This window comes from Galleria mellonella, unplaced genomic scaffold (assembly GCF_026898425.1).
Source record: "Galleria mellonella isolate WM207_F2 unplaced genomic scaffold, CSIRO_AGI_GalMel_v1 utg184, whole genome shotgun sequence".
In the NCBI taxonomy this organism is placed as follows: domain Eukaryota; kingdom Metazoa; phylum Arthropoda; class Insecta; order Lepidoptera; family Pyralidae; genus Galleria; species Galleria mellonella.
The window spans coordinates 12,763,712-12,907,890 of NW_026442025.1; the positions used below are offsets into that span (position 1 = coordinate 12,763,712).

Sequence of the window (144,179 nt, forward strand, 5' to 3'; positions counted from 1 at the left end):
AAATAAATAAATAAATAAATTACTGACAAACCCTTCTCCCCCTATACTTACACATTGGCCCCATAGAAACTTTATCATTTATTTTAATAATTGTTTATAAAAATCACAGATGTACTACCGTAATAATTGCCTGTTAATGTAATAACTGCCTGTTGGTAATGAATGCTCCGCTCCACTCAGGGTTTACTGGAAGAGAACTCTTACAGAGTTAACCTCGTCTGTTGTACATCTTTATTTAATATATATTTGTAATTTTTTATTGTACATATAAAGAATAAATAAATAAATAAATGTAACAGCTCGGCAAATAATATTTCACAAAAAAACTGACATATCTATATACCTTCTTCTAGCAATAAAAATCCAACAAAATGAAATCTTTGCAAGATTACAACAGCACCTGTGCACACTTAGTAATGACCTTGAGTGTCCACTTCTGCTGAATTCTTCCGTGAGCTTCAACTATTTTTATAAATCATGAAAAACGCGCTTGCATTCGATTGTATAAACCACATAGAGATGTTATATTAACAATATCTCTATTCCATCTCAAAGCTTTTATTTATTAAAATTAAAAGAAACAATAAAGTAAGGTAATTAAAATGCTTGATTATGTAATTCTCTTTTATCTAGAAGAATAAAAATCTACTAAACATCATCTTTCAAAAAAAAAACGTTCAAGCTCATTTTTTATCTTTATGTGAGCAGTAAGTGCTTTATATTATTCTCAATTTAGTGTATAATATAGTATATGTCATATATGTGTAAGTATATTTGTTATTTATATATATTTATTCGTTTATATAACATATATAATTTTAGTATGTATGTATATCAATAATTAGTAGTACCGCATTCGAGTATTAACACTTCCCTATTATTGACTGGGAGAGAATGCTTTTAGCATTAAGTCCGCCATGTACACATATTTGTACTAATGAATAAATAAATAAATAAAAATCAGTAGAAAAATATTATAGGCTTATCATGACGGTCAGTAATACGCCACAAAAATGACTTTCGAAAAACGTATATTGTAATCGTAAATTGTTTCATATTTTTATGTATACTCAAATGCTAATAGACAGATAAGCCTGTTTTTATGTTCATCATTTTGTTTAATAAAAAAAAAATCTTTTGTTTTGTATATTCACAATAAAAATATCAGCCAATATAAATAGGCTTCCAATAAATACCTGCTTTGATGTAGCATATAAATGTCTAATAGTTCAGGCTGAGTAATTGTACAGATTAGGATCAAATCGAAATCTCATCGAACAGACGTCAAATATAAGATAAGATAACGCTGACTTAATGTTTATTCGATTCGATTCGAATTCGACTACATCAAAATTCACTCCGCCATATTTATACCAGAGGGAGACTTTGTACAAAAGTCGTTTGCTTGGGTACCTCTGTTCCATTTGTGTTTCAACCGTGAAGCAGTTGTTTGCATGGCTGTGTTTCGGTTTGAAGGGTGGGATATAGCGTGAATTTACAGGGTACAGACGAATAACATCTGAGTCCTCAGGAATGGCAACGCATGGGGGGGGGGGGTATCATGGGCGAAATATGTCCATGGTACTGCTCATGTCTATATCCGACGGTTACCAATTTCCAAGTTGTATAAAAAAAAAGATTATCTATTATATATTGATACCAAAAATTTTCTCTTGTCTCCCACGTATTACGATAATAAAAAAGCTATAGTACTTCCTCATTAGTATTACTAGCAGTTATATAAATTATTTACCAATAAATGTTCTATTTTTACTTCCTCGCAATAAAGTGTTAATGGCACTTTATAATGCAGGCATGTTCTATTCTTACATCTCGGTGGATAAACATTTTTATGTGGCGTCATCAATCGGCTGTAACGAGATATCTCTCAGCGCACTTCACCTCCCTCTGACACATACAGGAATTTAGTGCACTGATTCCAAACTTACATTTATTTACCTGCTGTTAATTATTTTCTTTCCTTTGAGATATAATTTATTATTTTTCTAATTGAAAGACATATTGACTTACTATATTTAATCAACTTTCATACTTATTACAATCTGGTAAATCATACATTAATATAATAGTAAATTTATACAAAATATGCTAAAATTAAGTAAATAATATAATTGTAATGTAATAATTTTCTAGACAATATAAATAGGTCGTTATAAAAATTCAACACTCTTTTATTCTTTGACAGGCGTACCCGCAATATTACAGAATTATTTATTGTATTCATATCCTTTTTTTATCTATTTATAACACTCTGAATCTATCAATTCAATTATCTTTGCCATTGTTAGCAAGCTGAAGTGGCAATAGGCTGGTCACATAGCAAGAAGAACCGACAATCGATGGGGAAGAAAGGTTTTTGAGTGGCGACCTGTATAGGCCAACGCAATGTAGATCAACTCTCCACTAGATGGCGTGATAACATTAAATGCATTGTAGGGAGTGGATGCAGGTGACCTTGGACCGTTCCTTATGATAGTCTATGGGGGAGATCTATGTTGGTAGACAGATAATGGCTAAAATAATGATGATAATCGTTATCTTTTGGTGGAAAATGCGAAGAGATAGAAATTATATTATGCGACTCTCTTTTAATAAGAACTTTAAGCGACAACAATCTATCTAGAAAGTAAATGAAACATTCGTGTAAATTTTAAACTGCAAACTGCTCATTAAAATATGGATGAGCCCTATGTATAGATAATGCAGATAGTGCGTCAGTAATTCGAGCCGAAAATTATTTACAACATATATTTCAAAACAGCTATCGTGGTAGTAATTAGATTGAATTTCGTTCCATTATTATGATAAAAGCATATAAATAGGTAATAATTTGTTATTCCATTTGTAAAATTGTAAATTTATAAGTAAATTGTAAAGACAAAATACCATTCTATATCTGTAAATTTAGGCTAGCGCCACATTAACAAACTTTTCCATCGCGGATATTCCGCGGCGGTAAATTTGCAACCTAACTGCGATCGCCAGCTCCAGTGTTAAACATACAATCCATGCGGACTGTCTGTCAAACATGGCGTACTGTATTAGAAAATGTACTCTCCCGAATGACGAAAATGACAAGTTGAGAATACCAAGTGCGAGCAGTTTAATTCGGTCCTAAACAAACAACAGGTGTTTCAAGTAGTATGCTCAATAATTAGGGGTGCCTAATTATTAGCAATATATATATATATATATATATATATATATATATATATATATATATATATATATATATATATATATAATATATATACATACATACATAATATATATAAATATATATATATATATATATAAAATTGGTTATTCAATATATTTGCCGCATAGTCCGGTATAGAATAACCCAGCCCTTCCTTGCCGTAAGTGTCGTAAGAGGCGACTAAGGGAGAGCGAGGGATAGGCAGCGTCCCTATTAAAACATCTCCAAAGTCTAACTGCAGTTACCAATCCGCCTGCCAAGCGTGGCAACTACTGGCAGAACCTCTTCAAGTGAGAGTTATGTTTAGCAATGGACAGTTAAAGGCTGATAAGATAATACAATAAATATGTAATATCTAAATATAGCATTCGATCGAAATAAATACAGGTGGTCTACCATGAAATGAAATTCCGAAATTTCGGGCTCAATATCGTGTTTTTGTTCGTATAAAAATCGACCCAGTAAATAGAGCTTAACATTTCGTTCATCATAAATCCTATTCTAATAGTTCAAAGGAACGATATTTTAACATTTTTAATAATTTTGAACGGCATGTTTTATGTAATATTAACATCAAATTTCTGTTTCGTTCGTGCCCGAAATTTCGGAAAATACTTCATGGTAGGCCCCCAGATAATCTACCGGTATGGGCGATATCGGAATGGATGATGTATGATCCTTCTCCCGGCATTAATGCCTAAAGGAACTCTATATATAGATATCGGAGCTGATAACGGTGCTGATATTACCCAAACCTATCAATAATAACTTATATATGCTGGTGCTCCAACACGACAAATCGTTCAATGTGTTGCTAGCCTTAAAAATACAATATGAAGCAACAAAAAACTCTGCTATAAATATTAATACAGCCTCTCCCCGTCGTATGGCGCCCCGTCAAGCTCAGGTTGCCGCTCGCCTTCCGGTGGTAGACCCCAGCGCGGACGGCAACCATTGTGCGCGTGGTACCGCGGTATACGGTCATCTCGGATCAACTCGTACGCCAGGCGAGCTATGCTCTCCTGGTAGTCACTAATGCCTGTCTTGTAGAGGCAAGGTCGTACGTAGCCAAGAACTGTGCGAAAAAACATGTTATTAATTAATATTTAAACAATTACTTTATCTTCACGCCATTTCCTACAGGATAGACAGAGAAACTGAATAATTTTTATTCTTACATACAAATATTTATAGATACTTGTAACTTACAATAATTCCACGTAATCCAAATACGGAAAATTCATATATAACATACTTATGAAGAAATTTGTCAAAAATTTGTAAAGGTCATGCAATCTGTTTATAATTTCATGCAGCTACAAAAATTACAATACTGTGTCATATAGATAGACACATTAACAAATTAATTTACAATTAATATACTACAGCGCATGCTTAGTGACGGCTACGTTGCAACAACAAACAATGCGAAGTATGTTTTCTATTATTAATAAGTATAATGCTTTTTTATTTATTTTATTGTCATATTAAAATACAATTATTTTTGTTGCTGGCGACAAATTTTTTCTTTCTTTCAATTACTTGTAAACGACAATAAAACTAATTGACGCCATTTTAACTATCTACCCAGCTGCGAAGTTTAATTTTTCATTTAAAAGAATAAAAAATAAACATGGTTGTGGTATTCGAGTGATCCGAGTTATTCGGTGTATGGTGTATTTATGTGGCCATGCAATGTACCGGTTATATTTGTTTGCAATAATGTTATGCACAACATATATATATATATATATATATATATATATATATATATATATATATATATCTATATATATATATATATATATATATATATATATATATATATATATATATATATATATTATATATATTATATACAACTTAAAATGGCAAACAAGCTGACGGCCCACCTGTAAAGTGGTAACCGTCGCCTATAGACATGAGCAGTACCATGGACATTACAGAGTATACTGTTTCGCCCATGATACCCCCCATGCGTTGCCATTCCTGAGGACTCAGGTGTTATTCCTCTGTACCCAGTAAATTCACGCCATATCCCGCCCTTCAAACCGCAACACAGCCATGCAAACACAACTGCTTCACGGTTGAAACACGAATGAGAATTTAGATTTAAAACCAATCAATACATATATATCGAAATCTTAATATGTAAAATCCTGTATAATAATTTTCGTTTACAGTAATCTCCGAAATAACGTGACCGACTTTAATAAAATTTTGCAAATATAAAATCGTTTGTTCTAACTTGACAGATAAGATAGTTTTAAATTGACTTCAACAAGAAAGTTGTTCTCGATACAGTTGTATTTTTTTTATGTTTTTTATCTCATAACTAATACCATAAATACCATAAACCAATTTGTAAATTTTTTTCTTCATGTGAAAGGACATTTACCATTTACTTTGTACAAAATCGTTTGCTTGGGCACCTGTGCCCCATTCGTGTTTCTACCGTAAAGCAGCTGTGTTTGCATGACTGTATTTCAGTTTGAAGGGTGGGATATGGCAGTGAATTTACAGGGCACAGAGGAATAACACCTGAATCCTCAGGAATGGCAACGTATTGGGGGTATCATGGGCGAAACAATATACTCTGTTATGTCCATGGTACTGCTTATGTCTATAGGCGACGGTTACCACTTTCCATCAGGTGGATCGTCAGCTTGTTTGCTATTGTAAGTTTCATAAAAGAAAACATTCTTACAGATTGGCCTACAGACATTTTACCACAAACGGTTTAACAGTTTAATTTATAAAACAAAATAACTGGTTAACTACCACAAATAAAATCGGCTTTTTTATAAAACACAATTTTAAATTATTATCTCAATAAATAAAAATTTACCCGCTGGTAGATGGCGGTAAAGAACGAAACAATATTTATCGGTTTATTTAATACCTACTATCTAAAAAGGTAATATGAAAATTTGTGAATCTTGCCCTTTACTGGAGTACATCCTTATATTAAAAACTCTTTAGCTATTTCTTTTACTAAAAAATAAGTTTAACTCCTCATAACAATACATTAACGTCCCACTACTGGACACGAATCACTCGTTCCAATTCAATTACAAAAAAAACTCACTTCTCATGTGCGTTGGCAAGGGTTCCAGCGTCGGTTTGTTCAAGTCCCGTTCATAAATGTCCCGAGCCATCTTCATTAACTCCGTATCCTTGATGGCCAACTTCGGGGCTTCGGTTACAGGAGCAAAATCTTCTTTAACTACCTTCTCGCCTTTAGACACGCATGGTTGGCGTTTCTTCTCTCGAGGTTTAAAGGGTCTAGTCTTGAAATCTGTTGAATAGGCATTACTTACCATTTATATTAGTTCTTCTCTTCTGTTCTCGTACAATATTGGCTATTAAATTAATATAGCTATTGTATTTTGTCTCTTTATTTCAAATTAAGAATTCTTGATGAAAAAAAAAACAAAATGAGTGCAATTAATAAATGAATTTAATATAATAGCAATTGTACAAACGAAATTGAGACGAATCTGGATTCAATAAATTATGAATTGAGGCGTGTATTTCGCATTGCATAAGATTTTGTAAGAAGTTTTCTCAAAGCCAATAACGTGCGAATCATGCACCAGCCTCTCATTAAGAAGCAAACAAGAAACAATATGGTAATCTACCTTCGTTTGCTTCTTACTTGCAGCTGCACCAAGAGCGTGCAGGTATCATATTTACAAACCATGGCCGCAGCTAGGGGGAGGTAGCATTGAGGGACAATGCCCTAACTTATAAAGCCCAAAGCCCTACCTTAAAATGAAAGGCCCCAAGAAAATTAGTCAGATTCGCTGTTTCGAAGTTACTTAATTATGGCTTCTGCCTTACCAAAAAAGTTCTTTTGCCTTACTTTAATCTTGGGTCTAGCAACGGCCCTGTCGTAGACCTATTCCAAGTTGAGTTTTACAAACCTTGTGACAGGTGTGCACAGAAGTCATTATAATATGTTGACTGTCCGCGTAAACTCTTCATTGTACTCTTTATGAACTGTTCAATCTCTTCATCCGTCCAAGCTTTCTATAAAATTATAATAATATAATATCTGACCATTAGGTGTTATTGGATTTGTTAACAAACTAGAAAATTATGAATTATGAAACACTTGACAGCAAAAAAATATGGAAAACACCAACTAGCTCATAATATTTATCAGATATAGGCACCTTTCCCCTTCCTTTCAAGTGAGTATCGTAAGAGACGACTAAGGAAACCTAAAGATCGAGTGATAAGCAACAGCGTCCCCCTTAGATATCTTCAAAAACTAACTGCAGTTGCCGGGGGGAAAGGGATTGTTAGTAATAGAGACTGAGAATCCCATTGCTAGCAATATACCCAACCAGGTCGACCTCCTCGCGGTTCTCCCTGAAAACTATCATGGTTAATTCCTGACGAATTCATCGTGATGGGCTAACTGGCCTGTTTTCATTCTCATCTATCACCCTTCACTGGTACTCCGCCAGCATATCCCATTAGTGCAGGGGGAGTTACCATACCATTTTCACCCATCAAAAAAAAACTTCAGTTGCCGACTCACCAGTTAGTTTCATCCTCACCTATATCTCACTGGTGCTCCACCAGCGTATTTACCCATTATCAACCATTAAAAAAAGCCCTCCCTTGAAATTAAATGCGCCAATGGTATTTAGCAAAATTTTACGTCAAAAATATTTTTTGCATACCTAGGTAACATAACATATTTGGGTCTCGCCGTGTATGCCCCGGCATAGAATGGATCACCCCTTTCTTTCTCGTGGGTGTCGTAAGACACGACTATGTGAGGGCGAGGGATGAGCAGCAGCATCTCTCGTAAAACATCTCTATAAGCCTAACCGCGGTTGCCATTCCGCTTGCCAAGCGTGGCAACTACTATGCAAAATACTCCTTATGGGGAAGCCGTTAACTGTCCACTGCTGGACATAATCCAGTAGTTAACGTTAAAAAAAATATGTTATTGTGGATATAAAGGAAACTCACGTCTTGCGTTCCAATTTTTGGGTCCAGCCATTTTCCTTCCAGCTTTGCCCATCGGTTTTCTGGCCGGCACCTAGAGAAGCCAACCATTGAAAAAGCATAAATTTAAATGTCAATTAGAAAAAAAAAAGTAGGAAGTAACCATTGTTATCGGACTATCATTTTTTTTAATGGATGATAATGGTATGGTAACCCTGCCTGCGCTAACGGTATACGCTGGCGGGGCATCAGTGAGAGATGATAGGTGAGAATGAAAAGACAGGTCAGTTAGCCCATCGTGATGAATACACCTGGAATTCAGCACGATGGTTTCCAAGGGGGACCACGAGGAGGTCGACCTGTCAGGGTATAAGTATATACCTGTAAGGCTAGCAATCGGACTGGCAGTCCGCATTAGTAACAATCCCCCCCGGACTATCATGTTAGATGATGAACCTATACAGTTCTAGCATGTTCTCTTGGCATGCTTGGTACACGGGTTGGCAACCGCAGTTAGGCTTGTAGATATGTTTTAAGAAGGACGCTGCTGCCCATCTCTCGCCCCCCCCCCCCTTAGTCGCCTTTTACGAACGCCAAAGAATGGGGGGCTTATTCTATGCCAGGAGCACACGGCGACTTACAGTTAATAACATTTAAAAAATAAAATTCACATACTTTAACTTATAAAATAAATATATCTACCTACATACACTCTATAACCAGTAGGCCTACCATGAAATGATTTCCGAAATTTCGGGGACGAACGAAACAGAAATTTGATGTTAAAATTACATAATACATGCCGTTTAAAATTATTTAAAAATGTTAAAATATCGTTCCTCTGGACTATTAGGATAGAAATTATGATGTACGAAATGTTAAGCTCCATTTACTGGGTCGATTTCGGTACGAACAAAAACACGAAATTAAGCCCGAAAATTCGAAATTTCATTTCATGGTACACCACCAGATAACTGTGAGACTGTGCGGGGAGAAATCGGAATCCATGGAACACTTGATGTGCAACTGTGATTCGTTAGCGAGCATGCGTATGAGTCTACTGGGAACGGCTTATCCAGAACCAAGGGACTACAGATATCTCAAACCGCGGGATATCGTTAGGGTAACATAAAGGATCTATGAAATGATGGTATAAGGCAGGGGGAAGCACAAAAGATCCCGATGGGTCGACGTGCAATGGCTTAGCTGCGAAAAATAAGATAAGATAACATAGGTAACGTGTTATAAACTCACAATTAAGTTTTATTTTTATTTTTTTATTTTAATAAAACAATATTAACATAATACTAACATTTTAGTTTTCCTAATAGGATGCTGTCGATACTCGTCGAAATATTCCGTTAAAAACGACATTTTGCACGCTGTACTTTTAATTAGAAATCCTTTTTTTGTTGCAAAATAAATTTAGAAAAAGTCAATTGTCAATTCACATTTGACGTATAATGGTGACGTCATTTTTTTTTATATATATCTTTATTAAATTTTAAAGACAAAAAAAGTTCATAATGCGACAAGTTTCGATTTACAAAAGCGACTGAAACGAAGTCAGCTGACGAGTCGCTTGGTAATTTGCCCTATTGTAGCGTCCATAATAAGATTTTTTTTATAGTTATCGCAGGTTTGCGTGATGTCTGCTTTTTATAGGGGTGCTCTATATATGTTTCTGGTTACACGCATTTCAATAGCATTTTGATAACATCCCTACACATATAATACATCCTGTTTTTCTTTACTAATATCAGTAATTTATAAAAGCCCATGCCCAGCAAAGAGACCTCAATGAACTGCTATGGTATAGTCTCCATCATCCATCATCATTTAAACATTTTCCTATACTCCTGTTTAGAATGAAAGGATTCTTAGTAATGCGTACTATGAGTCCCATAGCTAGCAATATACCCTGACAGGTCGACCTCCACGTGATCCCCCATGGAAACCATCGTGCTGAATTTCAGGTGTATTTATTACGATGGGCTAACTGACTTGCCTTTTTCATTCTCATCTATCATCTCATCTCATCACCCTCGCTGGTGCCCTGCCAGCGTATACCGTTAGTGCAGGAGGGGTTACTGTTCCGTTATCATCCATTATACTCCCGTTTTACTTGTAACCCCCCCCCCCCCGTAGCAGTTCAGCTTATTCCCGGTTATTAATTTCCAGGTTTTTTAGCTATTTTTTTTTTCCTTCCAAGTTTTCCCCACTCTTTACTACCATGTTTCCTTTTATTCCTCATTTTTCATTCCACTTTTTCCCATTTGTTGTAACGATCTTATTGGTTTATTTCAAATTTCCATCAATTTTTGTCCTCAGTTTGAATCAGTTTTGGTTTGTCGAAGTACCATAGTCGCTCGGCATAGTTATTTTTATTGTACAGTACCGTCCACATCCTCGCATATGAATCAGTTTTGTGTTCTATTATTCTCAGGTACAATATCATTCTGTTTTTTTATTTATTTTTGTTATTTATTTTCCAGTTCTTAATTATATATTATTACATACTATTACAATATGTTTATAACTATAGGCGATGATTATATATGCCATGTCATACCAACATACATAAAAAAGCAAATGTCGACCTTTTTTTTTTCATGGCGAATGCGTGCGTAGATAATGTACCGCGAGGGATGTTCCACGTCGTGGTAAACCAAAGGAACCGCAGACGTGCCGTGGCGTGAGCGAACTACGTAAATCATGAAATCGTTGTATTTTTATCCGAACTACTTCGTCGTAAACTTGCTGTGGAGGTTGCAAGGTCAATACCAATTATCCGTTTATATGTAATGCTTTATTGAACGTTCCTTTTTATAGACAATACAGAATCGATGTGTCTACCCTCTGGAAAAGACCTGCCGTAAAGATGGCATGTACAGTTCCGATTTCTATGTAAAATGTCAAATTCTAGGAGAAAAAAAGCAAAATTCTTACTTACCTATCTATTACTATAATGTGTAAGTTTTACAGAATGTAGCAAACAATGTCACGCCAAAATTACTGACCGGTTTAGAATTAAATTTTGGTAAACGGATAGCTTATACCCTAGCTTAGTACATAAGATAAATTACAAATTCACGCGGGCAAAGCCGCAGGGTACTGACAACTATAATTTTTTTATGCAACTTAAAGTGGCAAACAAGTTGACGGCCCACCTGATGGACAGTGATAACCGTCGCCTATAGACATGAGCAGTACTATGGATATAACAGAGTATGTTTCGGCCATGACAATCCACAAGGAGTTTACCCTCATACCTTACAGCCTAAATGGTCGCGTACAACGCGGTTCAGAGATGTTTTCTTCCACGAATACTCAGGTTATGGAATGAGCTTCCTGCCGAGGTTTTCCTACTACAGCATGGGGTTCTTCAAAAGGGGGAAGGGGGGGAAGAGGGTTCTACAGGGTCGGCAACGCGCGCGTAATACCTCTGGCATTGTAGACGTTCACAGACTACGGTAACCGCTTACCATCAGGTGGGCCGTAAGCTTGTTCGCCACCTTAATGGTATAAAAAAAAAAATTAATGCCTGATTCAAGAAAGGGCTAATTAATAAATAAAACAATGAATAATAAATTATTATGTAATTTATTTGTATCTGATCATGTCAGTCATTTACAAAATGAAAAATGAAATGATTGGTTGCGTGCCCGCAACAAAATACCACCCACTACGCTAGCCCGTACACCTTTGCGTGTACAAATTAAAATTACATTACATTACGTTAGTGTATAAAAATTACATTTTTATAATTATTATTTATTCTTTGAGAGCTAATTTAAACAAATTGTTTTACTACTAAATCATTTATTATACCATTTTATGTATTTCTCAAAGAATTCATAAATTAAAATTAATACAAATTAAGAATATGGTAGTAATTCTAAGATCAATATTTAATTCAAAGATTTAGTACAGAACAGTTTATAAATGCAACAATACATACTAAAAATTTTACTACTTCTCGAACGAATTAAAAGGAAGTGTTCGTGCAGACCCAGATAACTAGAATGCGCACTTGAAATGCTTTAGTAACACTTGAATGTGAACTAATCACTCGACAGCTACCGTTTACACGATTCCATTACGACACTATTCTGCAATCAATTTTACTAAATGTCAAAAACAGAACGGCAAATATAACTTCGTATTGTCAATTGCTTTATTTGACAATATTGCGTTCCATCATTTGAAATTAAAACGTAAGTTATATCGAAATTGTTTCAGTTTTTTCAATAGTATAGTCAGATGATGGCTTTAACGACTATTTTATTTCTCCGAAATTTTATCTAACGATGTTAATTATATAAAAAAAAAAAAATGGAGAAGTACAATTTTACCAATACGACATCATAACCTTCAAGAAATAAGCATATTCCTTTTTAAAAGACCGGCAGCACACTTTAGTGTTGTGAGTGATCATGGGCAGCGGTAGTCATTTACCATCAGGTGAGCCGCATGCTCGTTTGCCCCCTGTATTGTAAAAAAAAGTGTTGTTCATCAAGAATATTATGTAGTTGATGTAAGAGATCGATGCGAGTGTTACAATTCCTAATGTAAACTGAGCTTAGGACAAAAATGTGCTAGTTAGAGTATAATAAATTACATACTGAAATATTTACTTACTTAACAAATTAATTTTCCAGTTACATTAGTCTGCACGTTGTTACACAATTAACAGCAGTTTTATTACAAATATGTAATGTTACACTTTTATCCACCTATGTCACGTCATTGAAATCATGGTTAGTTGGTTATAATATAAAAAAAAAAAAATCACATTCACCAAAAAATCACAGTAGAATAAAAACTTAGTGAAAACAAAAATTACAAGAAATAAATTATAAAGAGGTTTTAATGGTACGGATGAGGCACCGAACTCCGGTTAACTAATATATCGTGCATGCTTGCTGTGTAGTTATTAACAAAACATGAAATAAAACACTATTGGGAACAAATAGACTGGACATAAAAAACCAGTCCCTTCACATCTGTATACTTTCAGAATGACAGTTTTTTATAATTAATACGTCACTTATTAATGCTTTAATTACTTATTGTGTTATGCTGAAATAATCAGAGAAACGCAGTGTAGGAGGACCCCCCAAACTGGATGGAGTGACGACCTTGACCCTTCGCTGCATGATTTTTGTATTGGTGAAATAAATCAAGGTGATATAATTCATTTTCAAAATTTAAAGGAAAAATGGTTAAAAAAATAAATTTGAGAGCTATGTTTTTATTTCTGCAATGCACATTAAAAAGTTAACCAGACACGATCAACTTTAAGTGAACTTGTTCTTTTATATGTATAATTTAAGGGCATTCAATGTTACGATGGAAATTTCCACCATTATACAAAGAAGGGTTAATATATTTCACATGGATAAAATAGTAATTTACAAGCAATTAGATAAAAATATGTCACATAAGTGGATTAACAAAATTTGGAAAATGTACCCTAATTATAAACCGATACATCAATTTAAACGCTAGATCATTTTAAATTTAAAACATAAATTCAATAATGATATAACATGATCGTCAATAAATAAGAATCAAGTGGTTTTTTCAAATATTTATTCGTAATTATCTAGATCTTTATTTTTTTCTTTTTTTTTTTTTTTTTTTTTACTTAAAACTAAATAATGATATCTATAGAAAAGTCTAAAACATAGTTTTATTCAGGTTTCAAACATATGTTATAATACGTAATTAAGTTATTTTTTGTTGTGACTTATAATTAGTCGAGTCTTCAGTTATAGGTCAAAGGAAACTAAAGTGTTACACGCCGTATGTAAATCAGTTTCTTCAATAGTCTACCAAAATTACACTATGGAATAAAACATGTCATTGAATTTTATTATAAAATTTTCCATTTATACATATGATCTTATCTGATATCTGATTTAAGCATTTACTAAAAAAATATATACCAACGATTTTTGTGGAGAATTCTTAGTAATCGAATCGACTTTTCATAGGAGGCAATCAATACTATTTGTTGTTTGAACTAAGCTAGAATACAATACAAGCACATCCCAATAGCAATCCCTTGATTTCAAAACAACACCTGTTCTATATAAAACAAAATCATTTAATTCATATTTTTTTTTATACCAGTGAGGTGGCAAACAAGTATACGGCCCACCTGATAGTAAGCGGTTACCGTAGCCTATCAACGCCTGCAATAACAGAGGTATTACAATGCGCTTTGCCGACCCTGAAGAATCCTCTATCACTATTTTAGAAAAACCAAATGCTGTAGTCGTGTTCGACCAAAAATTTTAATTCTTCAGAGAAACAGTAACTTTAAAATAAACGTATAGACATCATGAAATTGTACGATATTCTATAAATAATACAAAAATAAAACACTTGTGACTCCTTTGTCACGAATGTTGATATTGGTACACTTATTTCTTATATTTTCTATTACTTTACCCTTTTTTTTTTGACATACAGTGATGTTTAGTAATAAAAAGCCACAATACAAAATACATATTAATATAAAATTAAATTACTTACCATTACTACATCTTTTGGACATTTATACATATATATTTGTAATATGTTGTTTATACATAAAGTTTATTATCAGACAAGTCAAGAATATATTGAATCTGACACCAATTTCTAATATACTAATTTGACAAAATGAAACTATCTTCATAAATGCAATCAACTATAATATTATATATATATATATATATAAAAAAAAAGAAATTTACTTTTTTCAACATTTACAGTAGTAATACATTAAACTTAGCAATACAAAGGGAAATAAGGTTATTTCCTTTATTTAGGTTATTGGTAGATACTAAAATTGTTCAAATCCAGTATTCACTCTCTAAAGTTTCCACTTATTTTGGACTGCAGACGGTAAGTTTTTAATTCTGTAAAAATAGATAGATAACCTTGTACATTTTTTGCTGTATAATGGTGAATTTATTATATAATCATATCAATTTATTAACCCATTTAGTGCCATTAATTTTTACTCATATCTACTTAAAAATGCCAAAGAAATCTTTGTCGTGTTGATGTCATTTACCCTTGTCTCTAAAAAAACTGTATCTCCACCAAAAATTATCAAACTTTAATATTTTTTTTTACAGCAGGCTAAATAGCGACTGATTTCACGAGCGCTATGACGCTCGTGGCACTTTTAGTTGCAATGCGCACGAATGCGATGGCGCACGTCGGCACTCAAAGGGTTAATGGTCAATTTATTTTATTGTAACTTCAATTTATTATAAAAAATATCAAATTAATCGTGAAATAACAGACATGATAACCATTTACAATACAGTATTTAGACAGTTTACAATGGAAATAAATCTATATAAATTTATATAAATCAAGAAACATTATACAGAAATACAAACTCTGAATGTGAGCATTACTCTAGACACTGATGCCCCCTAGAATCCCCCTCGTATAAGCGATGGATATTACACAAATTCGCTATAAAATACCCATTGATGTAGTATAAACTAGATATACAACCACTATGGAAAACGTGCGCGAAGTGTCCGAGCAGTGGTATGTTATTTTCCTACATACATACATAGTCCGTTAATTCAGCATCCACACATTGGACTATGTTTTGTCTATTAATTAGTCGTAAAATTAAAAAAAAAAGTAAGCATTGTCAAATTAGCTGACTCGTTTTTTTATCAGTGTTCTATATACTTACGCACACAATGTATCTTGACGTATCTATATTTAATTATATAATAAATAAAATCAGTTTTTACGCATTAAAGATGCGAACATTATAAGACAAAATAAATTAGAAGTTAAAAAGAAATCACTCATAATTATTTATCACGCAAAATTGTATGAAAAATTTACCCCACTGTTCTCGAAGCTTTTGAGATACTTTATCTATATAATCTAAGATGCGGACTTATCCCTTGAAGGGATTTTTTCCAGTCAACATTGATTTATTTAAATTTATTAAAGTAGGCTTATACAAGTGTTTTTTTTTTTTTTTTTTTTTATCATAAAACTCCTGTTTACCATTATAAATCTGCCCACTAAGAACAAGAATAAATATTCAGGTAGAACAAATAAAATGCCATGGGTTCAATAATAATTTAATTAACTCGCTAATGGCCCCCTTGTTTAACAGTTAACACACGAACCGCGAACCGATCTTTGCGACCGGTATTTTAAATTCATTGCTTTATATCTCCGAAATTTGTTTCCGCAGTTCTTGGTATACAAACCACAAAGTGTTAATTATAATATTTTTTTAATTGTAATTTTTTCGCATCATGCAGTAAAAAGTGGTAAATGAAAAGTCACAAAAATGATATATATATATATATATATATATATATATATATATATATATATATATATATATATATATATATATATATATATATATATATATATATATATATATATATATATATATATATATATATATATGTACATACATACATAGTAAAAACATGGCGTCTAGCTCACTCTCGCGCGTATTTCGCGTGAATCGCGTCTTACCATAAAAATATATATTTATTTATATGCTTTTGTGCATTCACCTATAATATAGATATTAGGTTATACCAAAATGTACACACGGCGGACTTATCCTTTAAAGGGATTTCTTCCAGTCAACCTCGAGAACCCGAAAGGAGAATGTATTTATAGGATTTGTATTATAAAACACAACATATATGGTGCACAAATAATACTTCAAATAACATATATACATATAGATACACATATAAATAAATATATATATACTTAGAGCAACTATTATACATATAAGTAATTCAAGTGTCAATTGTATTGTAAAATCGTTTTGAGTTTTGAATCTATGGACGGTCTGCGCCATTCTGGTATAATTTAGGAGGGCATTTCAAATTCTAGTCTGTGGGAGTTGTGGATAGGTAATTAAAAATATTTGTCGAATAAAGTTGCAAACCTCCTAACCATTGCCTGAAGGAGTACATTTTGACGGTATTGCTGCATTTACAAAGGAAACCTAAAAACAAGGTATTACATAGAAAAGTTTTAACCTTTGTTCTTATGCAAATATAATTAGTAAAAAGAGGACGAAAGATACACCCTCAGTTGCTATTTTTCTCAATTCATAGCAGGCTAGTGTATAGAAAATGTTTGATATGTCAATTATTTGTCAATGACAAATTTTACATTACTAGATTATATATTCGACACAGTTTATGTAAAAAGTACGCAAGCAGGTTGTATCTGAATTTGGTAGTATTATACGGCCGTATAACATTTTCTGTACACTAGGCTGCTATGAATTGCAATTTTATCACTCCTTCTATGTAATTCCTTGTTCTTAGAAGGAAATTGAATATTGTTTCTACCCTCTATTCTTAAGCCTGTACTTGAGCAGTACCGCTCGGACACTTCTAGCGTGACAGCGTCTAATTGTTCACCGTATGTCAATGTAACTATACAAGAACACGTACAACGGTCCAGATTCTATTGGGTGATAAGTGGGATGCGATCAGAAGCGAGCGCGGATGTACACGGCGGCCACGTCGTGGTTCGCGTAGCCGAGCCGCTTGGCGTGCTTGAAGATCTCGTTGGTGGTGGCCGTGAGTGGGAGGGATTGTTCTAGCGCGTCGCCCAGCCCGAGTGCCAGCTTCAGATCCTTCTGCATGTGGGTCAGCGGCTGGTGCGTAGAGTATGACGACTCTATCATCGCTGCAAAATTAAAGTATTATTGAGATTAATAGGTTTTGCAAATGATTTTATATTTATTTATTTATTTAATTCTTTATTGTACACACCAGTTATAAAAATATGACAGAGGTAATCAAATGTACAAAGGCGAGCTTAACTCTAAAAGAGTTCTCTTCCAGCAAAACCCAAAGTAGAAAGGAGCATCAATGTCAGCGGGTAGAGCGGTGTACAATATTGTGACAATTTTAAAACAGACAAAATTTTTATTTATGAGGGGTGTGTAAAAAATAAAAGGAAAATATCTTTATTACGTTACTTTTTTGTATTTACTGTGTCTGACTTGCTTTAACTATCTTTATCTCTGTACTTATCTACTATTTACGCCAGGTTGCCTGTAAGAGATTGCCTTTAGCGATAAGGCCGCCTTTTGTATATGCACATTCTGTATAAATACTCCTTGTATACATCTCTATTGTGCGCAATAAAGAGTTATTATTATTATTATTGGGAGTGAATTTATTTTGTGAACACAGTAATGACCGTAACTTTGTGGAGATAGTTATGTATACTGCTATGTCTATTGAAATGTCTTAGAATAGTTTAGTATATTTTTTCTATACAAATTGAATTAGCAAAGAAAAAAAGAAAAAAGAGAAAAAACTAACCCACTTGATAGAAAGTAGGTAGTAACCAATTCCCATAGACATGAACGGCACTATAGACATTTCAGAACGCATCGCGACGCCCAAGATAATCCTTATACAATGCAATTCCTGAAAACCAGGTGTTACGGTCCCATATCCTGTAATTTTACTGCCACATTCTTTCTCTGGTCTTTTCAATCGAAACACAATCATGGGAGTACAATTAAAGCAGAAATAAGAATGGGACTGAGTCTAAGTCTAAATAATACAAAGGGAGAGAAGAAATTGTTAATAATGGATCCTAAAGGCTTCATTGTTACATTATACTACCATCAAGTCAATCTTCACACTAGTTAATTCCAAGAGAATTCATCACAATGGACCACATAACTTCATCCTCATCTACATCTCTCATTGTTGCCAGTTTATAAATTCATTAATATTTTATTAAAAAATATTTCTGTATAAAATAAAATGATGGCCAAGTGAAACCCGTTAGCATCGCGACATGGATATCTATTTCGAGTTTGCCAACTTGTTGTGTGTGTCAGTGGTGCGTGTGTGTGTGTGTGTGTGTGTGTGTGTGTGTGTGTGTGTGTGTGTGTGTGTGTGTGTGTGTGTGTGTGTGTGTGTGTGTGTGTGTGTGCGTGTGCGTGTGTGTGTGTGTGTGTGTGTGTGTGTGTGTGTGTGTGTGTGTGTGTGTGTGTGTGTGTGTGTGTGTGTGTGTGTGTGTGTGTGTGTGTGTGTGTGTGTGTGTGTGTGTGTGTGTGTGTGTGTGTGTGTGCGTGTGTGCGTGTGTGTGCGTGTGCGTGCGCGTGCGTGCGTGCGCGCGACACCGACCGCGGCCCTTGAGTATGAGGTGCGGCGAGGCGAGCGGCGTGAGCGCGAGCACGTCGAGCAGGTCGGCCTGGCTCAGCCCCGCGCGGTCCGCCAGCGCCAGCCCCTCCGCCAGCGCCGCCAGCGCCACGCCGCCCACCACCGACAGCACAGAGTTCATCTTCGACGCGTTGCCGATGTCGCCTGCGCACACCGCACGCCACCAATCGTATACACGTTACGCATTCGAATGTTTAAACTACGATTACGATCCGCTGCTCTCAATAGTTAAGGCAGATATACAAGAGACTCTTGCTATACTTTAACGCGAACTTTTAAAGTGTATTTTTTTAAATACATAATTCTAAAATCAATTTAGTAGGTGCGCTGGTCGCGTAGTGCTGCTCGTAACACAACCGTGAACCGCACTCCTGAATAAGGGCTCCTATTGACATAAATAAATACAATAAAGTATAATTCGCAATAGTTATAATTCAACAACAATAAAATCATATCTGCTATATTCACGTAATAACTTCGGATTAGTCGATTAGAATTATGACGATTTACTACTATTATTATTAGTAGTTCTACGACCTTCCACATTAGTCATCAGTCTCCGACCGCTACCCAGTCCACACACATGTTGCAACACGTGTTTCGTTTCTAAACGAGGCATCTTCAGGCAAAATAATTCTAATCGACTTACTAGTGATACAAACTTCCACAAAATAACACCTAGTTCAATAAAATAACTTCGTGGTTAACCGATTAGTTTCGGAGTCGATATGAACCCTTATTCATAAACACGATTCAAAGTAGGCGATGAACAACTCAAGTATAAGGGCTTCTATATATTCCGGTAACTACTCGAGCTAAATCATATTGTTTACAGTATTTTTTTATGCAACTTAAAATGGCAAACAAGCTGACGGCCCACCTGATGGAAAGTGGTAACCGTCGCCTATAGACATGAGCAGTACCATGGACATAACAGAGTATACTGTTTCGTCCATGATACCCCCATGCGTTGCCATTCCCGAGGACTCAGGTGTTATTCCTCTATACTCTGTAAATTCACTGCCACATCCCACCCTTCAAACCGAAACACAGCCATGCAAACACAACTGCTTCACGGTAGAAACACGAATGGGACAGAAGTGCAAACAAGCAAACGACTTTGGTACAAAGTCTCCCACTGGTATAACTCCCGATAGTCTTTATTTAACATCAGTTTAATAAAAAATGGATATTGATTACATTTCGCGGTGCAACGTGCAACATGCAACATGATGATGCAACGCAACCGTAACGTCACGATGCATCTATCCTTTATATAATAATAAAATTGTAGTTACATACTAAACATCGACTTTAATTTGACAAGAATATAACTACAATTGTTTATTACTAAACTGTTATGAACGTTTTAACCCTTCTTTGCATAGGGGGGAAAGGGATTGTTAGTAATGGAGACTGAGAATCCCATTGCTAGTAATATACCCGACCAAGTCGACCACCTCGCGGTTCCCCCTGGAAACTATCATGGTTTTCCTTTTTTTCCCGTGGGTGTTTTTCAACTATCATGGTTAACTCCTGATGAATTCATCATGATGGGCCAACTGGCCTGTTTTCATTCTCATCTATCACCCTTCACTGGTGTTCCGCCAGCGTATCCCGTTAGCGCAAGCGGGGTTACCATACTATTTTCATTCATAAAAAAAACCCTCCTTTGCATGATTTTTTTTATTGATTAAATAAATCAAGGTGGTATAATTCATGTAGACCATCAAAGGAAAAAATGGTTAAAAAAATAAATTTTACAGCTATGTTTTGTTTTTTTTTTTCTGCAATGGACATTAAAACGATATCCAGACACGATCGACTTAAAGTGAACTTGTTGTTTTATATAATTTGTGGGCATTCAATGTTATGATGGAAATTTCCACCATTATGCAAAGAAGGGTTAAACATCAGCAGCGTCCCTTTTAAACTACCAAAGTCTAAGTGTGATTGCCAATCCGTTTGCCAAACGTGGCAACTACTAGCAAAACCCCCGAATAGCAAGAGACCTATGCTCAACAGTGGACAATTAACGGCTGATGATGATGATATGATGATGATATGAACTAATTAAGGTTGGAGATTCCAAAAACTTTTTTTTTAGATTTTGTCAAAAAATAACAACTGTGTAATCATTTCCCAATATAGGCTTTCAATTAGAGTGTGCAACTTTCAGATTTTGACATAAAATATGACAGCGGCTGTTAATTTTATACCAATAAAAGCAAAGAAAACAAATGAATGAATTTTGTCTATTAAAATCCATTCAAAACTTACTTGTAAGTAAATATTGAATGAATTTAAATATGAAAGAACTGATGACCCCAGCGACACTAATCGAATATTACGATAAATGATAATGAAAGGCGATGGATTTAATCTCCAATGTATAAGATATGAGGTTACTTTACGAGGACATAAACAGAAATAAACCGTTTGCATGCTATTTTTAAACGCTCGGATTTGACAGTTGACACTTAGAAAATAATAAAAAAAAAATAACAAAATTAAAATTAGAACTTAAATTGAATGAACAAAAAAAAACAAAAATGAACATTTATATTATTATAATAGGTGGATTTGAGGTTTGTATCAAGTAAGATGTGGTTGTTTTATTAATAAATACGGAACAACAAATAAACTGAAAAAATAAATAACCAATTGAGAGAAGGTACCGCCACATTTTCCCAAATTAGTCCAAACAAGTATCTGGCTAGGCTTATGCTTACATCATAGCGCTAAAAAACTACTAAGCGCAACTAATGAAAAATACTAAGAAGATAAGTAAATATTAACTTGGATAAAATAAAAAAAAAAGAGTGGTACTTTTAAAAGTTAAACAGTACATGAATTTAATAAAATTATAGATATATAAAAATATAAAATAATGTAACACTTAAAGAAAGCTCTCAACTATAAATGGAACATAAAAATAGAAATAAATTTTCATGTTCTCATTTTATATAAAATAACAAAAACCGAAAATATTTATGAGAAATTGAATTGTTTTAGGCAGAATTTCAAATGTCAATATTTATATATATATATATATATATATATATATATATATATATATATATATATATATATATATATATATATATATATAATGGTCATGGGATAAGCAGCAGTTTTCTTAAAACATGTCCAAATCCTAACTGCGACTGTTAAGCTTGGCTCACTTCCCAAGCTTGGCAAACCCCAAAGAAAGACGTTTAGCAGTGGTCAGTGAACAGTTAACGGCTGGTATAATATTAAATATATAATATATTACTGCAAATACTAAAATTGTATATTAATTAATGTACCGCATAAAAACGTATACATATTTTTTTTAATAAAAATTTAAGCACGTATGACCACAGTCCCGCCTAATGTTAAGTGATGACGCGGTCTAAGATATAGCAGACGAATTCAAATGTCTATTCACTCTAATTTTGAAGGACAACAGATTATATGTGTCGGGAAGTAGAGATATGTTTGAGCAAGCGTTATAATATCTAGAACGCAGCGCTGAGCGCAAGCGGTGCAGCGGTGACAAGTGTCAACGTCCAAGGTTCCTCGCGCTCGCAACCGGAGAAGCTGACTACTACCAAGGTAAAATGAGTTCTTGCTCATCGCCTTGAAGCACGACTGGCAATCGTCGAACAGCGAGCGGTCACCGGCCGCCAGGATGATCAGCGTGCCCTCCTCCGCCTGAGTCTTTGAGCCTTGGATCTGAGGGAGAATACGGAAACATTTAAATTGCATTTTGATAGTCAACCGGACACATTATCACAGATTATTAGTTTTCATGTCTGGATCTTTGAATGAATGACTAAATGATTAAAAAAAAAATTAATTAATTAATTAAGAGTAAATTTAAAAGAAGCATGCTTTATTTAAAACTTTGATGTAAAACATCACCAAAGACTAAATGTAGTTGCCAACCCGTCCGCCAAACGTGGCAACTACTGTCAAAACCTCCCTTATGAGGAAGGCAATGGACAATTAGCGGCTGACATAACTTTATTTACGTCATACAACATATAGAATAAAAGAACACAAACAACAGATAAAGATTGCAATCTTATACTATAAATCACTCGATCACAGGCGTTAACATCAGACGGGCCGTATGCATGTTTGTCACCATAATTGTATTAAAAAAACAAAAATTATTAGACATTCAAAATGCATTTTTTTTTATAAATATATACATGTGCTACATAAAAGCTTTGAAATACATTTATTGTATTGTGCACGGATCAAACCCACGATCTTCTGGAAATAAAGACCTTTGCCATGTTATACATTCAATTGTTGTTGTCTTGCAAAATGTTTATTTAATTTACAAATTGCTTTGTAAAATTTATGCATCGCCATTTGCTCTCTCTGTTTAGCGTAACGGTTGACTAACTGGTAGAGAATGCCACCAGGCATTAAGTCCGCCCTGTAGACATAATTCTAATGTGTGCAAAAGTATAAATAAATAAATCAAAGTTACCTGCGCTTCCAAATATCTGCCGCCCTTTCCACTGATGGCTTCGACAATATCGTGGGACGTGTCCGCATCTATGGACGTCATCTCCACGTAGCCCTTCGACTCCAACGACGGACAGTGTAGGACTCCACAGTTGCCGAATACCATCTACAAAAATTAATTATCCTAAATAAATATATCAAAGTTCAGTTAGAAGAAAGCTTAAGTGAAGTCAAAAGTTCGGATTAAAATTTATATTTAGGTCATTTAAAAAAAAAAAAAAAAATATATATATATATATATATATATATATATATAACAAGATAATACCGAAATGATTGACATCCTTTTAAAGAAGAATTCTACCAGTAAAACAAAAGACTTTCCTCAAAGATACTATAAGAAAGAGATCATATTTTGCCAAAGGGAGACTTTGTACAAAAGTCGATTGCTTGGGTACCTCTGTCCCATTCGTGTTTCAATCGTGAAGCAGTTGCGTTTGCATGGCTGTGTTTCGGTTTGAAGGGTGGGATATGGCGTGAATTTACTGGATACAGGCATTTCATCATGTCTATAGGCGACAGTTACCACTTTCCATCAAGTGGGCCGTCAGCTTGTTTGCCATTCTAAGTTGTATAAAAAAAAACTAAAAAAAAAAGATACTTCAGTGTAAACTATATATATGTATATGCTTTGTAATTAAGTTTACTTGAATAAAAAAAAACTTATTATATTTAGCAATCGCCTTATGCCTTATGCTCCAAGCATAGAATGGGCCACCCCTTCCTATCCCGTGGCTGTCGTAAGAGCCGATTAAGGGAACTTAATAATCGAGCGATGCGCATTAGCGTCTTTGTTAAAACACCACCAATGTCTAACTGCGGTTGCCAATCGTGGAAACTACTGGGGCAACACGTCCCTTATGGGGAAGGCTTATGTTCAGCAGTGGACAGTTAACGGTGGATGTAATAATAATTTAGAAACCATGCTGATTGATTATATAATTATATAACAAGCCTTTCTCTAACAATTAGAAGAGACACAATTACACTTATATGTTACATTTGATTTAATACGGAATGTATTGCTCAAGACATTTTAAGATCCAAACAGAGCACGCATAGAAATTATTTTAACATAAAAACATTCAATACGAGTGAAATGTACAAACTAGAACATCAAAGCACCAAAACACAAAATTTGTACTCAAATTGATTGCAATTCGGCTTGTTTACGCTTTGATTTTTACATGGAGTCAATTAATTTTAACATTCCCTAAAGGCCATCATAAAAGGTCAATCGTGGATCAGTTAATATCCTAATGCCCTCGTCGAATGACCGCTGACCTTTACTGGTGCCTTGTTTACGCATATTATGTAGATCCAACACACTGATATACAGTGTTATCCTATTTTCATTCAAAAGATTTCGTTATTTTTTTTTTTTAACATTATGCATCATATTCCACCAAAGAAAGGGTTGAGGTTATAGACTTGTCATTGGAACTTAGATTTGGTATCTTTAAGCCTATTATTTAAAATAAACAAATTGACTAAAACATCGTCCTTATGCATTAACCACATGTAAAATAAATTAAATTAAAACTTAATCAAAAAAACCTGGTAAATACAGATACCATGGCCACCTTTAGGAACGTAATATAACATGCTAGGTGCATGTTTCATTAGCACTATTCTAAATTCCATCAAACAAGTAAATCAAATCATTCATTAATCTTTTTTTTTTTTTTTTTATTAATATTAAGAATATCAAAGCTAGTTTGTTTGTTACTCCTGGGGCCTTTACGGTTCACCCAATCGTCATGAAATTTAGTATATATTTACTATTAGGATAGAGAACTTAAGTTATCATCAATCAACATAATAATAATAAACTCTTTATTGCGCACAGTAGAGATGTATACAAGGAGTATTTATACAGAATGTGCATATACAAAAGGCGGCCTTATCGCTAAAGGCAATCTCTTACAGGCAACCTGGTCATACCATGGTCACAGTGTCGCGAGTAAAAAGCAGTGTTTATATAAAACCAAATTTGTGAAATTGCAATTACAAATCCAAACTTACTCTTTTATTGGACTAAACCTAAAATTGTATAGGCAACTATAAGAGAGCACAAAGCATTTCATGTTAGTTGTCTGAGCTACTTTAACTGCGATCGTCTCTATTCAAACGCTGAAATCTTAAAATAAATTACATAATAAAAACAACTGGTAGAACGCTTTTAATTCCCAATTGGATACGGATGAGTTAAATTTAAAGAATTAGTTTGAGATGTACGCAATGATATCTATTGTCAGTTAACAATGGTAAACTTAGATAACGTATTTAACGGATCGGTAACTTCAGATTTAAAGATTTATATAAAAACTGCTAATGGTATTATGAAAACGAAATACTTATCGACAATGCTAGTAAATAAAATGAATAATGAGTGAATGTGACACATTAAGCCACAGGCATGACATTTACCAGAGGAAGACTCTGTACAAAAGTCGATTGCTTGGGTACCTCTGTCCCATTCGTGTTTCAACCGTGAAGCAGTTGTGTTTGCATGGCTGTGTTTCGGTTTGAAGGGTGGGATATGGCGTGAATTTATTAGGTACAGAGGAATAACACCTGAGTCCTTAGGAATGCCAACACATAGGGGGTATCATGGGCGAAACAGTATACTCTGTTATGTCCATGGTACTGCTCATGTCTATAGGCGACGGTTACCACTTTCCATCAGGTGGGCCATCAGCTTGTTTGTCATTCTAAGTTGTATAAAAAAAAAGGGATACCGTGAGCAATGCCATTACGTTGGACATGTCTTTAGGCAATTACCAATTTAACCAACAAATTAGTTGGGCAACTTATTTACCATTCTAAGTTACACATAAAATACCAAACCCATAAGATCATTATATTAATATTAGCAATGTAGACTTTATTATCATATTATTAAAGATCACTTCACCTCTTTGGCCGCTTGCGGATCAGCGACGCAGGAGAACGTGATGTCCGACTCCTCGACGACATCGCACGGTGTAACGGCGATGGTGGCGCCGACTTTCTCGAAGTCTTTACACTGCGAACAATGAAAATAAACGTGATTTATTACAGTAAAGCTAAAACTTCTAGACGAGGTAATATAGGTACCATTGTTAACCAAGGTTTGAAAATTTCAATGAAAAACCGTAATTGGAACAGCAAAATGTTAATGTCAATACTTGTCATGAAAAATATTTCAAGAATACGGGATGGTACTTAGACCTACTCTAAGCCTATATAAAAATATAATTACCTATAATAAATATTGATACGAACTAATGTAAGATTATAAACATCATGATGTTATGCATGAACGTGACCTACTCCACAGACTGCTATAAGGAACTAGACCGTTTCTTATAAGAGTTTACCATAAAAACAATGTCTAACAAAAATTATTGAAGAAACTATTTATATATCATACTCAACAATCACAAATAGGGCCTAAAACACTACATCTATTGACCTATCATAACATTTGTGGCTAAGAAAAAGTAACACGTGAAAAGCAAATATACAGAAGAACGCCATCTATAATCACTACACTAAAACCCAGTTATTTGAGATTACAGTAAGAGGTCGCCGTACGTATGAAGCCACATGAATCAATAGGACGCGCCACGACTACGTCTAGCCAGCCGCGTCAACGACCGCGCGCCGCAATGGCGGCCCAAGTGAGCACCGCCATTTTGATAACGGCTTTTTTGCTAACACGCACACAATGCCGCACCATTCATTCGAAAACCTTGTAGGACTTGCCATATACGATATTTCACAACACGCGTTACTTCCTTTACCAGCATAATTAAAAATGTTTACTACTTTAAAATGAACAACTCTAAATAACAGAGCCAGTATCGAAATTAATGTTATTTGTAGAATACTTGCTTATCTAAATAGGTAATTATAATTGTGGATTAAATTTACATTTTGATACTTGTAACTCAGTGCTACATGTCAATTGATAGTAGAACAAAATAGTGATTATAACGTTAGTCTAATGATTTTAAGAAATAATTCTTGTAAAAACAATACTAGTACATTTACAATGCATGGACTGCTGAATGAATGGAATTAATAAACATAATAAGAGCATTACTATAATACCTAGGTACTCTAGAATGATCAAAAGATCGATAATGACTTGCTATTTCGGTAAATTAACTACCACTCAAATCACTTCTAAAAATAGGTGGACTGTCAATGTTGAGAACGGATCGGTTGCGAAAACGGAATGTTTCAAATTACCTACGTATCTATCTAGATATTACATTACATTCAGTAAACTAGATTTAATAATAAACTGAAACTATATTGCCAAGGTACTAGAAAATATATTAAAATAAGTTCATATTATATACTTTAAGATCCAACCCATGAGCATATCTATGGATAAAACTAAACTGAAACTTAGTTGCCAAGACACTAGAAAAATCTATAAATTTCTATTACATAGTTTAAGATTGAACTACTAGAAGTAGATAAAACTAATGACAGGTTGTTTGTAGCTATTATTCTCGTGTTTAACATCGATGATCTTGTCGGAGAGCTTGTTCTCAATCAAAATAGCGTCATGTTTATGGATCTCGTCAAAAGATCAAACACGTTTATAAGATCGCTAACATACCTACGTGCGCTTTTATTTTGCGACAATCATAGTCGGTGTCAACGAAGGTCAATTATGTTTGCACAGATGTTGGCGCGACATAACGCACTTTCGTCACTTTAGAAACTAGTGCATACGAGTACATACAATTTCATGTCATAAATCTTAGAGTAAAAAGTACTTTGAAGTAGTTTGAAGGGTGGGATATTGCAGTGAATTTACAGGGTAAAGAGGAATAACACCTGAGTCCTCAGGAATGTCAACGCATGGGGGTATCATGGGCGAAATAGTATACTCTGTTATGTGCATGGTACTGCTCATGTCTATAGACGACGGTTACCACTTTCCACCAGGTTGGGCCGTCAGCTTGTTTGCCATTCTAAGTTGTATAAAAAAAAACTTACTTTTACATACTGAACATAATAATAGTCATTTTAACAATCTAATCGTACCTAACGCGTAGATATATAAAAAACCTGACTGACTGATTAGCACGAGAAACAAATGAGCGTAGGAAATGAAATTTTCCATCGAAGTATAAATTAATATAGTAAAGAATACTAAAGAGTTAAATTTCCATAAGAAATTCGAATAATGAATTAATGTCGAACGAAGGAAACGGTTAATCTACTTGATTAGATCGCCACGATCGATAAAACTAAATAATTGAATTTTATTGAATTGAGTTAAAGAAAAAATACTAATATTGTATAATCAATTTGACTAATAAACCAATAGGAGCAATGATTGCATTCATACACTATACTGATGAATAGTTTCGATAGGAAACCACCCACGCTGCGAAATATCGCGACCCACATATACGCCCATAACACTACGTAATATCAGCTAATACACGACCCATACCCAACGGTCTATGAACCTTATTACACTGGCAATAAAGATGTCATTAACCGCTCGCAAGGTTTACGTATCAAAGCTGGAAGAAAACCATGAAACAATGTGCCACGCTCTGACGGTTTGGAGATTGTAGAACAAGGGCTAATGAAACATAATGATCATAAAAATGAGAATTACATTACTAGCTGTAGAGTAAAAAATATATTGGATTACTTGTTGTATGATATAATGACTATTAAAATATATAATAAAATACCAAAATCAATAAGAGAACTACCAGTAAGTCACTTTAAATTGCGGTTAAAAAAATGGTTACTGGAATGCAATTTTTATTCAATAAATGACTTTTTAAAAAATTAAATGTATGTATGTAAATGTGTAATTCATTTGTATGACATTTGTTATATTATTGACTTGTTATGTATTTGTTTTTGTTCAGTTTGTATTTGTATTTGTTTAGTCTGCTACCATTAGTATGTGTGCGGCTGCCAATATTTATGGATTGATCCTACTACTAAATTATAATACTAAATTTGCATGCCTTTAGATAAGGCGAAATGTGTAGATCTATTATAATTAAGACCATTATTATTACCACATTTCGAGCAAATAAATAAATTATTATTATAAATATTTTAAAGTAAATCCTCGACAAATCAGAATTGAAATACGAGTAGTAGTATTTTAAGTCTTAACATACTATTTGCATAATGTAGATCCATATTATAAATACCTTTTTTTTTTATTCAAAATCTAAAAAGAACTTATAGAGATGAGATCCTTTTGTAAAAAATCTTATAGAGACACTGTTATATATAGATTTAAAACGTTATTGTATGCCAAAAAGTAAATGCAGTGAATTTAAAAATAGTTTTAAGAACAGTACGTGCTGAACTTTGTTTGTCTGTCATGACGACCGTGTTATAAAATTTTGTACCAATTTCCGTGATCAAAGAAGAGTTCATTATGCAGTAGTTTATTTTTACTCCACTAAACTTCAGCTACAGCAGAAACACAAGTACTTTTTTATATCCTTTTCAAAAAACTGTGTATTATATCTAATATATAAAATTCTAGTGTCACGGTGTTTGTTACCAAACTCCTCCTAAACGGCTTTACCGATTTTCATAAAATTTTGTGTGCATATTCGGTAGGTCTGAGAATCGGCCAACATCTATTTTTTATACCCCTCAATGATAAGGGTGACCCACCCCTAAAATTTTTTTTTTTATTTTTTTGACAATGTTTTTAATTTTATTTAAATATGATTTAGCATTGAAAAATACATACAACTTTAAATTTTCATCGTTTTACGATCAACCCCTGTATTTTAATCGCGATTTTTATATTTCGCAATAAGTGGTAAAACAACGTTTACGGGGTCAGCTAGTTTAATAATAAAAATGTATGGTACGATACCTAATATATCATACCCATATTAAAGGTGAAAATAGAAAACAAAATTAATTTTTTTAGTCATATTATCTTTATACTAATTCCCAAAACCTGTCGACAGATTTTAATGCAGTTTTGTAAATATACAATGTATTGTTTTCTTCAACCTGACATATTTTATTTCAATAAAAGTAACTAATAAGGCGGTAAACAACATTTGACGGATTAGATAGTATATGAAATAAATCATAATCCTTATTTATCATGGACGTAGTATGATTTAAAGACTGAAATTCTGAACCCCATCGCAAACTAGAGAAAATAAACAGTGCGTACAAAAAATATTTGAATAACGGAACTGAGTGGTTGAACTTTTTTATGCCACAACGATGAAAAACAAGCACTTGTCATGTGCAACTGATGACAATCGACTCCAAATTCCAAAACCATGTGCAAACAAACAATACCTTGCAATTCACTGTGTCGTAGTAACCGTACGTGGTCTAAATTCATCAGTCATTTATAACAAGTGGACAGCAAATATTGAAGTTTGCGCGGTAACTTTGCCACTTGAAATATTCAAATCAATATTGGGCGAGTGGTACGTTAAATCAATAAAACGTGAACGTATATAGGTAGACAATATCTCATTTGGCACAAATACATATATGTATCGCATCGAACTGCAATAATCATTGATCTAGTTCTATTACACTGAGAACAGGTTTAATATAAGAAAGATACTCTGTTATTGCTGTACATAATATTAAGTTTCGATCGCAAATCTAAAATCAAACTGATAAACAGAGTTCGGTCATTCTAAGATTACTGTCCTTTGTAACATTTTAAACAGATTTCTCTAAGATTTGGCCTGATTTAAGATTTGATGATTATAGGTTCGCTATTTAAAATTGTAGACTATCTATTTATTTATATACTTTGTACATTCACTTATAGTATAAATATTAAATTATAACAAAAATGTACTTATGATTTCAATAATTGGTCAACCATGTTAAAAATTGATTTTACTTTTCCGACTACCCCAGTAAAGGAAAAGTATAAGTTTACAATGTTTGAGTATATCGTGAAAAGATTAAAGCACTATGACTAATGGATTTTTTCAAGGTTTCTAGACATATTTCGACATAAACTTGAAAGACTAAAATACACATTTTCAAGGCCCGCTGAAGGTGACACAGATGGTGCCTTTCGCACAGACATGTTGATCGTTAACGTTATATTAGGCTCATGGAAATGAAGCAACTACATACAAAATACTAGCTTTTACACGACGCTTGTAAATATGTTTATTTATTCATGATTACACGAAGAATCTATTTATCTAAATAGTCAAATATTTTTAAGTGCCCTCTTTCACATTGTCCACAGTTTATCTATGTTATTAAATATTGTCAGATTACGATATACAATGTTACAGAACATAATTACAACTTGCTTCTGAATGATAATCGGATCGTACATTTGTTCTTATTTACTACAGACATATCAATTGTTATAAACGGTTACTGTTAAAGTAACAAGTTGTTGACGAGATATAGTAAGATAGTTACTGGAATTATTACGTAACTATTAGTAAAAACAAAGATTACATTTTTTTTTTTTTAATTTGTCTAACCTTAACAAAACATCAATATCCCACTGCTTGGCACGGGTCTCTACCCCTACTATTACTACGCTACGCTGCGAAGAATTTATATTGAGTTCTTGCTTTTCTCCCGATGATGTATTGTGGCTTTGTTTGTTTCCTTTAGTCGCCTCTTACGTCATACTAGAGCGGAAATAGGAGCAAATACATAAGTATTAAAACATTGTTTAGCTTAGCCATAAAGTACAATTCAAATTCAACATAAGCAGTTCTAAATAGTACTCTAAGAATTTAACTATTTTTCAAAATAGATATTTCAGAACTCTTTACTTATTTGAACACTTTTCTATTCTCAGACATTTTCATTACACTAAAATAGATCCTAAATGTTCTGGAAATTAAACACAATCTTTTCTTTATCAACTTTTATCAACATTTGGCAAGTAATTCTAAATTTGATTGATTCCTTATTGATCCAACGATAAGATGCACTTAAATCGTACCGAGTATTATTTTGAGATCGTCTAAAATATAAATTAAACCAAATAGTAAATGTATTTTGTTATTTTATTGTCTAATAATTTTAGTTTTAACGTACAAAATATGTGCATTAAAAATAGAAAACTTATTAAAATCCTATATAAATATTATGAAACGCGAAAATCAACGAGCGAGCTATACTTGCACGTGTTTATCTAAGCGGTCGAACTCGCTGCTAGTAATCATATTATCTTGCATAAATATTGATAAACGTCATATTAAGATAAGATGTAATAATAATAACACAACACAAGTCTCCTCTATATAGTGTAGCAGTCTGATAAGTATAAATCATTGAACAAATCTGTTACACTTCTAAAAACGCTGGCTATTTCGGCCACTAACACTACTATAACGTAAATCCTTGAAACAATATATATAGGTTAATTTTGGTATATATGGTATACAGGCTGAATTCAAAATCAATTGGGATCCTTTTAAGAAAACGAAACTGTTATTCCTAAAGAGACATGGGTGGAAATAACAAGCCCCTGTATTTTTTTCTCTGCATACACTGCAAGACAGTTGGTTTGAAAATAGTAATCAACTGCAATTGTGGCAAAACCAGTTTAATTTAAAAACCAAAAGTACTGAGCCGATTTTTTTAAATCTTTAAAATTTTATCTTTTAAGATAAAAAAAATCTTAATTGCCCTGTAACTAACGGAAGTAGCAAACATAAAAAAATACAACCGAATAAAATGCCTCTTTTTTTTTTATGTTGGTTGAAAAGGCAAAAAAATTAAAACTTCCTGCTGGAAGCCCAATATTAATTTAGTACGGGAAGTTCAAAAAGGAGGTTTTGTCAAAAGTGAGGTTGTGACCTCCACCGAATCCATGCGTCATTGTAAAAAAAAATATTTTCTATTTCACTGGTAGAACTTTGCTTAGAATGCTTATGACTTTAATTTAACACTGTATGTTAAATTTGTATATGATTTACTTCTACTATTGTTAAATAAGTATAATACTTCCGGGTTTATAGAACTCATCCGTAGGTCCCTCGTCTCTTAGTAAAAACCACCTCTCCGCTCTCAGTAAATACAATAAAAAAATATTGTTCTATGACAATACCATTGAACATTATAAATTCCAAAACAGAAACCCTACCTGGAGCCCGTGAACAACCTAACCGTGACCGTTTGAGTGCGCACGCGCACCTGCCGTTCCCATTTTAAAACATATTTGTAAATGAACACCAACGGCTACTCCAAACTTGAAGTCAATTTTACAATAAACCGCTTCATTTCTTATTATATTTCTAACATCCTTACTTACAATATTATAAATGTGAAAGTGCATTTGTTTTTTATAACTTGATGCATTAACAGCTCAAAAACAATTGTCACAAAATTTGGCATACACGAACTATTTGGGACAGAGAAGAAGCCATTTTCTATCCTTGTCACGCGAACGAAGGCGCAAGTAGAGACTAGTTTGAAAATAAAGTACTCATTATAAAATCAATTAAAGATAGCATATAAATGACGAGAATGAGTGACTTTGATATCATCAGGGGACACCTTTATGGGGTCGTTCTGGCAGGTAAACTGACATTTTACCGCAAGTAATTATAAGTAGAGAATGACAATTCACAAAAAATTTTGAGTCTCCCATACTAACTTATTCAATCAATTGGATGCGCTTTGTTAAATAATATTAAAAAATGTCAAGAATTTTCGTCACAACATACTTTAAGAATTTCGACTGAGCACTCACAATTTCCTCAACGTCCCTCGAGGAAATTGCTACGAACGTTATAAAATCTAATTACATAATAGCATTTTAAATAAAGTAATAGGAAATGTCTTGCTGTCTTGCATTATAACTAGTATCAGAGCCCGCCTACACAGTCGTTCCGCCTTGAACTTTGGTTATAAACGCGTGTTTCATGGGACAAGGGCGACAATATCTAGAGCATTGTACTATAAAATATAATTGAACCAGCAAATAAAAAATACCCCACTTTTTTAATTTCTTCGATCGCTATCCTTTTGGTAATGAATAAATTTTTTGTAATAAGTTAATAGTATGTGAATTCGAAACATTTGGATAGGTGAGGTTTAGTACCTTATACTCTAACAGCGGGGAAGGGATTTTAAGTAATACGGTTTACCAATCCTATTACTAGAAATATACTCTCTCATGTCGACCTCCACTCGCCCCCTCAACCCCTGGAAACCATCGTGCTGTATTCCAGGTATATTCATTACGATGGGCTAACTGACTTGTTTTTCATTCTCACCTGTCATCACTCACCGGTGGCCCGCCGGCGAACGTTTTTTTTTTACAACACAGGGGGCAAACGAGCATGCGGCTCACCTGATGGTAAGTGACTACCGCCGCCCATGATCACCCACAACACCAGCGGCATTGCAGGTGTGCATTCCATGTGTCATTCCATTATCATACATTACATAAAAAACCTATACTCTAACAACCAGTAGGTGGTTATAGTATAAAGTCACAACACAATAACCTTCAGGGATAGCAAAGCATCAGTGTCAAGGGCGTCACAACTTATTCTAATATACTACTCGTATTTATAGGCCACTGTTACTACTTTTCTTACGAGGGGAGGTCAAAGTATATATAACATTTCACCCCATATGAAAAAAAAAATGCAAAAGTATGTGATGCTACTATTATTTATTCACAATTACTACTTTTTGCTGTGTAGGTAGCCCGGCATAGAATGGGCCACCCCTTAATTTCCCGTGGGTGTCGTAAGAGTCGACTAAGGAAACTTAATAGTTGAGGGATGGACAGCAGCAGCTCTCTTAAAGCATTACTAAAGCCTAACTACGATTACCAACCCGCCTGCCAAGCGTAGCAACTACTGGCTAACCCCCAAGGGGGAGGCCTATGTTCAACAGCCAACAGTTAATGACTGACATAATAATAAAATCACTAGACAATACGAGTCAACTAGTTTTACCATTTAACATCGTAAAAAATAATGCAAAAGGTAACTCCCTAGCGAACAAAGCAATGAATAGACCGCAATAAACAAACGAAGACGCGACAACCTAAATACAAAACACGAAGCTCAACTAGACTGGCTGTATAATTAATTCAGAAAAGCGTCCATCGTGTCTACGAAATATTGCGACCGCCTCTTGAATATGGAAGTCGAGTAATGACGCACAAAATTAATATAGGAGACGACCTGGGGACGTTCACTCATACACAGAATTGTTGGCATCATTCCACAGACAGCCACAATTTATACTGGACAGGTGGATGAACTACGACATCCAAAAGTATGGAACGCTCATTCGACACTAGAAATACACAAATAATTTATATACCACTAGAAAAAAAAACACATTAGTCAATTAGAAACAGAAAAGACTTTTAACATTTATAAATAAGAGGTTTCAAAATGACAGACGTCATCGATTAATTAGTTGTCAGTGACGGAGTGAGTATACCTAAGTTTGGAGTATACAATGTGTTGCCATTCCTTTTCGTCCCTAATCGGAAAACAAAAGACAATGCACTAGTGCATGCGAAGATAAACACGCTGTAAAACCTCCTTACATTAAGCTTGGCCACGTGACTATATATTTTCTTTCAATATAATCGAATAAAAAGGTAAACTAATCTAATATATACAATTCTCGTATCGCGGTTTGTTACCAAACTCCTCCGAAACGGCTTTACTCATTCTTATAACATTTTATGTGCATATTAGGTAAGTCTGAGAATCGAAAAAACATTTTTCAAACCCCTCAATGATAAAAGTGACCCACCCCAAAATATGTTTTATTTTATTTTTTTGACAAATTTTTTTATTTTTATTTTATTCTGACTTAGCATTGAAAAATACACACAACTTAAAATTTTCACCCTTTTATTAATTAATAAAATTCATTAATAAAATCAACAATTAATATAATGTCAATGTTTCAGTATGAAATGAGTTTAGAAATAAATAGAAACATTCAATTAATTAATAGATATTTTTTTATTTCAACTATTATTGATCATCAACAGACCGTTAATGGACGGGTCACTTGATTAATTTGTTTGTATTTTCATTAATTATATTGAAATAGCCTTCAGTAGGCTAACGTCCTGCTCTTTTGGAAAGAGACCCGTACAGAGTGAAGACACCTTAATGGAATTTTATAACTGCTAAGTAATTAGAGGAGAATAGAATAGAATAAATGTTTATTGTAAGCTGTAACATTACAACAATTCGTAATATGTTCATTAGGTCTTGAAGGAAATTTACACACGCTACCCACACATACGTCGGGCATACAATACAATTACATAACATTCATTTATTCAATAAATATTTATACAATAAAGTCCAGAATAGAATAAGATACAACAATCAACATTAATAAATGCACACGTGGCCACAATTACAATATACTCATGATTATATTAAATATTCATTAAATTATTTATAATGTAACTATAAAAAAAAAAATGTCAAGAATCAAAGAATTCATTCAAATCGTGAAAAGCATTTTTTTTTACAACGCAGGGGGCAAACGAGCATGCGGCTCACCTGATAGTAAGTGACTACCGCCGCATTATCAAGTAACCATTATTTTAACAATTTTAATTTAGTATTAGATACTTCTTTTAGATTGAAGTTTGAGAATTGTCTGTGTACATATAAAAGACGTTAAATTTCCACCATTGTGATTATAAATGTTAATCATAGTATTGCGTAACGTTTGTATTAGCCCGCCACACCGCAGGCACATCGACGTCAATGTAAGCAAAAAAAAAGGCAAACAAAGCAACTCGACAGTAATCCAACACTGTCAAAATTGCACAAATAATTTTGTTGGATCAATAACAAGCAGAACGATACAAAACAACCAATATATAAAACCTATTTTTATAAAATTGAGTAACAACTGCAGAACTAGTTTAGAAACATTTTGAAGATTTATTGTTACTTTAAAAGATTTTAAACCTTCTAACATGCCAAAAGCATGCTGGCCTTCAATTACTGTTGATAATTGAACATGTTAATTGTGTATTTACTCTGGAGATTTTTCCCCGAAGCTGATGAGACTAGTAACAATTTACTCTTCGATCTTGGCAATAATCCTACGGGCCCATTCCTGGAATCACTCTCAAATATCGCACGCAAAAACCTGCTCTTAGGTAACAGCAATTTGTCAATTAAAATTGATCACATTGGATTCCGATATTATCGGTCGCTATGGAACAAATAGGTCGTTTATCTTTTATTTTTTTTTATACAACTTAGAACGGCAAACAAGCTGACGGTCCACCTGATGGACAGTGATAACCGTCGCCTATAGAGATGTGCAGTACCATGGACATAACAGAGTATACTGTTTCGCCCATGATACCCCCCATGCATTGCCATTCCTGAGGACTCAGGTGTTATTCCTCTGTACCCAGTAATTTGACGCCATATCCCACCCTTCAAACGGAAACACAGCTATGCAAACACAACTGCTTTACGGTTGAAACACGAATTGGACAGAGGTACCCAAGCAATCGATTATTTTATTATTATCTGCAGATTCTCAGATTATCTGCAGATTCTCAGATTATCTGCAGAATCATTAGCGAGTGACTTGCGTCAATGCAAGCATTATACAAGAACTTACATACACGAGTTACATTACTTGCGAGTAGATGGACATTGTAAAAATGTTATATAAATATGTTAAGGGCTACATACGAGTAAATCCTAATATAACTGTTTACAAAAGTGAGATAGTATCTAATACAAAAATCCAGGGGGAAAGGGACTGTTAGTAATGGAGACTGAGAATCCCATTGCTAGCAATATACCCAACCAGGTCGACCTCTTCGCGGTTCCCCCTGGAAAATATCATGGTTAATTCCTGATGAATTCATCATGATGGGCTAACTGGCCTGTTTTCATTCTCATCTATCACCCTTCACTGGTGCTCCGCCAGCGTCCGCCATTTTCATCCATCAAAAAAAAAATACAAAAATCCTAACGGAAATATTTAGTAGATAACAATTATGAAAATTATGAGGTACAAAGTCCAAATATTACTACTTTGTGACCGAACACGTATATGTAAATTATACCTATAAAAATATTGTTTACATTACCTATACCAGCAGCAAACTATATATATATATACAGTATACTCTGTTTTGTCTATGGTACTGCTCATGTTTGTAGGCGACGGTTACCACTTTCCATCAGGTGGGCCGTCAGCTAGTCGGCCATTTTAGATTGCATAAAAATAACTTAGTTAATTCATTTAAAATTCACTATTTACCTTACCTATATTATAATATATATATTATAATTTGTACCTTATAACACAGTTCACAATCTTACTAATCTAATCGGTTTGAAGAATTGTGAATTTACAAAGTACAGAGGAATAACAACCGAGTCCTCAGGAATGGCAACACATGTCCATGGTACTGCTCATGTCTATAGGCGATGGTTACCACTTTTCATCAGGTGGGCCGTCAGCTTGTTTGCCATTCTAAGTTGCATAAAAAAAATTGTAACTAGACGATGTTTGTAGATGCAAAAAAAAATTTGCAAAAAAAGAGGATAAAATATTTTTACTAATTTCATTTGTTTGTCTATACATATGTTTGTTCCAGGATCACGCAAAAACTAAACAAAAACTACACTAAACTTGAATGCGTTTTCGCAATTGTGTTCCTGAAGATCTAACTTAAAATGTGATGTATTATTTTACATTAATATGTCATACGTGATCTATATCATTGGTTTTCCTACTTCTTAAATCGACGAATAGCGAGCAATAAGCTACAAGTAGTATTAAAATATTTGAGAAAACATTAAATGTGAAAAAATATAATCGTATGTATCGATTGCCATAACGTGGAGCATTTATAGTTAAATAAGTAATAATATACTAGTAGGTTGGAAACCCACGTCGTGTCGGTGAAGTGTGGGCGTTTTGGCAATGGTCGCGTGATCGTTCACTTCACGACACACACGTGAGACACAGATTTGAAAATACTGTAACTTATTGGTGTAATGAAATTCGAGCCTTAGAACAGTATACAGTACATAGATTTATTATTATACGTATTCTCATGGCTTCGCTCACGCGAAATTCGTTAATACCTAATTCCTATAAAAATCTTCACAAACCCTTGTACTTCTCTGTATTATAAAGAGCCAGAATTGAAATTAGCTCCCAATTTTTGAAACAATTTTGAATATTTCTGAATAATTTATAATAATTCAAAGATCGAGTGGAAAAAATCCCTTCTATGATTACCCCATAAAAGGAATATTTCCATTGTACTTATTATTTTCTTAAGAACTCTCTATCTCATAATTTAAGACTTTGGTGTACAATAAAGTATTACAAATAAACAAACAAACAATAATCGGTGAACAAATTGCACATAAATCTATTAATTTAATATGGTAACTATTACAAATTTTACTTTTGTAATTGTCAAATACTTTCAACTTATAAATTACAAAATATTACTATCAGCACGCTGTAAGACATTTAAATATTCATTTTTTTTATACAACTTAGAATGGTAAACAAGCTGATGGCCCACCTGATGGAAAGTGGTTATATAGCGTATATACCCTCAGGAATGGCAACGCATGGGGGATATCATGGGCGAAACAGTATACTCTATTATGTCCATGGTACTGCTCATGTCTATAGGCGACGGTTACCACTTTCCATCAGGTGGGCCGTCAGCTTGTTTGCCATTCTAAGTTGTATAAAAAAAAAATCCTGAGGACTCAGGTGTTATTCCTCTGTACCCTGTAAATTCACGCCATATCCCACCCTTCAAACCGAAACACAGCCATGCAAACACAACTGCTTCACGGTTGAAACACTAATGAGACAGAGATACTCAAGCAATCGACTTTTGTACAAAGTCTCCCTCTGGTGACCTCATTGAGTAACATGTCGAATTTTGATTTAGAAATGATAAAAACATTACTTCTCTTACGGTCCAAACTTCTTAATTAATAACAGTAACTAAAAGAGTAATTATAATTTGCACATCAGGAAACCCTTTTGGACAGTACGCAACGAAGACATTTATCGTGTAAAAAAAGCATAGAGTAAGGTTTCTCGCAATCCCGAGGTTAATATCAATGAAAACCTTGGCTCTAGGCTATATGTCTTCATTAACCCGTATTCTTGATCGCGCTGTCCGAAGAATATTCGACTTTGACACATTGATGGCATTCATTCAATAAGTTACATAGTTAATGTTAAGATTATTTGTACTTATTTTAGTAGTAAATGAACCGCCTACTTAATTTTCTGTTTGCCTCATGGTTGACTTGTAGTGAACGCCCTACGCTAACGAACATTTTAACTCCGCCATATGTACACTTACTTATAAAACTATATAATATATATGTATTGAAATTTAAATAAATAATTTTGCATCGCAAAACACGAATCTTGAAACCAAACACGCCGATGAGGTCGAGCTCTTTCTCAAATACATTGAATTGTACATAATTTGAATACGAGTATATGTAGATAACATATTCGTGTAATTAGAAATATCTTGTTACGAAGGTAATTTTGCTTTGTAACGAACAGTATTTTGCTCCGCAAAGATAAACGACAATTTTGATCGCCACTATACTAATGCAGGATCAAAACGGGAGTAAACTCTATCAAATGCAAAAATATTTCTCAAAATCAATTCAGAATTGGCTAAGTAAACGTATAACATAGCCACAAATAAAATGCACAAGTATTTTTTTTTTACAACACAGGGGGCAAACGAGCATGCGGCTCACCTGATGGTAAGTGACTACCGCCGCCCATGGTCACCCACAACACCTACGGCATTGCAGGTGTGCTGCCAGCCTTTTAGAAAGGAATATACTCTTTTCTTGAAGGTTATGTTGTCGTATCGGTTCGGAAATACTGCTGCTGGAAGTTGATACCAAAGAGTGGTTGTGCGGTTTAACATAATTGAATGATTTACAACTCAAAATATGTACAATAAATAGAACGAAAATGCAAACATTACAGTTATGCAAATAGCATTCATAAAAATATTGCCGTCACTAAATATTTATGAAATAATTTGTTTACAAATTGGATTTTTGTTTGATTGTAGTTATCGTAAATATACATTGTATGTGTAATTCAATTTCTACATAGTTTTATTATAATTTGTACATTAAACTTAGAAAAGTGTTTAACAGTACTTAATAATATAGGTAACTCGCCGTGTCCGGAATAGAATAGACCACTCTTTCCCGTGGGTGTTGTAAGAGCCGACTAAGGGAAGGCGAGGGATGGGTAGCTAACTGCGGTAGCCAAACCACCTGCCAAGCATGGCAACTACTGGCAAAACTCCCCTTCAGGCTTATGTTCAGCAATGAACAGTTAAGAGCTAATAATATGAATACAGGTAACATTTCCCTTTCATGTATAAATGGTCCAAACGTGACTCTAATTTCCAGATTTGTATTGAACTCGATCGTGATTCTGGATATCGACGAAAAGTTTTTAAATAGAGAAGACACCACTTATCTATCTTCAAATCTGACATTTTACGGGGCAAAAAAAAACAAATCAAATGACAAAGCGCTTCCTATCCTTAAACATACCACGTAGAATTAACTTTTAGGATTTTAGTAATTTTCATTCTTCCATATATAGACCCTCTTAACTATTTCAAAAAACCACCAATCAATTTGATTTATCACATTAGCGGGCCGTAGACCTCTGTCACCGACGACCTAATTATAGATTATTTTGAATTCATTATTTAATTGAATTAATATAGCCACAATAATATGGTTATACTATAAATAATATTCGACCCAGTGGGCCAGGTTATCGTAGTTTACACATTTACGTGTATACACGTCCCAACTGTAGACGCCGATATAAACCGAGATGTAGGCTAGCTGTTACGGAAATAGAGCACACCTGAGTATGCAATTGCAAGCTGGTTACCGTTTAGCTTCATTTCTCGCTATGGAGGACTATTTTTCTTTAAAGGAAATATCCAACTATTTTTACTAAAAGCAATATTTTTCTTAATGCTATTTTTGTATCGTGCTTATTGAATACGTATAGTTTCTGCCAATATGTAAAAACAGTTATCAGTCAGCCTTTGACTATCCACTGCTGGACATAAGCCTCCCTCTTGGGGGGTTTTGCCCGTAGTTGCCACGCTTGGCAGGCGAATTGGCAACCGCAGTTTGATTTTGGAGGTTTTAAGAGGAACACTGCTTACCCTCTCTCGCCCACTCTTAGCCATCTCTTACGATACCCACGGCAAATGAAGGGGGGTGGCCGATTCTATACCGGAACCATCATCATCATCTTCCTACCCTTATCCCAATCATTTAGGGTCGGCGTAATATGATTTTATCCATATTACAAAAAGATTTGGTTTTTAGTTTTACGACCGGCCGCCTACCTGACGTCAACCCTCTTTGGGAAACGGAACCATACGGCAATGTAAAAACAATGCAACGGGACTTTTTTTTTATTCTATGGTTTATATATTTACCACCTTGGACATTACTTCTTCTTATTGGCGTAAAACGTACAAACCTAATTATTATTTTGGCCAAAACCAAATCCAGTTTAGAAAAAAAATATTCGGATGTCAGTTTTCTATTTTTATATCTAATTTTAATCCCAAATAATATCAATCGCAATTAAAGGAAAGTATATCCAATTGTAATGAATATTAGCCTGAACATTAACGTCATACTCTTAAGCAATGATAATATGTCATTATTAGCTTCACAGTACTCACGTTTTAGACTCGAAATAGATACCACTCACGTTGTGACTCCAAATACATACACAACGATAATATAGTACAAAGACTATGTAGATAGTTTACAATTTAATGATTTCTAATTACTTCGCAATAACACGTGACCAAAGGTAATGTCATCGATTATAACAGTGGTAATCTCTATTTACAAAGACTGCGAATGAATCTTATCTGTAACTCGTCTTTGATACCAGTATAAACACGTGAAAGTCGTACGTTATCTGTAAAATTTCAGTAATTATGCATTAATAAATGAATAAACGTTAAGCCATATTACGTAGTAACTAAAATTGTTTAGCATAAACAGAAATGACGATAAAGTGGAATGAGATTTTACAAAATGAGACAATAAAGCAATAAACTCTAAGAAAAAAAAACCTTTTCTGATGATAAAAATATATGCAGAAACAGCATCGTTAATAGATTTATAGGTAACAAGTGTTTCCGAAGAGAAAACGCAACAAGATTATGGAATCGCCTTTTTATAATGTAATATATAAAAATGAAGTGAGTCTATGGATGTAGGTGGCTCAGAACCGTTCTATGGGAGAGGCCTATGTTCAAAAGTGGACAGATAATGCCTGAGATGATGATGATATAAAACTTTATTATCCCATTATATTCTTATTAAAATGAAAACGTGGTATTATTTATCAGAATACTAGATTCAACTACAAGTTTCATGAGATAATACTATTGTCGATGCTTTACTAAAAATATGTCACAGCAATGCTGCATTAGACCGCGTTACTGCATTATGATTTCTATAATGTCATAATGCAGTAACACAGCTTGGCCAGATCTGTAAGGACAGATGTATGTTATTTGTAAAAAGCTATTAAACTTATAAATTGTACAATATAGTTAATAACTAACTTATTTATTTGGGGGAAAAGAGATTGGTTAGTAATGGAGACTAAAAATCCAATTGCTAGCAATATACCCAACCAGGTCGACCTCCTCGCGTTTCCCCCTGGAAACTATCATGGTTAATTCCTGATAAATTCATCATGATGGGCTAACTGGCCTGTTTTCATTCTCATCGATCACCCTTCACTGGTACTCTGCCAGCATATCCCGTTAGCGCAGGCGGGGTTACCATTCCATTATTAGCCATAAAAAAAAACTTATTTATTTAACTCTATATAACATGAAAAACATAAAAATATACAATAATAATTATAAAATTCAAGTGAAATACACTAGCATAGAGTACAGATTAAAATATATACATAAAGGTACAAAAGGCGGTCTTATCGCTAGGGCAATCTCTTATAGACAACCTTTAGTTAAAAGAGAACAGATAAAGTGAGTGAGTGGCACAAGAGTGAATTAATAATTTTACGTAAAAATGCAATTTCTTGCGAATATTATTATTAAAATCACATTAATAAAAATAGCTTATATTTTAATCATTATATGTTGTTTTAATATTATATACATATATAGTTATTTCTTATGCAATCCATAATTACATGGAAACCCAAAACCTAAACCCATTCCCCCATAAACGAGTCATCACCACAGCTAACCTAGGTTTTTAATTATATACTAAACAAATGTCCTTCTATGATATTGAATTTCTTATGATATGAATGTCCTTTCAGCTAAGATAAAAATTTTACAAATCGGTTTGGAACTTACGTAGTTATGAGGTCACAAACATAAAAAAAAATACAATCAAAATGAGAACCTCTTTTTGAAGACGGTTGGAAACCGTTTCTTGGTATTTAAGTTACTGTATATAAATTTACTTCGTAAAAAATGTCATTATCGTCTAGACGTGCAATAAAGCATGAAAACATTGAGAAAAATCGTCTGTGTCTCTAATAACGGCTATTGACATTGATACTCTCTCAGAATATAAAAAATACTTCCTGACGTTATTGACCGGTGGCCAGAAAAATAATGTAACTGTCTCACATGAATTAATTACCAGAGGGAGACTTTGTACAAAAGTCGTTTGCTCGGCCACCTCTGTCCTATTCGTGTTTCTACCGTAAAGCAGTTGTTTGCATGGCTGTGTTTCGGTTTGAAGGGTGGGATATGGCGTGAATTTACAGTGTATAGAGGAATAACACTGTAAATCCTTCGACTATTAAGCTCACCTAGTCGCCTCTTATGACACCCACGGGAAAGGAAGGGGTGGTTCATTCTATGCCGGGACCAGACTGTGATATATTTATGTATATATAGTATTTTTTTTACACAACTTAGAATGACAAGCTGACGGCCCACCTGATGGAAAGTGGTAACCGTCGCCTATAGACATGAGCAGTACCATAGACATAACAGAGTATACTGTTTCGCCCATGATACCCCCCATGCGTTGCCATTCCTGAGGACTCAGGTGTTATTCCTCTGTACCCAGTAAATTCACGCCATATCCCACCCTTCAAACCGAAACACAGCCATGCAAACACAACTGCTTTATGGTTGAAACATGTATAAGAAACGTACAGTTTCAGTAATTTCAACTAAGCTTTAAAATCATCATCACCATTTCAGCCATTATCCGTCCATTGCTCCTCCATACACTGCCATAAGGAACAGTTCTGAGCCACCTTCATCCACTGACTCCCTGCAATGCTTTTGAGGTCGTCACTTAATCGTCCTACAATGCGTTTGTCCGTACGGGGTCGCCACTCAAGAACCTTTCTTCCCTATTAGCCGTCGGTTCTTCGAGCTATATGACCAGCTTAATATGCTTTGATATACCAGTATTTTAGCTGTAAACATACAAACATTAAACCATTTCAAAGTGCGAACGCTGCTCGTATTGAAAATAATTAGTAATTAACTTAATTAAATAACTAAATTAGTTAAATAATTAAATCAACCTACCTTACTCACACACGTTACCAAATTAAAGTAGACGTCGCGAAAATGTTTTCTTGTTTAGATTCTGTTAAATGTTAAAACAACTTACTGACGAGTTACCGTTGTTACCAAATACATTTTGAGATTTTCATTATAAATAAGAAGAATCGACAGGGGGAGAAGTTATTAATAATGTATGTCATAACCAAGTCTGTTTACTCTATAGACTTTCATAATTTTAAAATGGATATCCAAAACCTAAATTTACATTAATTAGTAATTATTATAGGAAACACTCGATAAGTTTGCTTTAGTCAGCATTCACACTGCAAGCAACCATGTCTTGTATATACTAATGTAGTTGCCACGATTAGCAGGCGGAATGGCAACTGCAGTTAGGCTTTTGGTGATGACTAAAAAGGAACGCTACTACCCATCCCTCGCCCTCCCTTAGTTGTCTTTTACGATATCCACGGGAAAGAAAGGGGTGATCCATTCTGAATGGATGAGCCGGAACCCCATGGCACGCACTGTAGTAATATAACAATATAAAGCACTTTAGTTTTTTTTTTTTTTAACATTAAAGTATGATATTAATTGTTTATGGTACTTCCGGTGTTACAAAATCAATAAAATTTAGTTTGCCTTATTTGGTCTATCTACTCATGTCTCTTAAATTCCAAATAAATCGATATTGATGATGAAATTAATTTTACTATTTCAAAAATGTTCACTGTGTCACACAGATTAAGGTCTGATTGGCGTAATTATATCACTCAGTACCAGTACTCGAGTACTTAAACGATACCGTCGTAGAACAATACAATTTTGTTGAGATAACGAGGTGGAATGTCATCGCCAGTTCCAAATACCGAGCATCTGCTCCCTTGGTTAACCTCAAATAGTTTCCTATGAGCGCAATCTAGCAAAATGACCCTCTTACAACTACTTCCAAATGGCGAGATTAATAAAACTGTATCTGACTTGCTTGTTTATTGAATGTACTTCTGAAACTGTACATTATAATTTATAACAAAAGTATATTTTATAAAGTTCAAATATTTTGAAATTATTCGTCATTTAAAATATGTAACATTTTGTCTTTAATTTATGACTCAGTTTGAAAGTGGTGATTGACACCACTTTCAAACTGAGATATAAATTAAAGAACGTGACAGGCGGCCGGACGTAAAACTAAGCCAAATCTTTTTGTAATATGCATAAAAAGCATATAACGCCAACCCCAAATAATAATTAGGTTAAGAGTAGGAAAATGATGATGATGATTAAAGGTGGTGATAATGTATTAATCTACAATCACATTGGATGAGGGCGTATTCCAAATTTTAGATAACCAAGTAACAAATGTTTTTTTATAATAAAGTATACTAGTGATCCGTTCCAACTTCACACGGCTAGATGAAATTTCCGAAAATAATATATTGTTTATGTTGTACGCTGAGTTTTGAGTTTATCTATTATAAAGGATCAAATCAAATCAAATCTTGCCTCTTTATACTTCTTTCCATTTAAAAGTTTCTACCTGTCGATATAACTAATTCATACAATTTTCTTCCAGCCAGCTCTATTCCAGGCCTTATCTTCGACCTCCCTATATGACATGACACCAAGTGTTTACTTAATCTGTTCTATGTAGTTATTTCTCGGCCTTACCCTTCTTTTTTGGCCTCTATTTTTCTCTTTATTAAATCGTCAAGTCGTATAAGGTAGTCCGCCATTTTGCCTCTTCTATTCTCTATTGCTTTTATTTATGTTCTCTTTATAATATTTGTATAAATGAAATGAATTTGGAAAGACTTCAATCCCATTATTACATTGCTATAATCACAGTAACGACAAACACTCGTCTATTCCTTTCACACACGTTATAGACTAATATAAATATACCTTTAGTTGTCTCTTTCTAGCCTGTCTGCATTAAAATAATCATTAATATAAGCACTCGTCTGGCGCTTGTTTCCACACAATTGCTATTTTTCGCCGTAGCTCAAGAATTCTTGTAATTCATTAAGACAGTAGTTATGTAAATTTTTACCGAATATTTTCGTAAATTTATCTAAGTGGCTTATAGATATACAAGGAAAAAATGAAGTCTTTAGCAACAACACTGCTTTAAAAAAAAAAAAAAACAGTATTGAGACAGTGAAACTGAATATTTTCCCAAAGAAATATGGGCCAAAAAACGAAAATTATTATATTTTCTAAGAATATTTTGAACCTCGCCCTTAAGAACCAGAGAACTTCTTTTTACTACTGAAGGGTAAAAAGAAAGACAAGTAATGATGTGGTCAAAGACGGGGCTCATATAATAGCCTATACAACGGACTTTAATTTGACAGCTCTACGCGTCATGTTTGTATAGGAATGTTCAAAATATTTCGTTTTTCGACTGTAATTGTTAGAGAGAATGATACATAGTATAAAACTAAACATATAATATATAAACAAAATATCTCAGTGAACCTGCAACATTTCAATTATTTTTTTATACTACGAAGTTGGCGTACCAGCATATAGTCTGTCTGAAGGTAAACAGTCACTGTCGCCTATCGACGTCTGCATCACTAGTGATGTCACGTAATTTATATGTATATTTTGTCGTTTACTGCAACATTTGCATAAAAATTGAAAATCTTACATAACTCGTTCTTCTCCTTCATTTTAAAACCGACTTGAAAAAGGAACTTCTCAATATGGTTTTATTTATATTTGTTACCTCATAACTCCGTCAATTACTCATAAACCGACTTGGATTTTTTTTTTACTTGAAAGGATATACTTCGGTTTGATCCCATAGAAATTACAATTACAAAATCAGTTTTCTTTATTTATCAAATGTTATGGCTACCACTGTAAAGGACAGTGATTCTCTGCCAAAGTCTAGGTAATACAAATCTTTTGAGCAAAGTGTTTACTTTGCATATTAACAATGACATAAGGTTCAGTTCAACAACCTTTACTAACTAGATCTCTTATATTCCAAAATGATTATACTGTGCTAATTTTAGCTGCGGCTCGTTAGCCTGTCTCATCAATGGATTATATCCGTAAGATTGAAACCGTTTGAAGTTTGAACACTTTGAACTAGACACATACTCACTTTTCCGATGGACTAACATTTAAAGCTTGCTGGTTTATTCCATTACCCGATATCTCTAAATTGTGATGATGAGGAAACCATGCTAAGTACAGATATGTTTCACATTGTTCCCTTTAGTATAAATTTTAGTAAATCATTACTAATATTCATGATCATCATTTCAACCATAATCCGTCCACTGCTGACATAAGCCTCCCCCACAGACCGCCGTAAGGAACGGTCCTGAGCCACCTGCATCCACTGACTTCTACACTGTGTTTGCCCGTACGAGGTCACCACACAAGAACCTTGCTTCCTCGTCGATTATCGGTTCTTCGAGCTATGTGACCAGCTTGATATGCCAGTATTTAGCTATATATGTATCCATACACAATAATTAAAATCGTCTTGTGACAATAACCGAACAAAAAATGTTTAGTCTTATGTACCTATAATGTACATAATTAATACAATTACATTATATCTTATACAGAAGTATATATTAGAGGACACTATCTTGTTATATTAATTATGTTATGTCTATCATCGTTATCTATATATTTATAACTTTATATTATTGGTACTAAATTAATCTAATAATTATCTTCGACTTCGGGAAATGACAAGTTTATCAACGGCTTGACAATCGCGCTTGACCTGTTACAGTCGTGAAGGAAACGAGACTTCAGCTAGTGTACTTAACTGGTAGAACATTCTAAATTAAACAATGTTATATTTATATATATTACTGTGGCACACGCATGAAAAAAAAATTGTTTCTAATTTTATCCATTCAGATTTTGTTTTTTTTTTTTTTGATTTTTTGTACATGTATCTTTTTTTTTATCTTTTTTCACTTTGCAATAACTCATAACTCCGTCAGTTGTAAACCGATTTACAAAATCGTTTTTTTTTTCTTAAAAGATATATTTACAGATTAGTCCTATAGAAAAACTATCACAATTCGATTAAATAATTTAATTATAAAATAACTGGGTTTTGTTAGAATTCAAGTCGGTTTTTTTTTTTAGTGGAACAATCTTATGTGTTAAAAATCTAGTCAAAGCCATAAATATGGTTTTTAAAAACACACTATAATGCAAGAAACATGATAAAAACATTAATGATGATAATCAAATGAACAAACACACGTCTCTCGATCATTATGTATGTATGTGATGTCTAAACACAACTATTCATAGGGTTGCTATCAGTTTGATGATTGTCCCATGCTCTAGTTGACTTGGAATCAATCAAGATAGCAGATAATGGCGAATTGGACATATTCGCTGACCAATCTGAAAAAATTGGTTAACGCGACTTACAGATATCAGGTTTAAGATAATAAATTGTTATTCCGTCACGTACGTATACGAGTGACATAACATTTTTTTTTTTCATATAACGAAACATAACAGTTACAAACTGCTATGTACCTAGTATTTGTACATAGCACTATGAATGGTCATTTTATTTTGTTTTTTTTTTATACAACTCAGAATGGCAAAGAAGCTGACGGCCCACCTGATGGAAAGTGGTAACCGTCGCCTATAGACATGAGCGGTGCCATGCACATAACAGAGTATACTGTTTCGCCCATGATACCCCTCATGCGTTGCCATTCCTGAGGACTCAGGTGTTATTCCTCTGTACCCTGTAAATTCACTGCCATATCCCACCCTTCAAACCGAAAAACAGCCATGCAAACACAACTGCTTCACAGTTGTATCACGAATGGGATAGATGTACCCACTTTCCATCAGATGGACCGCCAGCTTCTTTGCCATTCTAAGTTGTATAAAAAAAAATACTCATAAACGTTTATCTGCAAGTAAGTACGTAGGCATATTTTGTTACAGTTTGCGGGCATCCCTAGTTTATGAACGTAAACTAGGCTTGTACTACGAACGAAGCCGTATAGGCGCATACCAAGGCCAAGACCGTTTCGCAACCGTTACAGACACGTGCGTGGACAAAATGGCCGACTTGTAGACCTATTTATGTTTTCATTCATTCACGTTCCTATATCACATTTTAAAATAAAAGTAAAATATATCAAATGATATAGTTAGGTCATGTATGATGATGTTCTTTTCCGCTAGTGGGATTATATATGTATATAAATACATAAAATTTGCGCTAAATATGCCACTAATTTACATATTAAATTGCTTATATATTAGATATTCCTTAACCGCGATTCGGTTAAGGAATATTTAAATAAATTTATTTAAATTAAATTAAAATCCAAAGATTTTTGGAAGACAAGAATTGAAAAAAAAATCCCGAAAAACTGTTTTAATCCCATTTACATTTTTCTCATACAGACTATTCCTAATAACTATTGACAGACTGTCTGACGGAGAAATAAAGCGTTAAAAAACATCGTCTGAGCATGAACATGCTGTTGGTCATTACCATGGAATGCCATTTATCTATTGTGTCTCATAACTACTCTGAATGAAAGTGAATCCGCTTTAACCGACTTTAAAAAAAAATGAAGTTTTTAGAGGGATCGCTTGAGATATAAAATTATGAATAGGTACTGAATAAGATTATTAGTCGCCGTATGTACATGATCCCGGCATAGAATAGGCCACCCCTTCCTTTCCCGTGGATGTTATAGAAGGCGACTAAGGGAAAGAGGGAGATGGGCAGCAGCGTCCCTCTTAAAATATCTGTAAAAGCCTAACTGCAGTTGCCAACCCGTTTGCCAAGCGTGACAACTACTAGCATAACTCCTCTTATGGGAATAACTTATTTTCAGCAGTGGACAGTTAACGGCTGAAATAATAATAATAAATAATAAAGATTACTATTAGGAATACACGCAGGCGATCAATCAGCTGACTCCTCTCCGCATGGACGCCCAATGCCTTAATAATACGCCTACAAAGCAACTCTATTTCGTTAAGAAATCATTAATCAAGAAGTCATTGTATTACAAGAAACTGTTATAACAGTCATCTCGTCTGGAGACAAAAAAAAACTCACGTGCAGACTATATTTATAGACTATTTTATCTCACTCACGTACAAACGTTAGAGGGGGACGGAATACCACGTGGTAATAACAGGTTTTTGTAAATGAACTTTGGCATCCAATTAGGTACCTACCATATACTGAGTGCAAATATTAGTGTAATGAAAAGGGTTCCGTAGAATATTTCTTTGACTCTTTTGTACGAGAACAATTCAATTTGTAGCTACTTTCACTGAATATAATTTGTTGCTTCACAAAAAAAAAAAAATTTAAATCGCGACAACCACGTGGTTGCAACGTGGGTGTAAACCCTGAAATAGGAGAGAAAGAGATTGCCTTCAAGTGTACCTCCACGCAGGTCCCTTAAAACCATGGTGATTAGTTTTGTGTTCATCACAATGTACATATCACAATTTTGTATTCATAACAACCTCACTGGTGCCCCGCCAGTGTAAACTGATAGCACAGGCGGGGTTATCATTTTATTTTCATAAATAAAAAATCTAACATAGACTACGTACGGCAGTAACCATATTATACATTAGTACAAGTTATTTAATACATAGCATTCGATATGTATTGTAAAAATACACACATAATAATAATAATACACACACACACACTCACACACACACACACACACACACACACATAATACACAAAAAATGAACAAATGGAAATTCCTCTTTTCGACCGACTTCAAAAAAGAAAGGAGAATAGGCTAACACAATAGAGGTAGTACTTAAATCTTACCAATACAATAAAATTATAATTTAATGAAGTTTGTGCACGGGAAATATTTACGAAAAATTGTTGTGAGGGGTCTTAATAAAAGATATACTTATGGTAGATGCCAAAACAATAATTTTTAGAAATTTCATCTGTCTGCATGTTTGTTCCGAGATCGATCTAAAACTAATGCATGAAATTAGATACGATTTTCACAGTAATATTACTTACGGTTTAATTTAAAAACTGCTATGTATTTTATCTCAATTCACCATATAGAAATGGTACATTTAATTGATTATCATACTTCTAAAATAAAAAGGTACAATATTATAAAATACTAGCTGACTCGGCAAACGTTGTTTTACCATATACCTAGGAACTATACATAAACATTTATCGTACTACAATCATTATGTTTGATTGTCACCTTACAACCCTTTTTCGGAATATAAAAATTGCGATTAAAAAACAGGAGTTGATCGCAAAAGCGTGAAAATTTGAAGCTGTGTGTATTTTTCAATGCTCAGTTATAATAAAATAAAAATGAAAAAAAATGTCAAAAAAATAAAAAAAACAATTTTAGGGGTGGGTCACCCTTATCATTGAGGAGTATGAAAAATAGATGTTGGCCGATTCTCAGACATACCCAATATACACACAAAATTTCATAAAAATCGGTAAAGCCGTTTCGGGGGAGTTTGGTAACAAACACCGTGACACGAGAATTTTATATATTAGAAGTACCTAGTTTTTAATTACACCAACCATTAAGAGAATACTTTAAATTTAAATTTCTTTCCGTCAAAACAAATCTTATAAATCATATAACGTAAATATATTAAAGTATAACGCAAGCAAAGCTACGGCCAACACTAAGTTTAATATATAATTTTTTTTTGTGCAAAAGAAAAAAAGGACGTAGATAAATCTTCGTCAACAGTGGACTTTATACGACCTATGACACCGTCAGCCGTCACTGCGTGTAACATGGTCGTTAGACGTCACACGCTGTTATGTCGTATACATTCTTGTCTCTTACAGAATGGGCCGCCCCTTCCTTTCCCGTGGGTGTCGTAAGAGGCGACTAAGGGCACTTATGGTGGAGGAATAGGCACAAGCGTCCCTCTTAAAACATCTATTTAAACCTAACCGCGGTTGCCAACCCGCCTGCCAAGCGTGGCAACTACTGGCAAAACTCCCCTTACGGGGAAGGCTTACGTTCAGCAGTGAACAGTTAAGGGCTGAAATAATAATTATAAAAAAATATATTCTTCTCAAATTTCGAGCCTCTCATATGAAGAAACTCCAAGCCCTAAACGATAATTTCCGCACTAGTCGGTAGTACTTACACATTAACTATGTTAATATCTCTGACCCTGTAAGGGATATTGAAGTAGGAAGTTGATTCGAAACATTTACACTTGTATACACTTTGTAAGACATTATCAAGATTGGGTTCCACAAAAACCGACTTCAATTATGGCAAAACCAGTTCTTTTGATTCATAAATTAAGCTATTGAACCGATTTTCATACAATTTGTATGGGACCAGTGGTCCCTGGACATATTCGGATTAAAGGTATTGAAAGGGCCGAGTTGGCAAGAAGGGGATCAAAATAAAAAATGATAGGTCCTGAGCCATATGTTGCACTTTCATCAAGTATTGTTAACTCAGCCCTTGAGGAGTATGTGAGGAGAAAACAGCAAAAAGAATGGGAAATTTAAAGGGTGTTTTTTTTTTTATAGAATGAAAATGGAGTGGTAACCCCGCCTGCGCTATTGGGATACGCTGGCGGGGCACCAGTGAAGGGTGATCGATGAGGATGAAAACGGGCCAGTTAGCCCATCATGATGAATTCATCATGAATTAATCATGATAGTTTCCAGGAGAACCGCGAGGAGGCCGACCTGGTTGGACATATTGCTAGCAATTAGTCTTAGTCTCCATTACTAACAATCCCTTTTCCCCCCACTTTAAAGGGCGTTAGGCATACTAAAAAGATTTGAAACGATAATGCTGAGGGATGGGATAAACTCATCGCAATGGCTTAACCGTGTGGTCCCGGCATAGAATAGTCCACCCCTTTTTTTTCCCGTGTGTGTCGTAAGAGGCAACTAAGGGAGGGCGATGGACGGACAGCAGCGTCCCTCTTAAAACATCTCTAAAAGCCTAACTGCGGTTGCCAATCCGCCTGCAAAGCGTGGCAACTACTGGCAAAACTCCCCTTACGGGGAAGGCTTATGTTCAGCAGTGGACAGTTAACGGGTGAAATAATAATGACTTAGCTGACCCCATATGCCAAAATAAGATGGAATCAGTGTGAAGTATATCCTGATACGACGGAGACGGAGTTCATCATCATCATCATATCATGTTTATAGTTAGAATTTGTCTTATCATATTAACCCTCTTATTAATACCTAATTTACTGAACCGATTTTGATAAGTTCAGTAAGATTTCTATGAGACTAATCTACAAAAATATCCTTCCAGATAGAATTTTTCAAATCTTTTTTAATGGATGATAATAGAAGGATAACCTTGCCTGCACTATCGGTGTACGTTCGCTGGGCACCAATGAGAGTAGATGAATAATGAATAAGCAGATCAGTTAGCCCATCGTGATGAATACATCTGGAATTCAGCACGATGGTTTCCAGGGGGGAACCGCGTGGAGGTTGACCTGCCAGGGTATATTGCTAGCAATAGAATCCCATCCACTCAAACATAAAAAAAATATATAACCGACTTGACAAACTCCTTTTTGAAATCAGCTGATAAATTGACAAACTGGTTTAAAATACAGATCAACTTTTAAAGTAGTTATTTATCGTGCATTATCTCTTTCGAAACAACACGGAACACAGGATGTTTTCCTTGAAGCCGAGTCTAGGTCTAGGTCAAGTCGTTATAAATATAAGGTTTCCAACGAACAGTACATGAAATAATGAGCTACTTTCTAACTGATCATTTGTATTACAATATTTTTGTTTTTAATGTAATAACTACCGAATTAACTTACGTGTAATTCGATCGAAAAAACTCGACTAGTTTCGGAACCGATTCGTGATCCTGAATCATGAGCAACTGTGACGCAAGCACGAGCCTCATTTTCGTTTTTATATATGTATGTATGTATATTATAGTACAGTATATAGACTAAACATACCCTAAATATTATTTATGTCTCCTAGTCTGAAGCAAAATTGAATATATTTAAAAATCATAAGGTACAATCCCATTAACATTATAAATGCGAAAATTTATAAGAATAGATGAATGAATGTGTCTTACTCTTTCACGTAAAAACTACTGAACGGATTTTAATAAAATTTGGTACACAGATAGGTTATATCCTAACTTAGCACATAGTAAGTACACACATACTTTATATACTGTGTCGCAGCTAATATAAACTGAAACCTTCATAGAAATACATTATACACATTTACATGGATGTATGAATCATAATCAATTTAGAGGTATTAGAAGAGTTCTTTAGAGTGTGGTATTAGTTAAAGTCCTTGAAAATACATACTACAATGTTTGCTTACAGTCTTAATCTATCATTTATGTATTATCAAGTCCGCCTCCGACATACAACTACGAATGACGAAGAACATAATTTCATACAGGTTATCTCTATAAGACCAACGAGAAGTTATATTTATTTATTTATAGCAAAGCAACACAATACAAATCAATACATAATTTTTTTTTATACAACTTAGAATGGCAATCAAGCTGACGGCCCACCTGATGGAAAGTGGTAACCGTCGCTTACAGACATGAGCAGTACCATGGACATAACAGAGTATACTGTTTCGCTCATGATACCCCCATGCTCTGCCATTCCTGAGGACTTAGGTATTATTCCTCCGTACCCAGTAAATTCACGCCATATCTCACCCTTCAAACCGAAACACAGCTATGCAATCACAACTGTTTTACGGTTGAAACACGAATGGGACAGAGGTACCCAAGCAATCGACTTTTGTACTAAGTCTTCCTCTGGTAATATATATAAATATTACATAAAACATCATCAAATTATTTTCTATACAACTTAGAATGGCAAACAAGCTGACGGTCCACCTGATGGAAAGTGGTAACCGTCGCTTACAGACATGAGCAGTACCATGGACATAACAGAGTATACTGTTTCGCCCATGATACCCCCCCAATTTGTACTCCAATAACTAATTTACATAACATTCAATATTATAAGCATTAAAAGAATAGCATTAAATTAATAAATTGACAGTTTTAATATAACATTGCAAAGATTGTTGAAAGATATTAAAGTCTTTATATACATTAAAGTATTGAGTATAAATTTGAAGAACAATTTAATATTGAACTAAAATCGTACTATATTGACGTAAAGGTTGTACCAGTTTATATTTTTATTAAAAGAGGGACTGGCTGAATACCAGAGCTGTGCAGCTGTACACATTGCACTGGGACACTCACAGCATCAGCTGAGCCGGTACCTTTGCCAAATATGCGACACTTCTTATATATAATGTATACTGTATTTTTTGTTATAACTGTGTTTTCTAACTATCTATCCTATTTAAGAGCTGCGCTCTTGTTGGTGGAGCTCTTGCCACTCACTACGATTTTCAGCGAGTCTCTTCACCTCTTGATACGACACGACACCAACTCTTTCCTTGATCTACCTGATGTAACTATGCCTTACTCTCCTTCCTTCTATCTTACCTTCTATTATAATGTTCATAAGTTCGTCGTGTCGTATCAAGTGTCCCAACAATTTTTTTCCTTCTGACCTCAATAGTTCTTATAATTTGTCTCTTTTCCTTAACCCTAAGTAGGACCTCCTCATTACTACTTCGATCTCCCCATCTACTAATCATTCCGGTGTTTTTCTGGCAATAAATATTTTCTATTCTATTCTAATTGGCTATGGAAACCCCAAAAGGGAAGCTATTGGCGACAATCTAGCACGGGAATGATCAAAACAATCCTATAGATACTACAACCCAAACCGCGGAAACCAATGAAGCCATCTACGTCAGTTATCATCAATCAAGCGCCGCTATTGCTTTCTATCAGACTACAGCTATTTTAATATATTTGGATAAACGTAAATCACCTAATCTTAATAATATAGTAAGACTAACTAGACAATGTCTATACATGGGTGATATTCAAGGAAAATAAATATAAGAGATCGTAATAAATCCAACAGATACGAAAACAATCATTTTTTGAAAATTTTCTATCTGCATGTTTGTTCCGGATTTACCCAAAAACTACTGCACCATATTGGATGTGATTTTCACAGTTAAGCTCCTAAAGGTCGTATCAAAAAGATACGAAGAAAATGTTTTGGTGTGACTTTGACCGTCCGTCCGTCTGTCCATCTATCAGGCCAGTACATATTGCAATGAAAATAATTAAAGATTATTTTTTCTTACTAAGGAATCCACACGAGGTACTTTATATTTCAAAATAGAGCTAATGGTCCAAGTAGGGTATCATACAAAACGACTTCATATGTACATTTTAAAACAGATTTTTATACCGCGTAATTCTTGACTTGTGATTGAAAATGTGAGAACAAAAACCATTCCCCTTTCTTTCGAAGTTTTTAAAGCGAAAAATTAGAATAACTAGCATCGTTATTAATTATCAAAAAACCTCCAAGAACCAAAATTAGAACACAAAAGATCAATAATAATAACTATTATGTATCGTAAAATAAAGGCAGTAGAGGTAGTTTTATATCTTATCTATGTACGGAAATCTCGGCATAGAAGTTCAACTCGCACGTAACCGGTTTTTTTTTTTAAGTTGGTTGTAAATATAAAGTAACGATGTTGATCAAATAAGGAACCTGAATGTCTCTAAATACAATAATAAATTTGTATTTACAACAAATTCATAAGATCCAAAATAATTATTACTTCACTTACACAGTACATAATAAATCTACTAACGCTGACGAAGTAGGCGAGCTCCGTTCCAAACTTCGCAACTACGTCAACTTGACGTACGAAAATCGCTACATGGTTCTGGCTAAATTTATTTAGATTATTACTTTACGATTGGAACTTTCTATATGAATTATTATGAAGTCGATGTCGAAAAAGAATTATATACCGCTGATAAAAATAGCAATGGAAATGATACCTTCGAATCAGTAAAGGCGTCGAGAAATAGCTCTGGTAACGTCAAAAGTAGAAAAATTAAAATACGCTTTAGTATTATATAAAGTGCGGCTGAATCTATGTTAGAATTGTACCAAGTCAATGGTGTAAAAGTAGATTAATATATGTACCAAATATAACTAAGTCAAGGCAGACAGTGTGGAACGGAAGACACTGTTATCACGTGGTAATTAATTTATAAAAAAAAAAACAGGCAAGCAATCTTTAAATTTGCATTTTACTATTGTTTAGTGCCGTAACACGCTTTTCTTATCTCACTTCATTTAAAATAAAATTCGTTAAGTACATTTTATCTACTAATTATTAGTCAAGACTTTGTCTAACTCTAGCGAAATTTATATTTAAATAAACAGATTTACTTTCGCTTATACAACATTAATAAGGAAATAAGGATCATATATTATATATAAATCTGTAACAAGCCTCTACGTCATTCACAAAGTACCTAATAAAGATAAATTTATTTGCATAAACATATGTGTACCGTAGGCTATATAGGAACTAGGTATTTTATAATGTTATAATTATAACATGTTATGCAATTTTTTTTTTATTTTTTATCAGACTTACGAAATAAAAAAAAATAAAAATGTATTATACATTTATATTTAAATATAGAAAGAACCTTTCTCATTTTTAAAACAGGTTTTAATGCAATTATATGTTTTGCTTGAAATACGTATGTAGATACCTACAGATATATTTTACGCATTAGTAGCATCACGCATATAGTAAGGAGTACCTACTTTTTATCTATTCTGTATTAATTTCATTGAATACAATGTCCACTGAACAACATAGGCGTCTTCTATAAACAGCCACAAAGAACGTTCCTGAGCCAACTACATTCGTCGACTTCTTGCCACACACGTTTGAGGCTGCCACTCGCCGGATTAGCGAATTAGAAACCTTTCATCCTCAACAATTGACGGTTATTCTGTATTATGTGTTATAAGATCCACTGATTTTTCGTCTTTATCGTGTTTATTTTTATTTTTTTAATGGGTGAAAATGGTACGGTAACCCCACCTGCGCTAACGGGATACGCTGGCGGAGCACCAGTGAAGGGTGATAGATGAGAATAAAAACAGGCCAGTTAGCCCATCATGATGAATTCATCAGGAATTAACCATGATAGTTGCCAGGAGGAACCGCAAGGAGGTCGACCTGGTTGGGTATATTGCTAGCAATGGGATTCTCAGTCTCCGTCACTAACAATCCTTTCCCCCCTATCGTTTTTATTTGATTTTACAACCTTTACATCTAACTGATTGACACACTATGTATAGATAAACATTTAAATTTTTGCTGCAAAGGTTCAAGGTTTAGCCGAAAATAATATTTACAAAGTGTATTATAGTACTACTTACTAAGTGACCGACATAGCTTGAACTGAAGTGGCAATGGGATGGTTACATAGCTCGAAGAACTGGCAACTGATAGGAAAGTTTCTTGAGTGACGACCCCGTACGGAAAAAAGCAATGTAGGACGACTCATTACTAGATGGAGTGACGACCTCAAATGCATTGCAGGGAGTCTGTAGATACAGATGGCTCAGGACTGTTCGTTATGCCAGTTTATGAGGGAGGCCTATGTTCAACAGTGGACAGATAACGACTGATATGATAATAACGATGAATATTTACAAATTAAATAACTATTTCTTCTGAAAGGCTCAAGAAACTACTGTCTCCAATGTACAGCGTTCAACGTCTACGATATTAAAGAGTTCTGTGTTACCAATTTCTCTCTAGGACGTAATGTATATAGGTGCGCGATATTGTTTGCAAGACTAGTTATGAATACAATTACGGCGGGGTGTGCAGATAACACTTGTCGGCACAGCGACAGTTTACAATGACCCGGCTTTGGATTAGCATAAATTCGTGGGATCAAATGGCGCGTCATTATTATTTGCAAAATTCAAGTCTATATTTACACAATTAAACATACATTAACGACACGAGACGGTGTGTTATTACACAGTTAAAATGTCAAATATAAAATAAACTGTATTGTTTGAAAAATATATATATACGTATCACTAAACAATAAAACAGTAAAGACAAAATTCGGTGTATTAGTAATATTTATGTAAAAAGAAAACTAAAGATTTTTTTGCCCAATATAATAATATTGGGCAAAATTGTAAAATTTTGTATTGTAAAGTTATCAAGGCGCAAATTTCATGCCAATACAGCTAACTAGTAGTATTCAATAATTTAAGATTGTGTTCCAACATAAGTCAAAAAAATTCAGTTGAAGTAAACCCTGTTATTTTGATTTAAAAACTAAACTATTGAACCCATTTTAATAAAATTTCTATGGGACCAGTCTGTAAGTATATACTTTCAGGTAAAAAAATAATAACAAACAAAAAATTAAACCGAATTAATTGAGAACCTCCTACTTTTTTGAAGTCGGCTAACAAAATATATGACATTAATTAAAACTACAAAATATACTTACACTATGTCACTAAGATAATATTATACTTTAACCCAAAAATGTCATTTTTTATATTTAGCAATACGCCTATTTCTGTGGACATATGTGTTAACAGAATGCTAGTATAAAATCTAGAATAAACTCAATACGTTATCACAAACTACCCTACTTTTATTTTTCTGTAGTTCTCTATAGTGACCGAAACGAATCGAAGAACGCAGTTTTGTCGAAATTTAATTATCATAACAAATGAACTTACAAAGAGAGGGTCCAGTTTGGCACGCGCGAAAAACATTAGCCTGATTTTACAAGCACGCAAAATGGATAGAGATGAGAAATAATTTGCAATGTGACCGAATTCAATCAAAGACGATCAAGTCATTTCTAACAAAAACCGGCTCGAAGGACCACTTTTTGTGTTTCTTTACAATTACAAAAAATACGTAATATTAAAATCATAATGATTAAAAAGACTGTGCATTGAATATTTTTCCTGTAAATTAGTTACACGCTGAATCGGCAATAAAATCCAAATCAAGCATTTTTAGAATTGATAACTTATCTATTCGCATAATGTAGTACAGAAGAATCGAAGACATTAACGCTTGATGTCATGTCAGAGAAAGTAGGTATCGCAAGAGTAGTTGAACTTCGACCTCGCATGGGTAAAATTCAGCTTACCTTACGTCAAAACAATGTACCTAATATTTATGCCTATATAACACTAAATTCACCAGATATAATATACAAATTAATCCAAAATTAATCCTGTCTCTTCCAATATTATAAAGATTTTACCAGAGGGATAATTTGTACAAAAGTCGATTGCTTGGATACATCTGTCCCATTCGTGTGTCAACCGTGAAGCAGCTGTGTTTGCATGGTTGTGTTTCGGTTTGAAAGCTGGGATATACCTGAGTCCTCAGGAATGGCAACGCATGGGAGGTATCATGAGCGAACTCTGTTATGTCCATGGTATTGCTCATGTCAATAGGCGACGGTTACCACTTTCCATCAGGTAGACCGTCAGCTTGTTTGCCATTCTAAGTTATATAAAAAAAAAGATTTTGATAATTCTAATTATAAAAGAAGATTTACACACCTATATAACGGTAAATATTACTGAACAATTGTAATTAATTTTAAGATCTGCTATTGGCAATCACCAATATTTAGTAAATAAAAATAACTGACATAGTTTATTGGATACGTAGTATATAAATAATAGTCTTTAATTAGGAAAAAAAAAGTGATAAGAATAAAAGGGGGATGATAGACAGGATTGAATGATGACAGAAATGGACTGGAGATAAAGTGACAGAAAATGAAAAAAAAAAACCAGAATAAACATGTGTTCCTTAATCTAAGGCCATAGTGCACAAGCTCAAGTATTATTCTTTATCTATCTCGTCATAGATTCATTCGCTAAAATATTATTACAAGCTACTCAATTATTCGAATAAACAAATAATTAAATATTTTTTATAACACAGGTGGCAAACGAGCATGCGGCTCACCTGATGGTAAGTGACCACCGCCACCCATGATCATCCGCAACACTAGAGACATCGCAGGTGCGCTGTCGACCTTTTAAAAAGATATAGGCGCTCTTTCCTTGAAGGTTATGATGTCGTATCGGTTCGGAAATACTGCTGTTAATTAAGTAAACTCATAATGCTTTATTGTGATAGCTAAATTGAAAGTAATTACTCGTAACAGTCTACAATTACGTAGGAAGTGCCAATTGCAAATTGCAAAATGTTACCGCTTAAAAGCGATACCTATTTCACCGAAGTAATGGACACGGGCGTAACACTAATTAATATGCAAATAGAGCATACACTTGACCGGTGATTACTTGTTCATTGCATAATATAAAACACTATCTTAATACAAAACGCATACTAAAAATAATACTGGAGTTAGCAATGGAATAAACGACGTACTAAAGCAATGCTTATTACAAAACGAAATTTTTCCCAAAGAGAGTTGACGTCAAGCAGGTGGCCGGTCGTAAAACTAAAAACCAAGTCTTTTTGTAATATGGACAAAATCATATTACGCCGACCCCAAATTATTGGGGTAAGAAGATGATGATTACAAAACGAAGTTTATCAGTAAACCGTGGACCGTCTATGGTCTAAAAATAGACCTCAAAAATACCAAGTTTGATTGTTTACCTGGTGTACATGTTACAGAATAATTGAAATTTTTTAACGATAAATAACTTTACTTTGACTTTAGTCTTGATGAGACTGTCCCACAAAAAAAAAAAAACAAACAAATCAATTGTGATAAAACTAGTCATTATATTTATACTAAAGGGAAGGCGAGGAATGGGCAGTAGCGTCCCTCTTAAAACATCTTCAAGGTCTTACTGCGGTTGCCAAACCGCCTGCCAAGCGGGGCATCTACTAACAAAACCCCTCAAGAGGGAAGCTTATGTTCAGCAGTGGACAGTTAGAGGCTGGTATGATGATGAATGAATACCTAACATTGATCCCCAGTTACTAATCTAATCTAACTTATCAGTAGATATTTACGCGCATTGTGTTTTGTTTAATAAAATATGTATGCAATGATAAAAATTTGACATGGTAAATATATGGAAGAGATTGCTTAGCAATAAGACCGCCTTTTGTACTACACTATACGTATTGAAAATTGTTTTAACAAATCATGTTATGTTGGTGCAATAAAGTGTTAAATAAATAAATATATATATATATATATATATATATATATATATATATATATATATATATATATATATATATATATATATATATATATATTCGTACCAAATACATATAATGATTACTACCTAACCTGCGTTAACTAAAGTAGACTGTGGATAATGAAAGAAGAGTAGCGGGCCCAATTGCTATCAATACTATCATGCCATGTCCAGTAGACCACCACGGAGTCCCTCTAGAACATGGTTAATTCTTGGTGAATACGTCACGATGAGATGACTTCATCCTCACCTACTATTTCCCAACAAACACTGTTCGCCCGCCAACGTAAACCAATCGCGCAGGCGAGGTTATTTCATTTTCTTCCATTAAAAAAGAACTACTACTGTTTTAATCATAAAAATATTAAATACATACATATCTGTCACGCCTGTCTCCCATTGGGGTAGGCAGAAACAATGGAACGCCAAATGCTTCGATTCAATAAACCTCTTTCACTTCTTCCACATTCATCAATCTTTCCATACACGCTCGCCGGTTACGGGCACTTTTAATTTGGCCCTGCTTCAGCACGTCGCCTATTTGGTCAACATACGTCCGTCTAGGGCGGCCCCTACCGTCATCTCCATTCATTCTTGCTCGATAAATCTCTTTCGTAATTCTTTCATCCATCCTCTCCAAATGCCCAAACCACAACCAAAACGCAACATTCCTAATAAATATAAAAATAAAGAATAATATTAAATATATAAATAAATATTCTAAATGAATGATATTCATGTAACAAATACGTTACTTTTTACATTTCTAGCAAACAAACCCGCGGGTGACAGCTATGTCGGTTCCGAAACAAAAGACTTTCTGACTTTCACAGCACGAGGCTGAGACAAGGGGTAAATAAACTGAGCGAGTCTGGTGTAGAATGTTGCCATTTCCAGACGAAAAATATTACCATTATGTCTACCACGCATATTATTATGTATTTAATTGAATTAATAAAATAACATCAGGAAACTACTATATAGTATATTAATTTCATTTGTTCATATATTTTGATGCATGGCAATACTTTTTTATGTTTCTATTGCCCCCTGTTACTTTATTAAAATCATAAAAACTGGAAAAAATCTGTTTTAATAAGTTTTTTTTTTAATATTAGTGATGAATGAAAACTAGAAGTAGCCGGTTAATTGTTAAATAATTATGGCTAAATTATAAAACACATTTCAAACCCAATTTATAAGTAATTAACTAAGATATTAAGGTGAACCTAAAAACTGGTACACGGAATGATTCATTGTTTGTATACCTGTTGATGCTTCAAGTCAAAGCTAATGTAATATCTACAATAATTGATGTATTTTACCGAAATCGATTGAGCAAATCAAATCCTGAGATACTGTTTGAATTCTCCATTGAATTAAATTGCTTAGAATTAGAAAACTTAATTAGTTGTTTTTTTTTTAATGGGTAATAATGGAACTCGTGCTATCGGTAAACACCGGCGGGGCACCAGTGAAGTATGACAGGTGAGGATGAAGCAGGTCAGTTAGCCCATCGTGACGAATTCAACTAAAATTGTTCACGATGGTTTCCAGAAGGAACCGCGATGAGGTCGACCTGAGAAGGTATATTGCTAGCAACGGAGCTATTAGATCTGACTACTAACAATCCCTTTCCCTCGACCTTAATTAGTTTCAGGTAGCAGATACATATTTAAAATTCCCTATGCACTTAGGTGTAATAATAAAAATTCAATCTAGAATTGAACTGCGGATCTCATTTTTATTATTAAACAAAGTTCTCAATTGACAATTCCCAATTGAAAGTCAATTAAGAACTGTTTAAATAACCATCACGCAGTAAAACTAAAAAAGCAATCGGTATACTACGAAAGTATCAAACATTATTACATTATTTTTTACCTCAAATACCAGGTACCTAATTTGACTCCTAATAATCGTCTCAAAAATATTTACGTAAATCATAAAGGTAAATATTTTATTATAAGGTTTTTTTCTCCTCTGTAAACTGCGCCAAGCATAGCGTAAGTCTCTACCTGCATAATTTTTGCAACGATGCAAAGGTCACTTAAGTTGTGAAGTAACAAGTACTTAGTAATAATAATAAACGGTATTACAATGCCCATAGAATCGAAATTTAAACGATCACAAATACTGCATTGAAGGCTGCACAGTAAATGACCTTGTTCGTCAATCGATTAGGTATTAGAGAAAAAAACCGTAATCTCATGAAAATAGCATTATATTTTACATTTTTATTAAAAAAAAAACTTGTGTAAATAGTTTGCAAACTATTGTCAAAGAAATAAATAATTCTAGGTAAAATACTATTTTATATCGTCATTTTAATTTAATATAATATAGGTAGTGAAAATTAATTCATAATTCCATTTCAATTTAAAACTTTAAGCGGAACCCTAATAAATTATGGTTTTCTACGAGCCAAGAAAATGTACTCGCAAGAATGCGTGGTGGACATTCGACGCGGCGCGCTTCCGAAAGCACTTTCGCCTCCATTCGGCCTCGGTCGGCCATCTTCGCTCCCCACAGCTGACTGGGCCAAAGAGTGAGCGGGACGGAAATATGCAAACGGCGCGCCGTAGATAAGGAGCGCAGTCCGCGCAACTCACCGAGCTGCCCTTTATTTCTTTCTAGTGCTCGCCTCCGCCGTAGTGACAGCGTATTTCATTATCAATAGAGTAGAGAGCTTATTCGTTTTATTTATGAATTTAATATATTAAATTTTATGCAAATGTTAATAGAGTAATGTGTTTGTAATTTGTGAATATCTACAATGGAATCTAACGTGTCTTATTGGTGAATGAAACGTGTCCCTGTGCAAGTATGTACGGCTCAATAGAATCTGTTGTCAACACAAAATAAACGTGTATTATGCAAGTTGGAGCAAAATGTGGCCGTATTAGGTAAATGTCGCGTCGTTTATGTGTAAAAGTATTAATGTGGCAGTGTTTGTGCCATTCTTATTGTGATAAAGTGGTGTGTAATCATAATAAATGGGAATGTTCTGGAGGTAGCAGCAGTTTAATGAAAGGTGAGCCAGACACTAAGCACGACGATCCGTGTCTGCTTGTATGGAGAAACAATATGATTATACCAATCACAACACCATATTAATGTTCCACTGTTAGGCACGAGACTTGCTTATGAGAAGGATACTTATTTTAGTCTAATCTACCACCACGCTAGCCAGATTAGTATTTGGTTTTAATTCGAGTTTTAAATTTACTGTTCTACATACAAATACATTAATTAGTTTACATTTAAATTCTATAAATAGCAATGTCTATGATTTAATGACTTTATGAGTAACAAAACTAGTCTTCCAATGATATTACAATATACTATTTCCTTTAATGATTATTCTAAATTCCAAACAAACTTAAAAACAGGTCTGTTTTTAAGTTTGTTTGGTCTCTAAGACTGCCTACCCAGAAGAGAAACAGGGGAGATTAGAATAATAACAAAATTTAGTATGTCTACATTTATAATCAAGCATTAAATAAATAATGATGATTAATACATGCTTAGTATTGTTATTGAACATTTAATATATAGGCATCAAAAATTATATATATATATATATATATATATATATATATATTATTCATTATACAAAAGTAATACGTAAGTAAGATATGGTTTCTCAATACAAATAAATGTCAGAAATAATTTAATAATTGAGTTTAACAGTAATTAATTAAATGCAAATAAATATTTATTTGTTTTACTTTAGAGAGTATAAAAATATTTTATCTATTGTTACAGTAAATAAGACTATGAGGGTTATAATATAATGCAGTGGTGGCACAAAATATTGGCGCTGGCAATAATTTGCACAGCTGTGGAGGCGGACACGTGCCCCTCCACATGCATATGCACCAGTACCAAGCTCTCATGCTCTGCCAATGAAATACAAGACAACAAACTTACCAGAACGGTACTCGCTAACTATGGTCCTCGACTGCAAACAATCACATGGACAGATTCAAAGATAACCTTGTTAGAGCCACACTTGTTTGATGGGTTACACCATTTAGAATACATCGATTTGAGTAGAAACGAAATAAAAAGGACTGAACATGGACTGTTTGCTAGACTGACCCGTTTGAAACATTTAAACATATCGAGGAACCATCTCGATGACATTCCTAGGTTTACATTTGCCGACCTGGAAAATCTGGAGGTTCTTGATGTCTCACATAACCAACTTCATGTAATACCATTCCAGGTCTTTGGGCCAATGATTAGATTGCAATATTTGGATATATCACATAATAAAATAGCCACATTCTTAGATTACTATTTTAATCCCAATCGTCAACTAAAAATGTTGTTCCTAAATAATAATAGCCTAGTCAAAATTACAAGTAATGCTCTAGTCAACTTGAGGGAATTAGAGACACTGGATATATCTAGCAACAAATTAGACTATATACCTAAATCAATGTTTGATAACTTCCAACAACTTAGAGAGCTAAACCTGAGCTACAATCAGTTTCAAAACATATCACAAGATGCTTTTAAAAATCTAATAAACTTAAGGTGGTTAAATATGGGCGGTAATAGAATGAGGATGTTGCCGCCAATGCTCTTCCAACACAATGAAAACTTGAATACAGTCTACCTCGAGCACACAGAAGTAACGGTTATAGAAAATACTAATTTCAAAGGCTTAAATAATCTACAGCGACTTTACATTAGAGACAATGTCTTTTTACGTGAAATAGAACCTTTTGTTTTCCAAGACATCCACACACTGACACACCTGGATATATCTGCAAATGCATTGACAAATCTACCATTATCTTTGAATACACTTGATGAATTACAAGAGCTTAGAATAGGTGGCAATCCCTGGGCATGTGACTGTCGAATGGCCTGGTTCGCTGAATGGGCTGAGAAGAGGAAAGAAATTATAAAATCCGATCTGAGCTGCAGATTGACATACCCGAACGACATGCTGACTATTCTGAACCACACCAACTGCAAACCACCTGAACTGATCACCAGTAGTCCTCTAACCCTATACAGGTTGCAAACAGATGCATTATTAGAATGTAAATTCGCTGGAAACCCAGCACCTTCGATAACATGGATCACCCCAACAAGAAACGTATTCCATTGGAACCCTGAGCCTCTTATACCGGATATATTCCACAAGCATGGGGTGGCCCACGACGAGCACTATCACGCCATAGACAATTCTAAATCGAGAGTGCGAATTCGTGAAGATGGATCACTATTTATACGAGATATCCACAGAGAAGACAGTGGGACCTACTTGTGTTATGCGACAAACCCGTCAGCCAACGTATCAGCGACGGTTGTTCTCAACATAGACCCAATGACCATGTTTGAGATAAAAATGTATAGTTTACTGTGCGGGGCGATATGCGCCGCGGGTTTCCTGGGTCTCACGTTGTTAGTACAGGCGATGCGTTACATATTTTACAGGTTAGTGTGATACTATTTTTATTACGATATAAATGTTGCCAAACTGACTTTGTGTATATTATATTACATCGGATTTTCATCGTTAACCTATATTTTTTTCAGGTTTCACCTCATGGAGACGTGTTGCAGCTGCTGCACTTGCGTTAGCCGTGACGCGCCGCGCACGCGACAGATATACAGTATGTTGGACAATATTGAACAATACAAAAGGCAGCAATTGGAGAAGCTGAGAGAAAACTATGCTGTCCAAGTATGTTGCATATACATCTATAATCTATTCCCTTTTACTTGGCATATTTAGTATGTGAACAATCTTGGCATGTCATTTTAATAAAGTCACTGTAAACCGTGGGTATCACAGTGTATTCAGTGACGCTTCTTATGTCTATAGGCAATGGTTACTACTTTTCATGAGGTGGTCAGCTTGTTTGTTATTCTAAATAGCATATAAAAAACAAATTAGTTAATAATAGATTTAGATTTTTTTTTTTTATTTTAATGATTATCTGTTTATTTTAATCAAGTTACTTCCATGTGAAGATTATTAAGTAAATATAGAAGAAACTTATAAATAGGATGCCCATTTTATATTTATCTGGTAAATAACATAACATGTTTTTATTGAAAAAATTTAAAAATAAACACAAAAATATTAATTTACATATACATAATTATCCTAACAATCTGTTCACTATGAAAAAAAGATTTGCCAATATTTTTTTTTTATAAATATTAATAATAATAAATTATATAAATACATGGTCAGTCAATCTTTAATATACTTGTTGCCTGTATATATTAAACATATTGTTATTTTCAGGTACACAGAATAAAAGAAAACTGCACACAACAAATGGAATGGATACAGAATAGTTATACCAGCCAAGCGAACCACTTGAGGAACATCAGGGATATAGGGACAAATCATTTATCTTCCATGAGGGACCAGTATTACGATCAGGTACGTCAAAATTAACCCTAAGTATTTTATGCATAGTATTTGATTATTTATGTAGAAGAAGGACTCAAAGCTGAAAGCACAGCCTTCGATATCTGTGCACTTTGCTGCACTGGTAGAGAATTCAATTAACATTAAACCCGCCATTTGTATCACGTTTTATTGGTCAATAAAGTTTGAATAAATAAAAGCATTCCCTAGGAGAGCATTCCCTTTTATGTTAAAAGGATTTTATGTAATAAGAGAGGATATACATCAGATGAGGCCAATAGAAAACTTTTGAGAATTGTTGAAAAATGCGGTATATACTTATATATTATAATATATGTATGTATTTATAATATACAAATATACATATTTATAGTAAGCAAAACATGATAGTAAATTGTTGACGCATCAATGACTTGTTAGTTAATGTTATTTGTCTACCTAAATAAATTTAATATAATAATAATAATACATTGTAGTCCATATTTGTTAATGTTTTTATTAAACATTCAATTTGAATTCAATTCGAAATTCAAATACAAAGAAGAGAGAGCAAAATATGACATTAGTCTAAATGGCTTGAAAGACTTCATAATAATTAATCTTATATCAACAGTAACATTAAATTTCTGTTTTTTTTTTTTCTTCTACATATTATAAGACACCTCTAATTTCATCTACTTGTCCCATACTTTCGTCTTTTGAAACGTTATATACTCTATTTCTATTCTTGGCTTTGTTCAGGCTGTATCTCTGCCAAATTCATTTATTTCCGTCTAGTAGTTAATCAATCAACTGTAACAAATTGTGTTAGATTCAGATATTTAAAATTTGTTTTTTTTTTTTTTTAATTTCTGCATTCTTAGCTCAGCATTACAATATTTATAAAATTATAAATGGACTTAATAAAGTTCATTTAAATAAACATTCTATCTTGCTTATTGTATTAAATGGCATATGGTCACTAACATATTATATATATAATAAATAATCCGCGTACTTAATCGCCTACATCCGGCGATGTTTATAATTTCCTTATATCTTTAATCTTTAAACGTCGTCTGACGCGCGTCCTTTTTTCATTCAGGTGAAACGAGTGAGAGAATACTCGACGTGCCAGTTGAACTGGGTGCGGGAAAACTACGTTTTCCAAAGGAACAAAATAAGGAAATTCAGCGCTCACCAGATACTTAGATTGCGGGAATCATACAAGTATCAGCAGCAGACACTGAACAAAGTGTTGGAGAACCTGCCGAGCCTGTACTTCGAGAACTGCCGCAGCGGGTCCTGCGGGCGCAGCGACTCCATGGCCTTCGACCCGGACGTCGAGGTCATCGACATGTATCTCAAGACTAAAATAGAGAAACTATCGAAACTCCCGAACCCGATCCCGGACGACGAGAGCAAGATATCCATTTACTACACGCCAACGGAGAGGTCGTTGAACTCGAGGAGGAACTCCCCGATCCCCATCCCCGAGGGCATCCACATCAACATGATCGAGCGGGCGCCGCCGCGGCTGCTCGCCATGATCAAGCCGCTGCAGGCGGCGCCACCGCCGACCGTCGAGTCGCCGACGCCTCCGGGCTCCCCGTCGCCGACCACGTCCAAGTGCGGGATGCCGGTGCGGCCGCCGGCGAAGTACAGGAGCGAGGCGGAGGCGGAGTCGAAGCCGTCGAGCGAGCCGCTGCTGGGCCGCGGGCGCGTGGCGGAGCGGCGCTGCCACCAGCTGGCGACGAGCGCGAGCTCGCCGGAGCTGGGCGCGGCGGCGGCGGCGGCGGCGGCGGCGGCGGCGGAGGAGGAGGAGGAGGAGCGTGCGGCGCGGCACTGCCAGGCGCGCGTGCTGCTGGCGGTGGAGCTGGCGCGGCCCGAGCGGACGCCGTTGTAGTGGCGGCTGCTGACGCGCGTCTTCAAGATCTACGCCGTGTCGGGCCGAAGCCTCGCGCGGCAGCGCGCGCCCGCCATGCAACTCTGTGATTTTAGCGGCCACTCGCCCTCCTTCGTCTGATGCTCGGTGTTCGCGGAACATATCTTGCCCGATGTTTCCATTGTCAATAATATCCTAAGGTATATAACACTAGTGAGAGGGGCCGACGGGTACGGTCGGCCCGCTGCGGATACCGCTTGTACTTCTAAGTAAGCTGTGATAGACTAGATTTGAATTTACATACGTTTAGCGAAAATACATTACTGTCTAGTAATAATAGGTGGTAAGGAGTGTACTGAAACAGTCTGTGCGTTGTTCGTGTAGTGAATCGCGTGGACCGGATTAATTAAGCGTTCTATGGGTATTAGGTCTTGTAAATACATCTGTTTGTTTCAATCATTTTCCATTTTGATGTATTTTTAGGATAAAACTCTTAGAGCATTATGCATTTTTTATATTGGTTTAACTTAAATAGATTAAAGTGAGAGGTATAAGGAAGTTGTTACAATCTTGTTCTAATTGTTGCGAGGTTATTGTACATTGGTGTATCCAACCACAGCCGGCGCGGAGGAGCGCTCCTCTGCTCGGTCCTAGCGTCTGTCCGTCGTATCCATCTGATCTCAATAACTGAACGATAAATATACGGATATGCTAATATACTACTGTACTGTATGTTGGTAGATAACTCATTCGTCATCTAGTACATGTATGAAATTTTAAACTTTATCTAATAGGAAACATTATGTATACTTATATATTTTGTGACAATGTCGTACAGTGCGTTAAATGAGTCTTGCAGTGATATGCCAAACAATACAATCCAGCAATGATTATATTATATAACGTTTCTTAATATAAAATATACAAATATTGTTGAACATTTTCTAAATATATAACAAGAGTAAGCGGCTAATCATGAGAATAAATTATTTTTCAATGTATTGCATGGTATTATTTAAAATGTATTCCCTAAATAAAAAATTTTGGCGCCAAAAATACCTAACATGATGTAACACTATCATTATGCTTAGACAGAAGAAAACCATGAAAATGGTACGTGTAATGTTTTATATACATTTTCACGTTTAAACAAAGATATATATTAGAAATTACAATAAAGTTAACGTTAGGGCGCGTCTGTCTGTTCGTTTAAAGATACGAGCGGTCATTCAACTAAATCTAAGTGAATCGATAATTTTAAATGAAACACTTTTATTCATATTAAATATTTATTTATACGTCACACATACAATTTACATAAACGATGCTATGTGGACATTTAGTTATACCCATTTAGACCTATAGTTAAAATTTCCGATTTTATTACAACATAGAACAAGAAAATAAGCACACAGATCTAGGTTTCCGTTAAAGTATTCGAGTGTTCAAACCGAAATTTGGCAAAATCTGCATTATTTATCCATTTTCCGAGACAATTTTACATATTTCTGAATTATTTTAAAATGTTACTTTCTATTTATTGTCTTTAAACATTATTCATAGAAGTTGTTGAAAAATTGTTCAATTCATATTTCACTTTAACCAAATACTTTTTACCGTTACATTCCAAAATATAAAGGTATATCGATTCACATATTAAAATGCGCTCGAACTATGTATTTAGCAGCAAAGTGGTCTTATTCGATTTAGTTAGGTGAAGTAATTTTTTTTTATACACTTAGAATGGCAAACAAGCTGACGGCCCACCTGATGGAAAGTGGTAACCGTCGCCTATAGACGTGAGCAGTGCCATGGACATAACAGTACCACACACACACACTGTTTCGCCCATGATACCCCCCATGCGTTGCCATTCCTGAGGACTGGTGTTATTCCTCTGTACCCTGTAAATTCACTGTCATATCCCACCCTTCAAACACAACTGCTTCACGGTAGAAACACGAATGGGACAGAGGTAACCAAGCAATCGACTTTTGTACAAAGTCTCCCTCTGGTAAAGTAGTTATAGTTTAATAGTTGCATATATAATGCAGTACAAGTAGTCTGAAAGAAATTTTTTTTGATGGGTGAAAATGGTGTGGTAACCCCGCCTGCGCTAACGGGATACGCTGGCGGAGCACCAGTGAAGGGTGATAGATGAGAATAAAAACAGGCCAGTTAGCCCATCATGATGAATTCATCAGGAATTAACCATGATAGTTTCCAGGGGGACCGCGAGGAGGTCGACCTGGTTGGGTATATTGCTATCAATGGGATTCTCAGTTTCCATTACTAACAATCCCTTTCCCCCCTCTGGAAAACATTTTGGTTATATCAAAATGATAAGAAATATATAAAATTGAAACATTGACACATAAATACAGACGTCGTCAGTCTTACGACACAAATTGTTGAATTGCAGACAATCTCCATTTTTATGAAAAAAGTATGTGAATAAAAACAATTAGATAGCGCATCGCATTGACCTAATAGGTGAATGGCGTGAAATGGATATTATATGGAATTAAAACGGTCACTTTGACGATTGGTAATAAGATCCTAAAACAATTGATGTTATTACCAATTCACCTAATTGTCTAATTGCTAATAGGCTAAAATGGGCGTATTTCTCAACCTTACATTTCACACAGAGAAATTTCAGGGTACAAAAGCATAATACTCTAGTTTTCAGAAATGGCAAAACATGAGAACTATCGTGAGGATCACTACTACATCATCATCTCAGCCATTATCTGTCCACTGCTGAAAATAAGCCTCCCCTATAGACTACCATAAAAAATAGTCCTGAGCCACCTCCATCCACGGATTACGAGGTATTCTATATTTACTTATTTATTTGGAAGACCAACAGAAGGGGGGAAAGGGATTGTTAGTAATGGGATCTAACAGTTCCATTACTAGCAATGTACAATATTAGGTCGACCTCCACGCGGTTCATGGAAACCATCGTGGTTAATTCTTACGGATTTCTTCACGATGGGCTAACTGACCTGCTTTCACCCTTGTCTATCAATTCTCACTGGTGCCCCGCCAGCGTATACCCATAGCGCAAGCGGGGTTACCATTCCATTTTCATAAAAAATATTATTCTGAACTATATTAAATAGAATATTATAATAACTATAATATGATTTTTTTTATACAACTTAGAATGGCAAACAAGCTGACGGCCCACCTGATGGAAAGTGGTAACCGTCGCCTATAGACATGAGCAGTACCATGTACATAACAGAGTATACTGTTTCGCCCATGATACCCCCCATGCGTTGTCATTCCTGAGGACTCAGGTGTTACTGCTTTGTACCCAGTAAATTCACGCCACGTCACATTACAGAATTACAGAAAATGCATTACAACCTATTTTATACATAAATTCTGAAACTCATATGAACTTACGATTTTATTATTTTTAAAATATATGTGCAATTTTAATGAAGTCTATATATGTATGTGTATAACGGGAAATTTACGAATTTATTTATTTATTATTACATTCCATAATATGCACCCATATTTTTTTTAATGGATGATAATGGAATGGTAACCCCACCCGCGCTATCGGTATACACCGGCGGGGCACCAGTGAAGGATGATAGATAAGGACGAAGCAGGTCATTTAGCCCATCGTGACGAATTCAACAAGAATTATTCATGATGGTTTCCAGGGGGAACCAAGTGGAGGTCGACCTAATAAGGCACATTGATAGCAATGGGGATGTCAAACTCCATTGCTAACAATCCCTTTCCCCCCTAATATGCACCCATATTAAATATAGTAAATATATAGTAAATGACACTTCAACTTCAATTATGGACTGTGTTGGGACACAGCAAGTACGAGAGAGGCCAACCTTTTGTTTAATTTAAAAATAGTTAATGAGTTTATTACAATATTATTCAATCATTGAAATTGCTTCACGATAAGTACGTATCTTCTGTATTATTGTTATTCATTATTTAAGTGTTGATATGTATGTATTCATATTGTAATTAGTATTATATAGTTATATATTTGTTTTTTTTTATACAACTTAGAATGACAAACAATCAAAAATACAATTTTACTTTTTAAGTTCAATGACGAATAACGAACAATAATAATTTTACACGCGCCATAATGTTCCTTTGTTTTTTCAATAAATAGCTTTCTAGTAGCAAACCAGTTCGAAATTTAAAAAAAAACTTTTTATTAGTAACTTTTTATTAGGTAGCCGTGTTTCGAAGTGAAAGTTCATTCCATTTTTAAATTACAGGACAGATATGAGTTTACATAGTAATTTATCTGGCCGCAAAACACGACAGATATGGATTTTCATACAACTTTTGCCGGCCGCTGCCCGCATGTATCTGGCCAGTACGGCAAGTTTGATTTATCTCTAAGATTGTCAAAATAATGCTCCCATTTCCAAGCATGTTTGAGCTATAATAAATAACTACATAAGCACAGACAATACAATACTATACTAGTATTGTATATTGTGCCTCATTTAATCTAGTATCTATAGGACTAGACAGCGCTGCAAATATGTCCAATGGTGTTTATTGTAATCGTGACAAAATATGGGACCAACACTTGCATCAAAAACGGGTAAAACAATGTAATGTTTATAGAGAAATCAGACAAGGACATATTAAATACATATTATTAGTGTTCTATGATATATATATTTATACAACTTAGAATGACGGCCCACCTGGTGGAAAGCGGTAACCGTCGCCTATAGACATGAGCAGTATCATAGACATAACAGAGTATACTGTTTCGCCCTACACCTAATATTTGGAATGGGGGGGGGGGGGGGAAGAGATTGTTAGTAATTAGGTCTAATAGCCCCATTGCTAACAATATACCCTCTCAGGTCGACCTCCACGCGGTTCCCCCTGGAAACCATCATGGTTAATTTTTGTCGGATTCACCATGGCGGGCCAACCGACCTACATTCATTCTCACCTATCATCTTTCACTGGTTCCCCGCCAACGTATACCGATAGCGCGGTCTGGGTTACCATTTCATATTCAACCATTAAAAAAAATCCGGATCATGCGGACCAAGTTGTAGGTAAGAAGTAGATAAAAATTTCATTCATTACTATTTAAAATAATTTCAGTGTAATATCGAAATCAATGGTCGAAGGATGGGCAGCAGCGTTCCTCTTGAAACATCACCAAAACGTAACTACTGTTGCCAACTCGCCTGCCAAGCGTGGCAACTACTTGGAAAACTCCCCTTATGGGGGAGGCTTATGTTCAGCAGTGGACAGTTAACGGCTGGTATAATAATAATAATAAATCTATATTAAGTTGTTAGTTTTAATAATTAAATTGTATTAAAAAAGGCATTTCAATTATTCAATTGTGGCAAATCAAGCTATTTAGGTTTAAAACTAAACTAGTGAAACGGTTTTGATAAAATGTATATGAGTTCAATCTATACGAATATCCATTCATGTAAAAATATTGAAAAAAAAAAAATCATTAGAATTTTCCAATTTGGTTTACAACTGACAGAGTTACGAGATAACAAACTTTAAAAAAAAATACAATTGAATTGAGAATCTCTTTCTTTTTAAACTCGGTTATAAATATAAGCGCTTCAGAATCGACCCCATGGCGTAATTAGTACTATTGGTAATAAGTTGTATATATTAGTAAATCATAAGGTTGAAACATATTCATGTTTACGTAATTATTTAAATAGTTATTGATGACCTGATGACAAAATTACTAACAGCAACTAAAATCAATAACAGAAATAAATAGAATCATGTCAATATATTACGAAAGGACCAAGTTTTAGGGAAGCTTTATCCGTTTTCGACACTACACGAATAAGATAGAATGAGACAGTGGAGTCCCACGATCTATTTTCTTGTGAAAGCGTTAACTAGAAGTAGAGGTTTACCTCTTTAGAGAGAGAGAGAGAGGAAAGAGGTAAAAAGAGATAGGAAAGAGGAGATAAGAATGAGAGGAGAGGAGATAGAAAAGAGAGGAGAGGGAGAAGAGGATAGATATATGAAAGGGGAGAGGAGATATATATGAGAGAGGAGAGGGGGATAGATAAGAGAGGGAGAGGGGAAAGAGACTGGAATGACATAACGTTACATATTTTGATGTGTGCGTCAAAAACTTCACTTACTGTTTATATATGGATAAGATTTTACCAGCGAAATTATGTATAATTAATGCAAATCTATTCAGCTGTTGCCGTGTGGTCCCAGCGTAGAATGTGGCTCATTCTCTTTCTTTCCTGTGGGTATCGGAAGAGGCGACTAAGGGAACTCTATATTTGAGAAATGAGCAGAGGGAGACTTTGTACAAAAGTCGATTGCTTGGCTACCTCTGTTCCATTCGTGTTTCAACCGTGAAGCAGTTGTGTTTGCATGGCTGTGTTTCGGTTTGAAGGGTGGGATATGGCGTGAATTTACTGGGTACAGAGGAATAACACCTGAGTCCTCAGGAATGGCAACGCATGAGGGATATCATGGGCGAAACAGTATACTCTGTTATGTCCATGGTACTGCTCACGTCTATAGGCGACGGTTACCACTTTCAATCAGGTGGGCCGTCAGCTTGTTTGCCATTCTAAGTTGTATAAAAAAAAAATATAACCAATTATAAACGACAACAAAGTTTGAAACGAAGATGGCCGTGCTGTGTTAGTATGGAAGTTTCAAAGGTTTTATTTGTTATTTTTCGACCAATATTTACTTAATGAAAATGTTCAATTTCATTAATAGAACACTCCCTTAATAGGATATTAATGACTAACTGTATCTCGCGGATTCACCTGTGGTGATATCATGATGTTAATTGGCCTATATACCTATTTTCTTTCTAACCAGAAATGTGCAACCAAATGTAAAAATATTTTTTTCAAATATGACTGGTAGTTTTACATTCTTTTTTTTAATATGTGATAATGGAATAATAACCCTGCCTGCGCTATCGGTAAATGCTGGCGAGGTACCGGTGAGGAGTGATAGGTGAAGAAGAAAAAGCAGTTCAGTTAGCCAATCGTGACGAATTCCACTAGAATTATTCACGATATTTTCCAGGGGGAACCGCGTGGAGGTCGACCTGATATATCCCACATTGGTAGTTAAGGGGAAATCAGACCCTATTACTTACAATCCCTTTTCCCCCTGTAGTACATTGGAAATTATTGTACCTAAGGTTGGCAACATTGGAAAATGTAATTAAGCTAGTCTGTCATGGCGTCCTTCAATAGAAGTGCATATTCATTTTATAATTAATGTTGTAAATAATTAAAAATTAAATATATAATGTACCTGTATAAAATGGCCAATGAATAAATTCAATGGTTAATATTTGCATGACATTTGATGTGGCGAAACACAATGGACATCTTGTAAACTTGACAAATGCAACATCTTATTTACAATGTTTCTAGCAAATAAATTTCATTTCATTTCATTTCGTAAGCAGATTTTTTTTTTTTTATTATAAAGAAAAGTTATTTAAGCGTGCAAAGCACATCTAATGTTATACAACATTATACCCTCAGTTCCAGATATGGGCGCGTTCAAAAAAACTCCTTCGTTTTTTTGTATTAGTATATTTTTTAAAATTTAGATTTTGCCCTATAATATCGGTGGGTGATGATGATGCAGATAAAGCAAAAAAGCTATAATTAAAAAAAACGTATCTGATTTCATTTGAAAAATAATGCGTACTAAAGACAGGGCGTACCTTGCCACGCGATACGCGAATCCCAGTGATCTCATGTTACATGGAGTTACGCGCTATCAGCATAATTTGTAAGATTATATGCTTTACAATGTACCTATGTTATACAATATTTTCTTTTAATCTTTACAAATCTTACCATCAGGAGTGCCGTACGCTTGTTTGCCACCTCAGTGATATACTCCATTATATATTTAAATATAAAACTCAAAGAAATCCCATCAAGCGATAAATAAGTCCGCCTGTATATCTTATTATTTTCTTTCTTTGTGTCAAATGTGAATATATAATAAAGCTTATACAAACAAACTCGTGTTAATTGAATTAATACATCCACTGTGTGTATACGCTATATGTATGTATATGGGGCACCAGTGAAAGCGAGTACGGAGCGGTTTTATTTCATTTTCATACATAACAAAATGATCTTTGGAAATAATTAAAAAAACACGCACGCACACTACTCTTACATACACACGAGAGAGGGTGAGGGGTGAAAGGGAGGAAAAGGGAGATATGTGGGAGGGGGAGAGGATAGAGGGGAAGAAAGGGAGAGGGTGAGACAGGGAGAGGGGAGAGAGGGGAAAGGGGTGAGGGAGAGAGGTGAGAGAAAGGAAGAGGTATGAGAGAAAGGGAGAGGGGGAGATAGAAAGCGTGATAGGGAGAGAGAGGCAGGGGGAGAGGTATGAAGAAGGAGAAAGGAGTGAAAGGGTGTAAGGATGGGAGAGGATAGTTAAACTCTCAAGAAACCTACAAAACAGAGCAAGTTAAAAAAATCTAAAGGAATTATCAGGTATATGTTACAGACGGCAAAATTAGATAGAAGAAAAATCTTCGAAATTATGATATGTAATCTACTGACAATTATCTCAAAACTGACGATCAAAACTATGTACCTAATTACGACCCTATCAATCAACTAACGATTATACTAATTATAAAAAAAAAAAAACCCAAATATATAACAGATCTTCTCTCTTAGACACAATATATGTATGTAAAAAAACTATTTTCGAAATAGAAAATCTCAGTTTTGTCATTGATAAAACCTATTACCTACGCAAATCACCTTTACGTAAACAAAACTAAAAAGTTAGTCTCAGATATTATAATATATATATCTGGAGTTTCTTGCAAATATAGAAATGACATTGAAATATAAAAAAAAAATAGAAAGAACAATGAAAAAAAAAAGTATACGAATTAATAAGAGAAAAATCCGTATACGTGTACAAAAAACATCACTTACCTTAGCGGCGGTTCTGTTCCACACAATGACCTTGTGTCCAGAGTTGAGGAGGTTCTTCACTATGCCGCTCCCCATGATGCCGAGGCCGAGAAAGCCGAACTTCATTTGGCTCGCCTTAATGTTCTTCTCCAGCAGAGTCTCGGACACGTTCTCCAAATCCAACGGCGGTGTCTCCTGCAGCAATAGAATATTATCCATATAACAAACAGAAGTCATGAAAAGGTTTTTTTTTTTTTAAATGGATGATAATGGAATGGTATCCCCACCCGCGCTATCGGTATACACCGGCGGGGCAACAGTGAAGGATGATAAGTGAGGATGAAGCAGGTCAGTTAGCCCATCGTGACGAATTCAACAAGAATTGTTCACGATGGTTTCCAGGGGGAACCAGGTGGAGTTCGACCTAATAAGGTATATTGCTAGCAATGGGGCTGTTAAACTCCATTGCTGACAATCCTTTTCCCCCCTCATGAAAAGGTTAACATGTGTTGCCGTGTATATATTACTATAATAGCCCATACATTGGTAAATCTTAGGATTTACCACCATGAGTTGGCAAATTTGAGTATTTTATACAAAAAAAAAGTCAATTTTTGAGGCTTTCACCAAACTAACTTACCGTTCTAGGGGAAAGGGATTAATAATGCGGACTACCAGTCCCATTGTTAACAATATACCCTATCTGGTCGAAATCATGCGACTGGGGGGGAAAGGGATTGTTAGTAATGGAAACTGAGAATCCCATTGCTAGCAATATACCCAACCAGGTCGACCACCTCGCGGTTCCCCCTGGCAACTATCATGGTTAATTCCTGATGAATTCATCACGATGGGCTAACTGGCCTGTTTTCATTCTCATCTAACACCCTTCACTGGTGCTCCGCCAGCGTATCCCGTTAGCGCAGGCGGGGCTACCATACCATTTTCACCCATAAAAAAAAATGCGACTGGGATGAAGGGATAGTTAGTAATGATGACTACCAGTCATATTGCTAGCAATATGGGGTAGAACGTCAGGTCGACCAGCACGTGATCCCCCCTGGAAACCCTCGTGCTGAATTCCAGATGTATTCATCACGATGGGTTAACTGACCTGCATTTTCTTTCTCACCTATCATCTCTCACTGATGCCCCGCCAGCGTATACTGTTAGCGCAGGATGGGTTACCATTCCGTTATCATCCATTAAAAAATTACCTACTTTTCTAACCACGTATACGAGCACCACTGAACATGTCCGTTTAAATATTATATGGTTACCGTGTGGTCCCGGCAAAGAATAGGCCAACCCTTCCTTTCCGGTGGATGTCGTAAGAGGTGACTAAGGGAGGGCAAGGACGGCAAACCCAGTCAAGAGGGAGTCTTATGTTCAGCAGTGGACAGTTAAAGGCTCATATGATGATGATAATTACATGAACTACATAATAGTTAAATAAACAGGAAAATCATGTCAGATAAATCTGACAAGATCAACGAGGGTAATAACAAATGCCATACAGTCACACCAACCGCCTGGTCTCCAATCTAGGATATCCTATGTTATAAGAAACCAGGCGCTAAACATCTGGGGCACAACCAGAACTGAGATAATTTAGACAAGTACGTTTCCTAAATTGACCCGACCAGGAATCGGACCTGTAACCTCATTTACGTAAAGCAACATGTGTGCCATGGAAAATATACGGATAATAAATATCACGGATAAAAAAGTCCCGGATAAGCAAGATCACGGATAAGCAATATCACGGATAAAAAATGTCACGAATAAAAAACATCACGGATAATAAATGTCTCGGATAAACAATATCACGGATAAAAAATGTCACGGATAAACGATATCACGGATCAAAAAGGTCCCGAATAAAAAATATCACGGATAATAAACATCACGGATAAACAATATCATGGACAAAAAATACCAAGGATAATAAATGACACAAATAAAAAGGATCACAAATATTGAAAAACATAACTAAAGGGTGTACTCACAGGTCTCAGAATGTTAGACGGGCGATGCAGCAAACTAGACTTCTTGGAGAACGAATGGTTCAGCATGGACGGCTTCTCGTTGGCCATGTCGCTGTCGGTGTACGACCTTGGGAAACTGCTCTTACTCTTCTTCCGCGGCGTCGACTTCAGCCCGGCTGACGACGAGCGCTTTATTGGCTTCACCTTTGAACCCAAACGTATCTATAAATGTTCAGAACTTGTCGGTCATTTGGTCTGGTCGTGGTATGTTCCATGCATCCAATAATATACATGCTGTGACAAACAGTACTTGTAAACAAGCACTAGCTAGCGAATTACATGCAATATAGTCCCTGTTAAGACAACCCTTCTTCTTCTCATTCTTCACCTTACATCCGTCAATATATGTATGATAATGATCGGGATGCTCCCGCCTTCTCTATTATTTATCATTTATTAAAAAGCATTCGCAAGTATTTTAGAGCTATTTTAACTGTAGTCACGTAACCTGTCCTATATTTATAACATATCTAAGGAACACCATTATTAAAATCCTAAATTTAGACTACATCTTGCGCCTAACAGCCGGATATGTTCTATATTTCAAGTATATGTACATTTTAAACATTATTCCCCTGTCATCGACAGTCAATTAAAAATACGTCTGCAATCATTCACAGTAACATAACGGGCCAACCAACCAAACATCCTTCTCGCCAGTCATTCTTTACCGGTACACCGCCATGAAATTATTAGTGTAGTAAGCGGAGTTACCATTCCATTTTCATTCATCGTCATTCATTCATCAATTAAAAAAGGCATCCGTCACCTCGCAGAAAGCTCTAAAACTCTAGCGCCAGTAAATAAATTTACCTTTGGAGTGGAGCTTTTCTTTTTAACATCAGGAGAGACAGTTTCTTCCTCCGCCTCCTCCTTTTGGTTTTCATCGTCAAGCACATCTTTTAACTTATCAAATTCTTCCTCAGCATTTCTAGCGTGGTCGTCAATGTCACCAAATTTCTAGACAAAAACAGTATAATCAGTAATCTCGTGATATTCAAAATGAGAATGGGTTTATTTAGTAAGAACAATAATAAGTATCACACAATTGCTTCAATCCTGAAAACCATTACCAAAAAATTGAGTCAATGTGTGCGCTGCCCCAGTTCTCTGGTTAATCATAATAGCCAAAGAACTCCTGGGATAGCGCCTAGAACGAACTAGAGAATTAGAGCGAAGTATAAATCCTTCAAGTTTTAACGTTAGCTTTTTTTTATATCACAATAGTGACAGACAAGCACCGTCTGATGGTAACTGTAGACTATGGACGCTTGCAACACTGGAGGTGTCACGTGCACGTTGCCGACCCTAAAGTAACCTTAATATTATACCCTTTTTGGAGAACCCCAGTTTCTAGGGAAAACCTCGGCAGGGAGCTCATTCCACAGCCTGAACGTTGGCGGGAGAAAATTTAGGTTCAAACGTGTGGAGATGAATATCAGCGATCATCCAGACTCTAAAATCCATCCATACCTTAGACCTCTCTGTCTTAAAACGTGGTTGTAGGCATAATTTCAAATAATTTAATACTTTCTCATGTTCATCCGAACAAAAAAGGATTATTGAGTACCCTACGGGGAAAAATCTGCGAGAGCGAAAGAAACTGCGGACGAGACTAAACCAGAGAGGCCTCCTTCTTAGTACCCTAAGTATATTATCCCATAAAATGTATATAAGATGATAACTCTAACTCGGTAAAAGGAATAATGGCCTCCTTCCTCCAGAACACACAATTTAGAAAACCCAGACATGAGGTAATTCTCTTCATTAGTTTTACAATGACAACATAAAAAAGATGGTTCACTGCACTTCAAAATAGATATCTACAACATTAAGACACGGGACTATTTCCCACATGTCAGTGACTGACGCCGGTCATATGTTGACATGTTCCATTGGACTGCAATTACTTTAACTATACGCTACCATAACGTTAATTTATAAATTCTAACATATAGTGGTGTCTTTAAAAGAAGGGCATAGAAAACGCCACTTTCGTAACACGTACAAAAAAAATATTTTCACTTTTCCCTTCAATTCTCCCATTTATCCTATACAGTATTTATCTGACTCTGCTAAATCTGTGAGATTTATTTCATCATCCTTCCATCCAGCACTCTTTTTCGAATCACATACATGTATAAGATCAAAGAGTTACAGATTTGTCCTCCTACATCCTATAGCTTCTAATGTATTTTTCCAAATAGACGAAGAACAATGATAGCTAAAAGTAGACAGTTAACTAATTATAGCAGACCAATCAGTAAAAGACTGTGGTCCTAGCATAGTATTCTATGCCTATTGACCAGCCCTTCCTTTCCTGTGGATGTCGTAAGAAGCGATTAAAGGAACTTAATAATAGAGGAATTGGCAACAGCGTCTCTTCAAACATCTCTAAAATCCTAACTGCGGTTGTATGCCATGCATGGCAACTACTGGCAAAACCCTTCTTATGAAGAAGATTTATGTTCAGCAGTGTTAACGACTGAAATAAAAATTAATTCGTAAAAATAGCAGCCTTTGACGATCTTCATCCTAACCTAACTTCTCTCACTGATACTTTGTTAGCGTATACTAGCCATCATTCTGCGAGATAAGAATGATTACGTAGAACCGTATTTTGGGAAGCCCAATAACAGGACCCACCACGCTACCTAGAGATTTCAGTAAGTATGATTTACTCAAGACATTCCACCACGCAAAATATTCACACATTCCACAACTAGGAGACGTACGGCAATCAATAGAAAAATCGCTACGCACTCTTACCAAAACAATATAATTATCTAGTATAATTCTTTCCATAATGGGAGCATACATACATACATATCTGTCACGCCTGTCTCCCATTAGGGTAGGCAGAAACAATGGAACGCCAAATGCTTCGATTCAAACAAACCTCTTTCGCTTCTTCCACATTCATCAATCTTGTCATACACGCTCGCCGGTTACGGGTACTTTTAATTTGGCCCTTCTTCAGCACGTCCCCTATTTGGTCGACATACGTCCGTCTAGAGCGGCCCCTACCGACATCTCCATTCATTCTTGCTCGATAAATCTCTTTCGTAATTCTTCTTTCATCCATCCTCTCCAAATGACCAAACCAACGCAACATTCCTTTTTCGATTTTTGTCACTACATCGTCTTTCAGTAATGGGAGCATGTAGACCATAACCCGTGCTGTGTAGGTCCAGTGCTTGTCAGTGATGGAATTTTTCGCCAAAGCTTTGTAAAATAACCGCATGCGAAAGGTAGGCAAAAATCGCTAACTAGTAAGTGCCCACAAATGGACAACATGGACGAGGCCGACCCAGGAAGTGATGGCGTGATAATCTGGATCTGGATGCATTTAGAAAGCACTGGTTCGAGGTGACGCAGAACAGAAACTCTTGAAATGAAATAAAGGGGATCTCTGTGCAGCAGTGGGACATGAGTTAATAATAAAATAGATTTTCTTCAGGGTCGGCAACGTACGCGTAATACCTCTGGTATTGCAAGTGTTCATAGGCTACGGTAACCACTTACCATCAGGTGGGCCGTATGCTTGTTTGCCACCTCAGTGGTATAAAAAGATTTAGTAAAATACGTTTACTAGGCATCATCAACCTGATGATACAGAATCCGAAACTTGGACATCGGAAACAAAATTCGAGTAACTGAAAGCGGAGACTGGATTGCTAAGCTAAAATGGTCATGGGTTAAACGTATGATCACTGATATTACAGCAGACGGCAGATAGAGAAAGTGCGTCCTGGCGTGGGAACATGTAATCTGGAACATGGCATCGATAATCATAGAGACAGATACCCAACGTTAGCCATGCAATATTGACGAAGAAAAATTGTGATAGAATCCTAATAGAGGATACCCATAGAAGAATCAAAGTAACAAGTATAGCCCAAAGAATAAACAGGAAGTGGCAATGATCCAGCCTTATAACTATTCATATTCATTTATTCAATAATGATCATACAATTGTGTTTGAAATAAGTTACAATATCTTATAAAAAAAAAAATTAAAAACAAATGATAAGGAAATAAACAAAATGGTCAATTAGAAATTATTAAATTCGTCTAAATCCTTGCAACAAAATAGCACTAAGCTAAGTTTTAAAAGTATTGAACGGTCAGTGCTTTTCATATCAGTGGGTAACTTGTTGAATAATTATGACTGACTTGTACAAAACACAATATTTTGCAACTCGGAGTCTAAGACAAACAATATGAACCACATCTTTTCTTCTTGTATTTAATCTAATCTGTCTATCCTCTTTATTTTCATACAAACTTACATTTCTCCACAACTCCAAAAAATAGATAACTATTTATGTTAATGTTAATGGCAAAAAAGGTTCTTAAGTGACGACCGCCTACCGACAAACGCAGTGTGGGACGACTCCTCACTAGGCGAAGCGATGACCTCAAATGCTTTGCAGACAATTTAAACGAATTTTTTGTGTTTTTCTGGTTTTTCTTTATTCTACTGAGAATAGCGTTTGTTGGCTATTAAAATGACGATCACAGCAATTTATACTGTGTAGGCGATCTTCACATTTGGACCACTTTGACTAGCCTTTTATCTATAAAAAAAGCTGATGATCCATTAATAGAAAGGGTAAACGCTGCCGACAGATATTAACAGAATCATTTGGTGCTCTTAATCACAGAACATACTGCACTATCGCTTGTACAGCAGACTGTGCCCAGAGGAATTGTTCAGTATAATGCTCACGACCAAACTACCAACGTACAGCTCGCCATCGACAGGGAGTTCTAACGACTTTAGAGCCTGTATGATCGCGTATAGCGCGGTCTCAGAGATGTTTCCTTGCACAAACGCTCAGGTTCATTAAATGAGCACCTTGTTAAGGTTATTTCAAGAGACAGCTCGCCATCGACAGGGAGTTCTAAGGACCTTAGAGCCTGTATGATCGCGTATAGCGCGGTTTCAGAGATGGTTCGTTCCACAAACGCTCAGGTTAATTAAATGAGCGCCTTGTCAAGGTTATTTCAAGAGACAGCATGGAGTTCTTAAAAAAAAAAGGATAAAAGTTCCTTCAGGATTGGCAACGCGCACGTAATGCCCCTGGTGGGGGGAAAGGGATTGTGAGTAATGAGGTCTAACTGACTCATTGCTAGCAATACAACCTATTATGTCGATCTCCACGCGGTTCCCCCTGGAAGCCTTCGTGGTTAATTCTACTGAAATTTGTCACTATGGGCTGATCTGCTTCATTTTCACCTGTCATCCCTATCTGGTCTGCCGCCAGTGTATACCGATACAGCAGGCGAGGTTACTATTCCATTATCATCCATTAAAAAAAAATGGGCCTGGTATTGCAGATGTTTATAGGCTATGGTAACCGCTTACCATAAGGCCTCATACTTGTTTGCCACCTCAGTGGTATAAAAATATATTATTTTTTAGCACAAAAAATTTACACAGTGCGCAATTTAATGTCATATTTAATAAGTCACAATAGAATTAAGATAATTTTCAAAGAATATCTCTCACAAAATTATGTATATTTAGTAAACAATAGGGTCATTTCTGATGAGCTATGCCCTAAATATTATCTGCAAAGTTCATCAATTGACAGTTTAGTGCAAGAAATTTTGCTAAACAATCATTATAGACCTAACAATATATTTTTTTTTTTTATTTTAGATTTAGTTACTGTACAATATCTCAGGAAATTGAAAAAATACAAGACTTACCAAAAAAGTAAACAAAAATTAATTTTCTAAGTAATTTTTGGGACATAATTTTTATTTATTTTTTTTAATTACTACTATAAATTAATATTATAAAAATATAACTAAGAATACAAAAATTGAGAATATGTTTTTGTTCATATATCAATGCATGAACTATAAAATAAAAATTTAATAATAAATAGTGTTAATTAGGAAAATAAATTTCCAAACAAAAAAATTAAAAAAATCTCACATGTTACAGTTACTTAGAAATCTTCACATGGCATTTCTACAATGTCAATCAAGATAACAATGATCTAGCACCATGTTTTACTTTGTTTTGCATTTGAATGTTTGGAATTAACTTTTTTATATAACAATGTACTGTACTGTGGAGGACAAGGGGATGTTTCGATATGTTGAAACATCACCCTTTTCCTCCACTAATATAATACTTTTAATTTAATCTAAATATATGTATACTGAAGTAATGTGTACTGATCTTTACAATAATATTTATGTAATATCAAATTAAAACTTTAGAGACAGAAAATGGCACTATAGAATTAACCGTGATCATTCCATGTACCTCAAGCTTTATAAAAAAAAAACTTCAAACAAGAAGTTTTCATTATGCCTACATTTTTTATTTTAAAAATATCCTCCTCACCTAAGTCTCTAAAACACAACTTGTTATTTTGAAATGACTGGATGAACAGAGTGAAATTTTCTGTCAACACCACCAGATACAATACTGGAAACTTACCTCAGGGTTCACAATGTACTCCTCGATCTCATTAACGGCGTCTTTGAAAGCAACAGTCTTGGACGACTTGATCAGCTGCTCCTTGAACTCGTGATATGGTTTGATGTTATTCTCTTCAATCCATGCACTGTGGGCAATAGACAGTTTCAGTGTTCCAGAACTAAGCTGTATTATGTTGTATATAAAAATAATTGTATCACAAAGTTGTTATAAATACATTGCTAGTTTTTATAGGCAACTTTATAAACATGAATGGGATATATCAATTTATTGGGAATGGTATGAAAAGTAGCCTATGTTAGAATGACAAACAAGATAAAGGTACTAAACACAGAATACGGGAGCAAACAAATAATACATCAGTACAAGAAGAACACTCGAATTAAAAACCTGTAGTGATCAATGTTAACAACCTATAGAGTATAGGCTAATTTTTGCTTTTATGAGGTGAGACCTATGCCCAGCTGTGGGGCATTCAAAGATTATGATGATAATATTACTTTATCCACTCCATACCCATCAAATTTCATGTTGTGGTAAAATAGTATAACAAGTAAATTGACCCAAATAGTACTTACTAGTTATTAGTTCCAAAGAAGTAAATGCATTGCACATTAGTCGCCTTCTTGGGAGGCTTCAGTTCAGGAGTGGGGATGGCGACCTGAAATCACCATCATCAACAGAAATTAGGTTACTTTGTAAAGAGTATACAATAAATAATGGGAGTATATTAATTTAAGTTATATTACCGTTTAAGACATATTTTATCGGTTTGCATATATAAACTAATAAAAAAAAAACGCAATAAAGAATTTCCCGCCCATCATTAGTGTTTATATTCGTCACATTTTATCAACAAACAATGGGGTGAACATTATTTAATTTTCATTCATTACCTTTTACAGAAAATATAAGTAATTTAACCGTTTTTTTACCTGTTTAATTGTAAAATTTAATAGAAGAGTCACTTACCCGGCCGGGCCAAGGGCTGAAGCCCTTCATTTTTGCCCTGAAACAAACACAAATGTCAAGTTATATATATTTTATAGTTGTTAATCTTAGTTAAACCTATAGTAACAACATAATTTTCACTACATACCAAACTAAATCACCAAGTTTATAGGCTACCGACATGATACACGTGTTTACTGTTTCAATTTCCACAACGAACTAACCAAAGAGTAATGAAAACAAATATAGAACTATTATTTAAGCGTCTCTTTGTTATTTGTTTATGGATGGAAGATATAAAATGCTTCATCTATGCTTCAAGTATCTGTAAAGAGTAAAGCAGCTTAAATTAAATATAACTGTTACAAATTGTTTGGTAAAAACAAAAATTGCTCGACTTTTATCTGTTAAACTTTTTTTGTGTTATCTACAAGAAACTTAGAAGGAAATGTTTTGTAGTACCTTGTCAGAGCGATTAAAGAACTAAAATTACTATGATGTATTAATTCTATTTTTTGATCACTTGATCGCAAATAGTGTCATTTGTTGCTATAAGCAATCACTTTTAACAGCAATAATGTAACGAGAGAAACTGCAAGTATTATGATTGATCTAAGCGAGGAAATTCCATCTGTCACATACAATCATATATCTGTGGTCTTGGTCCTATAGTCTAGCCGCTCAAAGATTGCGTTTTTGATTCCTGTCAATTTGTCATGACTAGTGATGTACCATAAATAACATTAATAATATTTAGTAACGTTATTTATTACATTCATTATGCATATTTATTAAAATTAATATATATATTGTTATTTTTATAGGAATCATATTTCAAACGCAATGTTAATAAAATTGTTAATGAATGAATCGTAATTTCTGAATGTAACGAAGGAAAAGAAAATAAACATGCTGTATTTATTGGAAAATGTATAATATATAATAAAATACATAGTTTTAAAACCTAAATAATGAAGATTACGTCAAATCAAAATTTAATCTGACTCCAATTTACTTGAGGGGGGGGGGGAAGGGATTGATAGTAATGGAGACTGAGAATCCCATTGCTAGCAATATACCCAACCAGGTCGACCTCTTCGCGGTTCCCTCTGGCAACTATCATGGTTAATTCCTAATGAATTCATCATGATGGCTTGTTTTCATTCTCATCTATCACCCTTCACTGGTACTCCGCCAGCGTATCCCATTAGCGCAGGCGGGGTTACCATACCATTTTCACCCATCAAAAAAAATGCGACTGGGATGAAGGGATAGTTAGTAATACTGACTACCAGTCATATTGCTAGCAATATGGGGTATAATGTCAGGTCGACCTGTACATAATTCCCCCTGGAAACCATCGTGCTGAATTCCAGATGTATTTATCACGATGGGTGGCTTGAGGACTCGCTTTTATCTTCATTAACATGTCATTGTCGATCATAATATCTATACAAATATCGCGGTAAAACACAAGAGACGACTTTTTGTGAATGTCACAAAAGGACGGTCCTCACAATGCTATTTTAAGTTGCCATTTTTTACTTGAAATATAATATCTGACTGGTATCACAACATTTATTTTCTTAAGTTTGTTTGGGCGCACCTGTATCGTATTATAAACTTTATTAAATATGTATTAAGTACATAATATATTCAATTACAATTGTCTCGTTATTTTGTCTCATCACTATAAAAATAAACAATCGACATATTATAATTTTGAAGTAACGCAGTTTGACGTAGTTAGGCTTTTAAAAACTGTTGTTTTTATATTTGTTAGTTAATTAATTGTTAATAATTTTAGCCCAAAATCAATACATTTAGTGTAAGTTGGCATAATTATTTAATTTTTAATGATATTACTCGTTATTAAGGTTAATAAAGGATATTTAAAATTTTGCCGTAAATTGTACGCCAATTCGAAGTTACATCGCTCATTCGATCATGACCTATCAGATATACATAATCTCTGAACGGCCGGACTCTAGAAACGCAATAGGGAAAAGACTTGGGAGCGATGAGTTCGGCACAGATAAAGCAAAGTAAAGTTATCTAAGTACATAATTATATAGATTAAGAATAATTTAGTAACTGCGATTAAGTATATTTATTTATTTTGTTATCCTTTATCACTGACTTTTCATTCAGTCAGACAGCGGGAAATAGAAAATAATTGTTTTTATTATTATCTATAAACCTGAAAGTTATTCTGATTTTTTTTATATTTCTTTATAATGCCGAATAAAGAACAAATCATAATTAATTAAAATGTCCAAAAGATTTAATTTCCCACAGCAGCATGGAGAACGAAAGAAAGCTAAACTCGATATAACAATATCTGATCATAATTTTCCATTGAGTCAAAACTCGCCTATTAAAAAAGGTAATATTATGTATTTTTATTTTATTATTAATTAAATTATACGACATTTCTAGTATTTTCATTAAAAACATTCTTGTTTAGGAAAGTATATTATAGGTTACTTTATTTTAATGTTACCACAGATAACAATCAGGAGTCGTGGGGCGATGATAACGATGATGAAATCTTACTCCTGGCGAGCCAAGCTTGCGAGCAGGTATACAGTAATGACACCAGTTCTTTGCCTGACTATTCTATGTGTATGCAACCAAAATCTACTAGCACTCAAAACTGTGATCAGCTTCCTAGTACATCTAAATCTGCATTTAAATTTAAGACACCTAGTGCTTGTATACATAATGCTGTGTCCACTCATCTCAGAAACAAATGCAACACCATATCTTCCCCATTACCTGGTATATCTTCAAAAATTACATCAAAAGTCAATGAGTATGAGAACTCGTCCGAAGACATATTTGATTACAAAGTATATAAAGGACAAGATTCTGATCATCTTTATCGCCAACTATTTCAATTACAAGAAGAAAATGCAAAGTTAAAGTCAGAGAATGGCAAATTGCTGGAAAAGTGTGTAACGAAAGAAGGTGAAGCCTCTATCTTGCGTACTCAGTTAAAAACCTGTCAGATAGCTGTAGATAATGCTAGATTGGAGAAGGTAAAGGCACAGGAGAAAATTCAAGCTGACTGGACTGAGAAGTTATCATCAGCTAATGTTCAGATACATGATTTACGAACAGAACTAGATTTCAAGGTGAACTTCCATTTCATTTTGTGTGATATGCTTAGATTTCCACAGCCCTTTTTTATATTAAATACAACCCATGTTACTCCCTCATGACTTACTATGATGAAAGAATTTTAAAACTGTCACATGTTTATTCATTACAAACAAAAAATTAAATGTCTCCTTTTTATAATATTGGTTCAGGTAACAATTATATTTTAAATGGAGATATCACTGTTCTGATATTCCAGTATATATTTAAAAAAGTTTAGAAGTTGTTAGTTTATCCTGTCAGGTATGCTATGGATGAATCACTTCATGATTATTATCATTATATGTGTTTATTATTTGTATTGCCAGAGGATTATTGGATAATGAGACAGTGTGTTAAGCTGCTACAATAGTATGAAACACAATTTTTTTTATTATTTTACAGAATTTAGAAATAATAAGCATAAAGGAAAAATGTAAAAAACTGGAGAATAATAAAGTGAGACTTACACAAGTGACTGTTGGTAACAATGACATCTTCACAAGGTTTGTAACATAAAATAAAATTATATTTAGAAAGAAAGAAAACATTTATTCCTAACAACAAAAAGAGTTACATTAATTATCAATAGAAAAAAACTTTACATTTGTTTTTGCCAACTTGGCTGCCACTCAGCATATGCTGAACATTTAAAGAACTGCTTAAAATTATAATATTTCATATAATAATTATGTTTTATGAAAATGGAATAGCAACTGTCTGTGCTATTGGTATATTCTGGTGGACCACCAGTGACAGATGATAGGTGAGGATAGAAGCAGATCAGTTGGGCTATCATGATGAATTTCACAAGAATTAAGTGTGATGCTTTCCAGTGTTCTTCCTGGTTATGTGGAGGTTGATCTGACAGGGTACATATATTGCTAGCTAATAAGTCTGCTAGTCCTCGTTACTAAGAATCCTTTCTCTCCTTTCCTATATGTTGAGTCAGCTACTAAATCACCATAGCAAATTTTATCAATATCCATCCATTGTCTAGTATGATGCATGCACATGATCTGGGTACAGTCTAATTATAATATGTATAAATTTTTATTATAATAAATATTTATTTTCTTCAAATATTTTCAGTCATAAAAACAATAACAACACAACCTTAATGAATGATACATTCTCACAACAGATGAAAAGAGCTAAAATGATATCAAACAGTGTACAAACTGACAACAAAGCCCACTTCCTGAAGCTCTACAAAAGTTGTAAAAAAGGTAATTGTAATCTGTTAACCCATTCAATACGGCGGCCATATTGAGATCCCTATGCAGTATACGGCTTAGTTTTTCATAAACGGCCGTCACTGACGGCACAACTTTTTCTACGTATATGGCTTAGTTAATTGTTAGGAGTGACTGCCAGTAAATAACGGGCTTCCACAAGTGACTGGAACGGTCTAAAGCACGTTTGAAACTAAAGGAAACCGAGCGCCTCGGAGCGCTCGCCGTCATTGGGTGAGGGCGGGGAGAGCGCCTCGAGGCGCCGGCGCTCGCCGTCACAACGTATAACACTGGACAGCGCCCTGGCGCGCTCTCCGTATTCAATGGGTTAAGCAAGGATTCTTGAAACTACACTGCCAATGTGGCCCCTTTTGAGGTAAAAAATTATTGAGTATATGTTAATAAAGACCTTTGGCATAACTTACTAGACAATGGCAGTAGTGTTTTTGATTAGTTTTCATAATATTTTTTCACCATCAATATTCATTTAACCATTCATAGTCTACTGCTGGGTCCCATATGGCTCCAACATTGACTGACTTTGTATCAGTACAATGGCTATTATGGCTATTTCTGAGATGTTAAAATATGGCATTATGGTATGTTTATTATGTTTATAAATTTCAGAAATATCAAGGTTAAACGATATCCTACCTTTAATCTTAGAAACATCTATGGAACAACAATTCAACATATTAGACTACAATGAAAAACTACAAAGGCAAACAGATTTCTCTCAGAACAAATGCAGGATTTTCAGCACATTCCATAGACTACCGTCTACACCTATTTCAGGAAGAGTAATTAACAAAAATAAAGTATCTATGTCGAGTATTTATGAAGACCTGACATGCATAGCTACAGATAATATGGAAAATTTTACAGAAAAATACTTTAATGTAAGTAATAAGATGTAATCTTTAAAAATTACATCTGTCACTAATAAACATAAAGGTGTCCATCCAAGGATCTAATATAATTTCACTATATTATCCCAATTATTTTAATTTTAAAATGTCTTTTTTCTCATAAATATGAGGAAAAAGTATACTTGTATCTACATGACTGAACAAATATCTGAATATAATAACTGAATTTTAATATACAATCATGCTTGCTCGCTTATACTATGTATGAGGCGAAAGAAATCAGAAACAAGTAGTTTTTTTTAGATCATAGACAATAATAAACTGAAATCCTACCAAGTATAAATATATCTATGATTATATTAATTAAGCTAAATTTTTATAAAATGGGATTTAGACATTTTGAAGCATACAATATTGTGTAAATATTTTATGTGCATAGAAAGGCACTTGCCTTTGTTAAAAATGTATATATTACATAATTATATCATGTCTACCTAGACTCTGTAATGTATTTCTTATAATTTTTTTTTATATATTTTAGATATTCAAAACAGTTAAAGTAGTACTGTCAGAAATCGAGACCGAACTAGCGACAATTTCACGAAGAATGACAACCGCTTTTCAAAAGGAAATGGACGAGAAATACATCGAGTCTACGTCATCGTACCTCTGTGTTGAATATAAAGATTTATTACAGGCAAGGTAAGAACACTAGTTTTCCATAGATAGAGTATCGCTACATTTCTGTCGAATCTTTTATCGCCGACCTTCTGCGAAGTAATTACTAAATAAAACTGAACAGTTTAACTATTATTTTAAACCGTTAGAGTAACCTATTCAATTTATTTAATAATAATAAACCAGCCCGAATATGTTGGTCCTTCGAGCCGGATCTGAGTATTCTTTAATCATTCCAGAAACCTGTATAAAGAAGAACAAGGTGTATTAGCTAGAAGAATGACTGCAACTTTAGTTTCTATATTACAATCGCCTAAGGGTGCAGATATATTAAGAAGTTTCGAACAAAATAATGGAAACGAGAAACAATTTATTGACATCATCAGCAGGATATGTAACCTGCTTGATGGTACAGTAAGTAAATACCATAATAATTTATTTTGTGTTCACAGTACACTCTGTTATGTCCATGGACCATGTACTGCTCGTGTCTATAGGCAACGGTCACCACTTTGCATCAAGTAAGCCGTCAGCTTGTTTACAATTCAGTTGCATAAAAAAACATGTTATATCATTCGTTGAATGTATTATTAAAATGAGCTGTGTATATCCCGGGATATTTTTTTTTTAATGGGTGAAAATGGTATGGTAACCCCGCCTGCGCTAACGGGATACGCTGGCAAGGCACCAGTGAAGGGTGATAGATGAGAATGAAAACAGGCCAGTTAGCCCATCATGATGCATTCATCAGAAATTAACCATGATAGTTTCGAGGAAGAACCGCGTGGAGGTCGACCTGGTTGGGTATATTGCTAGCAATGGGATTCTCAGTCTCCATTACTAACAATCCCTTTCCCCCCTATATGTCCCGGGATAGAATAGGCCTACCTTTCTTGTGAGTGTAGTAAAATGCGACTAAGGGAGCTCATAGTCGAAGGATGGGCAGCAGTGTCCCTCTTAAAACAAAACCAAAAGCCAAACTGCGGTCGCCAAACCGCCTGCCAAGTGTTGCAACTACTGGTAAAACCTCCCTTTTTGGGGGGAAACTGTTCAGCAGTGGACAGTTAAAGGCTGATATGAAATAAAATAACTAGTTAAAAATCTCTAGAACTGGCATACCGGCAATTAATAGTAAAACAGTTGTAAAAAAAGAACCGTTAATCATATATTATATATATATATTTGCTTTCAACATAATAATTATTGTGGTGAATTATTTATACTGTATGTTTAATTAATTAATGAAATATATTATTTATGCATCATTTATGTAAGTATGTATCTATATAATACAATTTTATCTTTGGCTGTTAAATTGGTTACACTTCTAATAGCCTAACTTCAGGCTGCAACTGAAAATCAGTGCTTTGCTTTTAAGCAAAACTGTCACTGAGCTGTAGCCTATTTGGGTCACTGCGACACACTTGGTGAAAACATATTACCATACTTTATCTTTTGTTTTATATTTAAAAAAGTGTAAATAATCCGATTGTATGAACTCATTCATTAATTTACGTGTGTAAATTAATGAATGAAATAAAGTATCAAGCGCCGTAAATAATCATCCCTTGGAAATGGATATATATTTGGAGTTGAAACTCTGGGTCCGTGGGGCCCCGAGGCCATGAATCTTTCCAAAGAGATTTCGCGCCGGCTGGTGGAAACCTCTGGTGACCGGAAGGCTGGCCTATACTTTGGTCAACGCATTTCCATAGCTATTCAGCGTGGAAATACACCAAGTCTCCTAGGTACCCTACCAGCTGGCAGTGATCTTAAGGAAATTTTTTATCTTTAACTATTTAAATTTATTCCATTAGAAACAAATTAAATAAAATTAAATTAATTAATTAAATAAATTAGATAGGTATCGTTGAGTCATTATTTTACTTAAACAATAAAGTGTTTATCTATCTATCTATCTATATAAAGAACATAAATTTATTATAACACTTATATTTATTTATTTATTTATGTTTAGATATCTTGGATCCATTTTTGTTAGTAAGTGTACTTAAAAACTATGTTAATACTTAATCACTAATAATGATCTAGTCCTCTCGGCGAGCATTCTCACGAGAGGACTGTCTTATTTATTAAGAAACATGTTCAGGATACTGTTGCTACTCCCGCGTATTATTTATAGCTGTAACATCTCTTCTGTCTGTTACATCTCTTAATTAACTCTTTTTCAGTCGTGTGCTGTTTTGTACAGTGGATTATTACTATCAATAACAATGTTCATAGAGAACTCAAAATGTGATAATAAAATATTGGATATATTAAAAAGTATAATAGCATCCCGGCCGATGCCTTTCGTCGCTTGTCAGATTTTGGCAGTGCTGAGGAATGTGGTGCATATAGGGAACTTCCCGCACGCTTACTGCCCAGGAGGCAGTGGTGGTAACCTGAGGTTGGATTACGACCAAGGGGTGTTACTGTATAAAAAAGGTTTGTATGTAATAATAATAATAATAATTTACCAAAGGGTGACTTTGTACAAAAGTCGTTTGCTTGGGTACCTCTGTTCCATTCGTGTTTCTACTGTGAAGTAGTTGTGTTTGCGTAGCTGTGTTTCGGTTTGAAGGGTGCGATATGGCGTGAATTTACAGGGTACAGAGGAATAACACCTGAGTACTCAAGAATGGCAACGCATAGGAGGTGTCTTGGGCGAAACAGTATATACTGTTATGTCCATGGTACTGCTCATGTCTGTAGGCTCCTGTGCCTCCGTTTCTATAAAAAAAAAAAAAAGTATATTAACTATATTGGTAATTGATACTCCTTACCACTCAGGGTTTGCTGGAAGAGAACTCTTACAGAGTTAAACTCGCCTGTTGTACATCTTCATTTAATATAGTTTATAACTATGTAAATTTTACATAAATTTTATAAATAAATAAATTTTATTTTTTATTTATTTATTTATTTATTTAATTCTTTATTGTACACACTAGTTTTAAGTATATGACAGAGGTAATTAAAGTACAAAGGCGAGCTTAACTCTAATAGAGTTCTCTTCCAGCAACACCCAAAGTAGAAAGGAGCATCAATGTCAGTGGATACAGCACTAATAATATATTTATAATTATTTTTATAAATAAATATTTATTTTTTTGTCACTGTATGTTTGTAATGTTTAAAAACGTTATCTTCACAGATTCATGCTACTTACAAGTACTTTTAAAACAGATTGAAGCGTGCCTGAAATGTATGGAGAAACAAAACTTAATACAACAAACTGTAAGGACGACACAGTACCTTGTTGGTATTTATAGCAGTTTAAATGGTCAAAACATTGTCGAAGTACCTGAAAAATCTAGGTATAGTATTATTATAAAACTATAGCTCGAATCTAGTAATGAAAATCTCAAGAAGCATTAGAACTATTCAGTTTTTTAAATCTTGTATTCTCGTCCTTAAATAGTGACAATTCTAAAGTCGTTCAATTGTAGTTTTATGAAATTGTATTCATATTGAATCTAATTTCATGAAGTTATAATTATTTACATAATCTTATTAACATTACTAGCGACCCGCCCCGACTTCGCACGTGTGCAATGCTGATACTAAATATCGCCACTGGCCTCTCATTACATTAGAATCCTCTAAAATTATCAGTGTTCCTCTTCTATATTATGCATGTTTTATACATATAAACCTTCCTCTTGAATCACTCTGTCTATTAAAAAAAAAAACTGCATCATAATCCGTTGCGTAGTTTTAAAGATCTAAGCATACATAGGGACAGACAGACGGGGAGCTACTTTGTTTTATACTATGTAGTGAGTGATAAATGCGAAAGTTGCCAAAGGTTGATTGGTCAAGATTGCTATTAGTATTAAGTTCGCATTTTGTACCACATTCTCTTTTGGTCAAAGAAGTTATTTAAAAAAAAAAAAGGTAAGAATGGATGAATCTATGGATGGATATTTGGTTGTTACTCTTTCATGCAAAAACTACTGAACAGATTTGAATGAAATTTGGAACATGTGAACAAGTACCAATATCAATCAATAACAAAATCAAATATATAGTATTGGTTCAAGCTGGCGAAACCGCGGAATTTAGCTAGTTTACGAATAGAAAAAGTAATTAAATACATACATACATACATATCTGTCACGCCTGTCTCCCATTAGGGTAGGCAGAAACAATGGAACGCCAAATGCTTCGATTAAAACAAACCTCTCAAAGTAATTAAATGTAGTGTAATATAAATTTTCAGATGTGATTGCCAGCTAGTCCTGTTGCAAGTCCTCGTATACGGATTACGTATATGCGCTGTGATGTTGAAGGATAATGAATCGAATGGTAAGTTTATCGGCATTGTAAGAACTAGTTATTGAAGTCGCTGGCGGAAGACCCAAACAAAAAAACCAATTTTATAAATATAACTAAATTTAATTCTAAAATTATTAAAATAATAAGTGTCTTCAGATCGATGTGTAAGTGAAGTCATATAAAATCAAACATAAAGGAAATGGGTATTTTTGCTGCGGGAATTGAAATGCTGACTGGATGCAGGTGTCTTTCTCGGTAGCGCACCTTCTTGCGTCATGCCAGGTGGTCCGATCCGATCGCCGTTGAGGGTGTGTCGTAATATTTGATAGGTATCTACTATAACAAACTCATAAACAGTCCATTCCATTACATCTACAAATAAAAATTCGAAAATAAAACTTTATTTCAATATAACTGAACACAACTTCTTACACTGGATCGTGATTTCTCTAAACTTATCTCTTGACTTGATATTTTAACTTAATAATTACACGCGAATTTATTGTTTTATATGATGATTTTTTTATACGACTTAGAATGGCAAACAAGCTGACGGCCCACCTGATGGAAAGTGGTAACCGTCGCCTATAGACATGAGCAGTACCATAGACGTAACAGAGTATACTGTTTCGCCCATGATGCCCTCCATGCGTTGCCATTCCTGAGGACTCAGGTGTTATTCCTCTGTACCCTGTAAATTCACACAAAATCCCGTTATTAACTAAATTTATCATCATTTTAAATTAAATCTATTCTGGGGGGAAAATGGTTTATAAAACAAGGGATTAGTAGCCCCTTTGTTAGCAATACATCCTGTCAGGTCGACCTCCTTGCGGTTTCCCCTGGTAAACTATCGTGTTCTGTTTCAAGTGAATTCATCACGATAGGCTAACTGACCTACCTTTTTATTGTCACTTATCATCCCTCACTGGTGCCCCGCCAGCGTATACTGTTAACGCAGATGGGGTTACCATTCTATTATCATCCATTTAAAAAAAAAGCTTAATTCTATTACAAATTAAGGTCATATTGGTTCTTAAAATAAAAATTACATTGTAATATCAAATTTAAATTGAAATGGTCTCTCAAAAGACCCCCAATGACATTAATTTTTCAAAGCAAACATATTCAATATACTATAATCATTGGCCATAAAACCTGTGTTGATGTTGCCACCCTCAATTAGTAATTAGCAATCGGAACTTTAACGGATATAGAACCTAATATGTGGTGACGTGCAAATACTCCTCGGTGATACAAACGTCCACCACCCCCACTGCGACCACCACGATAGGCCTACGGATGCTCAATGACGTTAATACCAATTCTACCAAAAAAAAAACTTTTAGAAACACAATGGCGCTTTTTTGCGCTATTGTGAACCCTTGCACGTCCTTCGACCCCTTCGAGGAGAGGAGGAACCAAGAGTTTGTTTTACATTTCAAGTTGCATATTACTAAAATACGTACGTATCGTGATACAATTTCAATGACTGGATAATATTGTAACAGTTTCTTAGACTAAAGTGAAAAAAGTGTTGTCCTCCTCTCTCCTACTTGCTGTGCCCAACAGGGCCCATAATTGAAATGTTATCTACTAAGTATATTATGGAATGCAATAAGAAATAAATAAATATTTCCAGTATCGAACACCGTGAACCAAGAACTTACAGCAGTGTGCCGCTGTGGGCTGCAGGTGTTGTACCAGTGTACGCTGCGAGATGTGGAGTTCGCCTCACAATTGTCATACAACGAGGGACATCTCATTGATTTCTGCGAGATATTGAAGGAATACGACCACAGCGAAATACATGGTAAGTTGTTTGTATCATTACTATATATATATATATATATATATATATATATATATATATATATATATATATATATATCTTAAACCGTGGGATGTCGTTAAGGTAACACATAGGATCTATGAAATGATAGCATACAGCAGGGGGAAGCACGAAAGATCCCTATGGGTCGACGTGAGAGGGAACTTTGTACAAAAGTCGATTGCTTGGGTACCTTTGTCTTATTCGTGTTTCTACCGTGAAGCAGTTGTGTTTGCACCATCGTACGGCTCGCCATCGACAGGGAGTTCACCCTCATACCTTACAGCCTAAATGGTCGCGTACAACGCGGTTTCAGAGATGTTTTCTCCTATGAACACTCGGGTTATGGAATGAGCTCCCTGCCGAGGTTTTCCCAAGAGACTACAGCATGAGGTTCTTCAAAGGGGGGTAAACAGGTTTCTTCGGGGTCGGCAACGCCCGCGTAATACCTCTGGTATTGCAGGCGTTCATAGGCTACGGTAACCGCTCACCATCAGGTCGGCCGTATGATTGCAAATATTTTATTTAAAATTTGTTTCTAAAATTTTCCATTAAAATAGTCTTCAAGTGAATAAAAACATTTCTCAATAAGCTAATTGTAAAGTTTTTTTGTTGTTAGTAGTGGGTGTAATTGACCCATTGCCTGTCATGTCGACCTGCCACGCGGTTCCCCCTGGAAACCATCGTGGTTAATTCTAATGGAATTCGTCACGATGGGCTAACTGCCCTGCTTCATCGTCACCTGTCATCCCTCACTGATGCCCCACCAGCGTATACCGGTAGCGCGGACGGGGTTACCGTTCTATTAACACCCATAGAAAAAAAATACAATAAGAAAGAAAGAAAGAAAGAAAACATTTATTGACAACAACAAAAAGTTACATACATTATGAATTAAAAAAAAAAACTTTACATTTATTATTGCCAACGTGGTCACCACTCAGCATGTGCTGCAGCAATTTAATTGCTACAGCGCTGATATTCTGTGGTGCCCATACGTGACATCACGAACGACGACAGCAAACAATAGTGTAACTGTATTAATTTATGATGTAACAATATATGTGTGTATATATTCATTACAGGAAACATGTTGTCAGAGTTAGCTGGTATGTTCCAGTCGTCTCCTGAAGACATGCCCTCGTCGTTCCACAGACAAGCGTGGCTGAACAGTTTCAAAAACTTCTCACTGGCCGACTGAACTGTTTATTTTGTAAATAATGTACATACTCTAGTTTAGGATAAGCTTATTCTGCTGTGATATTGTCCTTTTAAAGGATAAACCTCGGCATTATGTCTGTTAAAATGGAACATAAAATAAATAATAAGTACTGCTGGATATATGAAATAGCGCCATCTAGTTCGAAATTAAGCATCATCGTCACATCATGGGGGGAGGGACGGTGGGGGCCGCGGGAATACCCCTTTACCCCGCCTTCCGAGGGCAACTACCCTAGGGTGACTGGGTTTAAGCGCTCTCCTTTCGGTGAGGCGTGGTCATCTTTCAAATCTTCATTGGCTTGTGGCATTAGTCACAATAGACTATCTAACCTGCTTTTATCTTCATCTTTCATCTATCATTGGTGCCCCACCAGCACATATCTACAGCGCAGGCGGGGTTACAATTCCATTATCATCCGTAAAAAATCTTCATTGGCTGGTAATGCTCTTGTTCTTTTTATGATATTAGTACATTACTGCAGTGGCCAGCAAATGAGGCATTGATGGACGAACGTGCAAATGTGAGTGAGGCGTAGCCGAGGAACACATACGTGAGTCCATCAATGCCTAGTTGTGGCCAAGGCTTGTATAGTACTTTTCTCAAACAATGCGCGGAAATCAAAAACACAATTTTACTTTTTAAGTTCAATGACGAATAACGAACAATAATAATTTTACACGCGCCATAATGTTCCTTTGTTTTTTCAATAAATAGCTTTCTAGTAGCAAACCAGTTCGAAATTTAAAAAAAAAACTTTTTATTAGTTACCAAGGAGGTAGCCGTGTTTCGAAGTAAAAGTTCATTCCATTTTTAAATTACAGGACAGATATGAGTTTACATAGTAATTTATCTGGCCGCAAAACACGACAGATATGGATTTTCATACAACTTTTGCCGGCCGCTGCCCGCATGTATCTGGCCAGTACGGCAAATTTGATTTATCTCTAAGAAGATTGTCAAAATAATGCTCCCATTTCCAAGCATGTTTGAGAAATAATAAATAACTACATAAGCACAGACAATACAATACTATACTAGTATTGTATATTGTGCCTCATTTAATCTAGTATCTATAGGACTAGACAGCGCTGCAAATATGTCCAATGGTGTTTATTGTAATCGTGACAAAATATGGGACCAACACTTGCATCAAAAGCGGGTAAAACAATGTAATGTTTATAGAGAAATCAGACAAGAACATATTAAATACATATTATTAGTATTCTATGAGATATATATATATATATATATATATTTTTTATACAACTTAGAGTGGCAAACAAGCTGACGGCCCACCTGATGCAAAGTGGTAACCGTCGCCTATAGACATGAGCAGTACCATGGACATAACATATAGTTTTTAAAACTTTATCCTTTTTAATCTTTCGTCATTTAAGAAAGACATGCATCTTGCGAAGATTATCAGGAAATACGTAACATTTATGATTCTATTCCGGATATTTTTAATTAATCCTTTGTGTGATATTGCACTAAAATTCGTATGAAAATGTGGTCCTTTAAATACAGGCCTATACTTTAGTCCCTTACCAAAAAACAAGAAATGAAATTGAGTTTTTTTTTCTATTATTCTATGCAATTATTAACATGTATATATAGTGTACATGTACAAAATGTAATAAAATATATCATCATATCTATAGATGTAGTAGTTACGTATCCAGTGCTGAATATAGAAATTTCTTTATTGAAAGGGTTTGCCAGTAGTTGCTAACGCTTGCCAGTCGGATTGGCAACCGCAGTTAAGCTTTGATAATGTTTTAATACAGAATAATATATGTAAATATATATTTATATAGTTTTAACTCTAATTAATAATTAAATATAATTAGAAATCGATTAATTTTGTACCTTCCATTCGCACCATAAACTCAGTACAATAAAAAGTCAATTTTAAATTATACAAAAACTTTTATTTATACAACACATTAGAACAACTAATAAATACAGTGTTTTCGGAATGTTAAATAATCATTTAATTCATAATCATCATAAATAAATCATTTAATGCAAATAACTTTAACACATCATGTCAATTAATCATTTTTGTTTAGAACCTACTTTTTTATAGAACTTTGAAAATGGTAATAGTGATCTAAAAACATGAACAGCGCCTTTGATATTATAGAATGTACTATGAAGTGCATGTGTTGCCATTTTTAAGGCATAAGATAATTTGCCACCATTTCCTCTATTTCGATTTTTATATTAAACATGTTCTGTTGAGAATATAGATAGATAGATACGCTTTATTGTTTCCTCCAAAATATTACAATAGTAAACTTATTATAAATATAAATAATTACAAGAAATAATCACAATGAGAAAACAATGGGCGACCTTATCGCTAAGAGCGATCTCTTCCAGGCAACCTTTGGATGAAAAGGAGGATAAACAATTAATTAATTAAGAATATACTTGTAATTATAACATAGATCCAAAAAAAATCAATGTATTCAGTGATAAATTCCAGAGTATATTAACTGATAAAAATGGTGGAATTGAAACATTTACAAAAAACAAATATAACTTTTTTTTATACATCCATAGCCGGTGCATAATGCATATATAAATAGATCGACTACAAAACTAAGATTGATAAATTCACCATCATTTAGTAAATTTAAATTATTTTTCATATTATACAATTAACATATATTTTTTATTGTACACAAAAATTACATTGTTATAATTTATTTTTAATAAAGAAGTAATTTAATTTCACCAACATTTCACACAATGACTAAAAATTCACAATAATAATACCATATAAAAGTCACATAATTTATACAATTCTATCACAAGTAATTACACAGGAGCTCTGGTTGATGTAATCACTGGTTGCAAAGGTGTGATTCCTCCAGAGCCAGGGCTATGGAAGAAATAGGACATGAAGCCAGCAGCCAAAAGGAAATGCAGGCCTAGTATACACCCAATAAGTATAGGAAAGTATCTGGACTTTCTCAACGCTGGCATCAGCCAGAATATAAGGACAGCTCCGGAGACGAACGCTGCTACAATGACAAACAGCCACTGCAGCCAATAGACTTGGATGGTCCACAGGATAGCTACAGGAACGTATATTGCAAGTGAGTAGCCATATAGACAGAACAGGGACATCATTGTTGGTGTATTTGCTTCCTGAAATAAATATTAAAAAAGAAAATACTGAAAAATATTTTATATAAAAGGAAAATTACAATTTACTTTTGATTATAAAGTTCTTATTACATGGCCTAGTAGTATACTACCATGATTCACAGACCTTAAATATCTAGCCAATAGTAAAAACAATGTTTATTAAAATTTCCCACTAACTCTCAGATAAGAGTAAACACTGATAATAATCCAAATTGGTCGAGGAGACAGTATAGGTGGCTTTGCATGTTTTTTTCTATTTTCCTAATTTGTATTCAATGGATTCTATTAAGCAAGATGCTTTTGTAAAAATTAAATATGTGTTGTTTTCTACCTTAAATACTATAACTCTAATACTATAAATATAATACTAGTACTCACCTGTGTCTCCATCTCATCTTGACTATTGGCTATGGTGGACCACTTGAGAGCCGCCCACAGTGCCAGGGGCACAACCCACACATAACAAAATATCGCAGTGGCAGCGTATGACACAATATGGAAGTCATATCGCCAGTGAACTGTCTTGTTAGCATTATTTAAATAACTCGCTATATTGCCACTTACTGCTATTGTGAAGATCTGAAAAGAGTACAAAAATACTTGTTATAATACAGTATTAATATTATTAATAGCAAATTACATTGCAGAAATCTATTATGAAGGTGGGTGGTGGAGAGCATATAGCTGCTCACTAAATCCTACCAACTAAAACCTGAGAGAGTTCCCTTAAAAAAACAACAGTGAATCCAATGACAAATAAAAAATATAGGTACTAATGGGTTTCTATTTGATTATATATGGTGCTAGTAACAAGTTACTAAGAAAAATGTACTAAAATATTAGAGATTTTTTTTTAATAATTTTAATGTAAATGTGTAGCAGACAGGCAATAAGACAAGACATTTATGGATAAGAATGGGAAAAAAATTCCAATGTATCCATAAACTTCTTGTTTGATGGGAAGAACATAATTTTAAATAATGACCCCTCCCCCTCTCATATCTATCAATCCAATGGCATGCTGAGCTCATGAACTACAGATTTACATTGTACATTTTAAGCCAAATTGCAATGTTGATTGTGAATAAGAATGTAGCATACATAAAACTCAAGTACTGAGTGTCTACAAAAATAATTACCAAGGTAACAGATATCCATATGGGGCCGTACAAATCTGGCTTTCCCTTAATCCTTTCATCAAAATAGTTTGGTGTCACTTTTTGTGGTAGTACTGAGGATATGATCCGCTCCACTACATCACTGGTCTGCACATCAAAGTACTTCTGATAATACTCTATGGTCCAGAAGTTATGGTTGCCTGTAAGCAAAGTACATATAAAGATATGAGATTGAAAGAACAAAACTATAGTAAGTTAATTGCTTACTATCTTTTTAATATTGTAAATAAAGTTTATAAAGATATTTGTAACAATGGAATAGATTTGAATTAAATTTGGTATCCACCCCAAAATTTGTGGGTTCACACCTCAAGTTGTGAGCGGAGCTTTTAGCTGTGAATAAAGATAAGTCCTACAGTACCTCATTCATCATCATCATTGGCTTGCCTTTTCTCCATTTAAGGTTGGTGCAGTATGTCTACTTCTTACACAAATCCCTATCAGCTGCCATACATACATACTTCTGTACCTATCTAAGAAGCCAGACCTCACTCATTGGAAAATAATTTTGAATATGCTCACAGTTTCTAGAAAACATTAATCTATATTGACTTTGATAAAGGTTATATTTACAAAAGGTAGACAACAATTGAGAAGGGGTTTTAAAATACAAGATTGCACAGACATTCATATACTATATTAAAAAAAACACTAACATATGATTTATATAAGTAGATATAACAGTTATAGATAAGTTAATATGAGTTGTCATACAAAACTCAAAATCGATAAAAATCATGATGTTAAGACTTTCACTTTGCATGGTTTATAAAAGTTGAGTCAGTAAATAGCCTTAGAGGAGATGGGAATTAATGTGAACTCTTAGGCAAACTATTATAATTTCCTTGTCTTATAACGATATTTGAGCCAGGTTACACTAGCTAGCCATGGTCACGAGTAGACTGTAGTAGCAGGCACTGTCATGCCTCCTCTTCCGAGGCAGAAGTATTTTCTTTGTATCAGGACGTTGACGAAAATTTTGCCTTTATTTAGGCCATAAATGTATACACCCAATTGATGCGACAGAGGTAAATAACTAACTTTGTGGGGCTGCCTCCGTTTCCTCTGCAATTTTGGGTTCTTCGTAATCGTAATTAGGGTTTGACATAGAATTACTATATTGATTCGTATGCACCGCCTCCACGTCGATTCTTGCACTCCGGTCATTATGCTCAGGAGAATAATCTTGAAAATTTAATAACTGTCCTGTATTTACGTTAGACATCTTGATAATAAGGATATATACGCTATAAATTGGTATAAGCTCAATTTGGTAAATAACTAAATATTCTTAATTGGTATATTATGAACAAACATTTAGATATATTTTTTTATTTATTCTTTAAGAACGTAAGAAAATAGCAATAAAAGTACTCTGAGTTGACTCAAAGTTGCCATATGCGGTTAATTATTTTTATTTTATCATACCTTCTATGTAACTAAGAACAAGGAATTACATAACAGGAAATCATATGATTGCCTCCTTTCTTCTTATGCAAATATAATTAGTAAAAAAAGGACGGAAGATTCACTATCAGTTGCTATTTTTTGACAATTCATAGCAGCTTAGTGTATAAAAAATGTTTGATATGTCAATTAATTGTCAATAACAATTTCCATTTCTAGTTTATATATTTGATACAGTTTATGTAGAAAGTATGCAAGCAGGTTGTATCTGAATTTGGTAGGGTTATATAGCCGTATAACATTTTCACATAAATTCTCATAAAAACAAAATACTATTTTCTCTCGTAAACGTAGTATTATATATATAGGTACTAACAGACTGGCAATGGAATTTCGAAAATGGAACAAGAAAAAGTTTACAGTACTGTGCGTGATTGATAAATGTTTGCATGTGATAATATCAGATTATGTGGAATTGAGTTACAAAAATAGTGCTCATCTTTATATAGATAAAGTGTATACCTAGCAACTAGTTTTGTTAATGTTCTGTTAAAACAAAAATTACTTTTACTACAAATATATGTACTAATATTCTATTTTAAATCTGTTACATTTCTGTTCCCTTTAATTTCTTAAAATTTGTTACAATTTTGATTTCAATTCTTGGACGTTAAGAATTTTATTTGAATTGAATCAGACATATATTTTATTAACCAATTCTTATACAAAATATTTATGATGGTTCTAAAACATTGCATTTAAAGAGATAATTGTTTATGACGTAATTGCGTGAATAATGTGCAATTTTGTGGTTATTTTTTTCAAATTTATGTTATAACCAGGTACACTTAATTAACTAAAAACTAATTAAAACTTGTTCCTACTCCCGCCAGCTTCGAGCTTATATTGTAGATAAATATCCTATTTGTCTATCTCGCTCTGATAGAACCTTAGGTTATAAAGTATATAGATTAGTAATGCACGAGACAAAAAATAAAAATACGTAGTACAGTATACTAAGTTTATGATTTTAACTTGATAAATTCATGAAACTATTGTTTTATGGACCATCATAAATTAAATTGAAAATAATTTTAACGTTCATCTATTAGAAATTTAGTTCATAATGGTCCTCAATATAATGATTTCATTGTGATATCAAGTTGAAATTTCATCGAGCCTATTATTGGTTGTGTTAATTTTATCAAAGAAAAAAAAAAATATTTTTCTTTTTTTATTTTTTAATTATATAGCCCGAAATCTTGATAAATTGGTAACTATACCCAATACCCAGCTGTATAGCATTTATGTAATGAATAGCCGCGGCTAGGTTATCTGTTGTCGACATAGACAGCTATTGGTTATAGCCATTCTCGGGTGCCTGGCACGTTATAGCGCAGCGACGATTAACCGTCAACTGGCAATAACTACGTTTACCCACCGGCTACGGCAGATACAGTAACTACCACGGCTATCGACTACTGACAGCCAGGGTAGCTATCGTGGCAATAAACATCCAAACCAAAAGCGTATGCTTGCAGTTAACTTATTAGTTGAATAACTTACCGCAGTTACAAATAAATTAGATAATCCAATATGCTATTTTTTTTTATTTAATTTTTCTTGCAAAGTGCTATATTATAGTCACTACTACCTTTATATGATACATATTTATTAATAGAAAATAATTTTTACTTTAGTAGCAATGCCATCGATGAATATTATCAAAATTCATTTTATCAACAAGAGTTAGCGATATCTATAATTTATGAACCTAAACTTTGAGATGGTCTGTTCGATTATCGTTGATATAGCTAGAACTTCTTAACTCATTACATAGGTGGCACCACTATGAACAAAGTTAAGAAATTGTTTACTAATGAATATACCTAACATAATATTGACTACAAAGCAGTTTCTTGAATAAAAAAATAAAAAATAAATAGTATTATAAATTCAATTTTTATTCATCCTACGGTACCAGACGACATTATTAAAATAATAAATAATTTAAAAAATACGAATAGTTCAGGTTACGATGGAATTGCCACTAGCGTTATAAAACTGGTTGCTGATAATATAGCTCCAGTCTTAAGTCATATAATAAATTTATCAATAGAGCAAGGTATATTTCCAGACAAACTGAAAATATCTTTAATAAAACCCATCTATGAAACGGGGAAAAAATATGATGTTAACAATTATAGGCCCATTGCACTTATTACAATATTTGAAAAGATTTTTGAGAGGATTATTTATAATACTATCTATAACTTTTGTGAAAAAAATTGCATCTTTGTCAATGAACAATATGGTTTCAGAAAAAACAAAAATATTAATATGGCCATCCATGACCTTGTCGAAAATATTGTTATAAATATGGATAGAAAAAATCCAGTGTCAGCAATATACATGGACATGTCAAAGGCATTTGACCATGTAGATCATACGATTCTCATAGAAAAATTATACAAGTGTGGCATAAGAGGTAGTGCTCTAGATTTAATAAAATCATATCTAACTCACAGAAAACAAATCACATGTGTAAATTATATATGTAGACGTACAAAAATTATGAAGTACAAAAGTTATTCAGAACAAAAGGATATTCATTTCGGCGTTCCTCAAGGTAGTATTTTGGGACCATTGTTGTTTTTAATATATATCAATGATATGCCTAAAGTCATAAACTATCCAATAGTATTATTTGCGGATGATAGTACTATACTATTCAGTGCCAAGAACCTAAACAATTTTAAATCGGAAATAAACAACACTATAAAAGAGATTATACAATGGTTAGTTGACAATAATTTAAAAATTAATATAGGAAAAACTAAAATTATGACATTTGAACAAAGAATAGAACGTAATAAACTTGAAATTCAATATGCTGGACAAAAAATAGATGAAACGAACACGACAAAATTTCTGGGACTGTGGATAGATAATAAAATGACGTGGAAAATACACATTAACAAAATATGTAGCAAATTAAGTCAGTACGTATTTGTACTATATAAACTAAATAAAGAAGTTAACCAAAATACAGTACTACTGGCTTACCATGCTTAAGTAACCTCAACAATACGCTATGGTATAATTTTCTGGGGCAATTCTACTGACCGAAACCTTGCTTTTAAAGCTCAAAAGAGATGTCTAAGGGTAGCTTGCAATATTAAATCGGTAGACAGCTGTAAGCCTCTATTCAAAAAACACAACATATTGACATTACCTGCGTTATACATTTTTGAGCTGGCGTTATTTGTTAAAAATAATTTAAATTAATATATCAAATTAAAAAATAATAGACAACACCACAAAATCATTTCAAAACAACATAGAACGACATTATTTACTAAAAGTGTCTTAGGGATGGCACCTAGAATATATAATAAATTACCTAAATCCCTCACAGACATAGATGACATAAAAAAATATAAAACTAAACTGTATGAATACCTAGTAAACAGAACATACTATTCAATTGACGATTTCCTTGAAGATAAATGTAATAAAGTTCCATAATTATATTTTTTTACTATAAATTGCTGATTTTTCTTTTTATATAATATATTATTTTTCTTATGTAATTGTAAATATGTATACCTCGATAGATGGGGTTGATCATAGAGGACTTATATTGTTTTACCATCCTTTGTTACCTATGTATCACAAAATAAATAAATAAATAAATAAAGAAATCAAAAAACACAATCGCATTATTTATCATGTTACTACGTTGAGAATTGAACTTGATGTAATGCAGCTAGGTAGTTATTTACTAAATAGCTAACGCTAAGCAACACGCTATAGGATCGATTGTAATGAGTCTTTCGTATTTTAGCTGATAGCTTAATATCTGGCTATTTAGCCGGCTATTATACTATAAATAGCCGGATAATTAAGTTATTAAAATTTTGGATAGTTACATCGCTAGTGATAATAGACCACACCAACTTTTTTTTTAATTTCCCTCTTCCGACCACCGTCAGGCAACCAAAGTTGTTCTTAGGTCGTAAATATCAACGCCATTTTGTTGTCACTGAAATCTCCACACGTCGATACGTATTTTAATTTACTAATTTTAAACAGATATCGCCTTTATGTTATCTATTTAATAAAAATAATGTTTTTAATTAATACTACGTGAGTTATTTCATTTTTCTATGTCTACTTATCGTCGATAGTCTCCTGAAATCTGTGATAACGTAAGTTCATACGTGCGTTGCCTTGTAAAAACCTCGCCATGTTAAGTAACACGTAACAGTGAGAAATAAAGTGTTTTATATTGTTAATTGCAGAGATGTGCAGTTGAAGACAGTGCTTGGCATGGTGAAGAAAGAGACTGCAGTCACCATTCAACATGTCAAAAGAAATAGCGGAGGAGTACGCTTCAAGTTTGGCGGACTTGACTATGAACAGCAAGCCTCTAATAAATATGCTTACTATACTCGCCGAAGAAAACATCGAGCATGCAGGGGTTATCGTTGAAACAGTTGAGAAGCACTTGGAAAAGGTGAATTTCCATTTTTAAATTACGGTACTTGGAGCGTCACATAAATGTGTCACGATGTCACGTGAGTGTCACGGAAAGTAGGGAAAGTGTTTTAAAGATATGACGCACGCTTTTGCCGTGCCAAACGTGTTTACGGTGTTGGCATTGTAATGGCCTATGTAACTACTTCCCAGTACAGGTATCTCCTATGCTTTACAATTTTTGTAGATCAAATTTGTTTTGCAATACACTTAAAAAGGCATTAAAAGATAGTAGATAAGATAATTACATTGATAATTTCAGTTTGTTGAACATTTTTCTTTAACTAATGCAATATACCAAGTAAAATTATTGTGATGTATCTATTTTACACCATATTGAGCAATATTGATTGATATATTGAATAGTCTCTTAATTTGTAGTTATAAATATGATTTAAATATAAATATATTGTTATTGATTATTAAATACTTTAATCAGGAGATACCTGTTGTAAGTTACCATTGCAAAATTCCATATCATTATTGTGGCCGCAGTCATGTTATTATACAACCATTATGACCACTGATTTCATTTCAGATGTAAGTAATTGTTAAAATAAAGGTTTTGAAAACTGTCTCCTTATTTATTTTACGTATGCTCACTATTAAACAGGTTGTTAAACAAACATTTGTCTTATTCATTCCCACACCATGTCTCTAAAATTTCAATTGGGAAGTCGAGAATGGTTGATACAAGAGCAAAGTTTAATAACTTGGCCAGCCAGGGGTTTGGGACTAGATACTATTTTTCCTCTACACAGGTACATCCGGATATCAAGCTGCCTGTCCTGTACTTAGTAGATTCCATTATCAAGAATGTCGGACGGGCTTACACACAGAAATTTTCTCAAAGTATTGTCAACATGTTTACGAGGACATTTAAACAGGTATGTTGTGCACATTCCATTAGATTTGTTTTCATGTTGTATTTTCAAATTTATATTTTATTCTAAATTGAATTAATTTCACAGGTTGATGAGAGAGTGAGGTCACAGATGTTCAAGCTCCGTGAGACGTGGCATGATGTGTTTCCAGCGACCAAACTCTACCAGTTGGATGTGAAAGTGAACTTGATTGACCCAGCGTGGCCAATTCAGGCTCAGCCTCAGCAGTCGAACATCCATGTAAATCCAAATTTTCTGAAAAAGGTGTTTTTTTTAGTTGATTATGTTTCCATGTTGATTTAGTTTACAAATTATGTAGCTTAACCATACCTACTAATATACCTTGAGTTGTGTGATAGAATCATCATAAAAATGCTATTCACAATCCCCAAGTGATTTGCAACCATTGCATCCTTATGAATATTAATGATATATTATATATATAACTCATATCATTATATATGACCATTTAATATTGCCTATATATTATCAATTATTTTTTTCAATAAACTTTTTGTTCAATATATAAATATCATAATATTATGCTATATTACATACAAATGTTCAGCAAACACATGATATTGTTTATCTATTGAATCGAATGATACTTCATGCATTAATTACTATTAATGATTTATAATAAATAATATTCTGATGAAACTGTGTTACACTAAAAATTTCACTCATTCCAACAGAAATGAGCTTGTAATTATTTAATTACGTTTTCTTTAGTAAAATGTCATAATAGCTTCAAGTGAACTGTTACTTTATGTTGCTCTTATTTCACAGCCGATGCCTACCACCAGTGTCGCCACACCAACAGATGAAGAAGAGAAAATGCGCAACATCCTCGCCAAGAAGGAACAAGAATTATTGATGTTACAGCGGAAGAAGGTCGAAATGGAGCTGGAGCAAGCTCGGCGGCAGTTGGAGATGACAGAGAAAAATACTAAGGTAAGTCTTTTATTTTTTTTATTTATCTGCCAATAATCCTTTTTTCTAGCTATAATTACATTTGATTACAATGTGTGTTTAATTTTTGGAATTTTCTTGTCGACTGATGTGACATCTCTTCCATTAGGTCTGTAAATGGTCCATTGACCAAAGGGAGACTTTGTACAAAAGTCGTTTATTTGGGCACCTCTGTTCCATTTGTGTTTTTTACTGTGAACCAGTTGTGTTTGCATGGCTGTGTTTCGATTTGAAGGATGGGATATGCCAAGAAATTTACAGGGTACAGAGGAATAACACCCGAGTCCTCAGGAATGGCAACGCATGGGGAGTATCATAGGCGAAACAGTATACTCTGTTATGTCCATGATACTGCACATGTCTATAGGCGACGTTTATTATTTTCCATCAGGTGGGCCATTAATTTGTTTGCCATTCTAACTTAGAATATAAAAAAAACTTATAATTTAGCCAGACAAGCTCTTTTCATACAGAACACACCCTATCTATCACTTGTGTCTAAAAACTTCAGGGTATTTTAAAAATGATTTCTTATATACTATAATTGTCTTATGCTAATTGCAATTATATCCCATTAAGTTCCTATTTATTACACAAGTTTTATAAAATAACTACATAAACGATTTTAATAACTCGATTATTGTCTAAAGGCGAAACTGTATACTCTGTTATATCTATGGTACTGCTCATGTCTATAGGCGACGGTTACCACTATCCATCAGGTGGGCCGTCAGCTTGTTTGCAATTCTAAGTTGTATAAAAAAAGGCTTTATAAACTCTAAAACGGAGACTATAAAACGTCCTTAAAGTTTTATTGTAATAATAATATCCTTTATATAAGCTACTTATTTTATATAAAATATACACAGCGTGGCAATGCAATAAAACATTCAGAACATGTATGTAGTCAAAATTAGTGATTAGTACCAAATCATGACGATGCTCCATTTCATTGCCATATGCTTATGTACAATCGCTTGGGCGGGTCGCTAGTTAACGTAGTCCAACGTAGTAACTCGGCGTGGCAATCCTAAAACCACAGAAATAAGTACAAAACTCGAGAAGCTTATAACTCAAAGATCCTGCACTATTAGGATTTGATTTTTTTTCGTGTTACTGGTGCTATAGGAGGCTAGCTATTTATCAAAGTTTTGAATCCAGCCAGGACAAGATACAGCTATAAAAAAAATAAAACCTGAAATAACGTTTTTATTTTTTATCTCGCGTATCTTTCATATGTTACGGTTCATATTTTTGTGTTATTTGTGTATGTTAAAGCCGCATAGAAGGACACTAGTAGATTTACAGAAACACATATGGAATCGAAGATTTTAATATTTTTAATTTTTTCGAATATTTACAAAAAAAAAATATATATCTTTTGATCAAAGCACATTTGAATATCGGGAGTTCTACTCTTACCTTTGTAATGATCTATTCTAAAAAATCAAAATATAAAAAGAGGATGGTTGTTTTTTTGGGTCAAAAAACACTGTGAGACGTCCAAATTCCGACTTTCAGAATTTTCAAGCCGCTTTCTTTCTTTTGACCTTTTAAAGGGATTAGAATTAGCGAAAATATCGTGAAACATGAATAAATGAAAAAATAAATTAAGAATAAAAGTCTATTTCTTTTTTAAATAGTTTTTTTTATGAGGGTTTATATTTTTATAATTCAGAGTTTTTAGGGTTTCGTACCTCCAAAGGAAAAAAACCGAAATCCTTATAGGATGACTTCGTTGTCTGTCCGTCGGTCACGACCCTTCTCCTACGGAACGCGTGGCGGTGTCAAGTATAATATTTATTTATTTAACTCTTTATTGTATCATAAATAAAAATATACAATGAGAAGTGAAAAATTCAAGTGAAATACAGTAACATAATTACAGATTGAAATATACACATAAAGGTACAAAAGGCGGTCTTATCGCTAGGGCAATCTCTTACAGACAACCTTTGGTTAAAGGAGAACAGATAGAAACGGGCAGGTGGCGCAAGAGTGAATTAATAATTTTTCGTGCATAAAGTACAAAAACCAATGTAATTCACAAAAATATCAAATACATATAATTTATTAAACTACTTACTATAACAATATTATATATTTACTGCTTTTTTGCCTGCACTTTTTGCAGTTTGCTATGACTTTATCTCAAAGTAGAAGGAAAATATACTGTTCACTCGTGTAGAAACCGGTATTTATATCGTCGTGGGTATTTACAAAGATACTTAGTCATATAATACCAATCAATATATATATATATATATATATATATATATATATATATATATATATATATATATATATATATATATATATATATATAATAAAATCGTAACTGGTCACCGTTTGTACATTGAAGGAAAATATATAAGAAAACCTATCATAGCCTTTCATCATTTTGAATTTTTGTCTATGTGTTTGTTTGTATGTCTGTACGTTTGTGTGCGCTAATCTCAGAAACGGCTTATCCGATTTGAATGCGGTTCTCACTAATGATTATCTGTTTGCGCCACTTAACATTTAGTGTTTATTTTATTTCAATCTGTTTATGATAATATTTCTCTGTCTACGGAATATTAGGGATAACACTGTTAGGAAAAAAACAATATGTAGGTGTAAGTTTCCTTCACTGTTTTTTTATGAAGAATATAAAAATATGTATTTGTTTACTTTGCCTATATATTTTGCCCTCGACTCTGTCTGCATGACCAGGGTAATGTTAACTGATCACAATGAAAAGTAACCCATGTTTTTCTCTATTCGAAATATGACGTGTATGTGGTAATTTTTTCTGAATTTCTAACTTATACATATTCAATCAATACCAAAAAGGAAGGCATTTATTTGGATAGTATTCGCCTCTATTTTTTATTTGTGTTTGTTACTTCAGAATTTCGTTATAAAGAGAATCATTAAATTTTACCACCAACCACGGGAATGGAAGCAATGGCCAATTCTATGCCGGGACCACACGTCAATATAATATTACATTTAAATCAAATTCCTTAGGATTTTGCTGAACTAGGTGACAAAAGGTGCGTAAGTTTTCCAATCACTATGAGCGGTTAAACTATTAATGCGATAAAAGGCAATAAACAAACTACCATTCGCATTTGTAATATTACTAATGATGTCAGAATGAATATTCTATTAATTATCTTTCGGTACGTCGCAATCAAATTTTATCGGAAACGTCTAATCATATCTGTCTTGCGACACTTTGTTTTGAACGTGATAGTTATACTTTTTTTTTATTTCATTTATTTATTTTGTGATACATGGGTAACAATGGATGGTAAAACAAGACAAGTCCTCTATGATCAACTCCATCTATCGAGGTATACAAATTATAATAAGAAAATCAATATTTTTTTATTTATTTTTTTATTTTACTTTGAAAGGGAAACATATAATACCTGAGACATATAAAATAGTATACACAACCATAACATAAATCAGTTAAGTTTCCACAATAAACCAAACCAAATAATCGAGAGCAGATGATCATTGATATTAGATATGATATTGATGAACATAATGTCACATTTACAGTAAAAAAATTATAATATTAAGGAAATTTATTGTATGTATCTCCAAGGAAACCGTCAATTGAATAGTATATTCAGTTTACTAAGTACACATACAGTTTACTTTTGTATATTTTATGTTATCTATATCTGCGAGAGATTTAGGTAATTTATTGTATATTCTAGGTGCCATCCCTAAGACACTTTTGGTAAATAATGTCGTTCTATGTTGTTTTTGAAGTGATTTTGTGGTGTTTTCTATTATTACGGTATAGTTATATTGCTTATTCGACGAAGATGCCATTTATATAATTAATAATTGCTAAAAGAATCTAATAAATAGTACTATATTATATTTACGTAGTGTAGGACGACCCCCCCCCCCCCCCCCGCTAGATGGAGTGACGACCTGAAATGCATTGCAGGGAGTCAGTGGATGCAGGTGGCTCAGAACCGTTCTTTATGGCAGTCTATGGGGGAGGCTTATGTCCAGCAGTGGACGGGTAATGGCTGAGATGATGATGATCATCATATTATATTTAAATTTTAATAATCAATAAAATGTGGTATTCAGTCGGATTACTCGTGTAAACATGATGTATAAATGTATGAAATATCAATTAAACTTATTAATAAAATGTAAATATGGAGAAAATTTATAAATATTATCTTATCATACCTTATTGTTGCAAATTACTACAAGAATAATATTATTTATGTATTATTATTATTATTTATTCATTAATACATAAATGTGTACATGGCGGACTTAACACTAAAAACATTCTCTCCCAGTCAACCTTAGGAAAGTGTCAGAATACTCGAATGCGGTATTAGTTATTATTGATATACATACATACTAAAATTATATATTGATTTATTCAGTCCTAAAAATAATCCACTCGAGACTCGCGTAAAGTTTTTTACTACTAGACAAGCGTGAGCTATTTTATTTATATGTATAGTAAGTACAGTGGGCTCAAGTTAACTCATTTGATCTACTCGTCTCGATATGCACTTTCCATTTCTATTTTATTTTCAACAGCTACTTGAGGACAGAAGGGGAAAAAATGTTAGGACACTTGATACGACACGACGAACTTATGAACATTATAATAGAAGGTAACATAGAAGGAAGAAGGGGGAGAGGGAGACCGAGACATAGTTACATCAGGCAGATCAAGGAAGGAGTTGGTGTCGTGTCGTATCAAGAGGTGAAGAGACTCGCTGAAAATCGTAGTGAGTGGCAAGAGCTCTACCGACAAGAGCGCAGCTCTTAAATGAATAGATAGATAGCCTTGTGAACGTGACTGTTACAGATGTAGGACATAATCGGGGAGACGAGTAGATGACGCATGTAGATTAATTTATACACATAAAACTAAAGTCTGTTACCACAATACTATGTCGACCTATATCTATCTACTTATATATTAACCGTATTCTATGTTTACACGTACTATATATTGATGAATTTTAATATATTGGATCTCGAATCCTTCAAACATAGAGTGAACACGCAATTTTAATTATGTACTATGCCTTACTAATGACATTTGTTTAATTTTGTATTTTTGAACAATTATTATTGGTTGTTTTGTTACTTCATACTTTTTGTTTTATTGTAAAGTTGTTTTATGATATCTTCTTGTTTTGTATAAAACAAATATTCAACACAATGTAATATTGTTGTGAATAAATTGAATTGAAATTGAAAATTGACGGAGAAGGCCATAGGCCACTTTTTATCCCGGTCAGTGAACATATCTAGGTCACGAAGATGACGTCGCGGGTAAAAGTTACTACAATATAAGTTAGCATTTTTGAGGCCATCTCCCATATTACTAGTTGACCCGTCGCCCGTATCCAATAGCGAGGACGGATCGATTTGTCATTTACGCGACCCAGAACTAAAAAAATACTACTATTTCATCATTTTAGCCATTATCTGTCCACTGCTGAACATAGGCCTCCCCCATAGACCGTCAGGACCGTTCTTGGTCCTGATACACCTGCACTACTCCACTACAATAAAATAATACGACACTTCAAAAAATTAGCGCGTCGAGTGTTCTCGCCAGTTTTTGGAGCTCTGTGGAGAGAGTAGGAAAGAAGTTGTGGCCCGGATTGTTACTGGAGATGAAACTTGGGTTCACCACTATGAACCTGAGTCGAAGATATAGTCGATGCACTGGCAAAAAAAAAGGCACAACTCCTCCGAAGAAGTTTAAAGTGTCAGAATCGGCCGGAAAATTATATATAGAGTTTAAATTATTTCATGACATATTTTGTTCTCTGTATAATTTCTGTTTTCCAATAAAAAAAAAATCAAAATTAGAGAAAAAAAGTTATAAAGCTAAGTGGATCACCAAAAACTAAAACTATCATGCGCACATAAACGAAAACTTAGATATAATGCATATAAACAAAATACAAGTAAAACTAAATCTTATTTAAATATGCTATTTTAAATATACAAAAATTCTAAATAAATGCATTACTTACTCAAAAAGAATGTATAATAATAATATTATTAATAAGTCAAGAAACAAGTGCAAGGCCACTTGGGATGCCATAAATAAAAAAGGAGAAATATAAGTGAACAAGAAATTGAATGTATCGAGGTTGAGAATAAAAAAATAAATGATCCTCAAAATATTGCAAATGCATTAAACAATTATTTTATATCTTACACAAAAAATACTGTAAAAGCTAATTGCCAGCAAAAAAATATTTAAAACCTGAATTCATCAATATTTATATAACCTTGTAATGAAGAAGTCATTAAAATTATAAAATCTTTGAAAAATACAAGGTCTGTGGGTTTTGATGATATCTCAACTCGCATATTAAAAAGAGTTTGCAAACGAGATTGCCACAGTGTTAATGTATATTGTGAACTTGTCTTTCACGCTAGCTATATTTCCAAATCGATTGAAACATTCAATAGTAATTCCATTACATAAAAAAGATGACAAAACCAAATTAAACAATTATAAACCTATTACATTAAACTTAGTATTTTCAAAGGTATTTGAAAGATTGATGCATATCGTATTATAACCTGCTCATCCGTATGTGTCGTACTTTTAATGAAATTTCCGCTAAATGTCCTCAAATTGATATCTTCAACTCACGTCTGAATGACTTCAAAAACATTTTACAATCAGCTATCAAGTCTCTTTGACATGACCATATTTTTATATATTTTTATTATTTGCATGTGTTTCATTGTTATTTACTACATTTATATGCTTTCTTTATATAATTTGTAATTTAACATAGTTTGTCAACTGTTTTAACCGTGGTGTGTGTACACCTGTCTGGGTCTCAATCTAGTTCAAACTATTATATATATGTTTATAATGTTATTGACTGTAACCTGTTGTGTATACCTTTTAAATAAAATAAAATAAAAACAATATTAAACTGAATAATTTTATTCATAAATTTAATATAAATAAAAATGAACAAAATGGATTCCAAAAAAAAAAAAAATTGACAACATTATCTGCATATTATTCGTAAATTGACAATAATGGATATCAAAATATAAATAATGGATATCAAGCTTCATCTCAAACAGAAAACAATGCGTATTAATAAATCAATTTGATGATACAAACATAAACAAGTCTTTTAAATCTATCATTGCAAACTATTGGGAGTCCTACAAGGAAGTACATTGGGACCTCTATTTTTCATTCTATATATTATATAAATGACTTGCCAGACATAACTAAACATCAATTTGTTTTATTTGCTGACGATTTATCAGTTATTATTCATGAAAATGAAAGAATAAAATCTGACTATGAAATTACTATAAAGAACACAATAAGAGACATAGTCAATTGGTTGCAATACAATGATTTAAGTGTCAATATATCTAAGACTAAGTATATGCAATTCTTGAACTATTTCATGAAGCTAATAGACTTTATTACAAAATGCGATAATGAAATTATAACAAAATCTAAGGAAGTAAAGTTTTTGGGCTTTACATTGGATCAAAATTGTAGTTAGGACATACAAATGATGTAGGAAAGCGTATAAATAGTTTTGTGTATGCTCTAAAAAGGTTCAAAAGAGAAGCCAATGAAACTACAGTTCTTACTGCTTACCACGGTTATATGAGATCAGTATTGAGGTACGGACTTGTATTGTGGGGAAATTCTGTATTAGTAAGATTTTTTTTTTATAATAATAGACCAGACAGTAGAGCAGTACCATGGACATAACAGAGTACACTGATTCGCCCATGATACCCCTCATGCGTTGCCATTCCTGAGGGCTGTTATTCCTCTGTACCCTGTAAATTCACTGCCATATGCCACCATTCTAACCGAAACACACCCATACAAACAGTTGCTTCAAGGTAGAAACATGAATGAGACAGAGTTGCCCAAGCAAACGACTTTTGTACAAAATTTCCCTCTGGTAGAAAATTAATAATACAATAAATTTTTGTAAATACATAATAATATTATGTCTTGTTGCGACTTAATTTAGCGTTGAAACTTAAATTGTAATTAAATTTTCTGACATATAACGTTTCTATCATTTTTATTTATTTTATAATAGCTTTATTGATTACTCAGAATTGATGACCAAAAGTGTGCATTAGGTACCACTAGTAGATAGTAGTGATTTTTGTGTATTGTATAATGTACTAAGCAATTAAAAATTAAATATGTAAATTACCTATATCTAATAACCTATCTGTATGTAAATTCAATGGCTAATATTTGCATGACATTTGATGTGGCGAAACACAATGGACATCTTGTAAACTTGACAAATGCAACATCTTATCTACAATGTTTCTGGCAAATAAATTTCATTTCATTTAATTAAACACTATTTCTATGTTATGAAAGTTAACTTAGGAATGTATATGTATAGTAAAATGTATAGTTCTTTGTAGACCGTACACTTGATTGATGAAGTTTATATCACTTACTTCCTTATTTTTTTTTAATGTTTAATAAATTGTAAGAGAACCTATGCCATTCTATTTAATTATAAAGACGTGTGATATTATTTCATAAAAATTAAGTCTCTTAAATTTCCAGATATTTTTAGGTGGCGGTGTAACAATAATAAATTTGTGGTTACTATGAAAATATTTAGATTTTTTAAGACACTTGGAATCGCAAACAAATTGACGGTCCACTTGATGGTAATTGGTAAACCTTGTCCATGACCAGCCCTATGTACATCATATAACGCTCTGAATGTCATAGTTTTTTTTTTATTGTTCGCAGATTACAAGTGTGATAACACCGCCCACTGTGCCGTCGACGATGCCGGTCGCTAAGGTGAACCCGGTTGTAGCGCCTCCGATGGCGAATGTGCCGGATGTGGCCAACATCCCGGTTAAGCAACGACTCGGGCCGGTTAGTATCTGATACTTGTATCTGTAAATTTTGAAATCAATTACTTGCTACGGTAATTAGTGAACTATATTTTCAATTTTTCTGCGATTAGACCCTGAATTTGTATTTAAACGTAGGTATAATACATATATTTTTCAGCTATTTTATGTTAACAGACTCGTCGCTATATGCACTGGACGAATGTTTCAATATGATATTTGTTTCAGCCTGTGAATAAGCTTGGACGCATAGCGCCAGTGAGTGGTGCACTAGCGGCCGCCCGCAGGGACCCGCGACTGGCGCGACTGCGAACCGCCGCGGCGTCCGCGCCAACCGGGCCCGCCGCGCCTGCTGCCGTGCCTGCTGCGGCGCCTGTGGTGGCTTCTGTGATGCCGCTCATGCCTGCAGTGCCTCAAGTGCCGATTGCGCCTAACGTATTCGACATTAAACCTCTTGAACGTGTAACTAAGCGTAAAAACGTGATCACGATAGACGTTCGGCCCGACGAGGCGCCGCAACGCCCCCGCGATCCGCGCCGCCGCGACCCGCGCCTCGAGAACCGCGACGACCGCCCGCGGAAAGACAAAGCGCGGCCCCGCGATGACCCCCGCCCCAAGAAGGCGGACGACGCCAGCGAGCGGAAACGCGACGAGCGCCGGAACGACGTCGACAAGAAACCCCAGGAAAAGACTGACGCTACCGAGAACGCGATCGGCGACTACTTTGGGAAGCTGCCTGATCCCAAAAAAATCAACAAGCTTCCGCCCATCCCCAAAATAAATAGGGGCGAGGAGGCAGCCAAGGACTCGCCGGTTCCAAATAAGAAACGGAAAGAGTTGCGCGCAGAGAGAAAACAAAAGCGGGAGGAAGCCGGCGGCAAGAGTGGCTCGAGCGAGTCCTCGCCGGAGAAGAAGTCGCGGAGCAAGGAGGCGCGGAGAAAGAAAGAGCCTCGCGCCGACGACGAGGCGGAGAAACCGCCGGAGCCCGAAACGATCGCGTTCAAGGAGCTCAAAAATTACCACAAGGAACGGTACATGAGAAGGAACAAGGAGAAGTCTGAGAGCCCCGAGAAATTACCCACCGAGACCGAGCAGGATAAGACCGGCACTGAAAATGATTCATCAAGTAAGATATCATTCAATGTTAACAGAATGCGAGGTTAGGGCCGATAGAAAATACAAAGTTAGTCTTTGGTATTTTCTATGATCTGTGATATTAGATTATAAGAGAGAGCCGGAAGTATTGAGTTTACACTTGTGTGAAAATAAAATATTTTGCAACTCTTGGAGTATTCATATTAACTTGTTTTACGTCGGCATATTATATAACCCTTTATTGCTAAGTTCCGCAAATCACAAAAAGTAAATAAGTTATTTTATAGGTTGTAGTTAACTTAAGTATCTTGGCACAGTCACAGAGTTTGTCTAATTTGCAGTCTTATGTTAATTACAGTACTACTCTATAAGCACTTTTCCTTTGCACGGTATATTACTGAAGGGTTTCTTTAATTTGGTGTCAGATTGTTTCTGATTTTCATTAACATAACTTTATGTACCTGTGGTGCTTGCAACTTCTCGTAAGCCGAGTTTTAAAAATAACAATTCGTTTCTGAGAGATCGGTGTTTAGTACTCAGTCAAAGAATATCTAGTATATATCAATACTGAATATAAAATGCTAAGAGCTTTAAAGACATCACTTGAGTGGATTGTAAAAGTCGACGCTTCAGATTCTTGGACCAACACCGCCTCAAGAAGTCTCCAGAGGTCAGGAAAATGCTGCAACATACTTTTACCTGCAAGGTCCTACTTGGTTAGATTTTCGACTATATTATATGCCCAGGGTAGTGTACTTCTCTGTCTCTTCTCTGTGTCTCTTCCCTAACGTAATATCTGTAAAAAATCTTGACCGGCAAATCCATGATTATTTCTAACATCAATTTTGTTAAATATATTATTATTATTATTAAAATTGGGAGGGTAATTTTTGTGAAAATTAATTTATTTGAGGATAAAGAAAACTTGTTTAGGAACGTAGTATTTTGTACATCTTGGAAGCAGTTCTTAATGTAACGCTCCAACTGGGGAATACTATTTACTATATAAAATGCTCATTTATTATCCAAAAATCTATTTTTTTTTATTTAGAAACGTCCTGAGAGTTGGATATAATTTAGTTAGTTTATTTAGTTTCAATACAGATAAAATTCTCAGTAAGTATACTTAGATTATTTTTTAAATTTATAATTTATTTTTTATAAAAATTATTATATATAATTTTATTAGAAATATTTGCTTTAAATAACTTTATTTTCAGATATACATATGTACGTACATAATAGATTAGCTTTGCTATCGTATTTAAGATTAGCTCTGTCCATAACTTCATGCGTGTAGATTTCAAAACTAGGAAAACTAATGAAAAGGAGTACTTCTAGATAGCATATGAAGATAAAACACACTAGTTTATAAGTTAGACATTTAATAGTACATTACTGCAGCGGCCAACAACTGAGACATTGATGGACGAACGTGCAAATGTGGGCCGAGGCGTAGCCGAGGCATACATATGTGAGTTCATCAATGCCTAATTGTGGCCAAGGCTTGTATAGTACTTTTCTCAAACAATGCGCGGAAATCAAAAACACAATTTTACTTTTTACTTTCAATGACTAATAACGAACAATAACAATTTTTCACGCGCCATAATGTTGCTTCGTTTTTTTTTTCAATAAACAGCTTTCTATTTGTAAGCCCGTTCGAAATTTTAATAAAACATTTTATTAGTTACCTCCTTGGTAGCCATGTTTCGAAGTAAAAGGTCAATCCATTTTTAAATTACAGGACATATATGAATTTACATAGTAATTTATCTGGCCTCAAAACACGACAGATATGGATTTTCATACAACTTTTGCCGGCCGCTGCCCGCATGTATCTGGCCAGTACGGCAATTTTGATTTATTTCGAAGAAGGTTGTCAAAATAATGCTCACATTTCCAAGCATGTTTGAGAAAAAATATATAACAGTGAAAATTGCATACAATTTGTATTTACGAGAAGCCGGAACAAACGTATAGACAGCAAAATTGCAAAAAAATATTGTCTTGGAATCTATTAGTTTCTTTAAGTACAACGAAGAAGATATATTCGTAGGCTGTGTCTACTTAACTACAAAGTGGGAAAAGAATGCAGTTACAATGAAGTTTAAAGATAGTGTAAGAAAGGCTACTGTAGTGACATCTCAACTGCATATTTGGAGCTGTTTCCAACTTGTAACAAGGACGGTTTTAGAAGAAAAGCGAGTTAGGTGACACTAGGACGGCCAAAACCGTCGAAATTGGAGAGTAAAAGTACACTTAAAGGCGATACCTTGGAGTCTACGTGTTTTTCTGCACGAAAAAAATATTATCGTTTAAAGGGTTAAATTACATAACATGTCAATTAAAATTTATGTTTTGATTGAGATGTTTATTGTCGATTGAAGTTTACTTATAATAGTTTAAACAAACTACATGTGTATTCTTTTGAATACATACATTTATAGTTTTAGAGTTATACTAAAAGTCCTCGCCTTGTTTCCTGTGACTTTAATAAAATAATATCAGAGATTCGTAATCCACGTGCGCTACCCTCAATTTGTTTTTTTCTATACTAAATGTGTTAGATATAGAAAAAAAAAACAGATATACATCGTACTTGGATAACTTGCGAATGCATTTTAACTCTCTCCTTCACCTGGATATCAATTTGAATTCTTTTTTCTCGTTAATTTGTAATTTTTTAATTTTCTATACTTTCCTTTTATGTATTTATACATATTTATTAGTGTATTATAAAAGGGGGAGACGGTCAGTACTTTTGAAAAATTAACGAAAAAGTATTTTTTCATGAAGTTTTGTGGTTCTAAACGAAACTCAAGGGGGTCATTGGATTGGTCAGTAATGGGGTCTAATAGTCTCATTGCTAGTAATATATCCAATTAGGTCAACCTCCATTCTTTACTTCTGTAAACCATTGTGGTTAATTTTTATTGAGTTGGTCACTTGATTCAGTTCGTGAATGACCTGCTTTTATCCTCCCCTATCATTTCTCACTGGTGCCCCGCCAGCATGTACCTATGACATAGGCCGAGTTCCATTTTTACCCTATAAAAAAAACAGATTCTAAGAGTCCGCAGTTGATATGTGTGCCACTAAAAATGTCTCACAGTACAGGGACAGGAAAGTGTTTTTTTTTTAATTGGAGAAAGATGGAATGTTGTACCCGTCTTTGCTAACGATACACAATACAGGGGCACCAGTGGTGGATGAAACGATGAGGATGAAGGCACAGGTCAGTTGGCTCATCGCATAAGTTAACTACAATAGTTTCCAGAATGACTGTCTGGAGGTCGATCTGACAGGATATAATTGCTAGCAGTGGCGTCTGACAGTTCCATTACTAACAATCTCTGTAATATTCTGCAATATTCATTGTACTATTCATATTGTCAAGCCACAGTTAATACTTTTACTTTATAACATCGGTTGGCAGTGTATTTGCCAAGTTTGCCAAGTTCTTGAATTTAGAACTTAAATTTTCCGTAATTTTTCCAAACTTAATTTTCTTATTTTCATTGGGTTACTTTCTATCAGTAAAGATTAGATATACGTTGCAATTCTAATATTAATTAATTTTTGATATAATTAGATATTTAATAATTAGATAAGATATTTAATAACGGAAATGTTATGTAGATAGGAAAAGTGTTTACTGTAAAACATTGTCAACACACATAAACTTGATAATTTTTATTATCACCTTAATTTCCATTCCACTGTATGTTACGAAGCTTTTCCTGTTTGAGTTTAGAAGTTATTACGTATTCATGTGGTAAGAATATAGTATTCGACTTGTATCAATGACGGCTAGACGAATACCGTATTTGAAGATTTTTTTAAAAACCATTCTTCGTCAAATTGTGATATCTTACGTTAATTATGTAGTATATTATTTTATCTAGGATATTATTTCAAAAACTATCGAATACTGTATAGTGACAATGAATGTCTTATTAATAAGTGTAACATGCTTCAGTGATTTACATTATTAATTTATTTTTTACATCGTCTGTTTTTGAATCTCTCCTTCATATTTTGCCAAAGTATGATCTTGAGCCTCCTGCATCATTAATGTGACATATTTGAAGTCATCAAACCCCTTGATGGCGCTGTATTGTAAGGGGGTGTGACTGTAACCTGTGGTTTTTTTTTTCATAATTAGACTGAATATGAAACGGTTATATTTGATTTGTTGATTTCCTTGTCAGTGCAAATATATGCATATTTTTATTATTAATTTAACTACACAAATGTTTTTTTTTTACATTTGTATATACTATTCGTAGATACTAATGGTCTGTTTTTCTTTAATTGTTATAATTAAGAAATAACTTGGCATATTTTTTTGTGAAAACAGTAAAGTCGATTCTAAAGTGTCATTTCTCTAAATTTAAATTATTTTACTAGATTTAGTCAAAAAATTGTTATATAAATTTAGTTTGTGATAGTTCATAAAATAGTATATGTTTATAGTTTAACTGTCCACTGCGGGTAGTTGACACGCTTGGCAGGCGTCAAATCCTATGCAGGTCTAATGTAGCTGTTAAAGAGTGCGTGTCAACTACCCGTTGACACGCTTGGCAGGCGGATTGGCAACCGCAGTTAGGCTTTGAAGACGTTTTAAAAGGTACGCTGCTGCCCATCTCTCGCCCTCCTTTAGAAGCTTCTTACGGGAAAGGAAAGGGTCGCTCTCGGCATATAATAAATAGGTCATAAAATACTAATCTCGTGAAATTATCAATTTATAACATTACGTTAAGAGATATATTTAGAGAAATGAGAATCGATCCCAATGTATACTTTATAAATAAACTAACAGCCAATTTGAAATTGTAAATTTTGAATCCACTGAATTCGATAAAGAGATGTGCCAAGATTGTTTAATAATTGTGCTGAATATAGAAAAACAGATGTCTAACTGGTAGATAGATATTCGGTAATTATGCTTACATTATAAAATATATATGACTACAAGTACATATGGCTAGGGTGTTAACTGATTAATATTAAATTTAGGTCGGGTCTTCTAGAATATTGTATTAATACGTCTGATGCAATATTTGAAAGCGTACATTTTATTGCTATTTGAATTTATTTTCAAAACTGCATTGTTAAGTCCCGATAATAAATTTAAATTGTCTTAGTTATCAAGTAATATAAGCACGTGAGGCATAAAGATGTTTCCCATTAGAAATATCGTAAGGGTTGTTGCAAGTAATCCGAACATAACGAGCACGGGTTCAGTTCACGTGCTAACATTCGATCCACGCGTGGCTGTGGCTGACATTGTTTCCTCAACTATATACCTTCAGAGTATAACAATTTATATTTCTTTAATTTCATTCAATAAATAGTATAAATCAGATATTTGATTATAGAAATGGAAAATAGAAACAATTTTAGGGAAATTAGCGCAATACATTGAATCAGAGATAAATAAGTCCAATAATTATTTGTGTACATTTACAAATTGTTTAATCGATTTAAAAGTGGAAGAGGTGATTCAGTCAGTTGTTACTTAAATATCTAATTTAATAACCAATTTTTTTTTTTATTATATAAGTCTTGCAGGAATCCCCTAAAAATTTGATTAATATGACTGTACCGAACTCTGTGCTTTAAGATTGGAGAAAATAGTTATAGAATTAGTAACAGTAGATACTTCCCTTATCATTCTGGGTTAAACGCAACTACATTGTGAGTGTTCGCACCAAGTAAAGGATTGATAATGTAACTTATGTGGACGGTAGAATGTATTATTAATGTCATTGGATCATGGGTAAGTGTGTTGACATGTGAAATGATCCCAACAAACGGGTCAAGGTAAAAGGTTACAGCATACGTCTGATATTGCAATGTAGACATAAGATTATATAAAAATAAAGTCCCATTTTCAGGTGTTCCTGAAATTGACGAGACTAAGGATGTGGACCTTCGGGTGTTGCACTCAGTGGATGTTAAACCAGCTGCGGTCAGCCAGAAGCGGTCATCGACCGAGTTGCCCGATGTGAAAGCTAAAAGAACTAAACACGACAAGTTTGACATGTGAGTATTCTGTTACGTATTAATTTATCTATGTATATTTTCACAAAGAAACCACCTTGTTATTGGGTAACAGAATCAAGTAAAGTCCTATTTATCCGAATTGTATTAACTCGAAATCCGCTTTACCTGTAAAAAAAATTCCGAATTTTTTACACCTATTCATACTCGTATATGTACTTTTATTTCTAGTTTTGTTTCATAATTTTGTAGTTTATTTTTTCATTTAAACTTCCTATTTAAAACTTCACGTTTGTTCTATGTTTAAATTTTATTAAAACTAAGCAAGTCACGTCTATATAGTATTTATAGTTTTTAAAGTCACGAATAAACGGCTATTTGCTTCGTATGTACAATTTACAATAACTGGCGTAAGTAACTTTTTATTCAGTTGAAGTCATGAAGCTAGATTTTCTCAGTGGTGGTAAAACGCGGGAAGAATTTTATTTATTGTAATGAATTAAATGTAAAGTTTAATGATCCCAAATGCTGAGAGTTAGAATTACTTATCAGTATTTGATGTTTTCTATAAGTTTTAAAGGTTGTAAGCTAAAATCACATCAATAATAAAAGATGTATATTATATTGATAGGTATTATATATATATATATTCTCTTTCATATTGGTTAAATAATAATTTCATAAGCACGATTGAAGTAGCTGTTTTAATTTGCAATTGCTTATAATTTTAGTGTTAATAAACTAACTAACTAAACTGTTATTTTTAGACTGTTCGGTAACGAAGACGTAGACCTCCGTCAGTTGCCCCAAGTAGAAGAAATAAACGCCCCACCACCCCCGTCAATTAATGATTCACCTAAATCGGTTAGTAAAATGGACGAGGATGTTGTACCCTCGCCTCAAAATTCACCAAAACAAAAAGACTGGAATGAAGTCAAAGAAAATAATGAAGACATAAAGAAAACACCTTCCAAGTTGGATATTGCGAAAGCTAAGCTGGCGGAAGCTACTAAAGGAAAAGACAGGTTGGGAAGACCATTGCTCTTCAGTAAATCACCAAGTAAGTAATTGTTCTTTCAATGTTTCAGCCAATAATTGCTCACTGTTGAACATAATCTTTCCCCATAAGGGGAGGTTGCCAGTAGTTGTCACATTTGGCAGGCGGGTTGGCAACCGCAATTAGGCTATTAGAGATGTTTTAAGAGCGATAATTATTCTTTACATAATAAAAATTGTATTGGAATTGCAAAATGTATGAAAATCCTGTGCAGGTCTGATGTGGCTGTCAAGGAATAGTTTTTGTAAATTGTAACAATGTGATTACAAAATATTTTTTTTTTTGTGCATTTAATAATTATCATTTTATCATCAGGTGTTGAAAAGGAGAGACGTCGTACTCTCAGTTCCGAAGATATAGATTTGAGAACCGATAACACAGAGGATCATAAAAAATCAATATCCATTATCATGCACCAAGCTAAAGAACAGTTCAGTGATGGTCAACTGGACAAAAGTCAATATAATGCTTTAATGTATCAAGTATTGCAACTGAACGAGAAACTCAAATTGAAAGAAGCAAAACAGCGGGAGTCATTAGAGGTATCAAAAAGGAAACTCAAGGCGCATACGAAAGATGAAAATACTAAAGTTGCTAGTCCCAAGTCATCGCCGACTGATCGAAATAAATTTGGAGACATTGATGAGAGAATTACCCCTGTCTTCATAGATACTCCACCAGATAGTCAACAGTTTCTCAGTCAAGATTCGGATATGAGAATGAATATGAACTCCATGGATGGATGCGATGGTCCCCCGCCTTCTAATGTACTGCCAATGCCTCCGGCGATGCCGATGTTCCCACCATTCACGCCCATGTGGAGAGGGCAGCCCAGACCGAGAGTCGAAGAGTACGGACCGCGAAGGTTTCGGGGTCCAGCACAACAGTTCTTTAGAGGAAAATTCGACAAGAGAGCGATGAGACCACCGTTCGACCCGCGGCTACCGTTGCCCTTACCGACACCTACACCTGGCATGTGCCAGGGAGAGAGCCCTCTCCAGCCGTACGAAAGGACCGTGTCCCCACCTCCTCTCGGCGCGCCAGGAATTACCATCCCACCTACAGATTTTAGAATTTTAGAGTACATAGATCGAGATCCTGTTAAAACGATCCAAATCGATGGAGTGCCGAGAGAGATTAGATTTTATGGTGAAACAGCTGTCATCATGATGGACTGGGATGATCCAAGAGAGATCAAATTCTTGCCCGGGTGCAGAAGAGTTACGTTCGATAATAAGGATTCCGTAGTATTATCTTTCAATGAAGGCTACAAACAAGTGGAGATCGACGATCAAGTGTTTGACATTCGTTTTGGGGCGCCGACGAGGGAGCTTTATATAAATGGCAGATGGTACGAATGCTTTTTTGGTGGTCATAGTCAACGCCTTACTGTCCGACTTGACCCATTGAAACTGCGCAGAGATGTTGCGTCTCTGTGCATCTTCTACCGAATTTATCATGGGGAGTGTTCTGAGGAATTGTTCGGATTGATACCTGCTGCTGATTTTCACCACCGTACAACCCGCCACAAACTAAAGTTTCATCCCAATCATCTGGACCTATCGGCACGATCATCGATGGGAAACCTAGATTAGTGCAATTAGAAGGGCCGCCTCCCCAAGTTGATATCGGAAAGACTAAACGCACAGATCTAGTTGCTGGCAAAATCAATGTCATCGTGAACGCCACACAGAGGTGTCCCGTCTACCTCGATGCTAAAGTACAAAAGTTCCTCATCAATGGACATGTGTTGACGATACGCTTCGTGGATTCGTTGAGAACTGTTCTAATAAACGAGCAACCGTTCAAACTGGAGTTTGGCGATTTACCTAAACCGATATCGATAGGTAATGAAAAGTTCTTCATTAGATTTTCGGCACTCCCTCGTCACATAAAGGCTGGTCACATAGAAATAGCAAATATGGAGGGCACGAGAATGGAACCGGTCATGCAGCCGACGGTCGGCTTTAACTACCAAACCGCCATGGAAACTGATCAAGTGTTTGTACCGAGACCTGTGAAGACACCGAGCCCTGAAATGAACAGTGACAGTAATACACATGGAAACTGATCAAGTGTTTGTACCGAGACCTGTGAAGACACCGAGCCCTGAAATGAACAGTGACAGTAATACACAAGGTTGGTTTTTTTTAAATTATTTTGGAATTGTAATTACTGTAGATTGCTTTTGGAAGTGATGTGTATTCAACATGGATGATGAATCACTGAAATGATGATGAAATGCATTGTTTATTAATTTAATAAAAGTAAGTACATTTTCAGGTTTGGACATGTTGGCAAGTGTCATGCCTTCAACAATGGCACCTGCGTCTGCTTCAGAGTACAGTTTAGCCGAGCCGATCTTCTTGAAATCAGATAAAATACCAGGATTGGAACCATCGGTCGAAGAGAAACCGGCAAACCCAACACTCCCAATCCTGGCCAACATAAACGTGAACGATTTGTTTGCTAAACTGGTAGCCAGTGGCATAGTGCAGGTCAACAACGAATTAAAAACTGAACCCAAGGAAGAGGTGAAAGAAGAGGCCAAACCGAAGCCAAAAGAGGATAAGAATGTCATCCATAAAGTTGATTTGCTGAGAAGTGAAACTTTGAAAGTGTAAGTAACATTTTATATAATCAACTTTTTCGTTTTCCATAATACAAGGTGTCCTAGCTTTAGGGTCTGGCAATTGATGTTATTAATTAATTTTAAATTTTCGCGTTGTTTACACATATTTTAAATATACAATCGGGATGTAATGCGATAAAAAACCTTTGAAGGTAAATAGTACATCTGCTTTTTTATTGCAGACATTTCCACGTGTATTGCACCACTACTGTTTTCAAGTCCCGATTATTTGTTTAAAATTAATATTAGTACTTAATATTAGTTTATAAACCTAATATCTTCTCTATCTTGCTCTAACATACATCTTACTGTCGTTAATAATCGTTAGCTGAATCAAAATTAGAAATTTTTGAACTTTTCTGTAAATTATTGAACCCATTAGTTTTCGTTTCCGTAAATAGGAAAAGTATTAAATGAATTTTTTTCGGGGTACGTTAGGACTTAACAATAATAAAATCGTGAAAGCCGAAACTGAGAAAACGAGAAAATATCTCAAACTGGCTCACGAGGTGACCGAAATGTGGGGGGTGACGTCCACCGAAATCCATTTTCCGCCAGAAGTAATATGAGCAAATGATTTTTCCACTACTAATGGATGGGAGACTGTGTTATGACTATTGGCTATGTTCACGCCGGCCGCATTGACGTGTCCGCTGCCATCTTTTTTTGTTTGCATCGATGTGCTGTATCTTCTACCCTCGCACTTACGTTTTCTAATGTACTATTTATCAAACAATTAGATTGCGTTTTTGATGGAATATTTATGTTGCACTCGTTATTTATATTTAGATTTTTCTCTTCCTGAGAAATATGAAGCAATCCAATAAGTCCATTGTCGTAATGAAAATTATCAATAACATTTACACACCCTCTCTTCGTTTTTATATATTGTGAGGGTTCAAAGTTATTCACAATTGAGTCTGATTTTAAATTTGTCAACTCATTCTTTATCACTTGTAATTCTTCTGTTGTAGCGCAGGTTTCCTTTACAGTTCCAATCTCTATTTGCAACACGAGTATATCTTTTAATAATTTGGTTACATTTACGTGAAACTTACGGGGGGTAGTTTTTGCAAATTTCTTGAACTTTTTCGGGACCTATTCCTTTCAATAGCGATATAATATCTTCAATATCCCGTTTCTCTTTACCGTCCTTTTTCCGCATAATCTTTGGTATCTTCGTATTGACTGAGTCAAAAAACAAAGTCTTCGCTTCCCTGATCTCTTCACTCGAAAGTGAAATCGTAACAATACGAATGAGATTTTTCTCGTCCATAACATCACATTTATTTTGGACAAAAGATAATAGTTCACTAATTACAATTATTGCATTTCAATATATTTGTTGCTATTATACTAAGCGATTTATAGACGGCGTTCTTGCACATCCATACTCAATGAAATGTACGCAACGGCTGACTTAAAAAACCGAACTGTTTTTTGCGGTTTTGCCTGCATACATAAGTTTATAAAATATATGTACAAGTATAACTATATACAGTGAACTCTCTATATTAGCAACTCATTTGAACCACTTTCAATAAAAAAATCTTATTGAGAAAAGTTGCTTATAGGGGAAAAAAGAGTATAAAAATACTTACCGTCTGGAAAATATTTTTCCTTATTTCTTTTACTAACTAAGCTGAGTAGAATAAATAAAATATAAACAATGTTGCTTATTGAGAGGTTGCTTATATAGAGCGTTGACTGCACTAAATTTGAATGAAATCCGTCGACTCATTTAAGTGTGATCGCATATCCACGGTTAGCGTGGTCGCAATCTGTTGTGTTCATAATATGATGAGGTTAATGTGTTAATATGCGTGGGCACGTGCAGGAAGCAGGAGGCGCTGGTGGCGCGGCTGTACGGCGGCATGCAGTGCTCGGGCTGCGGCGCACGCTTCCCGCCCGAACACACGGTGCGCTACTCGCAGCATCTCGACTGGCACTTCCGCCAGAACCGCCGCGACCGCGACTCGGCTCGTCGCGCGCATTCGCGCCACTGGCACTACGACCTCTGCGACTGGCTGCACTACGAGGAGATCGAGGACCTCGAGGACAGAGGTGAGAGGACGCCTCCGGTCTCTCTTCACGCATGGCTTTACTCTTCGTCTTCCACGCTACTGTACCCTTTGCTACTTGTTTACACTTTATACAAGTTTGTTGGCAAATGTCATGCAACCAATTTTTAGACTATTACTTATAATATGCTCATAGTCTATTACTTACTTGATTTTTTTTATATCACCGAGGTGGTAAACGAGCACTTTCCGGTTCGATCTGGAGCAATTACTATGGATGCTTGGTAACAGCAGGGGTATAGCAAACGCTTTGTCCGTCCTGAATTAAATCTGTCTTTTTGGAAATTATTTGCAGGGATTTTGTACCACAGAAAATATTAGTACATCTTAGAATATACTGACGTTCATGGTACTACATATGCATTGCCACCTCTGAGAACTAAGATATTAACTTCATATCTTGTAATTCCACTGTGATATCTCATTCTACAAACTGAAACACAGCCATGAAAGCGCAGCAGCTTTGTGATAGAAACGCACTATGTATTATGCAGACAGCTTTTGTACAAAGTCTCCCTCTACTAGCTAGCTAAAATAATATTGCTTTATAATTTAGAAAAGAGCTGGTTCGAGACTGGTGGGGCGGAGGGCGAGGCGGCGGGCGAAGGCGCGGCGGAGGCGGCGGCCGAGGCGCCCAGCGTGGCGGCTGGCGCGCCGCATGACCAGCACTGCGCCGTCTGTGGCGACCGCTTCCAGCAGTTCTACAACGAGGACAAGGAGGAGTGGCATCTGAGGAACTCAGTGCGCCACGACGACCGCAACTACCACCCGCAGTGCTTCGACGACTACAAGGTTGGCCTCTCAAACCAATACCTAATTTGATCATGTCTCATAAGTCTATCTATCCTATTTAAGAGCTGCACTCTTGTCGGTGGAGTTCTTGCCACTTACTATGATTTTCAGCGAGTCTCTTCACCTCTTGATACGACACGACACCAACTCCTTCCTTGATCTGCCTGATGTAACTATGTCTCGGTCTCCCTCTTCCGCTCCTTCCTTCTATCTTACTTCTATTCTAATATTCATAAGTTCGTCGTGTCGTATCAAGTGTCCCAACATTCTTCCCCTTCTGTCCTCAATAGTTCTAATAATTTGTCTCTTTTCCTTGACCCTAAGCAGGACCTCCTCTTTGCTAATTCGATCCCTCCAGCTAATTTTCTCCATTCTTCTCCAGCACCACATTTCAAAGGCTCTAAGTTTATCCATTTCCTTTTGAGTTAATGTCCATGTCTCACATTAATACAAAGCTATACTCCAGATATAGGTTTTGATAAGCCACTTTCTAATATCTTTTGTTATCTTAGCCTGTAAAAGGTGTTTTTTTTTTGTTATTGAAGGCTTGTTTGGCCATAGCTATTCTCGTGACTACATCTGGAGTACATCTGGAATCACTTGTGATTAAACTGCCTAAATATTGTAATGTATTTACTTGTTCTAATTGAGTATTGTTAATTTTTATAGTATTATTTTGTCGATGTTTAGTTTTAGCTATTGTCATTATTTTAGTTTTCTTGCTATTAATTTTAAGTCCATATTTATGATTTCTTTTTGTCTTAGGTTTTCTATCTAATTCCCCAATCATATTATATGCTTTGCCCATTTTGCCTTTCTTCATATTGTCATCAGTATTGTTACATGTTTTTTCTATATCGTGTTGCTTTCTTTCTCTGCACTTAAGAGTTGTCTTGTTAGTAATTCTTTTGTATTCTTATTCTTCATTTTTATTTCTTAGTTTTCTTCTGTCAAGCATAAGGTTTATTATTTCTGCCATTTCTTTCTCGGCACAATTTTTCTTTATGTATACTCTTTCCGTACTAGATTTTATATCATTTTTTATTGTATTCCACTTGTAGTCAATATTTTCATTGTTCCCATTAATCGTATCTTTATATATCTCTATCTTATTTCTAAGTTTATTACTATATTGCACTTTATAATTGCTTTCTGATTTAAGTTTACTGAGATCAATTTGCTTACATATATTTTTTCTTTTAGGTTTTTTAACTAGAAAGTTGTGTGTATTTGTTAAAAGGTTGTGATCCGTATTAACGTCTGCTCCTGGAAATGTCTTGCAAGAGGTTATTTGGTTACAGCAAGCATTTTTCAGAATTATAAAATATGATATGTTACCTTCCTATGGCTCCCGGCATCTTCCAAGTATATAATTTTCTTTTAGGTTGTTCAAAATAAGTATTCGCTATAAACATATCGTTTTCTTTACAAAATTGTATCAATCTCTCTACAATTTTTTATCCCAAGTCCAAATCTTTCAATAATATTTTAGACTGCTTCTTCCCCAACTGTTGCATTAAAATCACCCATGACAATGAAGCTATCTTTGTTATTTACTGTATCTATTATATCATCAATGTGATTGTATATTTCTTCGGTCTCTTCATCCGGATATCTACTAGTAGGCATATATACCTGTACAATTACTAAACTAGTTGAATCTACTTGTATTTCAATTGATGTTATTCTATCACTATAATGTATTGTATTTTCAACTAACTTACCTCATTTCTTGTTTAGAATTATTGCTGTTACATTTATACCTTGATTTTCTCCTCCTGTATATATTACTCTATAATTTTCCTTCCAATAATCTCCACTACCTTCCCATCTAACCTCACTTAGTCCTAAAATATCTTTATTTAATCTATCCATTTTCTGGATTACTTCATCTAATTTTCCTGGAGTCAATAATGTTCTTACATTCCATGTGCTTATCTGGCAAGGATTTCGCATAATGACGACCGGTTCAGCCTTGTTTCTGCCCCTGCGGGACTCGGACCGCCACGGCATGTTACATCGTGGAAGCCCGTTGTCAAGAGCTTTGCTCTATTATTTTTTTCTTTAATGTGTGCTCCATTTGTTAGGGAAATTTGTGTGGTGTTTTCCCCATTTGCCTTCCACACCGTGGTACACCAGTCAGGGTTACCTGTCTGCTGATATCTGGTTATAGGCCCTTCCCGAAATAATTTCTTCGGCCCTCTGCCAGTACTAGCGTTGCCACTGCCTAACGCTAGGAAAAGACCTATTAGATGGCGGTATTTTTCGCCATGCCACAACGCCGTCATCAGACTTATGGCTTTTTAGAAAGGCTTCCGTGCTTTTCACCACATCCTGGTAACGCTGTCGTTGCTTGGTCGGGGACTGCTTATTCTGCATATTCGCAGCTAACCACCATATCTGATGGTCATTCACTATCCGCCACCTGTAATCCCGCTGGTAGCCTACAGCAGCAGCTCCAGCAATCTAATAAGTACCTAATATAAATAAAAAATCAATTAAATATAAATTTTTTCAGAAGTGTTTCTTGTAATTTGCGATTTAAAAATGGTATAACTCTGAATTTGTTTAAATTGAGATAACATCAATCAGCATACTTGAAAAGTATTTTATCTACTAAACAATCATACGCATACTTGTTATTTGTCATTATCTTTGGCCATTATTAATGAGGATGTCTTTACATATAATGTTTTTGTGCACAGGCATCGTTAACCAAAGCGGAGCCGCTCCAAGAGTCGATGGAAGATGTGACAGAAGTTGATAAGCTAGAAGAGGCCATCGAGATCAAGGACGTGGACGATGTAATGTCGCAGTCGGACAACGAGTCTGTTGTAGAGGTCGTCGAACCTGACGACAGGAACACTGAGCCCGTAGAGGTGAGTTTATGACCTGTAAATGTCTGCCTACTTGCCAAGAAAAAATTGTAACTCGAACGAATCACATACAAAACTGTGTCTAACATCTGTTTATATCTAAACAAAAAAATATATATGTTTTATTATTTTCATTTCAATTGAAATACAATATATTATATGTATGTCATTGCTCAACTTGGATTACTTATTAAAACTAATGGTTGAAAAACAACAAAACGAAAATTGAGCCTCTCGAGACATGGTCCTCTTGTTAACATGAAAGTCTCAAGATTGTCTGTTTTAAATTTTTTATTTATGAAATTTCTTTTCTAATATTATCTATGGAACTTTTTTATATGCAACTTAAAATGTCAAACAAGCTGACGAATTACTAATTACTGATCGCTGGAAAGTGGTTAGCTACACATAACACGCAATAACATAAATATGATTCCATAGATATAATAGAGTATACTGTGATACCTTATGCTTGCTGTTCATAAGGACTAAGGCGTTCACCGCGTGTGTGGTCCCGGCATAGAATAGGTCACTTCTTTCTTCTGTGATTGTTGTAAGAAATTACTAAAAGAAGGAGATGGCTAGCAGTGTTTCTCTTAAAACATCTCTAAAAACCTAACTGCAATATGCCAACCCTCCTGCCAAGCATAGCAACTACTTATGCAGAAGACTTATGTTCAGCAACGATCTAACGCCTGAAAAAAAAGTGGTATGTCTCCATATCCTGTAACTCTAGCAAGGGTAGATCCTTAATATTGCGTACGGCAAAAAAATTCACCATGTACATTTATTGTTTTCAGATTGTGGAGGATGATGATGAGACGGTGGCTGCGCCCCAGCCGGTGGAGGACGACGGCGACGAGGACGACGTAGTGTTCAAGGCCGAGCCGGTGGAGCAGGTGGACGTGGAGGACGACGCCGACACCGACGACGAGACGGTCGAGCAGCGCCGCCAGCGGGACGCACTCGCCGCCATCGACATGGCCAACGTACGCGTCAAGATTGAACCTATCGACCCTGGTCAGTTGCTATTGCTTTACTATACAGCTCTCACACTTATTGTAACGAAGCTACGTCACCTTGCTATTGTTGCGGGTTCGATTCCCGTGCAATACAAACAGTTATTCTGAATTGATGTTGATTCATGAAAAGAAAGAAAACTATTTTAAACATACTTCAGTCCATGTAGCATACTACATATGATGTTATTTAAACTAAATAGCTAATGTGACAAGAAGTTAATTTTTACACACGCAAACCTGTCTTGTTTCATCCAGTTTCATAAATTATCATTGCAAGAGATTTCCATCAACATTACCCAAGTGATGATATATAGTCCTCTAATTTTAAACCTCTTCCACAGACGATGAGCCAATAATAACAGCAGAGGAGACCATCCCCACCGCAGTCGATACCACACACGTAACAGTGCTGTCCTCTATCGACGGGAACGTGCAACTCGAGGCGACTCCCGCGCCAGTCACCTCGCTAGGCAGCATACGTATAAATATATCTAAGTCGATACCCTCCTTTGTGAATAATGTACAGGAAAATAAAATGCTCGAAGCCATTTTTCATAATAAAATCAAAGTTGTAAAATTAAAAACGTCAATTTGTTTACAAAAAAATCTCCATTGGCGTCATTTTTAATAGAAAAATTATACTCGTATTGAACCCAGATAAACAGAGGCAAGTTACTGATTAAATTGCATAATAAATCCCAAATTCATTTACAATTATACTTGTCAGCCAATGAGGGTAATCATACGTTTGTTGATTAATTCTATGTCGCTGAATTGATGATTGGAATGTAATAATGTACAGGTTTTTTTTTTTATTTTAAAATAAAATGCTCGAAGAGATAAACATGGATGATGAGCCTCTGCCTCCTGGCGAAGAACCAGAGTTGGAGTACAAGCTGAAACCGA

General features: G+C 34.6%; 6 protein-coding genes across 10 annotated transcripts in view; 3 read left to right on the forward strand and 3 right to left on the reverse strand.

Moving 5' to 3' along the window:
* Positions 1–3,332: 3,332 nt before the first annotated feature.
* LOC113512144 (uncharacterized) lies at positions 3,333–9,722 on the reverse strand. Its single transcript, XM_026895948.3, has 5 exons — positions 9,498–9,722; positions 8,210–8,279; positions 7,147–7,252; positions 6,309–6,518; positions 3,333–4,295 (listed from the first exon to the last, which is right to left on the reverse strand). Exons 1-5 carry the CDS (start codon positions 9,557–9,559, stop codon positions 4,084–4,086), a joined length of 660 nt encoding a protein of 219 aa, XP_026751749.2. The 5' UTR covers positions 9,560–9,722; the 3' UTR covers positions 3,333–4,083.
* Positions 9,723–11,769: 2,047 nt separating this feature from the next.
* LOC113511992 (cytokine-like nuclear factor N-PAC) lies at positions 11,770–91,644 on the reverse strand. 4 transcript variants are annotated; one of them, XM_052893961.1, is made up of 13 exons: positions 91,555–91,644; positions 91,428–91,464; positions 91,034–91,116; positions 90,456–90,582; positions 84,806–84,952; positions 83,954–84,154; positions 81,966–82,139; positions 26,840–26,950; positions 23,885–24,028; positions 22,989–23,115; positions 19,360–19,539; positions 17,659–17,896; positions 11,770–15,096 (listed from the first exon to the last, which is right to left on the reverse strand). In XM_052893961.1, the coding sequence occupies exons 1-12, from the start codon at positions 91,587–91,589 to the stop codon at positions 17,697–17,699; spliced, it is 1,566 nt and encodes a 521-aa protein (XP_052749921.1). In that variant the 5' UTR covers positions 91,590–91,644; the 3' UTR covers positions 11,770–15,096; positions 17,659–17,696. The 4 variants fall into 4 exon arrangements, with proteins under 4 accessions (XP_052749921.1, XP_052749923.1, XP_052749922.1 ...); XM_052893963.1 differs by having other exon boundaries at positions 11,770–17,896; positions 83,954–84,136; XM_052893962.1 differs by having other exon boundaries at positions 11,770–17,896; positions 22,992–23,115.
* On the forward strand, positions 67,336–73,988 carry LOC113512014 (leucine-rich repeat and immunoglobulin-like domain-containing nogo receptor-interacting protein 2). 2 transcript variants are annotated; one of them, XM_026895764.3, is made up of 5 exons: positions 67,336–67,751; positions 68,486–70,174; positions 70,277–70,424; positions 70,995–71,135; positions 72,208–73,988. In XM_026895764.3, exons 2-5 carry the CDS (start codon positions 68,514–68,516, stop codon positions 73,006–73,008), a joined length of 2,751 nt encoding a protein of 916 aa, XP_026751565.2. In that variant the 5' UTR covers positions 67,336–67,751; positions 68,486–68,513; the 3' UTR covers positions 73,009–73,988. The 2 variants fall into 2 exon arrangements, with proteins under 2 accessions (XP_026751565.2, XP_026751566.2); XM_026895765.3 differs by having other exon boundaries at positions 67,336–67,623.
* Positions 91,645–93,528: 1,884 nt separating the features above from the next.
* On the forward strand, positions 93,529–106,544 carry LOC113512133 (uncharacterized). The gene is made up of 12 exons (XM_026895927.3): positions 93,529–93,792; positions 93,915–94,543; positions 94,953–95,053; positions 95,640–95,776; positions 96,410–96,681; positions 97,193–97,353; positions 97,569–97,743; positions 99,522–99,777; positions 100,487–100,649; positions 101,555–101,640; positions 103,253–103,423; positions 104,527–106,544. Exons 1-12 carry the CDS (start codon positions 93,678–93,680, stop codon positions 104,640–104,642), a joined length of 2,382 nt encoding a protein of 793 aa, XP_026751728.2. The 5' UTR covers positions 93,529–93,677; the 3' UTR covers positions 104,643–106,544.
* A 28-nt stretch (positions 106,545–106,572) lies between these two features.
* LOC113512134 (protein YIPF2) lies at positions 106,573–110,398 on the reverse strand. The gene is made up of 4 exons (XM_026895928.3): positions 110,042–110,398; positions 108,962–109,140; positions 108,201–108,401; positions 106,573–107,822 (listed from the first exon to the last, which is right to left on the reverse strand). Exons 1-4 carry the CDS (start codon positions 110,223–110,225, stop codon positions 107,490–107,492), a joined length of 897 nt encoding a protein of 298 aa, XP_026751729.2. The 5' UTR covers positions 110,226–110,398; the 3' UTR covers positions 106,573–107,489.
* A 3,968-nt stretch (positions 110,399–114,366) lies between these two features.
* LOC113512125 (uncharacterized) overlaps positions 114,367–144,179 on the forward strand; it is a 30,648-nt gene continuing 835 nt past the window's right edge. The window contains exons 1-18 of the mRNA XM_052893724.1: positions 114,367–114,618; positions 114,712–114,926; positions 115,708–115,833; positions 115,918–116,094; positions 116,620–116,784; positions 125,600–125,731; positions 125,938–126,835; positions 132,708–132,855; positions 133,581–133,873; positions 134,186–135,245; positions 135,428–135,921; positions 136,139–136,490; positions 138,340–138,566; positions 139,140–139,375; positions 142,081–142,254; positions 143,052–143,271; positions 143,615–143,800; positions 144,093–144,179. The exon at positions 144,093–144,179 is cut by the window's right edge and continues 835 nt beyond it. Coding sequence (XP_052749684.1) covers positions 114,774–114,926; positions 115,708–115,833; positions 115,918–116,094; positions 116,620–116,784; positions 125,600–125,731; positions 125,938–126,835; positions 132,708–132,855; positions 133,581–133,873; positions 134,186–135,245; positions 135,428–135,921; positions 136,139–136,490; positions 138,340–138,566; positions 139,140–139,375; positions 142,081–142,254; positions 143,052–143,271; positions 143,615–143,800; positions 144,093–144,179 — 5,128 coding nt within the window. The 5' untranslated portion in view covers positions 114,367–114,618; positions 114,712–114,773. The remainder of the gene's footprint in view (positions 114,619–114,711; positions 114,927–115,707; positions 115,834–115,917; positions 116,095–116,619; positions 116,785–125,599; positions 125,732–125,937; positions 126,836–132,707; positions 132,856–133,580; positions 133,874–134,185; positions 135,246–135,427; positions 135,922–136,138; positions 136,491–138,339; positions 138,567–139,139; positions 139,376–142,080; positions 142,255–143,051; positions 143,272–143,614; positions 143,801–144,092) is intronic.

Coding starts and splice junctions, on each gene's coding strand:
- LOC113512144 (XM_026895948.3), bottom strand. CDS start 9,559: ATGTCGTTTTTAACGGAATATTTCGACGAGTATCGACAGCATCCTATT. Junction 8,280..9,497: donor CCTATTAGGAAAACTAAAAT/GTTAGTATTATG, acceptor TGGCTTCTCTAG/GTGCCGGCCAGAAAACCGAT. Junction 6,519..7,146: donor CTGTGCACACCTGTCACAAG/GTTTGTAAAACT, acceptor CCTATTCAACAG/ATTTCAAGACTAGACCCTTT.
- LOC113512014 (XM_026895764.3), top strand. CDS start 68,514: ATGCAGTGGTGGCACAAAATATTGGCGCTGGCAATAATTTGCACAGCT. Junction 70,175..70,276: donor ATGCGTTACATATTTTACAG/GTTAGTGTGATA, acceptor TATTTTTTTCAG/GTTTCACCTCATGGAGACGT. Junction 71,136..72,207: donor GGGACCAGTATTACGATCAG/GTACGTCAAAAT, acceptor TTTTTCATTCAG/GTGAAACGAGTGAGAGAATA.
- LOC113511992 (XM_052893961.1), bottom strand. CDS start 91,589: ATGTCGGTAGCCTATAAACTTGGTGATTTAGTTTG. Junction 91,117..91,427: donor TCAGCCCTTGGCCCGGCCGG/GTAAGTGACTCT, acceptor TGGTGATTTCAG/GTCGCCATCCCCACTCCTGA. Junction 24,029..26,839: donor ATCCGCAAGCGGCCAAAGAG/GTGAAGTGATCT, acceptor TAATTTTTGTAG/ATGGTATTCGGCAACTGTGG.
- LOC113512133 (XM_026895927.3), top strand. CDS start 93,678: ATGTCCAAAAGATTTAATTTCCCACAGCAGCATGGAGAACGAAAGAAA. Junction 95,054..95,639: donor AACAATGACATCTTCACAAG/GTTTGTAACATA, acceptor AAATATTTTCAG/TCATAAAAACAATAACAACA. Junction 101,641..103,252: donor GAAGGATAATGAATCGAATG/GTAAGTTTATCG, acceptor AAATATTTCCAG/TATCGAACACCGTGAACCAA.
- LOC113512134 (XM_026895928.3), bottom strand. CDS start 110,225: ATGTCTAACGTAAATACAGGACAGTTATTAAATTTTCAAGATTATTCT. Junction 109,141..110,041: donor AACGGAGGCAGCCCCACAAA/GTTAGTTATTTA, acceptor CTTTGCTTACAG/GCAACCATAACTTCTGGACC. Junction 107,823..108,200: donor AAGATGAGATGGAGACACAG/GTGAGTACTAGT, acceptor TATTTATTTCAG/GAAGCAAATACACCAACAAT.